The sequence below is a fragment of the Lissotriton vulgaris genome, chromosome 7 (assembly GCF_964263255.1).
Source record: "Lissotriton vulgaris chromosome 7, aLisVul1.2, whole genome shotgun sequence".
Classification (NCBI taxonomy): Eukaryota; Metazoa; Chordata; class Amphibia; order Caudata; family Salamandridae; genus Lissotriton; species Lissotriton vulgaris.
Genome location: NC_141695.1, coordinates 1,731,403,388 through 1,731,547,566, shown reverse-complemented (window position 1 = coordinate 1,731,547,566; position 144,179 = coordinate 1,731,403,388). Strand labels below are relative to the sequence as shown.

Here is a 144,179-nt window from a genome sequence, read left to right as displayed (position 1 = left end):
CATATTTGTACTGCTTTTGGGTCATACAGAACTGTCATATTTCTCTGAGCCAGCCATGACCAGACCCAGGCTGAGGGTTGACCTCAGCTGGGTGGATTGATAACCTTTCTTCCACAAACTAGGGCCTCCTCTCCACAAAGAGGAAGATGGGTGGGGCTACAGGCTCATCCATTAGCAGCTGTGACTGGGTGCCAGGCACCAGGTTGCACCAAGAAGGAAAGAGTTGGGTTTCAGAGGCCATGTGGACAGAGACACTGGACAACTCCATTTTGAACAAACCCAGAGGCTGGGCAAGAAAGCGGGTGCAGGGGCAGGGAAGTGATGTGTTGCTGTTTGATAGGACCCACAGAAACGTTCTGCCAGCCCCCTACTCAACTTTTGAAAAGTACTTGCACAGGAAGAGAAGCTCGCTCTGGGGTGTGCTCTGCTGAGGTGGAAGGTGCTGGAGCCTGGCAATGGGTAGTTGGAAGGAGAGACCCCCTGACTGTCACCCAGGCCCCTAACAGCACCAGAGGAAGCGCCCAGGACGGTGCGCAGAAGCAGGGGCCTCTGCGCAGGGAGAAGAGAGGCGCAGGAGGAGAGCCTGGTGAAAGGCTGGTGCAGGGAGCCAGTGCAGACCGCTCCCTGCAGAGTGCACCCTCTTGGAGACCCGGAGGGTGAAGGAGAGTGCTCCCTGTGGCTGGGGGGCACTGCCAGGAGCAAGAAGACTCACAAATGGGGAAGATCAGACCTACAGGGGCTGAGATATGGCCCCCAGAAGGTGAGCGACCTTTGACCTGTGGCCCCCTGACAGCGAAGTGCGTGAGGTTCCGCCGCCGGACCAGAAAAGGCCCATGGGCTGCCCCCACCCAAAGTAAAGCCGGAGAGCGCTGTCGCACTCCCCGTAAAATTATGCCAGACAGGGGGGCCAGGAGCCACATAAATAACAGCTCCCGTGAGACTTCAGTTGCAGAGAACCAGTCCGTGTTTTAGTTCCAGCCTTTTCTTTATTTTTATCCCAACTTATTTATTTTGTTGTTCAAAGAAGACTTGCTATTATAGGCTTCGGACTAGCCTTTAATTTGTGGCTTATTAGCCTTGGTTCCCAAACTATCTCGACCTATGAAAGTATAGGCTTCAGAAAGTATTTTAGGCAGCTTGAGTTCCTGATTGTAAGAGTCTGGCACTTTACACAATATACCTCATTTTGGTATATCGTACAAAGAGTCCAGGTATTCCCTTATGAGCAGGCGGGGCTTGCTCTAGCACTCTTACGCTTTTCTAGGGGGTAGTGTGGTCGAGCAGCCTTAGGCTAATCAGAGAGCAGTGTTAACCATCTGCAGATCCAGATGATAGTCAATAAATGATGCTCACAACTCAATAAGGAGACGCAACCAATTTATAAAAATAACACATAGCTTTATACATGTTTAGGCACCAGAATCAATACGATCGGGTAGGTAGGTTTTGCAAGAGTAATACTTTCAGATTTAAAAAGTCGACAAATAGTGCATTTTCCAGGTTTTGCTGTGGCATCCTATGGGAGGAAAACCAAGTACAGCCTTCAGGTACAGTACAGCAACTTACAAACCCAATTTCCTAGACTTAAGGCAAGTAAGGGGCAAGGGCAGCACCAGCAAGTCCCCTCCAGCAGCACTAGTGAAATACAGAGTTGGGTATCCAAAGCAAGTCAATAGGGATCGGTTAGCAGGAAAAGAAGCTGCAGGTTTGGACTGGGAGCCAGTAAGGTTGAACCACCAAAAGGCTCAAGTCTTGTGATGCTAGGGGACATGGGGACACCGGTGGCCCTCTTCTCCGCAGGCAGTCAGGTTTCTCCATCCAGGAGCACTCAGGGTTGAGGAAGCCTTCAAACAGAGGATGCAGACAGCATCAGAGCGTTCACAATGGGTGAAACCGAAGTGGACTCTCATACGGGCTTGGGGACCATGCGGACACCATTGGGCCACTGAAACTCAGACCAGGGAGGAGGTGGGAGGCTTGAGTGCAGCGGTGCTCGGCAGTGTTGGGTTATGGCGGTTCCAGATTACTCATGGATGTTCTTTGGGTACCTGCAGTCCACAGGAGTCCTGTTGAAGACAGGAAGTCCTCCCAGGCTTTGGAGGCATAACAGCTTACAGGACGAGACGACTAGCACAATTCGATGGGGAATTCTGTCTTGAAATGCTAATCTTCAGCCTAACCACTGCTCGAGCAGACTTTGTTGCTGTCCTCTGTGTGCATGTGTTAATAAATCAAACACTAGCAGAGTGGGTTTATTAATACAAGATGTTTGATATCAAACAACCCTATTTTCAGTGAAGCCATCATATAGCATGGGAACTCGTTTTCACCAGTGCCCAGCACATGCTTTTAAAATGGCTTTCCTGGTCACTTGTAGTGGCAGTAATACAATGGGCCAGCACAGGGGCATACCTGCTCATGCAGATATGTCCAAACGTAGTATAGTACACAATGCCTTGGGGCTGTAAGGACTGCTGTAGGGGTGACTTACTATACTGCATGCAGTGTCTGTTGGCATGGCAGACAGGGATGTGTACAATACTTCAAACAAATGATTGAATGCACACCATATTTTCTTGGATTAACCGTTTAGTAATGCTCAAAGGCAAAAGTATAGGCGCGCTGGCTGGTCATTGTGCTTTGTCCCAAAGGCACTTGGAAGAATTTCAAAACTGTCTGTTATGTTGTTGCGCTCCAGTAACAAGCTGCACAAAGGCTTGTTACTGGAGCGCAACAAACTATTTTGAAATGCAGGGATGTGTGCCATGTCGTGTTTTCACTTTTGTCTGCACCAAGACACGCAGCCTGCAATGGCAGTCTTGCATGAGTTTGGTGAGGGGCCCCTTAGAGTGCCACAATTCATGCTGTAGCCCTTAGGGACCCTGTTTAGTACCTCAGGCCCTAGGTAACATGTACCAGGGGTACTATCTACTAGGGACTTACAGAGGGTACTAAAGTCACATCAAATACCAGGCAAAAGTGGGGGTGACTGTCAGAATGGGGCACTTTCCTACACAGCCATAGCGGGAACTAAAGCGAGCCATTTGCATATCGCCAAAGAAGCTGCTTCTCAACAAAAAGTAATTGAAATACTTAAACGTTGTGACAAAGTTGCCAATGAGTATCACTCCCGACTCCAGGGAGGGGGACGCTACATGTGGAGTCTGAATCTGTTTAAGCACTTCAGTAAAAAAATAGCCAATGGAATACTATGCTTAATAGTGTAGATTCAAGCACATACAGTCCCCCACATATTACACTCCTCACCTGGGGGGGGAACCGTACCAAGAGGAAGACAGTTCGTATTCTAAATGTATCGAGAGTCCTGCGTGGGGGGAGGAACCAGCCTTAAACAGATTTTTTTGTGCTATCCAAACACAATCTCATCACATCTGGCTTGGAGCTTAGCCATAATGGCATTAATGGTAACTGGACTAACTGTAGGCATAGCTGACTACGCAAGCCCTGCTTGAGGAACCCTTGCTGGGGCAGTATTCAACATGCGCATTATGAACTGCATCAGCGGTCGATACAGCCTAAGCACATGGTTTAAGAGCGCAAGCATCTCTGGCTGTGTTAAATTATTTGCTTTCATAAATGGCATATTTCCTGCTATGGCCAACCAGGTCGCCACTTTGCTACTGAGGGCCCAGTCTTCCATTCCAGTGGGTGTGTGGGAGGGCACTTTGGAAACAATCATGATAGTCCTGGAATGTTAACAGGATTTCCAAATACTCATTAGGTCTATATGCCGGTGGAACACCAGCCTCAATAGCTGTGTAAAATGTCTGAATTTGCATTGACTGCAGGAAAAGTAGCCCAGGAATAAAATATTTCATATCTATACGCTTCATGTGCGAAGGCAACAACACCACCACCATTGGCCAACCCATATCCAATCAAATGAAGTTACTGCTGGTCTACAATTTACAGCAATATTCACAGGTTGCGCAGCCTTATTAATGAACAGAAATCAAAGAAAGAAAAAACGATAGACTATCCTTTTAAAAGACTATGCTTGATCAACCTTCAGAAAGATGTTTTCTATCTACACAGAGATGGATAAATCCTCATTCCCACAGACTTCTCTGTATAAAGGCAATTAAGGACTTTTGAGCATACTCTAGCAACTACTCGGGAGACCCATTAAAAAGGTAGCAACACTAAAATACTGGTGGCGAGATGCCACAGGACTCCTACGAATAGAATAGGACTGTGAATTGGATCAACAAAACTTCATAATAGAGGGACGGAGTAAATGTTGATCCGGCTTGCTCAAAGTACCGCATTTATACTCCTAAACCTCCAGAGTTATGGATGCTGTCAGTAACCTCAAACATGACCACCCTTATTCCCAAGTAATTTTTGGAAACAAATCTAACCCTTTCATGTTTCACTTTTGCATGACCATTGTTTCACGAAGAGACCATTCAGTTTCAAATGTTTATTGAAAAAAATCGAATCCTTGGAGTTACAAAAAAAACTGCGATTAGACAGACGAGACATTGTTATACGTAATATTAAAATGGTGATCGATACAAATAATTCAAGCATGTTGAGTATTCTCAAGTGACTGCTATCACTATTACCCCTACATTAGCGAAAGCATTGTTGGAGTACTCCTCTGACAGACCCAGGTGGAATTACCATAACCCATACGTTGGCATAATCTCAGCAAGCCGCCCTCTATGCATTAGCAAATGCACTTTCTCTCGGTGTGCAAGATCATACATCTCTGCCTGTGCAGCGGTCTACCTTCTTAAAATGTATGTCAGGCCTGCAAAGCTTCATCTCCTTTACATCTCAACACCCTTATCAATCCCAAAGCCTGCAACCCGGAAGATGCACCAACCCAGGCTCTCTGCGACATTGCCGGTTACATCTCACAAAAGATTGACAATAAGAAACTCCTCCACTGCAAATGCATGCCAAATCTTGATTATTTATCCTGCCCCAGCCCCGCCCAGCCCTCTCACCTTAAAAGAATTCCCTCTGCTCAATCTCCAAGAAACAGAACCTCTATTAAAAAATTCCAAATCAGCATCCCCAAAGACCTTATCCCAGCTAAAATCTCCAGAAGTCTCGCAGTGGAGCTGGCAGCACCTCTCTGCTCTATCTTAAATAGCTCATTCATAGAAGGCAAGCTCCCCACAGAATGGAAAGGCGTCCAAATCATGCCAATTAGGAAAAACACCCAATTGCCCCGACGTGATCTATTACTATAGACCCATTTCACTTCTCCCTCTCCACAGCAAACTGTTGGAAAAGCACATTAATACACACCTCTCCATATCCAGTGAATCTTCCAACTGCCTTGACCACTCACAGTCAGGATTCCATCCTAAGTACAGCACAGAATCAGCCCTGGTCAATGTCATAGACGACATCAGAATGCATGCGGCGCCGGCCGAGCAGTAATCCTCCTACTGCTCGACCTGTCCACAGCGTTCAACACCCCTCACCAGATTCTGCTGGAAAGATTACAAACCATAGGAATTCAGGAAACTGCCCTAAACTGGCTGATGGACTTTCTCAAGGGGAGAACACAGGCGGTAAACCTTGGTCCCTATAAATCCAGGGCCACCATGGTATCCAAGTGCGTACCGCAGGGCTCCAGCCTCAGCCCCTTATTATTCAACGTCTATCTCGCCCCTCTAGCAGCACTCCTAAGAAAAAAAGGGTTTACCTCCATTTCCTATGCGGACGACACACAACCTCACCTTCGACAAAAACACCCCTAACATCGAAAACACCTTTGCAGAGGGCATGAAAACTATATCATGGAGGAGAGCAACTTCCTGCAGTTAAACGCTGATAAAACAGAAATAATACTATTCAAAAATGCAACAACAGCTGGCTACCCAGCTGGTGGCCAGAGGAACTAGGTTCTGCACCCTCCCCAAAGACAGTGGTCAAGAACCTCTGAGTTCTAGTAGATAGTAAACTCAACCTCGATGAGCACATAATTGCAACCAAACTGTCTTGCTTCCATGCACTCAGCCTGCTCCGCAAAGTCTTCCCACTTCCTCCCATCTCCCACACGCAAAACCCTGGTACACGCCCTGGTACTCAGCCAATTAGATTTCAGCAATGCCCTGCTGATCTCTGCTAAGGAAACCTCCTGAGAAGTCTACAAGTGGTACAAAACACAGCAGCCCACCTAGTAACCAGTGCTCCCTACCGCACCCCTCAATCCCATTTCTCCACAAACTACACTGGTTACCCATACACAAAAGAATTCAACTCAAAATATGCTGTCTGGTGTTCAAAGGCCTTAATCAGATGGGACCAGTATACCTGGCTGATACCCTGGTCAGATACACCCCTTCACATTCCCTTCGCTCACAAGGGAAAGGTCTTCTCACCGTCCCAGGCATAAAACAAGCCAGACTAGGTGGCAAAGCGTTCTACCTAGCCCCTCAAATCTGGAACCAACTCCCCTTAGACATCCGACAATGCACTAACTATCGGACCTTCAGAAAAAAAAAAAACTCAAAACATCACTTTTCCTAGTAAATACCTCTTCACGTCCTTAGCGTGGAGATACCCCAGCCGGGGTGATTCATGCGCGCTATAAACGATATAAATAAATCTCTGCAGCATCTATGATAACTCCAGCGCGAAATGCCTCTCACCCGAATTCAAAACAGATGCCATTTAAATACTAGAACACCAGCCATATATCATTCTGCAAGAGACGCAGAGCAACAGCATCATAGTCTGGGCAAAGGTTCTATCCTACGAGCACAAAATAAAGCAAGAACATCATGTTCTAATGTGTGCCAGTAGCGAACAGCACAGACTTCAGAACAATGTTTACCTATAATAAATGTATCTCCGAAAGATGCCAAGTTAGAAACTGTAAGCCCTCTAACTCTTAGCACTACAGCAGCGACAGCCCACAGTGACCACAATGTGAGGCTTCAGCAACAGTCACACCCTACAGCCCGAACCACCCAGCCTGCTCTTCACCCTACAGTGACAGCCACCTGCGATGCTCACCCTGTTCCTCAAGGCCTCCTCCACTGCAAACATACCTTCATGCTGGAATTCGAGCAGAGTAATCTTTCAGCAGGATGAAGCTGGTCCCTGTATCCGGTCCCCGCTCCATTGTGGTCAGTCTGAACTTGTGACTTACCCCAGGTCTAGCACACCAGATGACCGCACATTGCACTTTGTTCATTTAAGTGCTATATCTACAGAAAACTATAAATTGCATACCCAAGATTCTACGGATTGGATTTTTGACATTCTGGTAAAATTTTGTTTATTGAAATTTACTCTATTTTTCCGAATTGGTTTGGGGTTATTCTCATGTGGTGTTTTCACTTTATTAATGTTTGTCTGCTGAATATTTTACACTACTTATGCACAGGTTAATTCAGGGACATCTGTGGTTTACCCCAACGAGGAATGTGGTTGTTGCTGCAGTGGGGCCACCCCCAGACCCCTTTTCCCATCTCCCTCACTGAAACCAATAACCCGATTTGAACCGTGGAGAAGAGTGACCTCCCAGCAGAAGCACAGCTGGTGGCCCTTTGCACCTTCTTGGGGACTGAAGGTGTTTCCGCTGGAGCAGCATGGCATATTAAAAGCCTTAATCTTCAACTATAGTTGGTCTGGAACAACCCTGGAATGGGCTACTTGCCCGAGGACACCTAGAAAGACAGTTGCTTTGAGTGTACACAGCTTCTTGCCAATTTCAAGGGGTGCAGAGGGTCAGGTGCCTCATTGCACTTGTGGAATGCTTGGATTTACCCAACGGGAAGCTTTCTGCCTTGTCTTTTTTGCCTGCCGCTCGCTACCTGTTGGGCTGGGCTGTGGTGAGACTGTCCCCCAGAGGACACTGCTCACCTGAGAGAGAGGGAGGAGCCCTCTGCAACTACAAGCTGCGGGACACCAGTTTCTCGCAGCGCGGTGTGCCCTTTGGCACGCACAGGGCTAGGGCGGGCCCATCCACGCCTGGTGGAGCCCGGAGGGGGCTGGGCTGGGTCCCCCCTTCTAACAGTCACCCAAACGTCTGGTCTAAATAGGAGCAAGAAAAAGACGCTTACTACTGAGGAGGAAACTGACATCATTAGATACTTTTTTGGCCAAGGCAACAATGGTGCTGGAAAAGGAGGTTGCCCTTACTGAAAAGAGGCTCTCATTGGTGGGTGGGGAGAGTGAAACTACCACATAAAATTGTAAGGAAAAGGTGCTATATGGGGGTGAGTTACCTGTACATTCTGTGGTCACGCTGCCGCTTTGAGCCCTTAAAGGCAGCCTCCACCATATGTAGATCACTGCTTTTAAAAGGTTTATCCAATACAAAAGATAAAAGAGGCCTGATTAAACCTGCTCCTAATTGTCCTGCCAAGAAAACTAGAAAGCCCATTCCGCCAATGGAGTCCACCTGTGATAGCGGCTTACAACAGGTTAAGACCATTTCCTCTTGAAACTGCCTTGAACTTCTAAATAACTTTAAACAGCTCCTGCAGCCCATCTATGCATGCTTAGAAACTATAGACCGCACACTAGAGGGCTTCTAATGCACAAGTTACTACTTGTGTAACGATATATCTGTAAGAGACATTAGTTAGTGATAGATTCCTTACCTTAGAATATCCCCAGGCGTCAGACTGGATCCGGAAATTTTTGCGTAGCAATACCCCTGCGCGCTGGTAGGCGTCGTCTGCGGCTCCGCGTCCGTCGTCGGCGTCGTGAGCGCCGGGATGACGTCATCGGAGTATATAGACGGCGCCCATGCGCGCTGACGTCAGTTCTGATAACACAGCTTTTCCGCGCCAGATACGCAGAGCCATGATAGAACTAACACTGGTGCCATGAAACTAGGGCCCTGAAAGGGGATGACCTTAACCCTAAATATCGGTTCGCAGAACGGGGAGGATGGGAGGGCGGTAAGGAATCTATCACTAACTAATGTCTCTTACAGATATATCGTTACACAAGTAGTAACTTGTGCATCTGAAAGAGACACGTTAGTGATAGATTCCTTACCTTAGAATAGATACCCCAGCAATACCAACCCCGGTGGTGGGTCTGCGAACCAATATCACACCAGAAAGTCCTGGAGGACGGAACGGCCAAAGAAGCCATCCCTCCGGACTTGACTGTCCAGGCAGTAGTGTCTCACGAACGTGTGCAGCGAGGCCCACGTGGCTGCCTGACAGATGTCCTGCAGGGGGACACCGCGGCCCAGGGCAGTTGTCGTTGCCGTGGCCCGAGTGGAGTGAGCCCGCAATCCAGCCGGGGGCTCCTTCCTCGCCATGGAGTAGCATGCTTGGATGCACAAGATGATCCACCTGGAGATGGTCCTCTTGTGTACAGCCTTTCCCTTCTTCGCGCCCACATAACCAACGAAGAGTTGGTCATCCACCCGGAATTGGCGAGTGCGGTCTAGGTAGTAGGAGAGCGCACGTTTTGGATCCAGACGGTGGAGCCTCTCCTCCTCTTTCGAGGGATGCGGAGGCGGAAAGAAGGTGGGCAAGGTGATGGACTGCCCGATGTGGAAGGCCGTGACAACCTTGGGCAGAAAGGAAGGCCGTGTACGCAACACCACCTTATCAGGATGAACAGACAGGAAAGGTGGAGAAGAAGAAAGAGCCTGGAGCTCACTCACCCTCCTGGCAGAGGTGATGGCAACCAGGAAGGCCGTCTTCAGAGTAAGGAGACGAAGAGGACAGTTATGAAGTGGCTCAAAGGGAGCACACATCAGAAAGGTGAGAACAAGATTCAAGTCCCACTGGGGCATCACGAAGGGAACAGGAGGAAACATGTGCGTGATGCCCTTCAGAAATCTACTCACTATAGGGGACTTGAACAAGGAAGGCTGATCTGGTAGCCTCAAGAAGGCTGAAAGAGCAGAAAGGTACCCTTTAAGAGTGCCCAGAGCAGAGCCCTGCTGGGCAAGGGAAAGAAGAAAGAGCAGCACTTCCGAAAGGGGTGCAGAGAGGGGATCCACAGCCTTTGCTGCGCACCATGCCACAAATCTATTCCACCGGCAGGCGTATACCGACTTCGTGGAGGGACGCCTGGCTGCCAGAATGATGTCACAGACTTCAGGAGGCAAGTCAAATGGCCTCAACTGCCGCCGCTCAATCTCCAAGCTTGTAGGTGGAGACTGGACAGGTTCGGGTGCAGGACCGTCCCCTGCTGCTGCGACAGAAGGTCCTCCCGAAGAGGCAGACGAATCGGGGGGTCGACTGACATGCTGAGTAGCTCGGGATACCAGTATCTTCGTGCCCAGTCCGGAGCCACAAGGACGACCTGGGCCCGGTCGCGCCTGATCTTCAGCACTCTGGGCAGAAGTGGTATAGGCGGAAAGGCGTACAACAGGCCGCAGCTCCACTCGCGACGAAAAGCGTCTCCGAGCGAGTGCCGCCTTGGAAACTCCAACGCGCAGAACTGCTGACATTGCGCGTTCTCTTCTGTGGCGAATAGATCTAACCAAGGCTCTCCCCACTGTCGAAAGAGACCTTGCGCCACGTCCGAGTTCAGACGCCATTCGTGATCCATCATGCACCGGCGGCTGAGTTCGTCCGCCCTGGCATTCAGAGAGCCTGCCAGGTGTTGAACCACCAGGGCCACGCCCTGATGTTCCAGCCACTGCCAGAGGCGCAGAGCCTCCTGGCAAAGGGTCCACGACCCCACACCGCCCTGTTTGTTGCAGTACCACATGGCGGTGGTGTTGTCGGTGAACACTTGCACCACGCTCCCCCTGACAGAGGGGAGGAATGCCTTCAGTGCAAGACGAATCGCCCGCAGCTCCAGAAGGTTGATGTGGAGCCGGGACTCCGCCGGAGACCAGAGGCCTCTGATCTCCGCCTCTCCCATGTGGCCTCCCCAGCCCTGGAGGGACGCGTCCGTCACAACTACGTGCTCCGGCTGGGGTAGAGAGAGGGGTCTGCCACTGACCCAGTCGCGGTCCGTGAGCCACCACTGCAGTTGCTTCGCAGTGCCCTCCGAGATCAGGACATGATCGGACAGGTTGCCCTGATGCTGGGCCCACTGAAACTTCAGGTCCCACTGCAGAGCCCGCATCCGCCACCTGGCGTGACGCACCAGAAGGATGCAGGAGGCCATCAGTCCCAGAAGCCGCAGCGTCAACCTGACCGAGACCCAGGATAACGGCCTGAAGACAGGAATCAGAGCCTGAATATCCCGAACCCGCTGCTCGGGTGGGTAAACCCGAAACTGCGCCGAGTCGAGAACCGCTCCGATGAAAAGGAGCTTCTGAGAGGGACACAGGTGTGACTTCGGCACATTGATGGAAAACCCCAGCAAGTGCAGGAGGTCGGCCGTAGTCTGGACATGGGTGACGACTGTCTGGGGCGAGCCCGCCTTCAACAACCAGTCGTCGAGGTAGGGGAAGACTGACACCCCTTGCCTGCGCAGATGGGCTGCGACCACCGCCATCACCTTCGTGAACACCCGTGGGGCGCTGGTAAGGCCGAAGGGGAGCACGGTAAACTGAAAGTGCTCCAGGCCTACCGTGAACCGCAGGTAACGCCGGTGGGCCGGCAGGACGGGGATGTGGAAATAGGCGTCCTGCAAGTCCAACGCTACCATCCAGTCTCCTGGGTCCAGGGCAGCCAGGACCTGAGCCAAAGTGAGCATCTTGAACTTCTCCGTCCGGAGGAAGCCGTTGACGTTCCGCAGATCCAAGATAGGGCGTAGGCCCCCTTTGCCCTTCTTGGGTACCAGAAAGTAGTGGGAATAACAGCCACGTCCTACTTCTGGCCCAGGAACGCGCTCGATGGCCCCCTTGGCCAAGAGGGCCGAAACCTCCTCTTGCAGAAGTTGCAAGTGATCCCCCGACACACGGTGGTATTGAGGTGGCATGGATGGAGGGGAAGACTCGAAGGGGAGGGAGAAACCCCTTCGGACAATTTGCAGCACCCACCTGTCCGAAGTGACTGTATGCCAGTGGGAGAGGTGATGGCGAACCCTGCCTCCCACAGGCGTCACATGGGCCTGAAAACTCTGACTAGGAAGGTTTTGAGGCGGGGGCTGCTGAGGGAGGTGTGGACTGGCCTCGCCGCTGGCCCCGACCACCGCCACGGCGGTTCCCACGGCCGCCACCGCGTTGCTGAACATTCTGCGGCGCGTGGCTGACGGTCCGTGGTGGGGCGCCCCTTCCGTGGCCACGAAAGGAGCGAAAGGCACCCGATTGCTGGCGTGGGGCCGTAAGGCCCAAGGACTTGGCCGTGGCCCTGGAGTCCTTAAAACGCTCCAGCGCATGGTCTGCCTTGTCGCCGAAGAGGCGACGGCCATCAAACGGCATGTCCAGGAGAGTGGCCTGGACATCGGCCGAGAAATTGGCGGACCTCAACCAGGCGTGGCGTCGAACCGCCACCGTCGTTGCCATCGCCCTGCCCAGTGAGTCCGTGGTATCCAGCCCACACCGGATAGAAAAGCGTGCCGCATCTCGGCCGTCCGCAAGGGTTTGGCTGAGTTTAGCCCTGACCTCCTCAGGGCATTGTGGCAGCACCTCCGCAACCGTGTCCCACAGAGTGTGGGTGTAGCGGCCCAAGAGACAGTTGGTGTTCACTGACCGGAGCCCTAGGCTCACAGACGAGAAGACCTTCTTCCCGAACTGCTCATATCTCTTGGATTCCCTGTCGGGCGGGGCCGACGGGAATGCGGTCTGGGAGTTGGAGGCCTGGATGACCAGGCTCTCGGGGGTGGGGTGGGTGGACAAAAAGCAAGGGTCGCCCGGTGCCGGGCGGTAGCGTCTGGCCACGTTCCTATCCACAGGGGGACCTGTGGCGGGCTTGGACCAAGTGCCCAGCAGAACGTCACACAAGGCCTCATTGAACGGCAGAAGGGGCTCCGCGGAGCCGGACTGCTGTTTGAGGACCTCAGTGAGGAGATTAGTCCTCACGGCCGCGACGGGGAGCTCAAGGTTTAGGGCCTTAGCTGCCTTCGTCAACACTACACTGTAAGCAGAACCCGCCTCCGAAGCCACAGTCGGGGGCGACGTAAATCCAGTGTCTGGCGAGGTGTCAATACCACTGGCCTCCCCAAGCTCATATGTCCAGTCCTGATGAGACTGGCAATCACGTGCCAGAGGGTCCTCGGACCCCTCCCATTGCTCCTCGTCACCCGGCTCCCGGAGACCAGGATTAACAGCCAGGGCCTCCTCGTGGAGATAGAACTCTCCGAAGGCCGACGGAATCGGCGCCCAGCGGCGCCCCTCCGACACCTGAGTCGGACCGTAGGAAGCATTGGGGTCGGCAACCACTTCGGCTGCCGGGGACGACACCTGAAGGGACGTCGCCGGCGAGGTCGAAGGGTCGACCGGCGAGGTCCCGGATCCGGAGCCGGATCCAGCGAGGTCGCGCGGCGCCGGGACCGAAGTCGCCAGCGGCGCCGGGGCCGAAGCGCCCGACCCGGAAGGACCTCCAGACGGAGCCGATCGGCCCGAAGGCGCCACGGGAACCGACTGAGGAGGGAGGGCCCTCATGGCCATGAGGTACCTCTCGACCTCCTCCTGCGACGCGCCGTGCCCAGGGACCCGAAGGTGTGGGGCAGGCGGCGACGCTTGCGACTCCCGCGGAGCCGCGTGGGCGGTGTCGCCCGAATCCCCGGTCGCATCGTGCGAGCGACGGGGCGGGTCGGAGGACCGATGGTGTCGCTCCGACCTCTCATGCCTCTTACCTGAGGACTTGGAACCAGACGATCGGTGTCCACTCCCGGAACGTCGATGACTCCGACCTCGCGACCTGTCCCTCGACCTCCCGTGGGACCGGGACCTGGAGCGGCGCGGGGCCGACTGCCTCAGCTCGAGACGCTTGCGGGACCGCTCCCGCCTAGCCTTCGACGTCAGGGCCCGGCAGTCGGAGCAGGTTCGATCGTCGTGGTCGAGGCCTAAGCACTTCAGGCACCGGCGATGGGGGTCCGTGACCGACATGAGTCGGCCGCACTTCGAGCAAGGCTTGAACCCGGGCATCCCTGGCACCGATAGTCGAGAATCGACTAACTAGAGGATCAAAAAAGTTTTCAGTCAAAAAGTGACTGGGGGTAGAGCTTCTTCCGGATCTGCGCTAGCTGGCGCGGAAAAAAGAAGAACTGACGTCAGCGCGCATGGGCGCCGTCTATATACTCCGATGACGTCATCCCGGCGCTCACGACGCCGACGACGGACGCGGAGCCGCAGACGACGCCTACCAGCGCGCAGGGGTATTGCTACGCAAAAATTTCCGGATCCAGTCTGACGCCTGGGGATATTCTAAGGTAAGGAATCTATCACTAACGTGTCTCTTTCAGATCTAATAAACAAGCTCAGCATATTGCGGAGTATCCCTGCTAGTTCCCACCCTTTGTCTCAAACCCTGGTTAATCCCCCTATAGCTTGTAAAACCTGCAATTCAGATTTTTTTTACATTGTGTCAGACTTGCTTTCTGCAAGATCAACTCACCCCAAAACTGCTGACCTCCCTAGTATAGTCAATCAGATGGTCCCCAGCTCAAATTCTACAGATACTGCCCCTAGACCATGCTCTTCGCAGGCGACTACCCAGGTCAACACTGGTACAGAACAAATCGCACATTCTCCTAAGGTAGAGGTCAATTTACATCCTCCCACTTCCCCATCCCATAGAGGACTAAACCGACAGCTTAGGATTCCCCTCCGCTCGCCCCAACCCCGCAGCATGCCGATTTGTCCTGATTCTAGTTAATGTTCCTTTACTCCGACCCACCCAAAGAGTCAACAACCCAGCTCTTGGCGGGGTGTCACAAAACTCTAACAGTGGCCATCTTATTGTAAATCTCCTGATCATGGCCAGAAGATCTCCTTAGATTGGGTCAGATGTAAAATCAATCAATAATGACTGCGTAGTTCTCAGCTTTAATAACCAATGGCTAGTTGGGGAGCTTACCGCCTGCCCCTTCATCTCTAACCAAGATTTATACTGTCCCTTTGGGCTTTTGCTATAGGCCTCCTGTAACATACTTGCATCACACATGATCAGGTTCATCCCTCTCTGAACAGGGGTATAAGTCAGGTTTGTGGGCTGTTAACACTATTCCCCTCCAATGGGTATTCCTCATTGGAAGATATGGAGACCTGTGATTGACTTACTAATCCCCAGAATTATTTGCGTTTTCAGACTGGTACGACTAACAAAAATCAAATAGGTCCTCCATTAGTTCCTCTAGCGGGGACAACTTCCCGCTTTAGTCACACAAGGTATTGTTACACCTTTACCCGCTTCAACTGTATCTTCTATACCCAGCTCTGAGACGGCTCCTCCAAAGGAACATTTGAGGGGTACAACGTTTCTTTCATGGAACATAGCGGGATATGAAAATAAAAGATACCAGCATTGGTTTAACGAGTATCTGATTTCAGACATGATCTGTTTTCAGGAAACTTGAGCAGGGTGGACCATCCATGTCAACGGATATCAATCAAGAGCCAAAGGGGGGGGGGGGTCTACTTACCCTCATAGCAAATACTTTCTCTCTAGGCAAGGTTACTTTCATAAATAATTTGCCTTCTTTTCATATTACTTTAGCCAAAGTCCATGAGAAAACAGATTATTGATTAACTTGTATAATAGTAATTTTATAAAACCTACACAGTTGGGGGAAATATGGGAAGCCTTGCTGCCAATCCACCCACTGCCAACTTGTATTATTCAGGCTGGTGATTTTAATGTGCACTGTTGCACCAAATCTGACCACCGTATCTGCGGGGTAACTGACTAATGACTTACCGCTAATCCATTTTAACCGCCACTATTATGGAAATGTCCTAAACAGTTTTCTACTAACCTGTGATCTAGTTATAATAAACCCATGTCAACCCTCCACAGGTCAACCACTCCCAACTTTCCATCGAACCAGAGCCACCTTGACAATTGATTTTATTATCATTCATGCAAACTCTAGGAGCACCCCCCCCCCCCCCCCCCCCCCCCCCCAGAATTTAGTGATCATGCTTTTCTCCTCTTTTCTTTTGTCTGGCCTCTGTTCGGGCAAGCCATCTTTTCGCCGCAAAGCCTATTCTTGCTAGATACGACGGTTTAACACTAAAGTGGGAGAAAATTGATCCTATCTCTTTTCTCCCAAAGGTTGTAAAGAGTGTTACCCGAGAGTCAATCTTTGAGTTTTAAACTGATAGCCCACAAGTTGAAATAGCATTTAGCAAAACTCTAACATCTATTAGATCAAACCTTTCATGCCCAGCAACATGCAAGACTCCAATACAGACTAGATGGTTTTTATGGAAAATTGCTTGAAGGCTTCTAAACAATGAACTGCTTTCAGAAAACACCCTCGAAATAGAGATTTGACAAGATAGTTACGTGCTGACTAAGTCGGCAAGGGAGCGGAGAAAGAAAACGCTGAGAGCGGAAGCTTGGGGAAATTTACGCGAGGCCTCCAGGTGTAAAGATAGTAAGGCTTTTTTAAGGTGGTAAATTACCCTTTTTTAGCAGGAGCAGGGAGGCCCCCTCTCTATCTCCATATAGATAAATCTATTTGGTTGACTCACTTCCAGAACATCTTTCATGAAGAGGGATAGAAATACAATATACCCTGAGGATTCTCCTCTGGCCCAATTGGGGATGGAATTTACCTTAGAGGAATTTGAGCTTGCACTTGCTCAATCGCCTGCCTTAATGGCAGCAAGCCCGGATGGGGTCCCTCTGGATATTTTTCTTGCACATAAACCTATTAACACTTTTGCTAAAGTGGCCGCCCCAGTATCATGGAAACTAGCATTGAGCATTCCTATTTATAAGGGACATATTCGATAAACCATGTGTCCCTAGGATGATCGATCCCCACAATCTATGACTTATTAATTTAAATAGGCGCTGGTAAAGCGGTATTTTAATACGAATTTAACCTGCTTCTATGACGCAGGCGATAAAGCTGGCAGGCGCTGGCCTGGCTGGACTGCAGGGATAGAGCCCAGCATGTTGTGGTTACAAAAGAAACAGATATGCAGACCCATTTAACTGAATCACAGGACATTGCAGATGCCTTTGGACATTAGACACGATACACGTCCCGTACCTCGCACACAGAGGGGGCCTCCTCTCTCCTGTGTGTCATTTCACTGCCATCACTCTCGGGAGGAATGTTCCGATCTCGACATGGATATAACAGTGGCCGAGGTTGAGAGGGCTATTCATGACCTACAGGGAGGGAAGGCATCAGACCCTAATAGTGCCCCATCGAATTGTTTAAAATAACCAATCAAAACAGCATCCTTCCTCACTGACATGTATTGTGAAAGCAAGGGGGTGGGTATCCTATCCGAAGATCAGAGATTGGCCAACATAGTCGTCATCCATAAAGCAGGTAAACCAGCTAATAAGTGCTCATCCTATAGGCCCATCTCGTTGCTCAACTGCGAAGCGAAAATACTCGCTAAAGTTCTTGCCACTCGTTTGTTGGGGGTTATATCCCTTCTGATACACACAGATCAATCTGGATTTATGCCCGCAAGGAACACCTTTCAATCTTCGAAAGCTCCATGGAGTCCTGTCTAGAGTGGACACAATTCGAGAACATGCTATGGTGGTGTCACTTGACACAGCCTCAGCATTTGATACGGTCGAGAGGCCCTACATGTTCGCTGCGCTCAGTAAATTCGGTTTTGGATCTGCATTTATTGACTGAGTGAGACTTCTGTATCGCCAGCCTCTTGAACAAGTGATTGTCAACAATCGGAAATCCCCCATTTTGGTTCTTGGCAGAGGCACGAGGCAGGGTTGCCCTTTGTCACCGCTTCTCTTTACCCTGGCCTGGGAGCCGTTAGCAGCGTGGATTCGGCAAGACCTCTCCATAAGAGGTCTTAAGTGGACATGGGGTTGGGAAGACCGCATCTCGTATGCAGACGACATTCTGCTTTACTTGGCTTCTTCTGGCTGCTTCCCTAAACATGATTCTAGATATCTTCTGTGTGTTCGGCAGGTTTGCAGGATATGCTATAAATTGGTCCAAATCAATGCTCTAATCCTATCTGGTAGCCAACCTTCGCTGCCCCGGGGCTGCTCGTTGACCGTAGCAGTGGATGGCTTCAAATATTTGGGGATCAGGGTCTCCAGGGATCTTGCCAGTCTCCACGAAAAAAATCTCCTCCCATCTTTTATGCGTCTTAAGGCGGATGTCTAGCATTGGAAGACACTTCCGTTGACTCTCTTCGGGCGGGGTGCTCTATTAAAGATTATGTTCCTTCCTAGACTCTTTTACATATTGCAGAACACCCCAATCCCAGTAATCGCCTCATACTTTAAGGACAGAATAGTTTGCGACCTTCTGTGGGAGGTAAACCACCACGTATTGCGACACAAACTCACGCTGGGGTGGTACGACAGGGGTATAGGGCTTCCCGATAGCAAGCGGTATTATTGGGCCTCAAAACTCACATCTATCAACCAATGTACGTACAGATTGCAGGATGACCCAGCCTTCCAAATGGACAGGTGGCTTTGAGGGAGCTATACACACACAAAGCTTGAGACCTGCCCTAATGGCCCCAACCGGCCATGCAGTGCAGATGGGGAAGATCACACAAGTCACGCCGCTTTGGTATTGCGACCAATTGGGAAGGTTGATCCGCTCGTAGGGATTTGAGAAGTGGGATCTCATAGGTATTTCCAGGGTGGGAGATCTATGGAAAGCAGGCGGGTTGGTTCCTTTTCATCAATTGCAACGGGAATACAACTTAGTCCGAACCGTATATTTTAGAAATATGCAAATTATTCACATCCTGCTGGCTGTCTCCCAGGGGTGAGGTTCCGCCGGAATCCTCTCCCACTTGAGGGCACGATGCTTGATGGGGATCTCCCCAATAAAACCCTCTCCCTCATTTACAAGACACTAATAATGTAGCTGATCCCCTGACCAGCCTACGGGACAAAATGGGACCACAACGTTGCCAGCCTTGACAATGAGTGGCAGATGGCGGTGGCCTCCCCTCGCGAGGTGGCCATCTCCTCTCGACTCCGCCTTGTCCAGCTGAAAATACTTCATAGAACATACGTGTCAGGTTCAATTTTAGCAAGCATGGGATACACCAGCGACGGCGGCTGTGTGCGGCACTGCGAACAGGAGACATGTGTCACGTTGGGGTTCATGATAGCCAAATGAAATATTGTACGAGTGCGGAGGGCTCAACAACCACCGAAAGTTATAGACTGGGCTAATGACATGGACTGAAGTATGGTGACTGAAATCTATTTAAGAAGCCAGAAGATGTCCAAATAAATGGGCAAAAATCTGGAACCATTGGAATATAGAGGGGTGATCTGTGCACCACCAAGGAGCATGAGCGAGCGGTTAGATGTTAATGTGCGATTTTGCCGTTACAGAAGCATAATGTGTACATGCCAGAATGCTAATCTAAATATGAGCCACTTTGTACTGTTGCCAACCAATGCCCAATTAATGTCATACGCCTTTTTGTTGAATAAAAAGATTTAATTAAAAAAATTTAACCTGCTGTTTTATTATTGATTTGTATATTTTATGCTGTGATATTTTCTATTTGTACTTTTATGCATTCTTCAATTGCGAAGTTGATTAATTGAATTGATTTACTAAAAAGCTTTTACCAGGACTATGATATGGCCCAAGAGCAGGCCAGTGAAGGGAAGAAAAGGCGTTCCTTACCTGTAATTTCAGTTCTCAGTATTGGTATCTTTTATAGATGCACAGGTTTGAATCATTACCCGAAGTAGGAGTACCACTATCATAGGCTAGAATGGCAACGAGCAGTCAGTTTAAAAGCACATGCCCAAAAAATTCAACTACAACCAATCAGGCAGCAGCACCCTTTAGAACACTCCCAAAAGAGTAATATTTCCAAGCACAAGTGGGGAAAAATTAAGCCAACGCTAGAGTGTGAGCATCGCAGGGGAGGAGGGTGGGTTGCATGGGAATCTAAGATACCACTACTGTAGAACTAAAGTTACAGGTAAGTAACTCATAGTCTTCTCCAGCATTGTATCAGTCATAGATTCACATGTTTTAATCAGAATATCAAGCATTTATTGTAGGTAAATATTTTAGTGATACATGTACCTTTGAGGGTGACGGGCAAGTCAAATTCATATCTGTATATCCATAACATTGTGTAAATATTCCATATATGATAAATCATGCAGTATACAATATCCGAAAGCCGGCAAGTTTATTTGCATAGTTAATTACAACCATTGCATACAGCTATAAATAAAACCTTTTACCATGTCTTACACATTTGTGATCAAAGAAAACAGGTCAATAAAATCAGCAGTTTAAAATTCACACAATTTGGATTCTAGTTTGTAGAAGTATTTATTCCTCAGTTCTTGCTTTACTCCTTTGGCACCATCCAAGTGGTTTACAGGGGCCAGACTATTTTATGTAGACCCCTTATTTCAGGTTGTGAAGTGGATTTGACTAATGCAGATGTGATCTCTTTAAAACAGGTAGTAAAGTGCAAGTAACTTGTGCAAAAATAGGTCCAAAAGATTGCCTGGCCTTGCTGCCAAACTGGCCCAATTCCTTTAAAGGCAGTCTTATGAATATTGCTTCCTGGCAAGCTAGGGAGATTGAACCGGGTGCCACTTAGCCCGGTGGTTACTGCTTACCTGGAGCGAACGTGAAGGGGAAAAAAAGTAAAAGAAATTGGCTTTAACAACTTATTTCTTTGAGCCATAGGCACTGGGCATAAACTAGGGATGTGTAATGTCTCCGGCTTATATCTGCAAAGATGGCAGCTTTGGCTTTGTGACTTTTTCCCAGGATGGAATGAAATCTTGTCTAAAATACCACATTGATATGACTTTAACTGCTGCTTTAAAGTAGGGTGGAAATGTGCCGACAGGTACTCCTGTGGTCTCATGTTTTCCCATGAATTGATCATTGTTAAGGCATGCAGGGCCAATGCAAAATAATGTTATCGAATAAATGGGACCGGTGTTGGTTGCTCAGCTAAAGGGCAGCTTTTCCAATGCTGGGGGCCCATACATCTTACAGTATCTTTAGGAAACAGCTGAAAGCCTTTTTGTTCTAAACAACCTTTACCTTTTCTCTCCTCCATCCCTCTGAGACATTGCTAGGCAAGCGCCGAGATGCCCCCGGGTGAGTTCATGTGCTATAAAAGAGCATTTAACATAACATCTTGAAAACCTATTTCCTCAATGGCCTGACTTTTATTCTCCGCTTGAGCTTTTTTGGGCTGTTGCTCTGTTCCTAAATTTCAATCCAACATAGGTTGTCAATTGTAGCCACTCTCAGAAGCACACAGTCTCAAACAGAACTTGACAAAAGTGTTCATTTCTTGTAGTCCGATTTATTTATTTTTTTTAAACCAAACAAGACTAACCTGGGAAGGTGATGCTATTTTTTGTATGGAAAACAGTTTTATAAACTTTAGTTTGGAGCTCGAGTGTTGCAGTTTCTAGCTCATGCATGAATTCTGTGGCATAAACCACCGCTGGCATTAGCTGTGCTGACATTACGTGGAGTAGATGACTAAATGACAGTTGAATTTTTCAATAATTTGAACCCAAAAATTAAGGCCTGTGCTTTAGCCTCCATGGCGGCTAAGGAATATTTAAAATTCATTTGGTGTTCCACGCGGATGCCTAGATATTTGTATGTGGTGGCAATCTCAACCATTTTATCCTCTATAAACCAGGTAAATGGTTAGCGTTGATCAGGCAGACCACTTTGGTTTAGAATGCTAACCGTTGGTGGTCCATGTAACATTTTAGGGCATTAATGCTGCGTTGCCGAAGGCCTATTGGCGTTTGACACAAGACAACGTCATCCACATACTGCAGGCATCCTAATTTCTCTGAAGCCAGGATTGGGTGTGGCTATTGTCTTGGGAAAGGGACCATGCCAGGTCTGCTAGATAAAAGTTAAATAGGCTTGAGGCAAGTCTGCAACCTGTTTGAGGCTGTTCATTAGTAGGATTTTATATGGGACTCTGCTACAGTCTACTATTTTGACTTGCACCCAGGTATCCGAGTACAGTGCTATAATTACCCTCAGCTAGTCTCTTGGGATGCCCCATTCTTCCAGTTTCACCCAGAGAGGACCATGAAGGACCCAGTCAAATGCAGGTCAACCAAACACGCTGTGATATGAAAGCATGCATCTTGCGGACCTAGTCGAAGTGAACCAGCCGTAAAGTGACCTTCCACATGAGAAATGTCATGTCTGCATTATGAATGGGTTCAAGTGGGGGTTTCATAGGTTTAGAGAACCACATTGAGATGCCATTCTGGGGGGAGAAGTTCGTACTGGGTGGAAGAGCGCTAAACTCATTCAATTGTTCGATTATTCTTTGGAACATAGAGAGAATGTGCAGTGTCTGCACCTTGAGATTGCGGCATGGTGAACCTTTTATAGACCTGCAAGAAAACCTGATCTAGTTACCAACAGGCGGGAAGGCAGAATCTGCTCAGGTGACGCTTTCAATAGATGCAGATTTGATCGATGACACCTAGATCAGAATCTCTATTTTATCTTCCACTCTTGCCATCTCTCAACAGTCCTGAAGGATATCCAAGTCTCTGAACTCGCAGAATTCAGGAGCCAAGCATGCAAGTGGAGTGGTGGGCATTGTGTTCCTTGTAAGCATCGACTGTTGTCGACAGGCGAATGGGTGGGAACTCATGACAGCAGGAAAAGCTCCCTAAACCAATGCTGCCTGGGCCACTTGGGAGTAATCAGGATGAGGCTACAGTGCTTAATTTTTATCTCGTTGAGAACCATCGATATGAAAGGGGGGAAAGCGTATGCATAGATCACAGACCATAACAAAAGGGAATCGCCCAATGACCCTGTGAGCCAGTACCGACTGGTGTAAAATCTGCATTTGTTTTTCTTGAATGTTGACAAGATCAAATGATGGTTTGCCCCACAGTGAGAATATTTTGTCCAGTTCCGATTAATCCGGTTGTCACTTGTGGCAACTATCCTTGGCTCTGCTGGGCAGGTCTGCTACGGTGTTTACTCTGGACACGTGCTCTGCCTTTTGTGTGTTGTAAGCCAACTCCAAAGCACTTGGGCTTCCTGCGAGTATTACCGACCGTGTACCCCCTTGCTTGTTGACATAGAACACACTGGTGGTATTGTCCATCTTCACACCAACTAGGCTCCTGCTATTCTTGGAAGATAACCTTTTAGGGTGTGAGATCGCTTTCAGCTCCAAGCTGTCGATATGCACGGTTTTCTGAAATGGAGATCACTTCCCTTGAATTTTCAGGTCCTGCAAGTGGCTGCCTCGGCCCTCTAGCGGCATCCCCTTCACACATGACGTGTGTTAGAAAAGCTAAGGGACTCAGCCTCTTGGAAGTGTTCTAGCAGTGGTGGCTCCTCTGCTAAGGCAGAGGAGTCACCCCACTGCCTTGCAGTAGTGTAAATAAAAGAAAATAACTCATTTTATTTTTTCTGTTGCGGCAGCTGGGCAGGGCTGCTCTGCTCACAAAGCAGGGTAAGGAGTGGTGAACATAAAGTGTGCATGAATGGGGGTGGGGGGGGCGTGACTAGCGCCTAAGCAACATGGCCGCAACCTAGAGAGGCTCCGTAACCCACTAGTAGAGCCAAGCCGATCCGTTCATTAATCCGCAACTTCCTTTGCCCCCACACCAAGGAGACGACCGGGAGCCTAATGGTGGTGTTTTGGCCGCGGGCTTCAGCTTGTAGCAGCGGCGCCGGACATCCTGCGGCCTGACAGTGACACGGAGGCCGGGACCTCGATTTTGGTGGCCTCCCAGCGGCAGCGCACTGCGGCCCGGACAAGAGGGGTGCTGTGGGGACGGGCGACAACGGACCCCCCCCCCCCCCCGGCGGGATCACGAAGACCGGAGTACCTGCACCACCCTGCAGCAGGGGGGGGGGGGGGTGAGTATTGAGACACCCCCTCAGCGGGCTATCACCTGGGTTCTGTGGGCAGATATTCTGCAGCCTACCGGAGACTAGGGAGCCAGGACCTCCATTTTCGCGACTGCCCGGCATCGGTGTACTGCGGCCCAGACCAGAAGGGTGCTGCGGAGGCAGGTGACAGAGGAGGCCCCCCCACCACGGGATCGCCGCGACAGCTGCCTGGACTGTCCTGCAGCTGGGGGGGGGTGAGTGCTGAGACCCCCTCAGTGAGAGAATACCAGGGTGCTGTGCACGCTTTCCGCGGAGGAGGGACTGTGACCACGGCCGCCATTTTCTGACTAGACGCGGTGGCGCGCGACCGCCCGGGGCATTTGCTGGGTCGGGGTCATGCTCTTGTACCCACTGACACCATTACTCCCAATGGCCATTGACACTGTTGCGGACCCGCTATTGCGCTGAACATTCCCGCGCCTTTCTGAACGGCCTGATTGACACGGCGAGGAGCTGGGAGGCAATATAACTGGCGACTTTATCCACACTTGCCGCTCGTAAGGCGGACCGCAGAGTGGTGCTGGCTGGGGACTGCTGGAGCACCCACTGAGGGACTGGGCAGCTGGAGGAGACTTAAATGGTTTGCCGATACCACGGCACGTTTGGGGCGACAGATCTGCTTTCTACGCCGAGTGGGAGTGCTGAAAGGCGCAGCCAGACGGGCCATGTGGAGTTTTCGGTGCCCTCAGGCGGGCGGCTGTGAGTGGAGCCTGGGGTCCAGCCGGCGCATCTACGCGGCTTGCCATCATGAGTAACAGAAATGGAAGGGGGTCTACCCAGCCCAGACTCGACAAGTTTGCATATACCAAGACACAGGCAGATGCACAAGACAAGGCAGCCTAGTCTTCCAATGACAACAGTGCAGGCGCAGCCCCGGAGGTGACCCTACTGGACTCATGACCACCCTGAACAGGGTAGACTCCCGTATTGAGACTCTAGCCTTAGATCTGGCCCGTATTTTTAATTTCAGGGATGTGATCCTGCAGGCTGCACGTAAAGCTCCTCAGATCCGCATAGACAATGCCTTGGTCACAATTTTTGCGGACTACGTCGCAGCAGTTCTGAAACAATGCAGAGGTTTCCTCGACGTCAAGAAGGCCCGACGGGACCGAGTCGTCAAGTACTCAATGTTGTTCCCCACCAAACTCCGGGTGGAATCCGACGGGAAGACGTGGTTTTTCACAACGCCCGAAGAGGTGCAGGACTGGCTGGACAGCTGGCTCAAAGTCCCAAGGAAGGGGCGCAGTGGGGAACGAGAGAAAGCGAGGCGATCAACACAGATATGGAGCAGGACTGCTCAGAGGGCCATGATGTGGCCTGATACAGGATCCTGACACAGGATAATGATGGGACATGTACTGCTGAAGAGTGGCTATGGGCTGCTCGCTGACGGCCGCCCACATATCCGGGTGCCCCTATTGGACCATTGGTAGAATTGTGGATTGTAATTGTTGCCTTGCCCGACTACTGATCAGGTAATCTCTGATGTACGTGAGTGGTGAGGCCCATTATAAGACTGCTGCTATAACCCTATTGCTGTTGATTTTTCCAGCCAGTCCGACAAAGTACAACAGAGGGGCATAGGAACTGTACAGTGGTTTGAGGGAAGGGGCTCTGGGAGGGAGGGGAGTTCTCTTACCCCCGTTCTTATGTTTGGGAGGGACACAAGCACTCTGCTTTGTTGGGGAGACGGGTAGTTGTGGATCCGTTGAGCAGGAAGGGGGTGGATTGTTGACAATTGTTTTGTGTTTGTGCCATACTCATTAGGGTGCACCAGATGGAACGTGGAATTGATAGTCAATCCAGCAGGAAGCTAAGGTGGAGGGAGGTAGGGATCACCGAATCACTTCACGCTGGTAAACACACTGTTACAGGTGGGAGTTTGACATTTGCGCACTCTCAACCAGAACTTGGGTGGGGACTGGGTGTTTTTCAGGATTGGTTTGTGGTTTCTTGCACAATTTAACAGGAAATATCTTAGGACACACAGGGCAGCGGCTAATACATGGCTGTATGGTCATGTTGAGCTAATATTGATCCAATCAGCATTTAACCTATATGTCTGTACACTATCACAGCGGCGATAGTTCCCAACCGACCCCACTGTCCCCCGGGACCCCATGGACTATGCTCACGTGGAATGTACAGGTTTGGGAGACAAGGTGAAGAGGGGTCTAGTACTGCAATATCTGAAACGATGCGCGCCAGCAGCGGCTCTCCTACAGGAGACACATTTACTGGGTTCAACATGTAAAGCGCTGGACAGTTGGGGTTACAGAATGGTGGCACACTGAGTTCTCTTTTGGATCTCGAGGAGTGAGTATTTTGGTTAAGAAACAGTTCCCATGGATAGTACAACAGACTCACATAGACGGTCAGGGCCGCTTTGCGGCTATTACATGCCAATGGGAGGTTAAGATGTTTAACCTGGTTTCTGTTTATGTCCTGCCCTCACTACATGCGATAACACATCCTGCACTGCACACCTTTCTGCTTAACCTTCCGGATGCAGAGATGGTGATTGGGGCGACTTTAATGCTGTGGTGGACGGTGATATAGATAGATGCCCTGCCAGGCCTAATGCAACGGTAGGGTTACTTATGACTGGCTTGTTGGATGCCCTAGGACTTGTGATGTGATTGGGTTCTTATAGAGCGCACTATCACTCCGAGGAGTATCTTGGCGCTTAAGCTTCCTGTGTCTAGTAGATGACAAGGTCTAGACCGTTCGAGAGATGGAAGGGATCATATAAGGGTTCGACATACTGTGTCTGGTAGTGAGTAAATCCAGGTCTTCAGTTGTTTCCTGAAGCTTCTTTCTGTGTTGGCAGCACGGAGAGATTAAGGGAGTTTGTTCCATGCTCTTGATCCAATCACCGATAAGGATTTACCACCTTTCGTCGTCAGCCTGAACTTTGGGGCGGTGAGCAGATTTAATGAGGATGATCTCAGTTCGCGTGCAGGATGATATTGTTTAAAATATTTTTGGAGGTAGGCTGGGCCTTGGTGGTGGAAAGCTTTGAAGGAAATTGTCAGGACTTTGAACAGAATGAGCTTTTGAATTGGGAGCCAATGTAATGTATCTAGCGCAGCAGAGGCTGAGGATGTTCTTGCCCAGCCTAGAACAAGTCTAGCTGCGGCATGCTGTACCATCTGCAGTCTGTGGAGGGCAGATTTATTGAGCCCTGCATACAGACTGTTGCAGTAGTCTAACCGGGATGTGATCAGAGCCACTGCAACAATCCTTCTGGCACTTAGAGGGAGCAGTTTGAAAAATTCTTAGGTCTCTGATAATATTAAAACAATTTCCAGCTACCTCTCTGGTGTGTTGGTTAAAAGACAGTATTGTCAAATTTGACCGCTAGATTTCTGGCAGCATTGATAGTATTTGGTGGAGCCTCTGCCTCCTTAGGCCACCAGGATTGAGGGGAGAAGCAGTTGACTTAGATGCGTGGACCTATAAGCACCCTACTTCAAAACAATATACCTTTCACTCCGGGGTTCACAACTGCCTCACTCGCATTGACTACTTCCTGGTCTCCCCCGCTGCCTTGGGAGGGGTGCAGGACGTCCTCATTCGGCCCTGGGCCATATCAGATCATTCACCGATATGGTCTTACACGTGTCACTGAGCGGTGAGGCGCCACATCTATCCCATTTACCAGAGTTATTTGCTTATAACAGATAGCGAAACCACAACCCTTTTTTTCTGCGAAAATGAGTCATCGGTGGACTCACCCAGCATTTTATGGGAAGCATATAAAACTGATACGGGGTCAGGCCATAATCTCCATCACAGGATATAAAAAAGGACAAAAGGGCGGAACTGGATGGTATGGAGGCAGAACTTGACGCAGTGACAGTTAGCCTTGCTGCGGACTCCACCCCCTCGAAGCTACAAGGAATGCGTACCAAACAACTCTAAGTGGTGGCATACCAGAAAGATGGTTTGGCCCAGATAACAGGCCACGCGCCATAGTGTGTACAAACTCTGGGACAAGGCAGGCACATTATTAGCGTGGCTAGATAAGGAAACAGCAGGTAGGACGATTGCACAGCTGCGCACGTCTGATGACACCTTGGTGACACTACCCAGTGACATCGTGACAACACTGGCTGATCACTTTGAGCAGATATATGCCTCACGCTTGACATTACCATTAGAGGACTCACTGGGGTACATTAAGGACCTAGCTATGCCGAAGCTCGCATCTGAAGATGCATTGCTATTGGAAGCAGACCATACTATTGACGAATTGCTGACGGCAATTGGCTCCCTGGCCTCTGGCAAGGCGGTGGGGCCGAACGGGATCCCCATCGAATTTTGCAAAGCAAACGCTGACATGACGACCCCCTATCTCCTGAGGCTGGAGAATTGCCTGGTGATCAACGGTTGGCCACGATTGTAACGATCCCCAAACCCGATAAGCCACCGGATGATTGTGGCCCCTATCGCCCAATATCCCTATTTAATGCAGAAGCCAAAATTTTGGCCAAACTGTTGGCTTTACTTTTGACCCCTCATTTATCTTCTCTAATACACCCAGACCAGTCTGGCTTCATGCCCCACCGTAATACGGCACTTAACCTGCGACGCCTGCAGGCAGTGCTGGCTCGCCAGTCCTTCATTCAGGAACCCGCAGTCATCCTTTCTTTAGACGCCAGAATGGAGTTTGATGTGCTGGAGTGGCCATACCTGTTTGCAGCCTTGAAACGCCTGGGCTTCGGCCCAAAGTTCTGTGCTTGGATAAGTCTACTCTATACTAACCCCATGGCACACATGATGGCCAATGGACACATCAAGAGACTTCCTGCTCTCCCGAGGCACTTTTATGGATGTCCCCCGTCACCCCTACTGTTCGCCTTGGCCTTGGAACCGTTGGCGGCCTGGATTAGGTGGGAGCCCTCCATCAGTGGACTTTGTTGGACTGATGCCTGGGAGGATCGCATATCCTTGTATGCGGAAGACATGTTGCTCTATCTAACGTCTCCCAGGAAATCCATTATGGAACTCCTGAAAATCTGCGAAAAATTCGGTAGAGTATCGGGCTACACTATTAACTGGTCAAAATCGGTACTGTACGTGCTGAAGGGGCCGCCACCGATCCTCCCGACGGATTGTCCACTACGGGCCACCACTGAAGCCTTTAAATACCTGGGTATCCGAGTGACGCCAGACTACAGAGTTTTATGTGACGAACTTGAAGCCCCCATTAGAGCGCTTCAGGCGTGACGCGATGCTATGGCGCAATTTACCTCTCGTTGCTTGGCAGAGCAGCATTGTATAAAATGATCACACCACCCCGCTTTCTATATATACTTGAAAACACGCCATTCATGTTCCCACAGTCCTATTTTTAAGCAATTGCAGCGGAACTCTCGGGTTTGCTATGGGGGTCGAAACCAGCCCGGATCGCCCAAAATAAGTTAATGCGTAGTTGGTACGATGGAGGGATAGCGCTTCCCAACGTACAATTATATAATTGAGCAGCACACCTTAAAATAATAAATTACTGGATTCATGCTTCACAGGATGACCCAGCGTATCGAGCGGACAGGCAGGCACTTGGGACGGATGGCCTGCTGTCGGCACTGTACCGTAAACATGCACCTCCTGACCTGTTTGGTCCGACGGCACACACGATACGCATATGTTATCAAGCACAGGCCTGATTAAAATGTTCCGACACTATCACTCAGATGACACCACTGTGGGACTCACTGCAACTGGGGCGACTCCGGAATACTAAGGGCTTTCGCCAGTGGGATAACAGGCATTTCTGTAGTGGGCGACTTGTGGCGGAGGGGCACAGCGGTGGACTTCACACATCTAAACACCCAATACGGCCTGGCACCGGCTGAAAAGTTCCAATATCTCCAGATCCGGCATACATTACAAGCGATAATATCGCTGGGCGCTAGTCTGCCAGAGGCCACTCCACTAGAGGACAGGCTGTTGACAGAACATATGACCGTGAAGGCAACATCCTTCACCTACCGTAAATTGATCAATAATTTACTAGACCCGACATCTGGGTTGTGACATAAATGGATCCAGCACGTGGGCGACTTTGACGACTCGAAATGGCAAGAGGCCTGGTCGTCCCCCAGGGAAACGGCCATACCTTCACAACTCAGACTAATCCAACTCAAAGTACTGCACAGTACATACTACACTAGGGTCACATTACATGCAATAGGGAGCGCCCAACATCGATACGGTCTTCGGCGTTGCGGGGAGGAAGGTTTTTCTTCTCCACACTTTATGGGACTGTCCACAGATTGCGGCATACTGGACCAAGGTTATGCGCACCATTTCCCAAATATCTCACTCCTTCCAGAACCTAGACGCTGTCTCCCCAACGTGTGGGAATCTAATGACCTTACTCATCAGCAGCAGGATTGGGTGATGTTGGGCTTGACCGTAGCCAAACGTAACATTGTTATGTTGTGGGGGTCAGAGATCGCCCAAACGCTCATGGTGTAGGGATATGGATGTGACCATGGTGGCTGAGAAGGCGGTCTTTATACACCATGGATGTCCTCAAATGGGAAAAGGTTTGGGGAGCATGGACTGCATTCCGGGGATATATCTGTGACCCACCAGATGTCACAAGTCATGCAACCCCGTAGTACGCTACTGGTTTTGGGGTCTATGAGGGGGGACTAACTGTGCTATGAGTGATTGTGTTATCAAATTGGAACTGTGTATTACTGCTGCTTGTCTTATGATCTCATTGTATTTCTTTCTGATTGCTCCATGCCAATGTTACAGCCATTCAGGAATCCTTTGTGTCCATTATTCTTGATTGGGATTACTTAGTGAATGTATTGATTGCCCTAATTTTCTTCAATAAAAATAAAGTTAAAAAACTAAGTGCATGAATGTTTGGCCGGCCAAATAGTCACATGCACTTTGTATGTGCTCCAGCCTGGCTGCATTATATCCTGGGTGCATGCCCAAGCTTCTAGTCCCAGCTGAGCGCCGAAACACGCTGCTGCATTGCAGTGTTGTGATTTGCTCAAGGGACACAGGGTGCTTCCTGTTCCAGCCAGAGATGGAGATGCAGAGATGAGAATTTTTTTTATTTTTTTACACCCCTCCGATCCCTGCCAGCCACCACGGAGCTCTAGAGGTTGCGTTCACCTGTTTAGTTATATTTCAAGTTTGTTTTTTTTTTTTTGTTTTTTAAAAACTATTAAAATGACTTCATTTCCATTAATGCATACAAATGCTTTACTAGGATACCATGGAACTCCCACTTCGACAAGCAATAATTTAAGCATGCAAATCTATGAAAGATCCAATACTGGAGACGCAGCTTTCGGCCCAATCTCTTCCTGTGATCTGTGACACAACTTTAATTTCAGCTTTCATCACCTACGTGTGCCTCATTACTCCATGTCATCTGCAACCTGTAGACAAGTCTCTATGGGTGCAATCTTTTAGAGTACGGGTCTTCACACCGGGGAAGGGGGGGGGGGGGGCTAGGGCTTCACAGTGGCCTCAAGTGACTGGGGGCAACGAGGCTTTGGCCAAAAGCAGAATTATGCTGGTATGTTTTGTTTTCAGTGTAAAAAATGAGTGGCAGTAAGCCGCTCTGTAATGGGCCATCACTAACATCTTGTCATATCCAGTCTGGGAGGTGTTAAAATGGAAGGAAGGGATTACATATTCTTCAAACCCCCACCCCATTTCTAATTATCACACTGTGGATATTTTTACGTTAGTACGGCATACCTGACCGGAATAGTAGGTTAGGCAATCATGCATTTCACTGCATTTTAAAAAAAGTAACAGAACATACCGGCATTGTTTGACCCCTCCACTGCGGCCGGAATTCTGCGCCTATGCGGCACATTCCGATCGCAGGCGTGGTCATGACGGCCCCCAGACGTCATCAGCACACGCCCACCGTGATGCATGACGGCCGGGGGCGGTCATCAGCATGGAAGGGGTTAAATAAGTTAACATGTTTATACATTGCTAGTTTAATAGAACAATTGTGAATAATTTTGACGGGCTCCCGAAGGTTGATTTGCCCAGCGGGCAGCATTAAAAAGTGTAAATATCATTGTTTCAGAGGCATAGCAGCCAGAGGTGGCTGCTAGATCATTGTTATAACAGGAAGGCATCTTAAAGGTCGTATGTCCTGTGTTAGGCCAACAGATGAGATGTTAAAGTATGCTAATGCCATTTATGAGGTTTCTCTCTGGGATGCAGCGGAAGTTTGTTTAATTGCTTTGTCAGTTTCAGTGCTGGAAGACAGGTGAATTGGTTGGTACAATGGTAGTTAATGACTGGTTTAAATCCTTCAATTTGCTTACACTAAAATAATTCAGTTGGTTAAACATAGCAGAATATTCAATTATGATTGTATATATTAATTTCAGATACCACCTTAAAAAAAATCCTCTTTGTAGGCGGTCAACAAAAGTTATACTGGAGCAGTACTTGCTACGAGCAGCAGCTTACAGGGCCTTGCCTACGAGTGGCAGGCTAAAAGACCACTCTTACCACCAACCGCCTACAGGGCCACCCCCTACGAGCAGCCACCCACAATGCTGCCCATCCATGGGTCCCAGCGAAGTAAAGCCAGGAAGCACCGTCACGCCTCCCTCCCCCATGAAATTGCCACCAGGAGCCCAGATCAAAATAGCAGGCAAATCCATCACGCCCCCCCCGTGAATAGGGCCAAGGATCCCAACCCTGGGCCCTTAAAGTAGTCTAGGAGCGCGACTGCGCTCCCCATGAAGGTGAGTGGGGTCCAGGACCTCATCGCTGGCACCGGATGAAGGAGCGCTGTCGCACTCCCCCGCAGCAGGGGCAAGGAGGGTGGAGTGCCATGGCACAACTCCCGAGACTCCGCCCAGCCGACTGCAGTGTCCATGTCTGTCCGCAGGAGCAGGAAGACCAGAATGAAGGGCAAGCTCCCACAGGCGCATGCAAGTATGCTGGCCAGGCGGGGAGCCGGCAAGAGCAGCCAGGGGTGGACTCCACAAGCTGTTCTCCAACGTACCTGTGTACAGAGTGCCTGGGCCACCGAAGGAGTGATGAATGCGGCCGGAGGACACCATCACAGGCACCGCTGCTCTACCCGGAGAAGCAGGGGACACGCTGGACAATTTTCACTTTCGGGGGAAGCGTCCCATATTGTCCCGCAGGGCATGGTCATGGTACGAAAGCCTGCTCGTTTCAGCATGTGGTGACCTCAGGAAGATAGTCACCATTTGAATACAAAGGTGCCAGAGGAGCTGCTGAACACATTTTCCAACAAAAGGCAGGCTTTCAACCTGGATGAACCCTCGAGGGGTCATTTCTTTACAGTCCCGAGACTTAATGTGGGGACTTGCCACTTCTGTGCTGTGGGAGTCTGTGCTACTCAAGGAGCACAATGGCTCTACATTCTTTAAAGTGCTTCAGAGCAGTTCCCCTGCTCACTGACGAGGGCATGGCACATCAAGAGGCATAATGAGTGAGGCTTGCATATCACCAGAAAATCCTGGGGAGCACATTCAGGTTTCTAAGTAAAACATTTGTGCCAGCTGTCCTCTCCATGCAATCAGTATCTACACCAGCATGGGTAACATTTGGCCAGTTCTTGTCCATGAATTATTTGAACGAGAGGCCCTTAATTTTAGGACTGCCAGTAGATCTTGCAGGCCATATCCTACAGGTCATATATATAATGATCCAGTAAGAGAACAGCATTACTTGCCATAAGCCTCAATCCTCATTGAATCCCTATCCGAAGGAGTCGTGGTGAATTATAGCATTTAATGCAATAGTCACATGCTCTGTAAACGTACACTATGCTGGTGTCTGTATCGAAGAGAATCCAGTCCATGACCATAGACCACGAAAGTAACCAGCTCAAATCACACTATTGTGCTTCCTTCTTTGATTCAGAGTGTCAAGATGGGGTCAAGCCCCACTTTGGCAAGATGGGGGTCAAGTTCCGCTTCACTTGGTTTGTGCTTGAACTCAGATGATTTTTTATTTACTTGAGTACTTTGAGCATTATATTGACCTCTTGCAAAAGTTGTCTTGCAAGCTGAAGGTTCAGCACCCATGACGTTTAGGACTTGCAGGAAGGCCATAACTTTGCGTTCAGCTAGTTATGCCTCCTGTTCTGGATTACCTTCAAGCGCACAATAGGACTTTTTCGCATGACTTAGAGCTGTGGCCAGAGCCCAGTAACAAAACTCCTTTATGAAGTATTTGACATCTGATTTATGCAGTTACAGCACATGTAAAACTCATGACAGGGGACACCGTTCCCTAGCACACAAACTAGTTTTAGAAGTTGCTGGACTACTGACGAAATTGGAAGAGTGCTCTGAAATCGCAGAGGAAAGGAATAGACTTCAGCGTGGGGACGGCATTTATATGTAGCTATGCTCCGTCGCTTCATTGGCAGTGTGGAGCTGCACGGTACCACCAAGCAGAGCACAATTGAAGAAATGTTTTCCTGATCCAGACTGAACTACATGTTCCTCCTCTTCAAGTACTTCATTGGCAAAGTATTTCATCAAATTAGGCGGAACAAATTGAAGCAAAAAGAGGGGGGTGGAGGGACAGGTGCAGAGACAATGAAGACCCAAAGGCATTAATGAACCATTTGGTCCACCACTAACTCCTTGGGTTGGTAGGCCTACATGGTAGGCCTACATGGGGGAGGTAAGGTAGGGCTAATGAATCCCAGATCTCAAATGTCCATTATGCACTGAGGGCAGGTAGGGGTGTTCAGACCAAGTGGCATGTGCTGTATGCCCCTCAGACTAAGTCTGGCTAAGTAAGCTCCAGGAATAGAATACCCATTCTGTTAAAATACTGCTTCAAGTAGCGTTGTTTGAACTTTAAAAAATATAATAAAAATAAATAATTCACAGTCACTGGCTTAAGAAAACAATTTAAGGAACATTAACCTAATTCTTACCAATTCATTATTCACACTTTATCATTCCCATCAGGACTATAGCAAATTGGTGCAGGATACTCCTATTTAGGTCACATTGATTACTTTCAAGACAATTGCATTGTATTCTACACAATAAACCCAAGTCTGTTGCATTGGGATTGTTTGCGCCCGGTGCACCTTTTACAAGGTGTGCCCGTCTCAAACAATCCCAATGCCCACCATTATGATTATGCGCTGCCCCCAGGGCAGCTGTGGACTCTTGTTCGCTGCTCCCTTCACAGTGCAGGGGGCACCCGCTTGCACTTTTACAGGGTAATAGAGATCCCCTTGCAGGCTGGTGGAGTCAGTGTCTGCACCCGCCAGCAAGGGGGTGTCTGGGGGAGGGGGGGTCCATGGGACCCCCATTATCCCCCGCAGAGGGCTGCTCTCTGGAGGTGCACTGACAATGCGCCTTTTAAATGGTGCACTGTCAGTGCGCCTCCTGAGGGCTGCTTTGACTGCGCCAGCGTCTAATATGGCGCAATGGAATTCCCACATTTGCATAGGGCACGCCCCCATGCAAATGAGGAAACACCCAATGCGCCTTTCAAATGCCAGTGCGCCTCCTGAGGGCTGCTTTGACTGCGCCAGCGTCTAATATGGCGCAATGGAATTCCCACATTTGCATAGGGCACACCCCCATGCAAATGAGGAAACACCCTCTGAAGCTGGCACCAGTGCTATCGGTATTATGGAAGGGAACGCACAAGCGGCTGCCATCACTTCTATAGTACAAAAGTGCCCCAGGGGCACAAATGCCCATTGCGCCTCCGGGACACTTAATGTAATACGGCCCCAGGAGTCTTGCGAGCCAGAAGTAATAATGGAGTTTAGTTGTGATTTTTTTTTCCAGAGGGCGGGTGGGGGAGAGAGGGGGAAAAAAGCTTCAGATTGCCCGACAACCACACTTGCATATAATGTAATGTTAATACACTATATGCCAAGCAGGGCGCATGAGAGGGTTGTATGGGGCAGCGGAAAGTGAGTGGAATCCAGATTCGTATGAGTATTAAGTGAGGGAAACAATATTTTGTAAAACAATAAAGACTTACAAAACTGTGCATGCAAAAATTCCAGGTGACATCAGACAGACACCTGTACCCAATGATTCATGAGAAAAGGCATGTATTTAGGGGGGTGCTACACCGCAAACACCCCCCTGAAGCTATGCCCCCAAGATAAAGTTTCTCAAGTCTTGTGAAACACTGGAATCAACAGTTCAGCCAACATAACCACGTCATATAATCACTTGGCTTTACGTGAAGGTGAATTTCAGACCAAGATACAAGAGAATTGACTACTTGGCTTCCCTGATAGGGTGATCTCAAACAGACCGAGGGTTGGTGGAAATTTAAAAAACATTGACCACCTCACATCTAGCAAGCACATTTAGATGAAGATAAATAGAATCAACTATTAGAGAAAGAAACAAGTCAGACAAGTCAAGCAGTGTGAACATTTTTTTTACTTCTTGCATAATTCAATTTACAATTGCGTTCAACTATTAGGAAAGGCTGCTCCTCTTCAAGGATATTAATCGCAGTACAACGGCCACGGTTCTTGGACAGGCAGCTGGGAGGCAGAAGCATGCAAACCAGAATAAACAGCTGGGGAGTGGTAAGAGCACAGTGAAGTCGTGGACGATTCTCCTGAACCTGTAATAAAAGAACACCAGTTAATTCTAGAAAAAAACAAGTCATTTACTATCTAGTGATTAGAAGACCGCTTCTTGGCAATAGATTCGTGCCTATTGCTGAGGCCAGAGCTACAGAAGAAAGGTTATATGGAATGCACATTTCCAGCCAAGAGCCTGCATGTTAGTTTAGCTATTGGGGGGTGTTCCGCCATATCCCCCTCTCCCGACCCCAAACAGAACCAGGAATAGGTAGATTAAAATCTGCAGGGGTATGCTGCTACTTCACTATATGTAAGGGCTCTACACTGGTCATTCAGCGTTTACATATTAAAAACGTTGCAAAAATTAATAAACTTCTTACAAGAATAAGACAATGGAAAACTTACAGTACAAAGCGTTGTAATTCACTCGATTGGACCGAACTTTTAAAAATATCGGACCTGTATGTCAAACTCATTGAACACATACATTTCAAATTTGGGGCTGCGGCTAGGCGGAAAGCACTGCAATTACTGGTGGGGTGAAATCCTTGCAACTGAACTTTCTGGGTAAATTAGGTTCATAAACGAACACATTAAATTGCACGTTTTGTAAATGGGGGATGCAATGTCCAACATCTAGTGCGGCTGATTTCGTGTTTTGCAATGAACTGTACCGTTTGTTACTGTAAGAAAACGTTTAAACCTTACTGGCCATCCAGTGAAGACTTGAAATATCTGCCCGTCTACAGATGCCTCTTAAAAGAACCTAGTTCTAATCTTGGATCCAGTTCCACCTTACAATTGCAAGCTTGCCTCCATGCACCCCAAGGCTGCATTGCATGAAAGTCGGCAGATGTTTCCTGAACTTCACATAGGTAAGACTTTCCACCGCTATCCAGGACCACAGACATGAAGTGGACGACACCCCAGCAGTTGCTGCAAACCCATGTTGCTTAGACCACAAGACTGACATTAGCAGACAAATCCCTGCAAGTGAGCTCTAAAGACAACTTCACTACACCCAAAAGACTGATGAACATTTGTAATTCAGCACCCTTCCCACCAGAGACCAAACCCACAGGAGACAGCAGGAGTGATTTAATGGTTGGAGGACAGTAACAAAAAACGGTTCCTGCAGCGCTGGGACACCGTGAAAGATTGCACTACAGGTACTAAAGGAACCTAGGTTCCCTAGTGCACACGGTAGGTACTACTGCGTACCACAAGTTGGTCGTGCAGCCAAACTGCATCAGTGAGTACCAACCATGAACCTTGACCTTTGCAAACGAGCGATCAAATGGCGGTGTTTCAGTAAAACCACTTTCAATATAAGAAGCAAAAAAAAGTCTAGCAACTAATCACATCAGCTACAGCGCAGGGACCATAGTCTCGTTATTTTATATTTCATAGCACTTTGCGACAAAGTACAACAAACTCAAAATATTAATTTAACGACTCCGATATGGACATTTTGAAACCGCTTAGAAAATGCATTCGGATCTGGTAAAACTAAACTGAAATAATCGCCTGCTGGGAAGCTCGAGATGCAGCACACGCTACTAAGAGTGAAAAAAACCACCAAGTCTGGCAGTGGTTAAGCAGAGACCGACGCGTCAGCAGCTCTGCTGCTGCAGAATGCCGCATTGTGGGCTTCGGGAAGGGGAGAGGAGGGGCCGCCATCAACCCACGCGACTCGAGGGCCTGCAGCAAGAGCGAGACCGGAAATGAAAGTGATGACAAGTCATCCTTTCGAAGAGCGCGGACAGATGCACAGGCGAGGGAAGCCTGCTCACCTGGCACAGCGGGCACCGGATGCAATGCTTCCGGACTACTGCCACGCGAGCAGGCACGAGAACACAAGCCGCATCAGCGCACCACCCAACTCCGAGTCAGCAGTCACCCACACACACACACCAGCGGCCATCGAAGTGCAAAAGACAGGGGTTGAGGGAAATATCGAGCAGGTGATCTTACAGGCACCAAACCATAGGTCGTCGTACCAGGACCAGACACCCCACCGAGCTGGCTGCAGGGGGTGGGGGCTGTTGATACCACACCAGGACCAGACACCTCACCCAGCTGCGCTGCAAGGGGTGGGGGCTGTTGGTACCAGGACCAGACACCTCACCCAGCTGCGCCGCAAGGGGTGGGGGCTGTTGATACCAGGACCAGACACCTCACCCAGCTGCGCTGCAAGGGGTGGGGGCTGTTGGTACCAGGACCAGACACCTCACCCAGCTGCGCCGCAAGGGGTGGGGGCTGTTGATACCAGGACCAGACACCTCACCCAGCTGCCCTGCAAGGGGTGGGGGCTGTTGATACCAGGACCAGACACCTCACCCAGCTGCGCCGCAAGGGGTGGGGGCTGTTGATACCAGGACCAGACACCTCACCCAGCTGCGCTGCAAGGGGTGGGGGCTGTTGGTACCAGGACCAGACACCTCACCCAGCTGCGCCGCAAGGGGTGGGGGCTGTTGATACCAGGACCAGACACCTCACCCAGCTGCGCCGCAAGGGGTGGGGGCTGTTGATACCAGGACCAGACACCTCACCCAGCTGCGCCGCAAGGGGTGGGGGCTGTTGGTACCAGGACCAGACACCTCACCCAGCTGCGCCGCAAGGGGTGGGGGCTGTTGATACCAGGACCAGACACCTCACCCAGCTGCGCTGCAAGGGGTGGGGGCTGTTGATACCAGGACCAGACACCTCACCCAGCTGCGCCGCAAGGGGTGGGGGCTGTTGATACCAGGACCAGACACCTCACCCAGCTGCCCTGCAAGGGGTGGGGGCTGTTGATACCAGGACCAGACACCTCAACGAGCTGGCTGCAGGGGGTGGGGGCTGTTCGTACCAGGACCAGACACCTCACCCAGCTGCGGTGCAAGGGGTGGGGGCTGTTGATACCAGGACCAGACACCTCACCATGCTGCACTGCAAGGGGTGGGGGCTGTTCGTACCAATGACAAGTTATGTCTATTATTGCTGAAACATGTTGACCCTTTAAACTTCTTCAGATGACTCAATAATTTGGTTGTCTTTATCTACTTTTTAACATTGGTATAGCGGGTTCCAACAGAATAAAGCTACTTTCAGCACCCTCTCATCCAATTTTATCTCACACACTTTTCTCCTATTTTTGTCACTATTTTTGCACTACGACATCAGTCCTCCCCCCTTTTTGTAACATCGTCCCAGTTGAGGAACAAGGCCACGTTAATCTATCTGATCCTGGGTTGGCTTTTACAATCATAGCCCCCCATGAGAAAGATAATAGATGACACCTCCAGTGGTCGTAGAAAAGGAACCCAAATGATGAAGGGCGGTTCCGTGTGGTGACTGATGGGCATCCTTATATGATCACCTGTTGGGTTCAGTGGTAGGGTGACCCATGTCTTTATACTTTATAATTTAATTAATTCAATTAATTTATGTATCACATGGTTTTGGAGTCCTCTGTAGTCGTTCATCTGACGTTCTTTGTTAGTTTAGACCCTCTGACACTGTTTTGTAGTACCAGGACCAGACACCTCACCCGGCTGCACTGCAAGGGGTGGGGCTGTTGGGCCCGCACACCTTATGCAGGTGCGCTGCAGGGGGTCACGGCTGTCGGTACCACACTAGGACCAGACACCTTACCCTGGTGCGCTACAGGGGGTCAGGGTTGTTGGTACCACACTAGGACCAAAGCGCTGCATGCGACCAGCTCCAGGACGATGTAGAATGCAGTGGACGGCACAGGCCCTAAAATGCGACCCGGACACAAGTTATTGTGTTAACCTCGTGGCTCTGAAAACGAGCCACGCCCAACTTGAGGGTTCCTTTTATTTATGTGCTGACGCAAGCTGTCAGGACAAACTATCTGGCACGACACCCCCAGTGGACACCGACTCCCCACTCCCTCTGGAATCCCACCTTATGTGCTCACCCAGTGACAACACTACATTCCTTCTTTAACTACGAATTGAAAACAAATACAAGCTACAATCATAATAGATCAGTAGCTTAGCACCAGCCTGCATTAACTTCAGGACGGCAGCGTCATATCCGAGCTGGTTGGTCCATTACAAGGTCAGCATAGTGCCGGGAGGGATGAGACCGCAGGTGATTCTACCACTTGTAGATGGGCTCCAGGGTGGCTTATTGCGATTCAGGGGTCTCTGCTCTTTCTGATGTGGTCCGGCCAAAGGTGGCACTATAGCCGACGGCGCTATGGTTTGCTGGGCCAGTGGTGACAGGGGACATGGGGGTCAGAAGGAACCTCGCTGGTTGGGGCCTTTGCCTCAAGCTAGGCCCAGTCAGTGGCGCGGGAGGGCCATCTGAAGTCAGAAATGTTACGGGTGACATGCAGTCCCTTCAAACAGTAGGCGGAACTTCCCCTCTGGTTGTCGATCCTTGACTAGGACTCTTCTCAGACATGGAATGCACGTGTCTTGAGGCATACTCCCTGTTGAGGGCCCTTTTGAATGGGTGATTCCAGGGGTTCAACTGCAAAGCCCACATAGGGTGATGTGGAATAGCATCTGTCAATGTCCACCCAAAAGACAGCTTGCTGCCGCAATCAACGGTGGTGCGAGCCACACCTAGATTAGGCATCCCACCTAGTGTGCTCACCCAGTGACGCGACACTACAGGTGGCAGGGCTATTGGTACCACACAAACTCGAGACTGCACATGCGCCTGTGCTGGGGGTGTCTGATCTAGACACCGCACGCAGATTAGCAACGCGGCTGTTGATACCACACAAGAACATGTGTGCCAGGCAGCATGACCCGCGGACGCACTAAGGATGCCATGGCTGCTGTGCCACCTCAGTGGCACTCTGTGGAAGTACTTTGGCGAATGCAAACAGCCACAAAAATTCCTAGAGCTCCAAACACGGTTAAATTTAGACCGTTGTCGGGGAATGGGGCTTGAAAAGCAACGGTCCCATTGTGTTCACAACAAAAAGAACCAGAGCGGGCATTCTGCGGGGTTCCAGCGCTCAAGCAGAACAGAGGGGCTTTCCAGCAACAGCAGCACAATGCCGGCCTCAGCACAAGCATCAATGCCGCCTTTGTGCACGCTAATCCCGGCGCGCAGCCTTCCTCGCGGCGGGAAGTGAGCCGGGCCGGGGCTGCACGGAGGGGCCTCGGTGGGCGCCTGTGCAGCCCCCGCCCGCAGCGTCCTCTCACTGAACCGGCTGCACACCAGGCCACCGGCAAAGCGGTCTACCGAGCTTACTTTGGAGTCTCATCCGGGGTGCGATGGCACACCTGGGCGCTGCCCTCGGTACCAGTCAGACCGGGAGGCCGCCATGGGCAGCTGCGGGCGCAGGCCTGCCCCCGCGCACGGATGCCATGCACCAAGCCCTGCCCCTTCCGGGAAAGGCCTAGATAAGACTATTGTTGAACACTCAAATGAAACCAGGTCTACAGAAAGGGTGACCAACTGGCATGGTTGCAACTTCAGGACAGTGAGTGCAAAAAAATCAGGACAGAGGGTCAGGATACAGGGCAAAAAAATCAGGGTAGAGGGTCAGAATTCATGACGAAAATTTGGGACAAAAAGGTATGTTTTGCAAACGCATCAGAGGAAGTCGAGCAATAGTGCATACGTAAATAGATAACCAACACAAGCTCAACTCAAAAGAAGTTTATTGTAGTTTGAGAGAACCTTTCACTCACTGCATCTGTTGTGTATGCGAGAGAAACACCTGCGTTTGCAAAGTAAAAATTAAAGTGAAGAAAAAGATGAAAACTGAAGGCTTCTCAGATCTTACAGGACGCCTCTCCCCCACTACAATATAACACCTGATCTGAAATGCTGTCACTGGGCAGCGAGGCCCATTATCATTCTGTATGTGATAATTAGGCCACCATACAGAATAACGGGCCTGGTCGCAGTTCGTGCAAGGTCGTGGAGATGGCGTGAGTTTCCCCCTGCAGAGTTACAGGCTGCTTGCAGGGGACAGCGCACGCCAATGTCTGAAATTACGGACAAAATGCATCGGTGGAAGAACCCTTACGGACAAGAGGCCCAAATTACGGGCAGACCGTGAAATGTACAGACGGTAGGACACCCCATCTACAGAAGCTGCCGCCGAGTCTCCAAGGAGGGCAGCGCTCCAGCGGCTCGTTACGTGGCAGGCCTTGCCAATGCTCCGGACACGCTGCAACTCCGCTCCCCTAATTAGTAACAGCAGCCCCTCTGCCCCAATAGCTGCCAGCCCCGCAGCTCTGCCAAGGCACCCGAATGTCAAGCTGCAGGCGGGGGGGGGGGGGGGGGGGGGGGGGGGGGGGGAGCGGCATCTGGACCGGACCCATGCCTGCCGGATCCCTCGAGGTGCCCAAGAGAGCCAACGCACGGCACGGCAAACATGGCCGCACTCTGGCAGTGACCAGTGCAATACCAGATGTTGAACCATTTTATGTTCGCGAAAGCAAGTGACAAAATGAAGCAAGGACCGTTCACCAGCCGCTGCACCAGACACCCCCTGGCCCCCAGCCTTTCTTCACTCACTGCTGAAGATTCAGACCACTGCCTGGAAAGGTATAGTCTTCGTACATGCACGCCATGCCCCCCCATCTCAAAAACAGACCAAATTCTCAACAAATTCATCTGGAAGGACAAGAAACCCAAAATAAGCCTCCCGAAAATGACAAAAAATAGGAACTAGGGGCCTGAACGTTGCTGACCCTAGAACATTCCAGTTAAGACGCAGTTGCCAGACAGGGAATGCATTGGGTACTACACAATCAACCATACACCCAGACCTGGCTACTGCTTAAAAAAGCCATCCTCGACAACAGTGATCCTCTCACCCTTCTAACAGCCAACAAAAAAGAACTAAAAGGGAACCAGATATTCAAGATAACAAAGCAGGCTCTACTAAAGGTAGACCAAAAACTAGAGACTAGCATCAAAAACTCCCTATGGGTTTCAATCTGGGCAAACCCCAAAATCAAATACAGAGGCAGATCCCTCGACATAGCTCCCTGGAAACAAACAGGCCTCTCGCATCCTGCTCAGTTAGTAGAGAAGGGCTCGCCACTAACTTTCATCAATATGAAAGAAAAGCACACCCCCTCCCTGACTTAGAACTATACAATTTTCTGGCAATCAAAGCGGCCATCACAAATGCGAACCTAGATAGGCTGACCCCTCAATATTCCAATACATGGAAAGCAAACAAGACAGGCCATCAGATATCACAACTATACAAACTCCTCCGCCCAACATCCACAAAACAAAGCAAAAAGCACAGAATACTGGGAAAAACAGACTGGCACAAAACTAACAGAACAAAAATTACAGTTCATATGGAGGGCCCCCACATGCAACATAATATCGCCAGTATTAGCCCTAACAAAATTCTGGTTGCTGCACCAGGCATATTGGACTCCAGCAAAACTAGGACTAAGGGAGAACAACCGATGCTGTAACTGTGATAAGAGAAATAAGCGACCTAGCCCACCTTATCTTCCACTGCAGCAAAGTCACCTAATTCTGGAAAAAGGTATTCGCCTATATTAATAAGGTCCTGGGCTGCACCCTAAAAGAAGAATTTAGCACGATAGCCACAGCACACCTCAACCCAGACGTGCACTCACAACAAGATGGATACCTTCTAGATTTCCTCCTGACAAGTGCAACAAAAACAGTAATAGCCAAGTGGAAAGACACCACTAAGGCCACCTTTAAAGGATGGCTGAACTGGGTGACGTTCACAAGAGGTGCTGACTCAACGGCACTAAGACATACACCCTGGAGAAAGGCCAAGAGAGATGTGGTTACCTTCAGATAGCTTCTTTGACTCCTACAAACCACCATAGACAGTATTAAAGAAACACAGAGAACGAATAGTTTACCTGTCAGTGTAGTTTTGCAGCTTGAAGATCTTTCTGGATTCACTATGCTGTGCATTATTTCGCGGTCTAGTGGTTGGGTCCGGAATCGTAGTCTTTTTTCTTTTTTCGTAGCCCAGGTGGGCGCCGACGTCCCACCTTTTGGTGTCCTTCCTGTGACGTCGGCATGCTTCCTGCGGAAGCTCCCACACTTGGGCGCCATCTTCGGATTCTTTTTTCTTTCCCGTTTGTGCTCTGTTTCCGAATTGAATGGCAATGTTTATATCTTTTCCTTTTACTACCGTTTCCCATGAAGTCTTTTTATTATTTTTTTGTTTTTGTTTTTGTTTACCACCTACTTTCTCCAGCCTAGTCTTTCTGGGTGGGTTCGCTAGTGAATCCAGAAAGATCTTCAAGCTGCAAAACTACACCGACAGGTAAGAAACTATTCGTTTTGCAGCATGAATCTTTCTGGATTCACTATGCTGTGCATAGAGTTCGTAGCAGTTTGTTATTGTGGCGGCTGGGTGGAAGATGAGCTTGGGTTCTTGAATATGTGCTGAATCACCTTCTGTCCCACTTGTGCTTCTTTGTTCATTTCTATGTCCACAGTAGTGTTTTGTAAACCTGTGCACAGAAGCCCATGTTGCCGCCAGGCATATGTCCTGAATGGGAGTGTTTGCCAAGAAGGCTATTGTAGCTCCCTTCCTTGTTGAATGGGCCCGTGGCCCCTCGGTTCTTGTCCAGCTTGTTTGTGGCAGAATTGTATAGCTTGCGTGATCCACCGTGCAATTGTCCCTTTAGTAACAGCTTTTCCCATGAAATTTTCAGCAAAAGATACAAAAAACTTTCGTTTTCCTGTGGCCTTTAGTTGTCTCTATGTAATGCATGACTGCACGTCTCGCGTCCAGAGTGTGCAGTGCCCTTTCTGCTTTTGTTGTTGGTTTCTGGAAGAAACTTGGTATTTGAATAGTCTGGTTGGACACCACCTTTAGCATTAAGTGTGGGTCCGTTCTCATCACCACCCTATCGTTCTGAATTTGTATGTAGGGTTCCTGCAGCGTTAACGCCTGCAGCTCGCTTACTCTGCGTAGCGAGGTGATTGCCACTAAGAATGCTGTTTTTAACGTTAGCATCTGTAGTGAGGCTTTATGCATCGGTTCAAAGGGTGCCTTCATGAGTTCTGTCAGCACTATATTGAGGTTCCATGCCGGTGCTGGTAACCTTTTAGGTGATGCGATCCTTTTTGCACCTTCCAAGAATCTTTTTACAATCCTAGAAGTAAAGAAGCTTTAGCCTGTTTCCCCTCTAGTGTAGGCGACAATGGTTGCTAGGTGTACCCTTAGTGATGAGCTCAGGTTGGTCTCTAGCAGGTGCGTGAGGTACTTAAGGACTGGAGAGTCTCTTGTCATCTTGTTGTGCAGACCCTCCTTTCTGCACCATAATTTGAACCTCTTCCATGTGGCCACGTAGCACTTTCGTGGGTTTGGTCTTCTTGCCTCTCGAAGTACCCTCAGGGTGCTCTCAGGAAGCTTTAGGTGTGCGAACTCTATGTCCTCAGGAGCCAGGCTGCTAGGCTGAGACTTTCTGGCTCTGGATGCAACACCTCTCCGTTTTGCATGTAGAGTAGGTCTTCCCTTCTCCAAAATTTGTATGGTGCACTCTGTCATTTCCATAATCTGTGAGTACCATGTTTGCCTGGCCCACTGGGGTGCGACCAGTATCAGGGTCATATTGCCCTGCACTTGCTGAGTACCTTGTGTATCAGGGGAATCGGCGGAAAAGCGTAGGCAAATGTCTGACCAGCTTATCCATAGGGCATTCCCCAGGGACCCTTCCCCTGGTTGTCTCGATGCGAAGTGTTGGCATTTTGCATTCTGGTGTTGCAAACCGGTCTATTGACTGAGTTCCCCACCTGTCGAACAGTCTTTGTTTCTTGTGCATTCAGCTGCCATTCGTGTGAGGCCGATGTCTGTCTGCTGAGTCAGTCCGCTTCCACGTTGTTTTTTCCTGGCAGATGTATCTCCAGTAGATCTATTTTCAGTGGTATTGCCCATTTCCATATTTCCTGTGCTAGCTCCGACAGCGGGGCTGATTGTGTTCCTCCCTGTTTGTTTATGTAGAACATCGCTGTTGTGTTGTCCGTCTGGATTAGCACAGTTTGATTGTAAAACTTCGTCTGGAAGGCTTTCAGAGCTAGGAGATTAGTCTTTAGTTCTAGGTAATTGATGTGCTTGACCGCATCCGCTTGTGTCCACAGGCCCCTCACTCGGAGTTTTCCCATGTGCACTCCCCATCCCTTTTGGGATGCGTCCGTGGTGATGGTCACTGTTGGTGTTGGTGGTATTAGAAGCTTCCCATTTGTTATGTTTCCTTTGTTCCACCATGATATCTCCTTGTGCACTGCATGCGTTACAACCACTAGATCCTCCCAACACCCTGTCGCTTGTGACCATTGGTCCTGCAGCCACTCCTGGAGTGGTCTCATGTGTAGTCCGACATTTGGTATTATGTGGATGCATGAGGCCATCATGCCCATCATCTTGCTCACCGTCCTCACTGTCCGAGCTTGCCCCTTCTGGTAGAGGCGCGCCTCCTTCAACAGTGCAGTCGTTCTCATCTCACTGGGGAACACCTTCCCCTGCACGGTGTGGATTTGTGCCCCCAGAAATATCTTGACATGTGGGTTTATCGAGGATTTCTTCCAGTGGATGGAGAAACCCAGGGCCATTAGTGTGTCTGTCACTCTTTGAGCGTGCTGTTTGCACGTGTTGTATGACTTTGCCTTTATGAGCCAATCGTCTAGGTAAGGGTATACGTGTATCCCCTCCCTCCTTAAGTGCGCTGCGACTGCTGCCAGACACTTTGTGAACACCCTCGGTGCTGATTTTAGTCCGAAGGCCAATGCCGTGAATTGATAGTGGTCTGAGTGGATTGCAAATCGTAGCAGATGTTTGTGCCGTCTGTTCATTGGGATGTGTAGGTAGGCATCCTTTAGGTCTATGGTGACCATGAAGTCCCCTGTTTGAATCTGTGGAAGTACTTCTTGCAGGGATGTCATTTTGAATTTGTGCCTTTATGAATTTGTTGAGGAACCTTAGGTCCAGGATGGGTCTCAGTTTCGTCTACCTTTGGTACTAGGAAGTACGTAGAGTACACCCCCTGGTTCCTGTCCATGGGAGGTACAGGCTCGATAGCCTCCTTTAGTAGCAGTTCCTCTGCCTCCCTGTGACGCTCTAGTTCCTTCTTTGCTAGTGCTCTTTTCTTTGGTCTTCTGCTTGGTGGTGTCTTTTCTAACTCTATGCAGTACCCGTACTGTATTGTGTTGATGATCCATTTGTCTGTTGTAATCTTTCTACACTCCTGGAGGAAAGTTTTAATCTTCCTTCCACGGGTGTTACATGCTCGTGGTGTTTCGGTGCGTGAGACTCCTGTTTTTTGTTTTTGTGCTCAACCCTTTGAGGTGTGCACTGTTAAAGTGGCAGAGTCACTTGAAGGTGGTTTGCTGTCCACCCCTCCTGGTGTTTCCAGGTGCACTTGCCCTCCCACGAAAGAACTGGCCCCTATGTTGGTATTGCCACTGCTGTTTTTGCTGGCCATGTTTTGTATGGGTGTCGCTTTGGTGGGAATGTTGGAAGGACTGATGCGACGTTCCCGGCTGGTTCCCCCCCTCTCCCGTGTGGTCTCCGTGACGGGGTCCCTCTCTTCGCTCCCCTGAATTGCAAGGCCCCCATGGATCTTGCGGTGTTTTGAGCTGTGAGAGCTTGTCGTCCACTGGCACTCCAAACAGTTTCATCGGTGAACGGAGTGTTCAGGATGTTGTATTGCACCTCCGGTTTAAAGCCTGATATTCTGAGCCAGGCTTGCCTTCTTTCTGTGATGCCCAGCATCATAAGCCTGCTGGCCGGGTCTTCCCTGTCTAGTGCTGTTTTTAGGCAAGAGTTTGCCAAGTTCTTCCCTTCCTCTACTAGGTGCGAGGCCCTTTGTTGGTGCTCCTTAGGGAGGTGTTACACCAACTGCCCCAGTTCCTCCATGATTTGGTAATGGTGTCTGTTGAGTAGTGCATTGGAATTAGCCATGCGCCAGTGCATAGTGGCATTCCTTTCGATTTTTCTTCCTGTTAGGTCCATCCTTCTGCTCTCTTTATTAGGGGGTGGACCCGAAGTAGTTGGCACATTGGCCCTTCTTGCTGTTGCAGTATTGAGTCAGCAGCGACCGTCCCCTGTATGTAGGCTGGGTCCTTTGAGGAGTGCTTGTATTTTTTCTCCGTCCTTGGCGTGACGGGTTTACAAGTAGCAGGCTCCTTGAATACCTCTCTTCCTTGCCCTTTGATGCTTTCAAGCATTGGCAGGTACTGGCTCCTAGTGTGCATCGAAAGTAGTGTTTCTACTAGGAAATCCCCTTTCGGCACCTCATCTTCGAGCTTGATTCTGAACGCTGTTGCTGCGTTCTTGATGCATTCATTGTAGAGCCCAATGCCGTCCTGTGGCGAGGGCCTCGCTGGATATGTGTCCACTCCCACTTCTGGACTTTCGGCGTCGACGTCCTGCCACTCTACCTCCTGTATACCAGAGTATGTCGATTCTTGGTACACCCTCTGTTAGTCATCTCTCTCCTCCTCGTAATAGGCGTTATCATCTTCCCAATATGTCAGATCGTCCAAGCTCTCAGACGCTTGTTCTACCTCGAATTCTTCCTAGACCAAATGTACTACTGGTGACTTGGGCATCGAAGGAATTGTGTAAGATTACATTTTTTCTTCAAAATCTTTTTCGCTGCAGGATGTTCTCCATCTCTGCTTAGAGTCTCCTCTTCTTTCACCTGTCTCATGTGACTCATGTTATCAATTGTATCTGGCTATTGATTCATGTACCTCACATATTTTTGACTATTTCTGACTTCTCACTATTGCTCACCTTCGACCCAGGTATTTTACAGTTTGCATAGGTACCTTATTCCAGCATATTTTTAGTATTGTACGTCTACCTTATTCTGCATTTGACTTTTGTTTGCAAGTGTATCTCGCTACCGACACATACTCACTTCTGTCACTTTCGATTCAGGTTTTTTACTGCCTGCATAGGTATTTTATTTTATTCCTGCATAATTTTCTGCACTCATTACACCTCACTACCTCGCTACCCTGTTTACGTTGACGACTACCTCACATACCCTGGCTGTTACTTGTGTCACTGTTACCTGTGTCACTATTACTCCCGGCAACCGGCGTCTACTGGGCACCCACACGCCCCTACCTATTCCGTCACCATATCATGGAGCTCATCGGCAAGCACACATATAGAATCAACTACCCACCCGCACTCACCAAAAACGCTGCAAAACGCTTTAAACACAATCTACTGAGGTCCCACCCTGAAACCCCCTTTGCAGACACCTACTTCTCACCGGTCAATGGTGCCGTAAACATTGATATCATCTTCCACACCACACGAAGAGCTCAATGGAGAAAAACGTTCCTCTCCCTACTCACCGTCTCCAATGCTAGGAAATCCGCTCATGGCCGAACACTCACCATCACACCTTCCCAACTCTTCCCGGGCAGAACCACCATCACTATTTATAACAACGGGATTGTCCTTATCCAATCCACGGACAGGAACCTGGAACTACTAGACAACCTGTTCCCCACTTTCATACAGCACCTCTCCAAACCACGGACCCCCACTCACAGCACACACAGCACTCTCAGTCCTATCACCCGTGATTTCACAGCCCCTAATCACAACCATTCTCTCCTAGCTCAGCCCCTAAACGACACGCACCTCTCCTCTACCCCCGTCACCACAGTCATTCCTCCACTTACTGTAGCCACACCACATTCCTCACTCACAGACTCAGACCTTTCCCCCTCGCACACCAGCCACACCCCCCCCCCACCAACATCTTGACCCCCACTCATATCACAACCATTCCACTCACCCCCGACACCACTTCCCATACCAACAACGCCGCTAATCTAGCGCAGCCCCAAAACGACACGCACCTCTCCTATACCACCGGCACCTTAGCCATGCTCCCATCCACTGCTGCTACCCCACACCCCTCAATCACTGACATTGATCTTGGCCCCACATACACCAGCCGTACCCCCTCCCCCCATATTCCATCCCACATTCCCATTCTTGTCACCCAGGACATCACAGCCCCCACCCACATCCCGCCTAATCAAGCTAAGCATCTGATCGACAAGCTCACAGTTAAACCCCACCCTTTGTCCCCCCCCATTCTCAGCCCTCACCCCCACTCATTAACCAACCACGCAGAACACGCTACCCCTAACTCTTCAACTACGACTCCTCAACAAAGAACCACATACAACCCCACCTCCCCCCCCATTCTCACCCCGCACTACCGTACATGCGCCCCCTCCACCACTAATAAACGCCCATCCTCCACCCTTCACTCTCCGCCTACCACCAATACCCTCAACCACACCTCCAACATCTCCCCGTTGTCACCCACGCCCGAACCTCCCATCCTCACCCCCACCACAACGACCGACCCTCCCATCCCCACCTCCAACACATCTCTCACACTGGACTGCACTACGACCTCCCTCCTCCAGCTCAAAGAAGACATGCACATCATCAAACAACATCTACTCTGCCTATCACAATCCAGTCACCCCTCACCCAACACCCTCCACCAGATCAAACAAGACATTCACATCATCAAACAACTACTCAGCACTCATCCCAGACAGCCCGCACGCGCCTCCACCATCACCTCCCCTCCCAGCTGGTCCTCCACCCGGGTGGCGAACTCTCGCACTCGACTCTCACCGCACTGGACCACAATCCCTGTTCACAACCGCGAAAACCGCCCCCATCGCTCCTGTAATCCTCTCTCGGACCTAGACACAATCGCCCTCCTCCGCTCCTACGACCCAGCTCCCCATAGCAATACACCCGACACTCTCACTGCCATTCCCACGATTCACTCCAATCCCCTTAGACCCCCCACACTGAACAACAGAATAGCTATCCATAGTAACCTGAGTAAAGTCCCTCTCGCTCTAGAACCCCCTTCCTCCCTCGACACACCCCGTCTCAAATGCACTCTCCTCAACTGCAGATCAGCCGCAAAACACTCCTTCGATATCGCCGATCTCATCCTAAAACTGGATCTTGACTTAATCATCATGACTGAAACATGGCTAACAGAATCTTCTACACCTATAATGGACATTCTGGTTCCCCCCAACTACCACATCACCAGACTTGACAGGACTGGCAATAAAAAAGGTGGCGGAATCGCATGTATACACAGGCGCAACCTCTCTGTCCTGAAAGTAACTTCCCCCTCCCTACCCTCCCCAACCTCCTGTGAATACATCTGCCTCAATATTATCAGTGAGGGCAAACCGATTTGCACTCTTCACGGCGTGTATCACCCACCCGGCGACAACCTTACCTTCTCCCAGCAAATCATGGATATGATCTCAACCAACTCCGGGCGACAACTCACACAAATATACCTTGGTGACTTCAACCTCCACTGGAACGATCACAATGATGCGGTGGTAAAAGGTCTGAAGAATTTCCTTAACGCCCTTGACCTCACTCAAATCTGCAATAGTCCAACTCACAAGAAAGGCTCTATCCTCGACCTTATCATCTCCAAAGAAGCCTCTATCCATCTCGAATCTATCCAACCCTGTGACTGGTCAGACCATCACATTATCACATTCTTCATCAATGTAAAAGTTAAATTTAACCCTGTTCAATCCGCCAGGCCCAAAATCTGGAAAAGAGACATGAAAAAACTAAACTCAAACCCTCTGCCCCCCAACAGCTGCAATTCACTACTTCCTCCCACTGGCGTTAAGGACGTCCAATCCTTGACTGATCACTATCTTAATACTATGTCCTCAATAATTAATGAAGTCGCACCCTTGCAGCTAAAAAAAGCCTCCGCAAAAATCTCCAATCCCTGGTACGACGGGAGTCTCAATGACGACAGACGCGCCATGCGAATGGCAGAGCGCACCTGGAGATCAGCTCCCTCTGCACTGAACCTAAAAACCCTGAAGAAAAAGAGAAATGCCTACTTCAGGAAAATAAAACGCTCAAAATCAGTCTTCTTCAGCCGTCAGCTTGACCTAGCCAAAAATCGTCCGAGAAAGCTGTTTGAGCTTATCCGAACGCAATCCAAAGAACACCCCCAACCTCTCAACACTATGGGTGAAGCTCCCTCCTGTGAAGACTTCGCCTCTTTCTTTATCCAAAAAACTGACAATATAAAGAATGACCTTCTCATGGATGCAAGCCGCTACCCCAAACCCCTCTACATAGCACCAACTAAACCAAAAAACAATGCCATCTGGTCAACCTTTGTCACCTACACGGAAGAAGAAATTGGCAAACTGCTCAGCACACTGAAACCTTCCAACCACCTCACGGACCCCCTTCCTGCTAACGCTGTCAAAGCCCTTACCCCGTCGCTCCTTCCACTCTGGACTAAAATCATTAACAGCTCACTTCAACAAGGGTCCATTCCTGACTCCCTCAAAGTGGGGCAAGTCACGCCCTTGCTAAAGAAACCTACAGCCGACCCCTCAGACCTCAACAACTACCGCCCCATCACCAACATTCCGACTCTTGCCAAACTGCTGGAAAAATGCGTACAAATACAATTGTCTAAACACATCACTCAGTTTGATCTTCTCAACTCTCATCAATCAGGCTTCAGAGCAAATCACAGTACTGAAACTGCTATGACTCACATAATCGATGACGCCCTCCAAATCCTAGATAACAACGATACCTGCCTCCTAATCCTCCTTGATCTCTCCTCCGCATTTGACACCGTCAAACATGAGAATCTACTCGACCTATTAAACACAAGAATGGGCCTATCTGGAACTGTGCTCAAATGGTTCACGTCCTTTCTGCATAACAGGTCGCAGAAATTCAAGAGCAACAACTTGATGTCCGCGCCAAGACCTGTATCGCTAGGCGTACCACAAGGGTCCTCCCTATCCCCAACTCTGTTCAACCTAGTTATGGAACCTCTCACCACCTTGCTACAAGAATCCAATGTGCACTTCCACATGTATGCTGATGACACCCAACTTTATCTCAAACTTCAATCACCCAATGACATCACACTCTTGAATTCAACGATCAGTAGCACCCAATCCTGGTTGGCCGCTAATCATCTCAAACTTAATGCCCTCAAAACAGAGTTCCTTTTGATCTCACCTCCCGCGAAGATCACTACCGCACAAATATGGCTTAAACACCTAACGGCACTCAATGTTCAACCCACCATCGTGGACTCAGCAAAATCCTTGGGCATAACACTCGACACCAATCTCAGCATGCAGGAGCACATCAACAAAGCAACTAAGGGAGCAAATTTCCAAATCAACACCCTTAGGAAACTTAAACCCTTCCTTCCAGCCAAAGATTTCCAAACTGCGGTACAATCACTTGTCATTCCTCGAATAGAATACGGCAGCACCGCCCTCTGCGGTCTCCCCCAAGCTACTACGGCACCCATAAGAGCCTCTTTAAACGCCGCAGCGAGACTTATCACTGGATCAAAAAAACACTCACACATCTCCCCTGACTTCAAATCCCTGAACTGGCTGCCTTTTGAAGCCAGGATACACCTGAAAATCGCTTGTCTGACACACAAGGCTGTCCACCTTAGCTCACCTAGATACCTCGCTCAGAAGCTGACGATTTCTGGAGGATCCAGAAACACTAGAGGCACAAACAATCTTTTGCTAAAGCCTAAAAGATTCCGCAAAGAAAAAACCTACAAACGCTTTCTCAGGAATGGCTCCCAGGATTTGGAACTCACTCCCCCCTGAAATCAGACTCATCCCATCTACCATTCTTTTCAAGAAAGAAGTAAAAGCGATCCTCATGGCTAAATGCACCTGAAACACTACTGGGGATCAACTTCAAAGACTCAGTGCTCATCTGTACTACTTGTTCGAACCCTTTGCTTTTCTGTATGACTTTGAAATTGACTACTTGATTGTTTATGATATCATTTCACTGTACTTTTAACACTATAGATGTTTCTGTGTATATTCTGCTATTCACCTATGTAAAGCGCTCTGATATCTGCGAAGATCTTGTTCGCGCTATATAAAACTTTCAAAATAAATAAATAAATAAAATCTCCGCCGCCTGTTCGGCGTCGATTGGTTGTGCCGGTCTCTTTGGCGCGCTAGATGGCGTCGAGATGGGTTTCAGCGTCGAGACTGGTTTCAGCGGCGAGGCTGTTTTCGGCGTAGAGGCTGGTCTTGCGTCTTTCGTCGTCGACTTCGAAGATGTTTTCATAGTCGAGCGCTCCTTTTATTGGAGGCTTTGACGACTTTGGTTGGTCGCTGTCCCTCGGCGCCAGAGTCCTGAGAGGATCTGCTGGGCCTGAATGTCGCTGCGGACGCCTAAGTTCTCGGCGTCGGCGCTTTCTGGGTCTTGCCCTTGTTTTTTCGAGTCTTGGGTAAACGGTCGAGTCTTTCGGGCCTTTTTGGGGCGTAGAGTCTCCTACCTTTTCAGTAGTCTTATTATCGGTCTCTGCGACGTGTAGCAGATGTCTTCTCCAATGTTTTTCCTCCAAAAACTTGAGTATTGCTTCTTTTCTCCTAATCTCTGGAGCCCTCGACAGCGATCCAGACCAAACGGCGGATAAAAGAATCTGAAAATGGCGCCCAAGGGTGGGAGCTTCCGCAGGAAGCATGCTGACGTCACAGGAAGGACACCAAAAGGTGGGACGCCCACCTGGGCTATGGAAAAAAACAAAAAAAACCCTACGATTCCGGACCCAACCACTAGACCGCGGAATAATGCACAGCATAGTGAATCCAGAAAGATTCACGTTGCAAAACCCGTAGTGCGGACGGTCGATCCACAGCAACAAGCTAAACGCTTACATGTTATATGTTTATGTTAAGTGAAGCACCTGCCTGACAAATATACAGTTGTAACATGTGCATGCCAAAGTAAAAAGCGGAATGTCCCAAAGGCTATATGTATGTGTATATGAACATTCTACTAAACCCTCTTTATGTAACACGCAATTGCCAAATGACCGCGAATTATCCTAAAAAATGGGCTGACAATCGACCCACAAGAACTGGCAGAACGCTCAGGTTATGTCAGGCAGAGGTCGGAAAAGACAGGCACCAAACGCTTTTTATGTAATTCATAGATACCAAAGTTAATAGCGAAATGTCATAAATGTTAAATGTATATCTGTTTTTGGAAACATAATAAATAAAAATTATATTAAAAAAATTAAACATTTGGTGACACCCCCTGGCCCCCACTTAAACAGCCGCCAGGCTTTCTTCACCCAATGCTGAAGATTCAGACCACTGCCTGAAAAGGTATAGTCTTCGTACATGCACGCCATGCCTACCATCTCAGTCGGAGACTGCCCCCTTTGGATACCATTCATATTCACAGACGTCTCAGCGCCTTTTTTTGTGCATATTTTATGTAGCGCAAACTTGACCAGATTATTTGAGCGCTTTACAGGACCACCGTATTTAAATATCACATTCAGGCACGGGGAGATTAAGTGCTAGAAACAATCCTAAAGAATGTACCTTGGATGCTGCTTGAAGGTCAAATATTAGTTTAGAAAGTAAACAGGTCAAAATATGTCACGAATAACAGTGAGCAGAACTCAGGGAGACTCCCTAACATACGACATGCATAAAGAAATCTGATGCATTGAGACTATATGGGTTGAGTCCTTCATGGTCTCTGCTCTAATTGGTTGAAGTTTGGATGCATTAAAACAATGAATTGGGTAGCAATGCCTATTTTTCTCACGGTGATCCCTAATGCTTATGTATTGGCACTGCTTTAATCACTGCTACCCTGGAACTCCCGCCATTCAGATTTAAGCATGTGAACCTATGAAAGATACAATACCAGAGAAAGCGCTCTGCATACTCTAGATGTCAACTAATGTGGACGTTCTATCCAGACAGAACCAGGCGTTTCAGAAGATTACAGTAGCATTCACTAGCAGATGGAAATCAACAGAAAGTAAAAGCAAGCTATAAACATATGTGATGAAATGGGGTGTATTTAGGCTGTGGGGTTTTAGGTTTAAACCTATAACTGATAAAACCCCACTGAAAGAAAAATAGCTCTCACCGGTGAAATCATAAACACTGAAAAAAACACCTGGACAACCACAAACTAAATGGCCATTCAAAGAGGAAAAAGAGTGAAAGTAATTTTATTCTTCCTGAAGGGGTCAATACAATGTAACTGTTATACAAGCTAGCAGAAAGAAAGACTGGCTAACATTATTCTGCTCGAGTTTTGTTCTTTAGGGATGCCACTAAAATATTGTTTTTCCTTTTACTTTTTCAGTTTTGTGGCCTTTGGTCTAAAGATGCAGGGTTTAGTTTTATGTTTTAGGTCTAGTTTAATTATTTTATAAACTATAGAGAATCAGTATCAAACTCACATTTGATATTTTGGCTGCATTTGATTCTTTCACTGATAGGGAAAATGGCTGGTTTTATAAACATCTTTCCTAATATGTGTCATCACATTTATCCACAGAATGGGTAAAAACCCTAAATACATCAGACCATAGTTTCTAGTGGGTCAGTATTGATAGTAGGTGAATTGCCAACACCTCAGGCTTTAAACATTCAATGCAAGGAATAGTGACCAGTATATATATATCACCAATCCTTTGGGATAGTGGTGAAAACATGACACCAGACTTTTGGCAAACATGCAGTGTCACTTGTAATGCTCTGCAAGAAAGGTTCTTTCCAAGTTCAACAAAGGTTGGAGTGATATTGTTTGTATTTGCAGTGATTCAGCTACGTATATAAAAAAAAAGTTGTGTGATGACCTGTCAAAATTGATACCCGGGCTGAAGTGATTCCCTGTAATAGATCCTTGCCACTTGTTAGATGGTATGCTGTAAGCATCTTTACAATCTTAAGAGTTAATGAGGGAGGGATGCTATTGACTTTAGTCCATTCTGGTGCACTGTTTTCTTATGCACAGTAACTAAAACGCAAATATTTATAATTTTGTGCTTTATGTGGCATCAAAGAAAGTCATCCCAACTGTGTCCCTTAGCGGATGGTTCTCAGCCCAATGGTCTATAAATGCTGAGAGGGCCTTTTCACAGAAGTTTGCATGGGAAGGAAAGAGCGAGCGCACAGGACCCAAAGACTCACTGAAGTATTGTATGATGTACTACAATAAGATTAATTTGCAAAAATCTATTTGGACCTCATATACACTATTAGTACACTGTCTATATACCATGTTCTTTCAGTGCAGAAAGCAATCAATAATAAAAGTAAAACGTTCCATAAACACCGGAAAAACACTTTTCTGTTTTTAGTGGCGCAAAAACGTGTAACCACTGATAACTGTTTAAGATATTGAAAACACTGGAAAAACCTCACCAGAATTTACCAAAAATAGAAACTGAAAACCAGAAAGCCTAGGTGTATTGTATGGTGTGGTTGTGACCTCACTGTAATATACTTACCAACTTCTTTAGGACCCTTCGGTTTCTTTGGTCAAACCTATAACCCAAGGTGGCTGAGTGGCTAAGCAGCAAAGCTTATACGAAGGGACAAGTGTAAAGCAGTTAAACTGCACCAAAACAATTGAAGAAATCAACCAGATTTTGTCTATATATTTTAAATACCAAAATAAAAAAGACCCAAAGGTTCGAGAGATGGAATATGCTACTTACCAGTATGGATCTGTTCTTGGCATGTAGGGCTGCTGACATTCATATCTGCATAGATTGCCGCCTAGTGTGGGGTCCGGCTGACATTCATATCTGTGCATAGATCGCCACCTAGTGTTGGGTCCGGATGATTGCACATTGTTGTCCTGGAAGAGCGTTCGAAGTATCACGAGATAGGTGGCTCCTCCCCTGGATTACAGTGCGCATGGGCCTGGGCATCCTCTCCATCCTCAGATTGTTTTTCGCCATTGTGGCAGAGATGGTATAATACAGTAAGTGATGACCAGGCCTCAGAATGATTTTGAGTGCTACAGCTGCGACAGGCACCGGGGAGGAGGGCGGGCGATATGAATGTCTGCAGCCCTACATGCCAAGAACAGATGCATACTGGCAAGTAGCATATTCCGTTCGAGGCATGTGGGCTGCTGAATTCATATCTGTGCACAGAATAAATAGCAGTTACCTCCTTAGCGGTGGTCGCCCGTGCCAGCTGCAGCAGTCTGAAAAAGGGTTTTGAGAACAGCCTGTCCTACAGCAGCTTGCTGTTTGGAGTGTACATCTACGCAGTAGTGTTTGGTAAATGTATGTATGGTGGTCCATGTGGCTGCTCTACATATATCCTCTAGGGGAATGTAACCTAGGAAAGCCATGGATGCCCCTAACTTGCGTGTGGAATGTGCTCTTAGGGGAACTGTTAATGTGCGTTTAGCTTTTTGATAACAGATTTGTATGCACTGAACAATCCATCTGGCTATACCGGATTTTGAAATGGGGTTGCCTTTGTGTTGTGGAGAGAAGGAAACAAACAGTTTGGTTTTTCTGAAATCTTTCGTCCTGTCGATGTAATACAGGAGGGCTCTTAACATCTAAGGTGTGCAGTGCTCGCTCTGCCACAGAATCTGGATTGGGGAAGAAAACTGGCAGTTCAATGTTTTGATTAATGTGGAACTGCGACACCACTTTAGGCATGAATTTAGGGTTGGTGCATAGTACTACCCTATTAGCATGTATCTGTATGAAAGGCTCTTGAATAGTTAGGGCTTGAAGCTCACCAACTCTTCGTAGCGATATGATGGCTACCAAAAAAGCCACTTTCCATGTAAAACTGTATTTCGCAAGAGTGAAGGGGTTCAAAGGGTGGTCCCATTAGTCTGGTGAGAACCACATTTAGATTCCAGACAGGTGAAGGAGGGATCACTCTTGAGTCCTTCCAGAAAGGATTTAATGGCGGGCACACGGGAAAGGTACTGCCTGTTTTGAAGATACGCAGCAATAGCAGCCAGGTGTATCCTGATGTAACTATATGCCAGATAGCATCTGTAGAGATGCAACAAATAGCATATGATGTTGTGTGGACGCATCCAGCGGATTGATGTCATTATTGGAACAGTAAATGACAAACAGTTTCCATTTGGCCGCATAACATGCCCTAGTTGTAGGTCGCCTTGCCTCCTTGATGTTCATACAGTCAGGGGGTATGTTGAGGTAACCAAACTATGACCTCAGGAGCCATATCGCAAGGCTTAACTGTTGTGGATCTGGGTGCTGAATGTCTCCATGGCTCTGAGTGAGGAGACTGGGCGTGAGGCGGAGCCTTTCGTGGGGCACCACTGAGAGTTCTAGGAACGTGGTGTACCAGGCCTGCCGTGCCCATGTTGGAGCAACCAGGATGAGCGTCATGGAGTGTGGTCTCAGTTTGCGTGCCACTAGCGGTATGAGTGGTGCCGGAGGAAAAGCGTACGCAAATATGCCTGACCAGTTCATCCATATCGCAATGCCCTGAGACTTCGGGTGTGGGAACCTGGCGGCGAAGGTTTGGCATTTTGCGTTTTCCTGCGTGGCGAACAGGTCGATCTCTGGATGACCCCACTGCTGGAAATATGGTTGGAGCACTGAGGGGTGTATCTCCCACTCGTGCATCTGATGGCTGTGCCTGCTGAGCAGGTCCGCCATCTGGTTGTCTTTGCCTGGGAGATGTTCCGCCATGAGGAACATGTTTCTTTGAATGGCCCACTTCCACATGCTCTGAGCTAGATGAGACAATTGTGGAGAGTGTGTCCCTCCCTGCTTCTGGATGGAATACATGGCAGTCATGTTGTCCGTCCGGATCAGCACGACTTTGTTGCACAAGTGTAATTTGAATTCCTTCATCGCCATGAAGATTGCCATCAGCTCCAGCAGGTTGATGTGCATCTTTTGCTGCTGTGTCGTCCATAGTCCCTGCACTGTATAATTGAGGACATGCGCTCCCCAGCCCTGGAGAGAGCGTCCGTCGTCAGCACTACCTGTGGTACAGGCTCTTGGAATGGTCGTCCCCTGCAAAGGTTTTGTGTGTTCCACCAATGCAGAGTTGTAAGCACGACCGGTCACCAACACTAGGTCTTTTAGATGTCCACGAGCCTGGTTCCACTGTTGCGCTAAGCACTCCTGGAGGGGACGCATGTGCAGCCTTGCGTGCGGGACTATGAAGATGCAGGAGGCCATCATACCCATCAGTTGCATGAACACTTGCGCTGAGAGCAGGTGTTGGGGTTTGAATTTCTGGATTAGCAATTGCATGCTGTTGACTCTGGCTGAGTTTGGCTGCGCTGTTGCTGTGATAGTGTTTATTGTTGCCCCTAGGTACTGTTGTACGTGTGCGGGCTGAAGGTGTGATTTTGGGTAATTCAGTGAAAATCCTAGACTGTAGGAGGTGAATTGTGCTGGACATGTGGCTGGCACATTGCTAGGCTGACTTTGCTTGAACGAGCCAGTGGTCCAGGTGAACAAGTTACTTACCTTCGGTAACGATATATCTGTAAGAAACATTAGTTAGTGTTAGATTCCTTACCTTAGAATATCCCCAGGCGTCAGTCTGGATCCGGAAACTTTTGCGTAGCAGTACCCCTGCGCGTCGGTAGGCGTCGTCTGCAGGCGTCCCCTGCGGCTCCGCGTCCGTCGTCGGCGTCGTGCGCCGTGATGACGTCGCTGGAGTACATAGACGCCGCCTCCGCGCGCTGACGTCAGTTCTTTGCACACAGCTTTTCCGCGCCAGGAGACGCAGAGCCATGAGAGAACCAACACTGGTGCCATGTACAAACTAGGGCCCTGAAAGGGATGACCTTAACCCTAGGTATCAGTTCGCAGAACGGGGAGGATGGGTGGGTTCGGTAAGGAATCTAACACTAACTAATGTTTCTTACAGATATATCGTTACCGAAGGTAAGTAACTTGTTCATCTGAAAGAAACACGTTAGTGTTAGATTCCTTACCTTAGAATACATACCCCAGCAATACCAACCCCGGTGGTGGGTCTGCGAACCAATACAAAACTACACCAGAAAGTCCTGGAGGACAGAACGGCCAAAGAAGCCATCCCTCCGGACTTGACTGTCCAGGCAGTAGTGCCTCGCAAAGGTGTGCAGCGAGGCCCACGTAGCCGCCTGGCAAATGTCCTGCAAGGGGACTCCCCGGCCCAGGGCAGTAGTAGCCGCCGTGGCCCGAGTGGAATGGGCCCTCAGCCCAACAGGAGGCTCCTTCCGAGCCAAAGAGTAGCACGCTTTGATGCAGAGGACGACCCATCGAGAGATCGTTCGTTTACAAACCGCCCGTCCCTTCTTCGCACCCACGTAGCCAACAAACAGTTGGTCATCCACCCGGAACTGGCGTGTGCGATCCATGTAAAATGAAAGCGCACGTTTTGGGTCCAGACGATGGAGCCGCTCTTCATCCTTTGAAGGATGCGGAGGCGGGAAGAAGGAAGGGAGGGTGATGGACTGCCCGATGTGAAAGGCCGAAACAACCTTGGGCAGGAAAGAAGGTCTAGTCCTCAGAACCACCTTGTCAGGATGAATGGACAGGAAAGGAGGTTGGACAGAAAGAGCCTGGAGCTCACTCACCCTCCTGGCAGAGGTGATGGCAACCAGGAAAGCCGTCTTTAAAGTCAGGAGACGGAGAGGGCAAGAATGAAGGGGCTCAAAGGGAGCACACATCAGGAAAGTTAGAACCAGGTTCAAATCCTACTGAGGCATCACAAACGGAACAGGTGGAAACATGTGAGTGATGCCTTTCAAGAATCGAGTTACAATCGGGGATTTGAACAAAGAAGGCTGATCAGGAAGCCTCAAAAAGGCTGAAAGGGCAGAAAGGTAGCCCTTGATAGTGCCCAGAGCAGAGCCCTGCTGGGCAAGAGAAAGAAGAAACAGAAGAACCTCCGAAAGAGGGGCAGAAAGAGGATCCACAGCCTTTGCTGTGCACCATGCCACAAATCTGTTCCACCGACAGGCGTATACCGACTTAGTGGAGGGACGCCTGGCTGCCAGAATAACATCACAGACTTCAGGAGGCAAGTCAAATGGCCTCAACTGCCGCCGCTCAATCTCCAAGCATGGAGGTGGAGACTGGACAGGTTCGGGTGGAGGACCGTCCCCTGCTGCTGCGACAGAAGGTCCTCCTGAAGGGGCAGGCGGATCGGGGGACCGACTGACATGCTGAGTAGCTCGGGATACCAGTACCTTCGAGCCCAGTCCGGAGCCACAAGGATAACTTGGGCCCGGTCGCGCCTGATCTTCAGCACTCTGGGCAGAAGTGGTATAGGCGGAAAGGCGTATAACAGACCGCAACTCCACTCGCGCCGAAAGGCGTCGCCGTGCGAGTGCCGTCTTGGAAACTCCAACGCGCAGAACTGATGACATTGCGCGTTCTCTTCTGTGGCGAATAGATCTAACCAAGGCTCTCCCCATTGCAGAAAGATGCCTTGCGCCACGTCCGAGTTCAGACGCCATTCGTGATCCATCGAGCACCGACGGCTGAGTTCGTCCGCCCTGGCGTTCAGAGAACCTGCCAGGTGTTGAACCGTCAGAGTCACGCCCTGACGTTCCAGCCATTGCCAGAGGCGCAGAGCCTCCTGGCAAAGGGTCCACGACCCCACTCCGCCCTGTTTGTTGCAGTACCACATGGCGGTGGTGTTGTCGGTGAACACCTGCACCACACTCCCGTTGACAAAGGGGAGGAATGCCTTCAGTGCCAGACGAATCGCCCGCAGCTCCAACAGATTGATATGGAGCCGGGACTCCGCCGGAGACCAGATGCCTCTGATCTCCGCCTCTCCCAAGTGGCCACCCCAGCCCTGGAGGGACGCGTCCGTCACGACAACGTGCTCCGGTTGGGGAAGGGAGAGGGACTTGCCCCTGACCCAATCGCGGTCCGTAAGCCACCACTGCAGTTGTCTCGCAGTGCCCTCCGAGATCAAGACGTGGTCGGACAAGTTGCCCTGATGCTGGGCCCACTGAAACTTCAGGTCCCACTGCAGAGCCCGCATCCGCCACCTGGCGTGATGCACCAGAAGGATGCAGGAAGCCATCAGTCCCAGCAGCCGCAGCGTCAACCTGACCGAGACTCGGGATAGCGGCTGAAAGATGGGAATCAAAGCCTGAATATCCCGAACCCGCCGTTCCGGAGGATAAACCCGAAACTTCGCCGAGTCCAGAACCGCTCCGATGAAAAGGAGCTTTTGAGAGGGACACAGGTGTGATTTCGGCACGTTGATGGAGAACCCCAGGTCGTGCAAGAGGTCTGCCGTCATCTGAAGGTGGTGGACGACTGTCTGGGGCGAGCCCGCCTTCAACAACCAGTCGTCTAGGTAGGGGAAGACTGAAACCCCCAACCTGCGCAGATGGGCTGCGACCACCGCCATCACCTTTGTGAACACCCGTGGGGCGCTGGTAAGGCCGAAGGGGAGCACGATAAACTGAAAGTGCTCCTGGCCTACCGTGAACCGCAGGTAACGCCGGTGGGCCGGCAGGACGGGGATGTGAAAATAGGCGTCCTGCAAGTCCAACGGGACCATCCAGTCTTGCGGGTCTAGAGCAGCCAAGACCTGAGCTAACGTCAACATCTTGAACTTCTCCTTCCGGAGGAAGCCGTTGACGTTCCTTAGATCCAAGATAGGACGTAGGCCCCCCTTGTCCTTCTTGGGCACCAGAAAGTAGTGGGAATAACAACCACGCCCTACTTCTGGCCCAGGAACGCGCTCGATGGCCCCCTTGGCCAAGAGGGCCGTAACTTCCTCCTGCAGAAGTGTCAAGTGGTCCCCCGACACACGGTGGTTCTGCGGTGGCATGGCTGGAGGAGAGGTCTCGAAGGGGAGGGAGTAGCCCCTTCGGACAATTTGCAGCACCCACCTGTCCGAAGTGATCGTGCGCCAGTGAGCGTGGTGATGGCGAACCCTGCCACCCACTGGCGTCACATGGGGCCGAAAGCACGGACTAGGAGGATTTTGGGGTAGATGCTGCGGGGGAAGGTGTGGTCTGACCCCGCCGTTGTCCCCGACCGCCACCACGGCGGTTTCCACGGCCGCCACCGCGTTGGAAGGATTGTTGCGGCGCGTGGCTGGCAGCACGTGTGGGGGCGCCCCTTCCTTGGCCACGAAAGGGACGAAACGAACCCGGTTGCTGACGCTGGGTCGAGAGACCCAAGGACTTGGCCGTGACCCTGGAGTCCTTGAAGCGTTCCAGCGCGTGGTCCGCTTTGTCACCGAACAGGTGACAGCCATCAAACGGCATGTCCATCAGAGTATTTTGGACATCAGCCGAAAAATTGGCGGATCTCAGCCAGGCGTGACGACGAATCGCCACCGTCGTAGACATAGCCCTGCCCAGCGAGTCGGTCGTATCAAGACCACACCGAATTGAATATTTCGCTGCATCTCGGCCCTCAGCTACAGCTTGACCGAGCTTTGCCCGCACCTCCATGGGGCATTCTGGCAGCAGCTCCGCGACCGTATCCCACACAGAGTGGGTGTAGCGGCCCAAGAGGCAGGCGGTGTTGCAAGACCGCAGGCCCAAACTAATGGACGAGAAGACCTTTTTGCCAAACTGGTCATACCTCTTGGATTCCCGGTCGGGCGGGGCCGACGGGAATGCGGACTGGGAGGTCGAGGCCTGGATCACCAGACTCTCAGGAGTGGGGTGGGTAGACAGGTACTTGGGGTCGTCCGGACAAGGACGGTGGCGCCTGGCCACGTTCCGATCAACAGGCGCACCTGAAGCGGGCCTGGACCACGTGCCCAACAGAACGTCAGACAAGGCTTCATTAAACGGCAGCAGAGGCTCCAAAGGGCATGACTGCGGTTTGAAGACCTCGGTGAGGATGTTAGGCCTCACGGCCGCGACGGGGAGCTCAAGGTTTAAGGCCTTGGCAGCCCTCATCAGCACCACAGAATAGGCAGCTCCCTCCACCGATGCCACGGTTGGAGGAGAGATCAAGCAAGGGTTAGGGGAGTCGTCCAAACCACTGGCATCCCCCAAGTCACCTGTCCAGTCCGGGTCATACTGGCACTCGCGAGCCAGAGGGTCCTCGGACCCCTCCCAACCTTCACCGTACTCCTCATCCTCTCCGTATTCGGAGTCAATGATGAAGACCGGCTCCTCGGGGTTCATGGGCCCCATCGGCGCCGGGACCGGCGTCGATCGACGCCCGTCCGGCGCCGCGTCCGGCGTCGGAGAAGGTAAGGGGACGGCGCCGCCCGGAGCCGGCGTCGGAACCCCACCGCCGGCCGGAACCGGCAGCGGAGAACCGGCGCCGCGCGGGGGCGGCGTCGGGGGTAACCCCGATGGCAACGGCACCGGGGAGGCCGGAAGACCAGCCGGCGCCGATCCCGAAGGCCCCTGCGGCGCCGGGGTCGGAGCCGTCGGCGGCGCCGGGGCCGGAGCACCCGACGGCGCCGAGGCAGGGACACCCGAACCGCCAGGGCCCCCAGACGGTAGCACTGGGCCCGAAGGCGCCGTAGGCCCCGTCGGAGAAGCGAGCGCCCTCATGGCCATGAGGAACGCTTCGATCTCCTCAGGCGTCGCACCATGCCCAGGGACCGGAGGGTATGAGGCAGGCCGCGCCGGCGACTCTCGCGGAGCCGCGGGGTTGGGGTCACCCGAGCCCCCGGCCGCATCGCGCGAGCGTCGGGGGGAGTCGGGGGTACGATGACGACGCCCCGACTTCTTGTGCTTCTTACCTGACGAGGATGACGAGTGGCGTCGGCTTCCGGAGCGCCCGGCGCGGCTCCGCGACCGCTCCCGCGAACGCTCTCTCGACCTCCGGCCGGACCGGGACCGCTCCCGGTCCCGACGTGGGGCCGACACCCGGAGCTCCAGTAGCTTGCGGGACCGCTCCCGTCTAGCCTTGTTGGTAAGGGCCCGGCAGTCGACGCAGGAGTCCACGTCGTGGTCGGGGCCCAGACACCGGAGGCAGAGGCGGTGATGGTCTGTGACCGACATCGTGCGCTCACAGCCATCGCAATTCTTAAATCCTGGCATCCTATCAGGCACAATAGAGAAAAAAGACAATCGAAAAACTTGGTCAAAAGACCGGAGTACTGCTCTTCAGATCTGCGTCCACTGGCGCGGAAAAAAGAAGAACTGACGTCAGCGCGCGGAGGCGGCGTCTATGTACTCCAGCGACGTCATCACGGCGCACGACGCCGACGACGGACGCGGAGCCGCAGGGGACGCCTGCAGACGACGCCTACCGACGCGCAGGGGTACTGCTACGCAAAAGTTTCCGGATCCAGACTGACGCCTGGGGATATTCTAAGGTAAGGAATGAATATGCTACTTACTAGTATGCATCTGTTCTTGGCATGTAGGGCTGCTAACATTCATATCTTTGCATTAGATCGCCACCTAGTGTTGGGTCCGGATGATCGCACATTGTTGTCCTGGAAGAGTCTTCGAAGTATCCTGAGATGGGTGGCTCCTCCCCTGGACTACAGTGCGCATGGGCATCGGCTCCATCCCCAGATTGTTTTTAGCCATTGTGGCAGAGGATGGAGTGGCAAGTGTAAAGGATGTCCATGCTAATGATTAAATACAATAGTATATCTGCAGCTGCGACAGGCACCGGGGAGGAGGGTGGGCGATATGAATGTTAGCAGCCCTACATGCCAAGAACAGATGCATACTAGTAAGTAGCATATTCAGTTCGAGGCATGTGGGCTGCTAAATTCATATCTTTGCATAGAATACATAGCAGTCCCTCCATCAGCGGCGGTTGCCCGTGCCAGCTGCAGAAACCTGAAAAAGTGTCTTGAGAACAGCCTGCCCTACAGCCGCTTGCTGTTTGGAATGTACATCAACACAGTAGTGTTTTGTAAAGGTATGTGGTGTAACCCACGTGGCTGCTCTGCAAATATCCTCTAGAGGAATGTTTCCCAGGAAAGCCATGGATGCCCCCAACTTGCGTGTGGAATGTGCCTTTGGGGGTATTGTTAAAGTGCGCTTGGCTTTATGATAACAGATTTGGATGCACTTAACAATCCATCTGGCTATTCCTGCTTTGGAAATTGGGTTGCCTTTGTGTTGTGGTGAGAAGGCAACAAAGAGTTGTTTTGTCTTCCTAAAGTGTTGTGTCCTGTCTATGTAGTACATCAATGCCCTCCGTACGTCCAAGGTATGGAGCATCCTTTCCGCCACTGTTTGTGGGTTCTGGAAGAATGCAGGCAAATCGATAGTTTGGTTGAGATGAAAATGTGACACCACCTTTGGAAGGAATTTGGGGTTAGTACGTAGTACCACCCTATTTGGATGAATCTGGATGAAAGGCTCTTGTATCGTGAGTGCTTGCAACTCACTTACGCGTCTTAGTGACGTAATGGCAATTAGGAAAGCAACTTTCCACGTTAGGAATTGCAGTTCGCACGAGTGCATTGGCTCAAACGGTGGTCCCATCAGCCTGGTGAGGACCACATTGAGGTTCCACACGGGAGCTGGCGGTGTTCTTGGGGGAATGACTCGTTTCAGTCCTTCAAGAAACGCTTTAATGGCAGGCACCCTGAAGACTGAGAGATGCTGCCTATTTTGAAGGTAAGCTGCGATGGCGGATAGATGTATCCGAATAGAAGTGTACGCTAGTTTGCACTTGTAAAGGTGTAACAGATAGCAAATGATGTTAGGGATAGATGCATCTAGCGGGTTTATGTCATTGTCTGCACAGTAAATGACAAAACGCTTCCATTTTGCGGCATAGCATGCTCTGGTTGACGGCTTCCTTGCCTCCTTGATGATGTTCATGCATTCAGGAGGTAGGTTCAGGTATCCAAACTCTAAGACTTCAGGAGCCAGATCGCTAGGTTGAGCTGTTGCGGATCTGGATGCTGAATTTCTCCATGGTTCTGCGTCAGAAGTCTGGGCGTGAGGCGCAGTCTTTGATGCGGGACCACTGAGAGCTCGAGGAACGTGGTGTACCATGCCTGGCGCGCCCACGTTGGAGCAACTAGGATGAGTGTCATGGAGTGTTGCCGTAGTTTCCTCGCCACCAGTGGTATCAGGGGTGTCGGGGGAAAAGCGTAAGCAAATTTGCCTGACCAGTTCATCCATATCGCATTGCCCTGCGATTGGGGGTGTGGGAACCTGGCGGCGAAGCTTTGGCATTTTGCGTTCTCCCTTGTGGCGAACAGGTCTATGTCTGGACGCCCCCACCTTTGGAAGTAGGGCTGGAGTACCGATGGATGTATCTCCCACTCGTGCATTTGATGACTGTATCTGCTGAGCAGATCCGCCATCTGATTGTCCTTCCCCGGGAGGTGTTCTGCCATGAGGAAGATGTTCCTCTGAATGGCCCACTTCCACATGCTCTGAGCCAGGTGAGACAGCTGTGGTGAGTGGGTGCCTCCCTGTTTTTGGATGTAGTACATCGCGGTCATGTTGTCCGTCCGGACTAACACCACCTTGTTGCACAGATGTACAATGAAGGACTTGAGCGCCATGAAGATCGCCATCAGTTCTAGATAGTTGATGTGCATCTTCTGTTGCTGCGTCGTCCATAGTCCCTGCACTGTGTAAGTTAGCAGGTGTGCTCCCCATCCCTGGAGAGATGCGTCCGTTGTCAGGATAACTTGTGGCACTGGCTCCTGGAACAGTCGGCCCTTGCAAAGGTTGTGTGGAGTCCACCAATGCAGAGAGTTGTATGCCCGACTGGTAACCAACACTAGGTCTGTTAATTGTCCCTGAGCCTGTGTCCACTGATTTGCTAAGCACTCCTGGAGCGGGCGCATATGCAACCGTGCGTGAGGGACTATGAAGATGCAGGAGGCCATCATGCCTATCAACTGCATGAACACTCTTGCTGGAAGTGAGTGTCCCGGTCTGAACTTCTGGATTAAAGACTGTATGCCGTCTATCCTGACCTGGTTTGGTTGTGCCGAGGCCGTCAGGGTATTGATTGTCGCACCCAGAAACTGCCGGACGTGTGCCGGCTGAAGGTGTGACTTCGGGTAATTCAACGAGAAACCCAGGTCGTGAAGGAGGTGAATGGTAGTCGACATGTCCGCGGCGCACTGCTGTTCCGATCTGGCTTGAACGAGCCAGTCGTCGAGGTAGGGGTAGACATGGATGTTCTGCCTCCTGAGGTGCGCTGCTACAGTCGCCAGACACTTGGTAAAGACCCTTGGGGCAGTCGTGACTCCGAAGGGTAGGACTTTGAACTGATAATGCGTGCCCTGGATAGTGAACCTGAGGTACTTCCTGTGGGACGGATGTAACGGAATGTGGAAATAAGCATCCTTGAGATCTAAGGTTGCTAAGAAGTCTCCTTTGTTTAACATAGGAAGAATCTGTTGCAGTGTAAGCATGTGGAAATGCTCTGACAGTATGTACAGATTGAGGGGACGGAGATCCAGAATTGGCCGTAGAGATCCATCCTTCTTTGGAATGAGGAAGTACAGGGAATAAACCCCTGTGCCTTCTTCCCCCACTGGCACGAGCTCGATTGCCCCTTTTTGCAGCATTACCAACACTTCTTGCTGCAATAAGTGCAAGTGCTCTGCTGACATAGGTCTTTGCCTTGGTGGAATGTTGGGTGGAGTGGACTTTAACTCTAGACAATAACCGTACTGGATAAGCTGTCGCACCCACCTGTCTGTGGTGATGTTGGTCCAGACGGGCAGGAACTGCTGTATTCTCCCCCCGACAGGTGTTAAATGGTCGGGGGGCAGTGACAGAGAGTCACTGGTTGCTTGGGGCAGAGGAGCGTGAATTGTTGCCTCCTTTGCCACGTCCTTTGTTGCTGTTTCCCCTGTAGCCCCTCTTGTTGTTTTTGGGGTACGAGGACTGTGCTCCACCTCTAGGGAACTGCGACTGTTGACCCATCTGTCCTCTGGTGACTCCACGGGCACCTGAGCGACGAAAATTATTGCCCCGAAACTGCTGAGATTGTAGGGCCCCCATCGATTTAGCAGTTTCAGTGTCCTTTTTAATCTTTTCCAGGGTGGTGTCAACATCTGGACCAAACAGTCTATCCGGATTGACTGGTTGATTAAGTATGGTTGTTTGAATGTCAGGTTTGAACCCCGATATGCGGAGCCAAGCCTGTCTTCTGAGCATGACACTGGTGTTAACGGCCCTAGCGGCTGTGTCCGCGACATCAAGTGCGCACTTTATGGCCGCGTTGGAGATCAGTTGTCCCTCTTGTATAAGCATTTTGGTGCCCTCTTGAAACTGCGGAGGCAGGTGTTCTACAATCTGCTCTAGTGTGTCGTAATGTGAACGATCATAACGTGCCAGTAGTGCCTGTGTATTTGCAATACGCCAGAAATTGGCAGCCTGTGCAGCCACTCTTTTGCCCCCTGCCTCTAGCACTTTGGACTCCTTATCCGGGGGAGGAGCTTCACCCGTTGTTTGGGAGTTGGCCCTCTTGCGTGCGTTTGCTACCACCAAGGAGTCAAGCGGCAACTGTCCTCGAATGTATGCAGGGTCTGCAGGCGCTGGTCTGTACTTTTTTTCAATACGTGGGTTGACCACCCTCGCCCTGGTAGGCTCTTTAAAGATGTCCGCAGCGTGCTTGAGGACCCCTTTGAGCATAGGCAGTGTCTTTACATTTCTTTCCGAAACTGAAAATGTGTCGAATAGAAAGTCTTCCTCAACTGGGTCAGCATGCATGTCCACATCATGATTAGCAGCTGCCCTTTCAATTAGTGCATGAAAACCTGCAGAATCCTCCGTAGGGGATGCACGTGTACTGAAGGACTGTGGCTCTTGCCCCACATCGTGGTTGCCTTGGTCCCCAATGCCATAATAAGAATCTGGCTGTGCATCAGGTTCATTTACTGGGAACGTGTATTGTTCCTCTTCACCATAGTCCCCATTGTCAGAGTGGTCTGGAGACGGTGTTGGGCTCCTTCCCTGAGGAGGTAGAATAGGTTCCATGAGGACCGGGGCGTCCTGTGGAAACTTCTTCTTCTTTAGAGGAATGACGTAGGATTCCACCGGCTGCGAAGTGATCTTTCTCTTGTAAAGGGTCAACTTCCCCGTGTCCGCATCTATAAAACACTCCGAATCCTCTTCGGGGTCGATCACTTGACCTGAAGATGTCCCCGCCGTAGAAGAATCCGACTTCTTTGGCGTCGATTTAGAGGAAAAAGCCTTTGGCACCACCTTTGGAGGTAGAAGGAAGAGGAGCTTGCTTGCCGGCTTGTCCGGGACATCTGCCGCCTTCTGCGTCGATGGCGTTGGCGTCGACGAGGAAAGAAGCTTGTCCTTAATTCTTTGTAGCGAAGCCGCCACGAGAGATGCGTCGGTGACCGATGACTTTGGCACCGACGGGGTGGCCTTGCCCTCGGATGCGACGTTCCGGAGGTCTTTTAGAGGGATGGACGGCGCCGACCCCGAGTCCTTGGAGCGATGCGCAGATGTCCCCTTTGGAGCCGGTGCTGTGTCGGTTGCTTTAGCAGGCTTCGCCGGCGCCGGCGCGCTTGTCTTGTGCGTGCCACTTTTCTTAGAGGATTTCTCCTCTGGCGCCGATTTCGACCCTGTGGAATCGCCGTGTTTCTTCGACTTCTGCGGACCGGAGGTCGACGGAGTCGATGAGGCCGTCGTCTTACTTGTTTTCGCCGTTGCGACCGCCATCTTAGGGACGTTCGAGTCCTTCACTTTCGGTTTCGGGTCGGCCATTTTAGGTGTAGTCGAGACCGTTGCTTTCAGTTTCGGTTTCGAAACCCTAGGCGCAGCAAGTATGTCCGTGGCCGGGCCGACAGGCGGGGCCGTGGCTTGCGCTACAGGGTCTTGGGTAAGGCCGACAGGCGATCCCGCGACCCCCTCGTGATGTTCTTCAACTTCGGGGCATAGCTCGTCCTCTGAGCTATCTTCCTCGGCCCCATAAACCATGGCGTCGTCCCCTACCTCGTCGACGTATTCAAGGCCCTGACCCACGACTCCGTCGTCGTCATATTCCGGATCGGCCTCGACCTCCGTCTCAGGCGGGGAGATTTGAAGATGATGGCTCTGGTCCTCTTCTTCTTGGTCGCCGAAGATGTTATCTGGATCCGGGGCCGCTTGCTTGGCCACAAGGCGCACCGCGCGCCGAATCGTGAGAGTCTTCTTCGACCTGAACTTCGCACAGGCCCGGCAACTTCCTTCGTCATGGTCTGGCGAAAGGCACTTATTACATACCGGGTGTACGTCTATATGTGGGTATTTGGACCCACAGAGCGGACAGAGTTTAAACGGACTCCGCTCCATGTTGGGAACTTAGTGTCGAGTCGCGATGAGAAGGCCTCGACGTCCGAAGAGTTGTAAGAAACTCCGGTGATTCCGGCTCCGGGAGACGGAAGAAACTCGAGACCGTACGCAAACAATACCGACGTGAAGAACCCAAAGCCTTTTGGCCGTGAAAAATGATGTTTATTCGGTTCCGACGGAGAGACGTCGAGACCGCATCCGAACCCAATGGCGGAAAAAAACAATCTGGGGATGGAGCCGATGCCCATGCGCACTGTAGTCCAGGGGAGGAGCCACCCATCTCAGGATACTTCGAAGACTCTTCCAGGACAACAATGTGCGATCATCCGGACCCAACACTAGGTGGCGATCTAATGCAAAGATATGAATTTAGCAGCCCACATGCCTCGAACTCTAACACTAACGTGTTTCTTTCAGATAAGGATAGACATGGATGTGTTGTCTCCGAAGGTGTGCAGCCACTGTCGCCAGGCACTTTGTGAACACTCTGGGGGCTGTAGTGACCCCGAAAGGCAGGACCTTGAACTGGTAATGCTGGTTGTCGACTGAACCTGAGATACTTCCTGTGACCTGGGTGAATGGGAATGTGAAAATAGGCATCCTTCAGGTCTAGTGTTGCCAGGAAGTCCCCTTGCCTGAGCAATGGTAGAACTTGCTGTAAAGTTAACATATGGAAGTGTTCTGATAGTATGTACTGGTTTAGGGGTCTGAGGTCTAGAATGGGCCACAGGGAACCGTCCTTTTTTGGGATTAAGAAGTACAGTGAGTACACCCCTGTACCTTGCTGTTCTAAAGGCACGAGTTCTATAGCTCCTTTTTGCAGCATGCCGAGTACTTCTTGCTGCAAAAAGTGCGTGTGCTCTGCGGACATAGGACGGTGCCTTGGGGGTATGTTGGGAGGAGTGGTTAGTTCTAGACAATAGCCGTATTGGATAAGTTGTCTCACCCACATGTCTGTGGTAATTCCTTCCGAGACCGGCAGGAACTGCTGGAGTCTTCCCCCGACCAGTGTTATATGGTCGGGGGCAGTGACAAGGCGTCACTGTTTATTGGTGGCGGAGGCTTTGGCATTGTTATTTCCACGTCCTCTGCCTTTGGTGCTGTTCCCACAATATCCAAACCTGTTATTCTTGTTGTAGATGGTCTGCGTGCTGCCATTGTTTCGAGCTTGCTGTAATGCCTGTCCTCTAGAAGCTCCCCTGTTACCGGAGCGATGAAAGGAACTGCCCCTGAACTGCTGTGACTGAAGAGCCCCCATGGATTTTGCTGTCAGTGTCTTTTTTTAATTTTCTCAAGGGTAGTGTCTACATCAGGCCCAAAGAGAAAGTCAGGGTTAACTGGCTGATTGAGCAAAGTTGTTTGGATTTCTGGTTTGAAACCAGAGATGCGGAGCCAGGCATGACGTCTTAGCATTACACTAGTGTTGATGGCTCTAGCTGCCGTGTCTGCTGCATCAAGTGCACACTTGATGGATGCATTTGAAATCAACTTTCCTTCCTGTATCAGCATTTTTGCTCCTTCTTTGTAAGCATCAGGCAGGTGTTGCATCAGCTGTTCTAGTGTATCGTAGTGAGCCCTATCATATCTTGCTAATAGGGCCTGTGTATTTGAGATCCTCCAAATATAAGCCGCTTGAGCTGCCACCCGTTTACCAGAAGCTTCTAAGATTTTGGATTCTTTGTCCGGAGGAGCATCACCACTTGTCTGAGAGTTTGCTCTTTTGCGAGCATTAGCCACTACCAGGAAGTCCAATGGGAGTTGGCCCTTGATGTACATAGGGTCCACAGGCGCAGGCCTATACTTTCTTTCAATCCTTGGGTTTATGACCCTTGCCCTTGTGGGTTCCTTGAAAATGTCAGTAGCATGTTTGAGGACACCCTTTAGCAAAGGCAGTGTTTTTGCCGATCTTTCAGAGGTGGAGAAAGTATTGAAAAGAAAGTCCTCCTCCACTGGCTCTGCGTGCATGTCAACATCATGGTTGAAGGCCGCTCTTTTAATTAAGGCGTTAAAAGCCGCGGTGTCTTCAGTAGGCGAGGTTTTGACACTATAGGACTGTGTCGGGCGCAGTGTGGGCATCATCAGGGTCAGTCCAGTGCTGAGATCCCCCTTGATCAGCGTCAGCATGATAAATAAATCCCATATGACTATAATCATCTCCCACATCCTCGTCGCTGCGTGTGGGAGAATCGGCACCATGTTGTGTATAGGACTGAAAAGGTTCAAAGAGGAGGTTGCAGAGTCCTTTTTCTTCTTGAGGGGGATTTTGTATGACTCCAAAGGATGTTCTGGTGCGATTTTCCTTTTGTGAATGGCGAGTCTGCCAGAATCCATGTCGATGTAGAACTTAGACTGATTGTCATACAAGGGTGCCTGGAACATTACCTCCTCCGGAATGGGCTGAGATTTAGAAGGTCCAGATACCTTTTTGGAGGTCTCGGCGCTCCTCTGTGGCTCGAGCGGTTTGGGCCAAGCGGTCGAGGGCAGTTCGTATTTAATTGGTGGTGGAAGCACTGGAGACGAACCGACCGTCTTAGGGATCGACGTGGTCTTCGATCCAATTGGCTTGGATTTATCACCAGCATGCTTGCGGCCTTGCGTCGACTTGAGCTGACGGTGCGCAGCAGGTACGGCCTTGGTCTTGGACGCGACATGCTCCTTCGGGTCGGGTTTGGTTTTCGACTAGAGGGCCTTACTGAACAGTGTCTTGAGGCTACGAGCGTCGGTTTTACAGTCTTTTTAGCCTGGAGTCCTTTGGCCGTGTCGACATGTTTGGACGTCGATGGCGTCAGGGTGACGTGCTTGACCGTCGAGACTGGCTTCGGTGCCCTGCTCTTGGGGTCGGCGCCGCCTTGTGGCCCGAAGGGTCGATGACATTGGTAGACTTGACTGGAGCAGAGGAGCTAGAGGGCGTCGATCCGAGGACTGCCTTTAACAGTTTCGGTTTTGTTCGGTTTTTGTGGATCGACCGATGGCTCTGTAGACGTATTCTTAGCCGGGCCTTGACGCGGGGCTATAGAATATAACTTAAGATCTCGGCTAAGGCCTTCCGGCGATGCCTAGACCCCGAGCTTCAGAGAGCACAGTGTCAATATTAGGCCCCACGATTGTGGGTGGCCCTTGCTCATCGCTCGAGTCGTCATAGACTGCTCCGATGGCCTCCGCGTCGTCTCCTACCAAGACGACGTCTTTATGGACGTAGTCTTAGTCGTCCTTACCGAAAGTAGAATCTCGCTCAGACTCTGGGTCCGACTGCTGGTCAGGATCCTCTTAGTCGACGCCTTCATCGTCATCGGCCTCGAAGATGTTCTCCGGGTCAAGCGCCGCTTTGTGCCGACTGTCGTGCGGTATGCCAAAGTCGAAGCGTCTTCGACCGGAACTTATACAGGCCATACAGCTGGCCTCGTCATGGTCCGGGGATAAACATTTATTGCACACTGGGTGCACATCAATGTGAGGGTACTTCAGAAGGGGTATCTCTTGAACGGGCTCCGTTCCATTGTCGTCGAAGTCGGGGCCTGGTGTCGAAAAGGCAAACGGCCTTCGACATCCTGTTCGAAGAACTGGATGAAGTATAGGCACCGAATAAGACAATACAGACGCCCCGAAGGCCTTTGGGCATTGCGCAAAGAGTTTTATGTTGATTCCGAACTTGAGTCAAGAAAGTACATCCGAACCCAATGGCGGAAAAAAACAATCTGAGGATGGAGAGGATGCCCATGCGCACTGTAGTCTAGGGGAGGAGCCACCTATCTCGGGATACTTTTAAGACTCTTCTAGGACAACAATGTGCAATCATCCGGACCCAAAACTAGGCGGCGATCTATGCCCAGATATGAATTCAGCAGCCCACATGCCTCGAACACAGAATTTACAAGGTTATAGTAAAGCAAACATTTCCCTTAATCGCTAACAAGCATTGGCATATTCAACACTTTGGGACCAGCAAGGTCCTCAGAAACAGTTACCGCAGCAGGTGAAGCAGTCTTAAGTAAGCTCCAGTCACTTATCATTTACAGAGTTTCCCTTTGGAATTTGTTCTGAAGGATGCTCAAGGATACTGCAGCTCCAGTGTGGTCGACAGGGGTCTTGCTACAACTGCTACTCTGGTCACAGGGTGCTTCAAGTCCTCTATCTGCTGGCAAGTGAGACTTTGGCACGTTGATTGTGAACCCCAGCAAATGCAGGTCTGCTGTAGTCTGGAGGCGGGAGACAGCCTGGGGCGAGCCCACCATTAACAGCCAGTCGTTGAAATAGAGGAAGACTGAAACACCGGATCTGTGCAGACGGAGGAGAAATAATATCAAGGTTTGGGGAGGTATCCAGACCACTGGCATCACGCAACTCCTCTCGCCAGTCCAACTCTTCAAGTTGGTCAGCTAGAGGATCAATAGACCCCTCCCAGACCTCCTCACCCTCCTATGGCTGCTAGTCAGGGCAAGAGGGAAGGCTAGGAATGAACAGCAATACGAAAGTACCCTCCGGTACCAACGTTGGTAGACGTTAGTCCGGCACAAGGTCCAAGTCGGTTTTGATGCTTGGGTCAATGCTGGTTGGGAGCACAACCGGCGTTGGGGGCGTGGTCACTTAATCTGCTCCTGGGAAGGTACTGCAAGGTCAACCGGCGCCAATCCGGGGTCAGGCCTGGGTCCTTGGGGGTCCTCTGGCACCGGAGCAGGAGCTGCTGGCATTGAAGGCCCAGTGCCACCAGCAGAGACCCGAAGGCACGCCTGCTGAGTCGGGCTGCCCAAAGATGCTGTGCAGCGCTTTGTAAAATACACAAAACTTGGCAGGGGATGAGCCGGCTAAGGGAGGGAAACAGGGAGCCATCCCAGCGGGCTCCGAAGACTGAGCCAAGAGAGACGACGCTCTGGGTCCAGTGTCGAGTCGGCTGGGGAGAAGGAAAGAGACTATGATTCTTGGCCTTCTTGTGCTCTGACTTACCTGAGGAATGCAAAGACTTCAAGGACGAGTGGTTGTGACTCCGCGACCTTTCTCTCGACCGGGACCTCCAATGGCGTGGGCGGACTGCAGGGCCGCCAAAAGCTTTCAGGACTACTTCCACAAAGACTTGATTCATGGCCCGACAGTCTGAGCACTACTTCAGGTCGTGCTCCAGACAGGCACACAAGGTGTGAATCTGTGACTGACATCAGCTTGTGACAGTCACAAGGTACGAAGCCGATCCAACAATGGGACATCCCTCATGCACCAGGAGTCAAAGACTCAAAAGAGATGTCCACAGAAAGTTGAAAAAGTTTAGTCAAAAAATGACAAGGCGGCATGCTCTCTACGGATCTGCGCTGGAGAACAAAAAGAACTGACGCCAGCATGCACGGGCAGCATCTATATAGACATTGCAACGTCTTCCTGGCGACCACGACGCAGACAGTCTAGACTCCACCTATCGACACGCAGGGGGTACTGCTACGAAAAAATCTCTCCTGATCCAGTCTGATGCCTGAGGGTAATTCGAAGGCAAGGAATCTAACTGCAGTCTTTCGGATAAGATAGTGAGATCAAATGCCTATGGATTACATTTGCCTGGACTGGATTCTCAGCTTGATGCACGAAAATATTTTAACATAGGAGTTTGCAAAAGATTAAATGCTGGAGAGGTGGGGCTGCTGGCTGTCGCAGGCACCATCAATACCCATTTTTGTTCACTTGCTTTTTCCAATTCTTCTAAAAAGGAAACATTGTGTATTAGATCCCACAATCGAAATCATCAAGTAGGCTGGATGCTTTCAAAGCATAGCACTGTGGGACAGGAGAAGTGGAATACCCTCTAATAGTCCATTTACACGAAGAGGCAAATAACCAACAAATTCGACAGTAATTACAACTTAATGTCAGCGTTACGACCCAGTAAAGTACGATGCGAGAGGTCCAATGTTCTTTCACCGTTACAGAATTTCACCCTCATTCTGGTCAAAATCTTAAAGTAGAGCAATGTAACGTGGCATCCCAATTAGATTTGGAACGCCTTATTAGATCGCGCCCGTGATGGCCGTACACGGCCTCAGCCAAGGAGCAATGACGTTTTAGTTGAAGGTTGATAAAGGGTACAAACAGGTGCATTCACAAAGCACCACTTATTAATCCCTTGATGGGAGGTGTTAATTAGATTCCGCTTTGCTCTACAATTGGCTTGAATGAATATTCGTTCAGTGTACGACTACTTTAAGATTTTGACCAGAACAAGGGAGCAATACTGTACCGGCAAATGATAACTGCTGGGGGGGGAATATCCAGATGTCTTATGCCCTGAAGAAGCCTGTACTGTGGGCGAACCAACTTGGCTGCGTCGAGCTGGATTGATTTATACAGAATGAATAAAAGAAATACAACATTTTTGCCAAGAACATGGGACCTCTTGCATCGTACTTTTCTGTGTCAACGCTGACATTAAGTTGTAATTACTGTAGAAATTCTTGGTTATTTGCCTCCATTTGTGTAATTAAACAGTTTAATGAAAAGCCATTGATGGTGCCTGGCTTTGAGAGGCAGGCAGAAATCAAGGATCCTAACAAGTGAACTGTTTATTGTATATAACACGTAGAGGTGAAGCAGAAAGCTCCCTTGTCGCCGTTGTCTACCCTCTAATAGGAAGTGAAATGGTATAGAGAACATGTCTGTAGGAGCTGAACCACATTTGTAAAAGCTACCCTTTCGCACAACCCTAGGTGTCGTTCTAAGGCTTCCTCAACTGTGAAGGAACTGCCGTTGCAGCATTATAACACTTTAGAAAGTCTTGAGGCATGCATGGTTAAGTATGCAATGCTCCTGAACTACAGAGGTCACCACAATAATCTGATAACCCAATAATTATTCAAAACATTTTCAGACCTATCACATAATAAAATGCTACCCTTCAACACCAAGCGCAACATTTTTTTTTACCTAATGGAAAAAATGTATTCTCGAAGTAAAAACCAAATTGCACAGTAAAAACAAGATTATGCTTACCCTGGATAATCAAGTGGTGTTGCATACTTCCAATAGTTAGGTTGACACTTTCCTCTGAGTAACTCCACAGCATACTCCTTTCCTCTGGATCCTCCCACGTTAATTGGGAGGTCATTACTCTGTTAGCAGCAGAAGGCACACAAGAGAACTTTGTTCAGTGAACAGAGTAAAACCATGCAGATAGGGTTGAACCATTATTAGCGCCTTCCCTCTCCCACTTTTAATGAAGGCAGTAGTCCAAGCACCACCCAATTCAACCCCCCCCCTCCCCCACAGCAAGATGGCCAGAAAGATGAACAAAGATGAACAAAGAAAGAAGCACCAGTACAGTTGAAAAACGCTTTACAAGCAGACAGCTTTTCAGCAAGACCAAGCATCCACCTCTTCTGCAACATCAATGCTCCCCCTTACAGTTTTGGCACCTACTCCTTAAGTGGACATTGACACATGCTTTGGACCGTGTCAACGATCAAATTAATGATGCATCTAAACCCATTTCCAGTATTCCTGCAGCTATTTTGGCAAACTGGTTACCACTTGCAGGAGTGGCACACCCTTTCATCAAGTGGAGTGCAAACAACAAGTCTGCTAGATTGGTTGTAGACACCAACTAACCCAGGGTGCATGAGGCCAAGAACACTTCCTCCCCCCACTTTACAAGTATTTCCATTCACTCATCCTCCTCCACCCTCTCCAGGGCCTGCTTCTATCCTAGCTTAAAATTCCTGCTCTGCTGAACATACAGTTAATAATCAAAAGTAAACAGTTCTTACCAGACCCGTAGATTACAGGCAACCAAGAAACCAGTACCTCCATTGCGATAGGTGCAATCAACTCAGTAACCAGTACCAAGACACCCTCAAAAAACATGTTATTTAGGGGATCAGAATACAGCCCAGGAAAAGTGAAGACAGGAGCTGGCACTGCAGCGCTGCAGGCACTTACAAAAAAATGCCACTAAATGTACTCCTGCTCTTGAACCACCAGACCCTCCACCCATCTTTGTGAGAAAAAAAAATATATATATATATATACACACCAATGGCACTATATGAGCATCAGGCCAAATTGCATGTTTGATGGAGAGAATTAGGTTTTGCATTTCAAAACTCCTCCGGGGCATTTTCATGTACCTCTCATAGCAAACAATCTGATGGACAATCTGCTGCCTTGAAAATTCATGGATTAGGAGTATCCAACCAGATAAAAAGGACAATAAAATGTCAGGCGGGGAAGAAGTAATGTGGCAAAGCTCATGTACTGTGACTTTCCTCCGTAGAATTCAAATAATGAGTTGTTGCTAATTCTGCGAGTAACACTGGGGATTTACGAACAGTTCATGATTAGCACACTGAAGGTATATGGCAAATGTAGATGTCAAGGACAACTTGCTCTCAAACTCAAGTGCTTCTAAATAGAAGTGTGTACACCACCTTTGTGCTCACCACCCAACCCCAACTATCACCCCACCAAGTTCAAAGGCTGTGAACAGTGCCATAACCAAAACAGTGGAAAACAATGCAAATTGACAATCTAAAGTCAATGGCCCACGAAGGCCAATTCATACCTGTCTTCTACACAGCACTCTGGACCAAGACCTGTAAAAGCTTATCAGGCAGGGCAAAGAAACTGAGGGCTGATGGGGAGGAAAGTCACAAATTAACAGGAAAGTGGATTTTCTAGACACTTCGCAAATTGTATACTTTTGGTCCTCAGTCTCACCTGAAATCAGAAGTCCAGAAGGCTCCAAATGAAAAGTCCGTGCAAAATACAAGGAAAGCAGGAAACTTAATCCCTCAACCCTCGATTTCCCCCCAAAACATTTGAAAAAGGAACAATCACTTCCGCATAACAGGAAAAGCACAGAGAAGGTCAAGCAAAGAGGCAAGAAGGGATATTGAGCAAAAAATGGATGTAATAGGATGGGGAAAAATAAAACCGATTTACCTTGGGGACACGGTTTGTGGGCCGGTCCTCCTCCTGATGACTGCAAGGTTTGTTTTTTTGAGGTTTGTGTTTTTACATTATACCACATGGATATAGGGGTTTTGGGTTGGGGGCACAGAACTCTTAACCCCACTCTCATCAGGGGAAGGTTTGGACGCCTGCAATGTTGGCAAGAAGAGCAGTGGGCAGGGTTAGAACAAAGACACAAAACATATCCATTCAAAGCACTTAATGTTTTTGGCCTGTGGAAGCAATTATAGCGGGTTAAAGGCAACAGTTCAAAATAAGCAATCAAAGTAATTAAACTCAGACAGATAATGAACATTCTTTTCAAACTAGTTAAAAAAAATAAGTCACCCGACGCAGATTTATGAACACATGCCGTTTCGTCTGCTCTTTTGGCGAAATCCTACATTTAAAAGAGCTTATCACGTGGTTCACGGTCCTGAAAAGCATTTGAAAGACTTTAATCAAGCATGGGTGAAAAATAAGACAAGTCATACAATACATCGATATCAATCAGGTGGACATAAGAAGCCAGGGTTAGCTGCAGACCAGATTCAAGCAATGTTAGGGAGACAGGTTGATCTGCAGCTTTGTTGTGAGAACAGCATTGGAATCCTTTAATACCAGAATTGGTGGAACGAAGCACTGTCAGACCGTACCAAACCTTGGTTCTATTTAATACTAAAAATGTCCCTTGTTGGTGGCCCCTTTACGTTTCAAAGATCCATGGGTAGGGTGGAAGAGGGAGACTATACTACAAGACAAGAGCGGGAAGTCAAAAGTTGTTTCTGTAACAAGAGTCCAGTTAAGGGGTACCCACAAAGTCTGTTCTGCAGACATGGCAAGATACTGAATCAGAACCAAGAAGGGCCAAAGAGGGTTGGGAGTGCTTACTCAAGAGGAAAAAACAAAATAAAGACAGCAAATAAGACAAGTTATCAATTACAAAAATACCGCGTGATTGGCTAGTGTTCCGCTGCCCCATATCCTCACCCATGGCACCACGCATACAAGTACAGAAAACCTGAAAATAAAAAGCATTAAAAGTGAAAAGCAGTTTCAGACTCGCTTCCCCTCTTCCCACCTCCCACGGTCAAGCAAAAACGTACCCCTGCATGAAGGTGATACACCAACTGTCCCAGAACAGCAGCATTGCTCAGACACCACCAGAAATCCTGCTCTACTAACTGCTCTACACCAATGCTGCCCACCCAAGATCACCTCTGCCAACCGACAGTGTGAAGGCCACATCTACACACCCAAAAGAACTCAAAGCTACCCACCTGAAACTAGGAAAAGCATAAGTGCTCAACTAAGTATGGAAACACTTCAGCCAAGTCTCCATATGCTGCTTCCCCTCCAGCCCAAGTTTATTACTCAATACCACAGCTGAACCTCCAACAGATGTAACACCATTGCTCTCAATCTAACTGGGAATCACATCTGGTGCCCACTGAAGATTGACCATCCACACTACACTACTTCCCACTTAACCCCAGAGACTACTGCACACTTATGCCAGTCTCGGGTAAGTCACTGCCGGCCCACCAAAGACTGGAGTTACATCTGACTTAGGTTCACTCAACTGAATGAAGCCCATCCCACCGAGAAGGAATACTGCACCATGACTGCAGCACAGTGACAGAATACCATGTCACCACATGCAAGCAAAACTGGGGTTAAACACTACGGATGTCCAAGTGATCATACTCCACTACTCACAAAAGTCGGAACTACATACCAGCTCCTGAGAATGGCCTAACAGGGCTGTCCTCCACATGAAGAAAATAAGTTTTAAAAAAGTGTACTTACAAACATGCCCCCCACCCCAAACACTTCTGCAGGACCAACAACCACCCCCTACCCACCAAGAGTTCACGCACTGTCCGTACAAATAAATGCCTTTAACGTCACTCAAACAGTTACCACAAGAAATCTATCACCCAACAAGTGATTTCAAGCCTCACCCACACCACTTGAATGCTACGACATGACTCAGACAACACTTTCAACAGAACCACAGCAGTGCCTTCCCAAGCTACTCACCCATTCCGCCCAAGTATTGCAGAGGTCTGGAAAGTGGAAGTCTCACACCATTCCTGTCTTCTAGAGCGCTTTGCACCTTCATTGACCAAGCCAAGTGGACAGTGCACTGGCCACATACCAGTCCTGGTCTGAACGCTCACACTGCATTCCATTAGGAGCGATTCCTCCAATTTAGCAGTCTTGGCTTCCCCCTCTACCACTTGCAGGGATCCAAGCCGGCTGCCGCAGAGTCCCAAGACCTTTTCATGACTACTCTCAATAAAGGCGCATCTGCAAATCTAGCAGGAGGGCCCTTCTGCAATATATCTCCAGACTGCCAAGAAGGACGAGCTCACCCACTTTAGGCAAATCTGCTCAGTTTACAAACTACTGCACTACGAACCATTATCCTGCTAGTTACTGGTTAGGACTAAAACAGCCTATTATTCATGGACCAGCATTGAACCCAAGAGGGAGCAAAGCCAAGCTACCCACCGCCCAACCATACTATTCAGCGGGCAACCCACATTTACGCTGCTCACTGGCAACAATCAAACCTTCTGTTTATCTTCAATTTCATTTAATTGTACCGGGAAAAAAATTCAATGGTTTCTTCCTTTATTACATTCCGTTTTTAAATTAAAAAAATCAGGAAACTGTACAGCAGGATTTATGTTCGGACCTTTGCCGGTTTCTACAACTGTTCCATATGCCGCTTGAAGTCTGTCTCTCCTGTAGTGTCCATTGGGATTTCTTTCAATAAAAAAGGTCCAGTGAAGGATGTACACAGCACAGGGTGTGGTATGACAGAAGCGATGGTTCAGTCCATGGAGAAGAGCCGCACTTGATGCTCCTCTGCTTTGAGTCCAAAGTCTGGAGCACCCGAGTCACCTGTGGGCGGAGGTAGAGCAGCACCCCCAACCCTCTTTCACAGAATCCCCCCTCCTCCATCCCCCACGTTGGGCATGGTCTCACCCACATTTCTCGATCCATGATGGCGTCTCAAAGAACTTTGTTATTTCATCACTGGGGTAGGGGAAATGGGCAAGCATTTGGGAGATGAAGGGGATAGAGTTGGAGGTCTAGCAGAAGTAGGCGCAAGAGAATGGCATAATCAGCACCGACTAAAAGAATTGGTAAGCTTTTTGCTCCGCACCCCTGGAAACAAACAGCATTACCTTCAGAGTAAAAGCTGCTTTAGAAATGGCTCAAACCAACGTGAAGGAAAGACAGCATCAGGCTGCCAGGGTTACAGCCATGCACATGAGCAAGGGATGAGATACTGCACTGAACTCCACCCAATGTAACAGCTCTTGCCGCAGCTTTGATAGTTGAAGCTGTGATCAGGGCAGGAAATGAAGGCCATCAGCTAAAGATTTAGTCAATAGGCACAAAAAGGGCTCTCAGAGTGACCAAGATCCCCAATATTTTTAAAACTCTAAACCAAGAGAAACTGCATTTTCTCAAGTGAACCGAAAGCTTCTATATTTAATCTTACCCAGTTGTTTTGGACAAGCCACCACTGGCGTTTCAATACACCACACCCCCTTCACTACTTCCACCAGCCCAGTAAAAAAAAAAAAAAAAAAAAAAAACAGGTTTACAGCTTGGTAAAACGGTAGTGTGTTCGCAGACAGGGGGCACCTTCAAAGTTGCAAGCATTGGAGTTGGATCTGGGCTAGCAAGTATTAAAAACAAGGCATTTATTTATATAAAGAAAGCAAGACAGTTTAAAAAAAATTAGACTAAACACTAACATTAAGAAGCAATGCACAGCCAAAGTAAGAATTTCTGCCTGCTTCACATTTTAAACACTATTTTACAACCAAGCACACAACGCAGTTTAGCAGGCCTGCAAAATGTAGGGGCTGAGAAGTCATTACAGAAACCTGTCAATTCTGGTGGTGAAGTTCCTTCAGCCAATCTCCCATTCTTGACTCTATCGTCAGCTGTTTGAAAGTCACCGAATCGTCTGCAAGGACGGACCACATCTCCAAATGACTGAAAGCACTTGCTGGAGGGCTGAAACCCTTAGGACTTTCAGCCTACTACTGCTCCTCTGCAAAGTGCTACTACCCAAAAACGAGAATTTGCCTCCAAGCAGTGTGGCCATAATCTTAAGGTGGTGGCAACAGCGAGTACTTTGGTTGAACTAATGCCATGGAGTGCTTTTGGCAAATACCAGAAATAGCAGGTTCCTTCAGCTAAAGTAACTGCTCTCCCAGTTTACCCGGCCTTTAAATGGCGATAAATAGGTGTTGCATAATCCCAGTGTACCTATCCACCCACAATTACTCCACATGGCATGGCACAAGAGTCAACAAGTGTCTTTTTTTAACTGGGTTGTGAAGGCTCTGCACAGGCCAGCAGACTAAGAACAAAAACCAGGCAGACTCCTCCAGATAGGACAGATGCAGCAGCTCGAGCCTGTTTCGCAGAAGCAGGGCAAGAAGTTTTTTGGCAATGTCCAATCTTAATTATTAAAAATAAACCATATTACACACATGTACATATATATATATATTTATAGTGAGCTCCGCCCCGTGGCGCTGCAGCAACAGCCAACAGGCCTAAGAGTGCGGTAAATAAATACTGAAAAAAGGAAACTTGGAGCTTCGGACGCATTTCTTGGAGGCCAATGACTAAGCAGGCGTGCTAGGAGGAAAGGAGGTGCCTTTTCCAACCCGGGTAAATACAATGCACTAGCCTGACAAACTGCGTTGCGGCTTGGTCAAAGGGAGCGGGCGGCTGCACCCAGCCCTAGGTTCACTCCACCAGGAGCTTGATTTCAGTGGCCAGCAACTGATTCATGTTGAACAGCCCCCCGGAGAGCTTGGAGGGGGGTTCTCGTTCTACTGTCTCCGGGTCACTGTCAACAGAGCTGGAGCTAGCACTCATATTATCGACAGCGTCAGGAGCAGCGCCCACTGAGTGGCAGAGTTCAGGCTCGCTGGTCTCACTGGTGCTGGACACCACCGAGAGGAGGGACATCCGCCGCGTCAGCCTGCCAGGCAGCAGGGAGATGGCGTAGTCTGCTACTACGCCTGCCACGTCAAGATTACAGGCCTTGTCAAAGGCAATGAAACCTACATTTGCATTGGCCTCGCAGACGCAGAAGGAGCCGTCCTCCTTCATGAGCAGATCCACGCCGCAGACATCCATGCCCAAGATGTTGGAGACCTGGATCGCCAGGTGCTTGCCCTGCTCGCTCAATGAGCACATCATCCCAACGCCACCTGGAGAAAGGGAAAGAGAAAGGTGTTGCCAACAATGCCACCGATCTGAAGGGAGGAAAGCAATGCCCTCAGTGCACGTAAACTCAGAATACGAAGCAGTGCCTTCTGATAAGGACTAAAAAACCAACAATTTAATCACAAAACATAAGAGCGGGCACAGGCATGCTTGAGCTTCCCATGAGCTCACATGGGATGAACAGACGTACCTAGTGAGCAGTTGCTCTGCATGCGGCCGTCCGTCGAGCAGCGAAGCATGGTCCCAATGACGCGACCGCCAATCACAATCACTCGCACATCTCGCCCATGAGACTCCTTCACATATTTCTGGAACAGGTATGGGGCTTCATGTCGAATTAGGTGCGACAGATCGGCTAAGTGGTGCTTGTCCCGGGCAAGAAACACTGCTTTACCTGCAAGGGGAGGGGGGAGAGAAGGAGATTGGCACCTGGCATTAAGAAATGCGCTTCACTTGTAATAAGATTATTACCTAGGAGGGTCAACCTAAAAGTACTGGGACCTGGGTATTCAATGTTACAGTGAGTAAGTGGTTCCAGCATACACAATTTAAGCAACAAAAATATTTAAATTACATATACAAGTCAAAAAACATTTGGGAAGAGATTAAATCACCTCTTCGTCAGAGCACATATGAGACAATTTTCAAAATATATACATGTTTTGGTAATTATCCCAGTCACTTGTAATAAGGTCCTTTTGGACAATGAAAACAGTGATGTACATGAACCAAGGTCAAAACTCGAGTCAGAGTTCAGAACCAACTATAGAACAGTCATGTAAGCCAATTAAGCCAACCACCATCTAACATAGCAAGTCGGTGGCTGTATTTCTGGTCACAAACAGTACACTAACATCTAACATGTTCACTCTTGTAGAATGCAGGAGGATAAATTAACTTTGAATGCCTCCATGTAGTTAGATTAAACTAATGTTCATGCCCTCATCTAGTCATACAGAAATCATTTTGTTGGAAAAAGACGAACTAACTTTCACAGTAGAGCACAACACATCTGCTTAAATTGTATGTAGTCCTTTTAATAAAATTTAAGAAAAGAAAATGGGACAGGAAAGTGTAAGGAAATGCCTTTTTGTATGGTCACATTCAGGTTCCGATTGATGCTCCTAGTTTAACTGAGTGCACTCAGGCCTGCTAAACAGATATCAGTGCCAGTGACCCAACCTCATAATATGCACGTTACATTGGCTATACCATGTTGGCATAGGCTAGCTTACCTGTAAGCCTTTAGTTCATGGTTCCCAAGGCCTGCAAGTTTTGAATTCACCCAGGGTCTGCAGCACTGGGTATGCCACACAAGGTATGACCAAGGGAAAAAAAACAAGTCTCCCAATCTACCATTGCAGACTGGAATAGCCATTTCAAACTACTAGCCTAACTGCCATTTAAATCAATGGCAAAGTCAAATGTTCCCCAAAAACGTGCAAGCCACCCCCAAGACAGGCCAACCGAGCCCTAACGCAGGGTGCAGCATATTTTATGGGCAGAGCACTGTGTTTTACGTGTTCTGAGAGCAAGAAAGCCCACAGAACCGCTGTTCTTCCAGTGGGAAGACTTGACCACCCCAAGTGCAGGGTTACACGCTGACCCTTTAGCAATGCCTATACCTGAACAGTGCAACCAAAGTTGATACTCCAAGTTATAAAGTGACTCATTAAATTAAACCAGACTATGCTCTAAAGTCGAAATTAAAGTAGCAAGTTGGTGAGTAATTTTTACAAAGTGGTCTTTGTTACCTTCAATCTTCTGTGCACTTACTGTTGCACACAAAGCTCGAACCAGACCACTTGCTGCACTCCTGGGGAGACGTGCTAATGACTCCCAGAAAAAGAGACCCAGGGGGCCTGCACTGGATGTGTTACAACCCGCTGCCAAAACCTACAGACTGACCCAAAAGGAGAGTTTTAAAGCAGACGCCACTTATGAAGAACAAATGGGGACACTTGGGAGGGGCTTGCACTTTAGGCAGGCTAGCTAGCACAAGGAAAAGAGCAGAAGCTGGTTATCAAAACTATGTTTCTGGTGAGTAAAGCTCCCTTGGTAGCCACACCTCCAAATTGGGCTAGGGAGCTCTGAATGCAGAGAGTGGTTCCGCCATCTTGTCAGAGGTCTAAATGGGGAGTCCAGGGATAGTCATCAGGAGGGCAGAAACTTCGTAGCCCATTTGAAACCAACCGTGCAGTACCCTAAGGGCATTTTCTGAACCAGCCTTGGCACCCAAATCGCTGATCTGGTCTGGATAGAATTGCTCTGCTTCACCAAGGAACAGGCAAAGAGGCTGCACCAGCATGGACTGCACCTGCTAAACCTGGTGGCTAGCAAAGGAGGGGGCTGTGCCTGCTGAGTCCTAGTTGAAGTCGTGTCCAGAGGCCAGCCAAGAGACTCCAAGAAAATAAGTTACTTACCTGGAACCATTGTTCTCCAGTATTGGAATCTTTCATAGATTCACACGCTTGAGTGATTCCACTGTCAAGATTGGCGTCCCAGGTATATCAACACAGCAATGCAAAGTTAGCATAAACTAGAAAAACAGGCCTACGCCCCTTTCAGTTTTGTAAAATTCATCTTTTTGTAAGAGACTAAATTTAGGCTTTAGCCAAACAGAACACCCTATCCACTATAAAACTCCTGAGAGTACATCAGACCTTCAGATTTTCACAGCATTAGTGCAATAAGCATATTAGTAAAGGTTTTATGGGCGAGCTTCTCAAAGGGGGAGGGCGTTCCGCATGTGAATCTATAAAATAAATTCCAATAGTGGAGCACCATAGTTACAGGTAATTTATTTTACTCTAGTATTGGAACTTTCATCGATTCACATGCTTGAATCAGTAGCTAGCAGTTAGCACACTTTTGTTGATATGGTCCTTGAATAACAAATACAAGGCGAAACGTAGAAGAGGAAGGCAAGTTTGTAATTATTTTCTTAAACTGTATTAGGGGAAAGTACCTAACTCATACTTAATGTAGCATATCTATCTCAATATACTCAATGGTGATAAAAAAACTTTCTGATCTGCCAGGTGCTACCAAGTGAGTTAGTCTGCCCTGGCATTCAAAGATCATGCTAGGTCAGTGGTTCCCAAACTTTTTTGTCCCTTGGCTCCCGTGTCCAAATTGGCAGTTAGCCGTGGGTCCCAAACATTTTTTTACCCGCGCACCGGAGTGCCGCAGCGCACACTTTGGGAACCACTGGTCTACATGAAGAATCAAGCCTAGACGGGATGAAGGATTCAGAGAGAAGCCATCACCATAAAACTTTATTTGCAATCACGAAGATCTTATAAAGTACATGTCAATGCATACAACACCATCATAGAGTAGTATAAAGCACTCCCACTAAAAGTAACCAGGCTAGAGAAAGGCTCAAGGAGCTCTGTGGCGTTACAAGAAGTGTACGTGGGGTGGGCTCTGATCATGGGCGTCCGCAGAAATGTTTCCAGGGGGCACATTTTTAACTTCATCACCACCCCCCTTGCACCCTTCTACTCCCTCTGCCTTGCACCCTTCTACTCCCTCTGCCTTGCACCCTTCTACTCCCTCCGCCTTGCACCCTTCTACTCCCTCCGCCTTGCACCCTTCTACTCCCTCCGCCTTGCACCCTTCTACTCCCTCCGCCTTGCACCCTTCTACTCCCTCCGCCTTGCACCCTTCTACTCCCTCCGCCTTGCACCCTTCTACTCCCTCCGCCTTGCACCCTTCTACTCCCTCCGCCTTGCACCCTTCTACTCCCTCCGCCTTGCACCCTTCTACTCCCTCCGCCTTGCACCCTTCTACTCCCTCCGCCTTGCACCCTTCTCTACCTTGCATCCTTCTCCCCTCTGCCTTGCACCCTTCTCCCCCACACAGGGCGCACTGGCGATCCAGGGGGGGCAAGTAATCCCCCTTGCCCCATTCTACGGACGCCCATGGCTCTGATGAACCCAAGATGGCTCACCAGATCCCATCTACCCAGTGTTTTAAGTGGGCTGGGTCCCTATCAAGCTCTCCATTTTTGCCTTCAGCCTCGAGATGAAAAAAACAATCTTAACTCTGTAGCAGTCACTTCACTGCCTTTGAGGTAACACCAAAGAGACTCGTTATAGTTCTTTCAGTCTCAACATAAGGTTTCTAAAGAAAAATAATAGTTTTTAAGTAAATCGTCGTGGAAGAATAAACGATACGCCCATCTCTGAAAGTTGTCTTCAAGGAAAAATGTCACTTGCCGATTCCCGTTTCACCACGAATTAAGGACATGTCTCTCAGTAAATGTATTTCTGTCAGAGACCCTGCCCTGCTCAACTCCCATCCTAATAATTTACACTGCCCCTGGGGGTGCTTTCTCCCTCCGGAGTCTAAACATACAGTCATAGGCTCATGGTGGTATGAAATAGCATTGAGGGCCCCGAACAGTGGTGAAGGACACGTTTAACCATCAGACATTCATTTCACGGGTCACCAGGAGAGGATGTGGCTAAACTACTAGAGCGGCCGAATTTAAAGCTGGGGAACTGGGTTTGAGTCTCGGCAGGGATGCGCAACACCGTGTGATTCTGGGCAAATCACTTAATCTCCCCGTGCCTAAAAATGAATGTGTCCGTCTGTAACGCAACTGGTGCTATTGTCAAGTGCTCTGATGCCTTTGGATGGAGTTCGCGCTATATAAAACTGCAAAAAAATACTTGGTAGGGTGCCTTGTGCCGCTTTTGGAGAGCATTAAATCAGATGACGTAGTAAAATTACAAAGAGCACGGTGCAAGAGGCTTTTCACCATTAATTTATAAACAGCCTCTGAAGACGTTTAATCAGTAGGCGCTTTATACAGCGCTATATATGAAGCGGTTTGTGTTCCGCGGTGCGCATTGTGCCTACATAAAACAGTGGAGCTGACAGTGCAGGGCATAGGCCTCGTCCTGGGCCGAGCTCTAGAGGACATAAAAAGAAGCACTTCAAGAATCTGTTTGAGGTCACCTACCAAGAGTCAAAGTTCAGCTGCACCTGCGTTAGTTCAGAATCACCTCGTGTAAGGAAGGCTAGGGGACCCCTAAGCCTTAGGAGTTACCACTCATCTGGGCCCATTAGCAGTAATTACAGCCCCCCACCCCCAGACATTGCCAGCACGATGGACCTCCCTTCCTACATATTTACGACCCCCCCCCCCCCATCAGCGCCTCCTTTCAGGACAGAGCTAGGCGCTCTTCTAACAAACAGGCTCATGTCCTCCACAGCGCCTGGGTGTCCACAATTCTATATTTTTTTACCTTTTATATTTTAAATCAGAATCCAAACTGAGGTTCACGTTCTCATGACCTGCATTGTATGCAAAACTACGTATCTGTACAATTTAATGTATTGTTTATCATTTATTGTTTAAATGTTATTTAGATTTTACTTGATTTTCTCTGTCCCAGGAAACGAGTCAGCACAATGCTTAAACATATCTTTAAGTCTTGTCTCACAGCATAACAAACATTGATACTGATAATCATGCCGTCTTATGTCTTGCTCACGTACCGCCATTGTTTTGATCTCTATGTCTACCTTAATCTGTAAAATTTGTGAAGTGCTCTGATGCCTTCGGGTTAAGTTCGCGCTATATAAAACTCCACAAATTAGTGCTCTATATTCTCTTCGAAGACTTTCTCTCACACTCCCTATTTTTGTCCTAATCTCGGTTTTTCTGTGTCGTTGCCGCTCTCCCTCTGTCACACTTACCTATCTCTTGGTGCCTTTGTCTTTACTTTCCATCTCTCTCTCCTTATGTGCGCTCACTCTCACAGTTACACGTTAAGTGTGCGTCTTACTCCTGTCCAAGCCGAGCCCGCCGAATGACGGACGACTGAGGGCTGTTGGTAGCAATTTCCCACAGTGTGCCCGCGGCGCCCCTGGCACCTCATTACGGCGCACCGGGGAGCCGCGGCGCACAGTTTGGGAACCACAGTGCTAGGTGGTTGATGGCCAGCAGAATACCACAATGCTCCAGACAAAGTGCATCTTGGCACAGGACCCAGGAGTACACCCAGTCTGCTTGAGGGAGGGGGTGTATCATATGGAATTATTTTTGGTTTACCTTGCTGGTGGAAGCCTGAACCACCAGGCTTCCTGGTATGCAGTCAGGGTTCTCTGGTGATGGCCTGTTGCATCTGATGGCTAGGAACAAGGCTTGGACAGAGTGCCCACAAATGTGTCAGTAGTGCTTCATTGAATGGTAGTAAAGGCTCCGAGGAAGCCTACCCAGGTAGCGTACTTCTGTTAACATGTCTGAACTACCATAGATGACAGCTGCAATTCTAGCACCTCTACTGCACCCTTTATCACAAGCGCTAAGGAAGCACTCTTCCATCAATAGTCCAGGGGAGAATTCAATCCAGTGTCCAGGCAAGTGTCCAAAATCACTGGCCACCTCTAAATCGATGTAGAGATTTCAAGGTTGAGGAGAAATAATCCTCATCTTCACGGTCATATCGAAAAGCTGGATAACCGGGTCACAACCAAAGAGTTGCTAGGACGCAGGGGAGTGTACTGAACTGGGACCAGGTGCATCAACAACTTCAGGACGAGAAACTGGGCCGGCATCTATTAAGGGACCGATGTGGGTATTGGCGCCACACTGAAGTCTGCTAAAACAGGAATCCAAGAGTGGTTCAGAAGCTGCATACACCGAGAGCAGACCCAAAGAAGTTAACCCAAATGGAGGCCTTACAGCATGCTTGGGGCCTGAAAGCGCACTAGAGTGGAGTTGGAAGAGTGCCAAAGATTCACAATATGGCCTCTTTAAAGGCCTAAGTCCGTTACAACATTGCCTATATAAATTAGGTGCATTAAAATCAGATGCTTAGTCTGCTCCTTGGGGGACCGGAAGAGAAATGGAGGCATCCAACATCCTTGCCATTTCTCTGGCTGTGAGTGGGACTGAGAACAAATCCTTGTTGGCCTCCACTTAGACTTCCAAAAGACTATGGCAGCAGCAATGATCTGTTGTGGGAAAGGGTCTGCAGGCTTATCATGCTGCTTTGCTTCACATTCCAGGACTGCCTTCAAATTCATAACGACACATGCCTCAGAGTCACGCCAAGAAACCAAACGCCGGAGGCCTGTTACAGATACTGGCTTGTGAGATCCCTACATGGTTTAAAGTCTGTAGTTTTAAGCAGGACAGTTTCCATGCACGAATCTGTGGTTAGAAGTACCAATCACAGCGACAGTTTGAGCAAGCAGGAATAGCAGTAGTGAGCACCCTCTATACAGTCACTGCTACACATTACATATGCTACTCCCAGAAAGAAAAACCTGTGGCCTAGAAACTGCTTTTAACCGAATGACCATTCAGCTATTCATACCTCTGTGCCCTCGTGTGTTCTTTACAACCAGTGGAAACTCCAACACCTCAGCCTCGTCAATCATCTTGGCAAAGTTCTCATGGCCACCTATACAAGAGAAAACAGTTATTTTGCATACACATTGCAATGTACAGTTAAACCAACAGTTCAAATGATAAGTACGAAAAAAAGAAAGAACTCCCTTACAATCAGATTATCCCATCATAAATATATTTGATTACTAATAAATCCCCCTCGTCACATCAATATGGGAGTAACATTTTTAAGCCATTACAATATAGTCACGCTGTGTACAGTGGCTCGTTTAGCTATAGGCATTCTGGTAAACACTCAGTACTTTGCCACAACATCTCAATGCCCCACCCCCCCCCCCCACACACACTCTCTCTCCCTTCACCCTTCCAAGTCACCCTAAAAACTTGGAGTCAAAGCCTACCATTATTGCTTTCCATACATGAAATTAGCACTATGAAGCACAGTGTCGTTTAGGAATGGATTGTCTCCTAAACCGCTGCCTCTTCATTGTTGCTTGTTCCCTAGGTAAAACATCTCTCGCCGTGAAACTGGTTTAGGGTTCAAAGTTGGGCAAGAAACCGTATGAATACCCCTAGGTAAGGATCTATTAACGGGTCCCATATTGTTTCAAAGCCTATGTAACTAAATGCCAAAACACACAAATCGCACCAATGCTAGTATGTTCCAACATATGTAATAAAAGAATTCCAATATGCAGCTAGCATGCCTTTTCTGCTCCAAGCCGTTTGACAATATTAGCCAAGGTGATAATTTGGTTCGGGTGCACATGATCTTTAAACAAAAAGGCTGGAGTGGATGGTATTAGCTATCCCAATATTGTTTACATTGCAGCAAGGATTTCATTCCCATATGGTTTGGCCTGAGGACAATCCAACAAACAGTTTAAAATCCACAAGTAACTCTCAGCCTCCCCAATACAGTGCAGGTTTGTGGTCTAAACGTGTCAGACTTCGAGGGGTATCGATAACATTCGTAATACTTTATAGTGTGCTTCTGTGTCTGCTGTGGCTGTTGAGTCTTGCCGCAGGGCTTTCCACTGGCAGCTTCCCAACACATTACTACAATGAGCCTTCTATGGACAGCAGGATTCTGGCAATGCATTTACTGCCATGTTATCTAGGAAGTTATGCAACACCTGGTGTTTCAGATTTTACTTTTTTTTTTTTAAATAGGAAGAGTTCTTTTATGGTAGCACTTGGCATTTTGATGAACAACCCAATGTATGATTTGAATGTAGCAGATTCAGTTTCAGCTTGGAGGACACCCCACCCAAGGTTCAAAGAACACCATGCCCTTGGAGGTCTTAGAGTGAGGCACTGCAGTTTCCATTCAACAAGATTTCTAGTGCTAAAGTCCTGTGATGGATGAAGGAAAGGTTCAGTTGTAACTTTGCCACACATCGTTACTGTTATTTCTGTGGGTTTACTATTGTAGGCATTCAGGGGTCTGACTGGTGTCCACATCAAAGCATAGACATCCCACTACAGCTCCGTGTGGCCAATGTTCCTGTTTCTTACATTCACTGAGCTGTGAAGCTTGTAATACAAAGTTTGGGGGGCAAGGCCCCTTGCTGTTCTAGGGGGTTCTTGCTTACCTAAAGAATAATCTCATCTCCTTGCCCTGACAGTTTACAAAGGACAGAGAACCTCGGCCAAAATAGTATTGAAAGAATATTTAGTAATACATTTCTTTCTATAGCTGAGCCAATCTAGCCGGGCTACACTGATGGGTGACCTATTGCAGTAGTTATGTACTATGTGTAAGTACTGAGAAAACTACCTTTGTGGAGCGCTTCAGGGTTCAGAGAACCAGGAATGGATATCAGCTTTGCACAGTTTACATTGAATCCAACTCCCATCACAGCGTGTTATGTCGGGGTGAGTAAAATGTTGTCTACAAGTAATGTGATTTTGTGCTACTGGAAATCCTATAACGGAGTGAATGTACAGTTGTCCCGCTCACCACTGGTCAGAACCAAGGCAGATCTTCTTGGATGCAAAAAGGATGGTTATTGCTAGATTTGAATTTTTTATTTTTAATCTTCTAAGTCGACAGCACGGAAAAAGGGGTGACAAATGGGGGTTTGGATGGCTTACATCCTGCCCGCTTGAGCCGCTAAGAACTTGAGTCAAAGATTTTTAGGAAACAAGGACAATAACAAACATACCATGGAGGCATAGAACAAAAGGGACAGTCAACTGACATTTTGGGCTATTACACAAACAATAAGGAAAATGCTACTTACTCAGTATGCATCTGTTCTTGGCATGTAAGCTGTAGATTCAGATGCTTTAGCATAGATCGCCATCTGGTGTAGGGCCCGGATGTTTGCACTTTATTTTGTTTGAAGAAGTCTTTGCAGTCACAAGGCAGGCGGCGACTCCTCCTTAAGGTGATAGTGCGCATCGGCATCAACTCCATCCCCAGATTGTTTTGGCATAAGGGGGCTGGAGTTAGTAGAGTAGAATGATGTCCATGTATATTCTATCTAAGTAAGATAGTACTGCAACAGAATAAAGGTATCGGGGTGGGTGCATATAAATCTACAGCTCTACATGCCAAGAACAGATGCATACTGGGTAAGTAGCATTTTCCGTTCGAGGCATATGAGCTGTAGATCATATGCTTTAGCATAGACTGTACAGCAGTTACTCCCAAGCAGTGGCTAACATGCATCTGCTGCAGTGGTCTGAAATAGTGTTCTTAAAACAGACTGGCCCACACTAGCTTGTTGTTTTCTAACATACACAATAGTGTTTTGTGGATGCGTGTGGTGTAGACCATGTTGCAGCTTTACAGAGGTCATCTAAGGGTATATTCCCGAAGAATGCCATAGAAGCCCCTAGTTTGCATGTTGAGTGCTTTAGGGGGAATAGTTAAGGTGCGTTTAGCTTAATGGAGCATACTTTAATGCGCTTTATCCATCATGCAATACCAGATTTAGATATGGGATTGCCTTTATGCGGGGATGAAAAAGCAACAGAGTTTTAGTTTTCCTAAAGGATTTAGTTCTTGCAAAGTATTGCTCTTTTAACATCCGACGTTTGAAGGGCACGCTCTGCCACAGTCTGGTTGAGATGAAAACCAGAGACCCTTGAGTAAAAATGTTGGGTTAGTCCTAAGAACCACTTTATTTTGGTGAAAATTGTTCTTGCATGTTAGTGCCTGAAGCCAACCAACTAAGATGTGATGGCTAGAAGGAAGGCTACCTCCCAAGTCAGAAATTGTAATTCACATTCATGCAGAGGTTCAAATTGTGGGCCCATGAGTCTTAACCCCTTGCATGCTGATGACAGAACGGTTCAGTCATCAGCGTCGGTTGAGCTGTGCTGATGACGGAACCGTTCCGTCATGACTCCGCCCGCGCAAGGCGGAGTCAGCACAGGCGGGGAATACGCCCCGCACGCAAGGGGTTAAGGACTATATTAAGATTCCACACAGGGGAAGGTAGAAGTCTAGGAGGAATGATTCTTTTGAGTCCTCCCATAAAAGCTTTGATAGCAGGTACATGAAACAAAGACAAGTGAAGTCTGTTTTGCAGCAAGATGTGATCGTATAGATGTGTACGCCAAGTTAGTACGCGGTAGGTGTAAAAGATAGCAAATTATATTCCGAATTGAAGCATATGATGGGTTGATTTGATTGTTATTACAATAAATGTCAAATTGTTTCCACTTTGCTGCGTGGCATATTCTTGTGGTAGGTCGTCTAGCTTATTTAATGATGTGCAGGCAGTCTGGCGGGAGATTATGGTAGCCAAATTGATTTCAGGTGCCAGATCACAAGGCTCAGTTAACAGGGATCTGGAAGCCTTATCTCTCCATGGTCCTGAGTGAGAAGTTTGGAGGAGAGGTGTAGCTTTTGATGAGGAACTACTGATAGTTCCAAAAGGGTCGTAAACTAGGGTTGTCGAGCTCATGTGGGAGCAACTAGGATCATTGTGAGGGAATTTTGGTGGAAAAGCGTAAGCAAATTTCCCTGACCAATTCATCAATAGCTCATTGCCTTTGGTCAATGGGTGTGGATACCTGGGCGTGAAGTTTGGGCATTTTGCGTGGAGGTGTGTGGCAAACAGATATATTTCTAGGTAGCCCCACATTTGGAAGAATGGGAGGAGAATTTGGATGTAGTTCCCATTTGTGGATCTGTTGTCTGACTACTGATTGGTTACTCATGTGAGGTGTTCTGCCAGGAGATACATCTTTTGAGGTATGGCACATCTCCATATATTTTGAGCAAGGTGTGAAGGCAGTAGAGAATGTCTCTCCCTCTTTTTGTATGTAGTACATTGCTGTCATGTCTGTACGAACTAGGACAGCTTTGCCTACTAGATTAAGTTAAAAAGCTTTCAATGCTAGAAAGATTGCCAGCACTTCCAGATGGTTTGTGGAGTTTGTCGTATGGTCCGCCCTGAATGGTATGTTTTTGAAGAGGAGCTCCCCAACCAGTGAGCGATGAGTCTGCTGTTAACACTGTCGGTGGAACCGGGTCAAGGAACGGCCGCCCTTTGGAAAGGTTTTGTGTATTCCACCACTGCAGAGAACGATGGGTGCGGCAGTCTACAAACACCAGATCGTTTAAGTGACCTGGAGCCTTGTTCCACTGACGTGCTAAGCATTCCTGAATGGGACGCATTTGGAGTCTTGCGTAGGGGACAATTTGGATACAAGAAGCCATCATCACAATCAATTACATGAACACTCGAGCTGGTAATGAGTGTTGGGGTTGAAATTGTGATATCAGGGTTTGCATGTTGCGTATCCTGACTGGGTTGGGGTACGCTAGAGCTGTCTATTGTGGCACCTAGGTACGCTTGCGTGTTGGAGGGTTGGAGATGAGACTTGGTGAGGTTGACCGTGAATCCCAAGTCGTGAAGCAGCTGGACTGTTTTGTGAGTGTGGTGTGTGCAGCTGTGTTGTGACTTGGCTTTTATTAGCCAGTCGTCCAAATGAATGTGCTACTTACCAGTATGCATCTGTTCTTGGCATGTAGGGCTGCTGACATTCATATCTGTGCATAGATCGCCGCCTAGTGTTGGGTCCGGATGATTGCACATTGTTGTCCTGGAAGAGTCTTCGCAGTATCACGAGATAGGTGGCTCCTCCCCTGGACTACAGTGCGCATGGGCATCCTCTCCATCCTCAGATTGTTTTACGCTATTGTTGCAGAGATGGAGTGTAATACAGTGAGTGATGTCCATGCTACATAGTAATTCTGAATGCTAATGCTGCTACAGGCGCCGGGGAGGAGGGTGGGCGATATGAATGTCAGCAGCCCTACATGCCAAGAACAGATGCATACTGGTAAGTAGCATATTCGGTTCAAGGCATGTGGGCTGCTGAATTCATATCTGTGCATAGATTATATAGCAGTCCCTCCTATTAGCGGCAGCTGCCCGTGCCAGCTGCAGCAGTCAGTCTGAAAAAAAGTTGAGAGAACAGCCTGTCCTACAGCTGCCTGCTGTATAGAATACACATCTACGCAGAAGTGTTTTGTATATGTATGTGTAGTGGACCATGTGGCTGCTTTACATCTCTTCTAAAGGAATATTCCCCAGGAAAGTCATGGATGCTCCTAACTTACGTGTGGAGTGTGCTCTTGGAGGGATGGTTAGTGTGCGTTTAGCCTTTGCGTAGCAAATCTGTATACACTTAACGATCCATCTGGCTATTCCTGCTTTGGAAATGGGATTGCCTTTGTGCTATGGAGAAAAGGCAACAAACAGTTGTTTTCCTGAAATCCTTTGTTCGGTCTATATAGTACATAAGAGCTCTTTTGACGTCTAATGTGTGTAGAGATCTCTCTGCGACATTTTCTGGATTAGGATAGAAAACAGGCAGTTTTATGGTATAGTTCATGTGGAACTGCGAAATCACCTAAGGCATGAACGTAGGGTTGGTGCGTAGTACAACTCTATTTGCGTATGAATGGCTCCTGAATGGTTAGTGCCTGGAGTTCACTAACTCTTCTTAGTGAGGTAATGGCTACTAGGAAAGCAACTTTCCAGGTAAAAAATTGAATCTCACAACAATGGTCCCATCAGTCTGGTGAGGACCACATTCAGGTTCCATACAGGTGAAGGTGGTTGTCTGGGAGGGATCACTCTTGAGTCCCTCTAGAAAAGCTTTAATGGCAGGCACTCTGAATAGTGAGAGGTGCTGCCTGTTTTGAAGATAAGCAGCTATTGCGGATAAATGTATACGAATGGACCTGTACGCCAGATTACATCTGTATTACAGATAATGTTTTGAATAGATGCATCCAGTGGGTCAATGTCATTGTTACAATATATGACAAACCTCTTCCATTTAGCCGCATAACATGCTCTGGTTGTGGGTCTCCTTGCCTCCTTGATGATGTTCATGCATTCTGGTGGCAAGTTGAGGTAGCCAAATTCTAAGACTTCAGGAGCCAGATCGCAAGGTTCAACTGTTGCGGATCTGGGTGCTGAATTTCGCCATGGCTCTGAGTTAAAAGTCTGGGTGTTAACCGCAGTCTTTGATGCGGCACCACAGAATGTTCTACTAGCGTGGTGTACCATGGCTGGCGTGCCCACGTTGGAGCAACCAGGATGAGTGTCATCGAGTGTTGCTTCAGCTTGCGTGCCACCAGCGGTATTAGAGGCGCTGGGGGAAAAGCGTACGCAAACCTGCCTGACCAGTTCATCCATAGCGCATTGCCCTGTGACTGCAGATGTGGGAACCTGGCGGCGAAGCTTTGGCATTTTGCGTTTTCCCTTGTGGCGAATAGGTCCATCTGTGGATGACCCCACTGCTGGAAGTACGGTTGGAGTACTGATGGATGTATCTACCACCTCGTGCATCTGGTGGCTGTGTCTGCTGAGCAGATCCGCCATCTGGTTGTTTTTGCCCGGGAGGTGTTCCGCCATGAGGAAGAGGTTCCTCTGAATAGCCCACTTCCACATGCTCTGAGCCAGATGAGACAACTGTGGAGAGTGTATTCCTCCCTGCTTCTGTATGTAGTACATGGCAGTCATGTTGTCCGTCCGGATCAACACGACCTTGTTGCACAAGTGTACTTTGAAAGCCTTCATTGCCATGAAGATTGCCATCAATTCCAGAAGGTTTATGTGCATCTTTTGCTGTGCTGTCCATAGTCCCTGCACTGTGTAGTGGAGTACATGAGCTCCCCATCCCTGGAGAGACGCGTCCGTCAGTATAATCTGTGGCACAGGCTCTTGGAACGGTCGGTCCTTGCAAAGGTTTTGTGGGTTCCACCAATGCAGAGAGTTGAATGCCCGACCGCTCATCAACACTAGGTCTTTCAATAGTCCTTGAGCCCGATTCCACTGACATGCCAAGCACTCCTGAAGCGGACGCATATGTATTCTCGCATGCGGGACTATGATATGAAGATGCATGAGGCCATCATGCCTATCAACTGCATGAACACTTTTGCTGGAAGCGAGTGTTGAGGTCTGAATTTTTGTATCAGCAATTGCATGCGGTTTATCCTCGCTGAATTTGGCTGAGCTTTGGATGTCAGAGTGTTTGTCGCGCCCAGGTACTGTCGCACGTGGGCGGGTTGAAGATGTGACTTTAGATAATGCAGCGAGAATCCCAGATTGTGAAGAAGATGAATGGTGTGGGACATGTGGCTGGCACACTGCTGGGCCGTCTTTGCTTGAATAAGCCAGTCGTCCAGATAAGGGTAGACATGTAGGTGCTGTCTCCTTAGGTGTACTGCTACTGTCACCAGGCAGTATGTGAAATCCCTGGGTGCCATTGTTACTCCGAAAGGGAGGACTTTGAACTGATAATGTTGATTTTGAATAGTGAACCTGAGATACTATCTGTGTGATGGGTGTATGGGTACATGGAAATACGCATCCTTCAGATCCAGTGTTGCGAGGAAGTCTCCCTGACTGAGTAACGGCAGAACCTGCTGTAAGGTGAGCATATGAAAATGCTCTGACAGAATGTAACTGTTTTAGAGGCCTGAGGTTTAGTATAGGTCTGAGAAACCAGTCCTTTTTGGGTATTAAAAAGTACAGAGAGTACACCCCTGAGCCTTGGTCTTCTACAGGCACGAGCTCTATGGCTCCTTTTTGCAGCATGCTGACGACCTCCTGCTGCAATAAGTGTAAGTGCTCTGCGGACATAGGACGGTGTCTTGGTGGTATGTTGGGTGGAGTGTACGTTAATTTCAGACAATACCCGTACTGAACAATGTCTCTCACCCACCTGTCTGTGGTGATGGATCTCCCCCCCCCCCCCCCCCCCCTCCCGACAGGTGTTATGTGGTCAGGGCAGTGACAGGGCGTCACTGTTTGTTATTGGCTGAGGATCTGGAATGGTTTCCTCTGCCCTTGATGTTGTTTCGACGATATCCACCCCTGTTTTTATTGTAGGTGGATTGTGTACCTCCTTTATTATACTGTCTGCTGTGTGGATTGGCCTCTTGAAGGTCCTCTAGTACTGGAGCGACGAAAGGAGCCACCCCGAAACTGCTGTGACTGCAGAGCCCCCATAGACTTTGCAGTCTCGGTGTCTTAATTTTTTCACGGGTGGTGTCAACCTCCGGTCCAAATAAGTAGTCCAGGTTAACTGGCTGATTGAGGATAGAAGTTTGTATTTCTGATTTGAATCCAGAGAATCTTAACCAAGCATGTCTCCTTAACATAACGCTAGTGGTAATGGCCCTGGCTGCAGAGTCAGCTGCGTCTAGAGCGCACTTGATGGAAGCATTGGTTATAAGCTTTCCCTCTTGGATTAGTAGTTCTGCACCCTCCTTGTACTGATCTGGTAGGTGTTGCAACAGTGTCTTAAGGGTATCATAATGGGACCTGTCATATCTGGCTAAGAGTGTCTGAGTGTTGGCAATGCGCCAGATGTTAGCTGCCTGCGCTGCCACCCTCTTTCCTGAAGTCTCCAGTACTTTTGACTCGTTGTCAGGAGGAGGAGCATCACCTGTAGTCTGGGCATTTATGCGGGGCTGTAGAACGAGTCTGTAGATCTCAGGTAAGGTCTTGTGGCGATCCCTCGACCCGAGCCTTATTGAGTGCGTCATAGTCGGCCCCCGTATAGCCGGTTAGGCCTAGCTCCTCGCCTGAGCTATCTTCTACAGCCCCAAGGGCCTCTGTGTTGTCTCCTACCTCTTCGACGACGTTTGTCATCTTCTAGCACCTCTTAGTCTTCGGCGTCCTACTCTGAGTCATGGCCCGAAACCAGATCGGGTGTTCTTCCTGATCCCCCAGATCAACGACCTCTTCGTCTTTGGTCCCGAAGAAGTTTTCTGGAATAGGCGCTGATCTCTGCGACTCCAATCGAGCCGCGCGTCGAATCCGAAGAGTTTTCTTCGATCTGAACCGGGCACAGGCCATACAGTTGGCTTCGTTGTGATCCGGGGACAGGCACTTGTTGCACACCGGGTGGACATCGATGTGCGGGTATTTTGCATTACAAAGTGGACACTTTTTGAATGGGCTTCTTTCCATAGTAGATCGTAGATAGAGTCGAATGTGGAAGAAAAAAACACAAACGTCTGACTCCGATGCCCTCTCGAAGCAAAGTTATCGGTACCGAACGAAACAATACAGACGCTGTCGAAAGCCTTTTGGCTTCGTAGAAAGTTTTCCTAACTTGAGCTAAGATAATAACATCTGAACCCAATGGCGGAAAAAAACTGAGGATGGAGAGAATGCCCATGCGCACTGTAGTCCAGGGGAGGAACCACCTATCTCGTGATACTTCGAAGACTCTTCCAGGACAACAATGTGCAATCATCCGGATCCAACACTAGGCAGCGATCTATGCACAGATATGAATTCAGCAGCCCACATGCCTCGAACTAAGGGAATACGTCAATGTTTTGTCTTCTTAAATGAGCTGTTTCCACGACCTCTGCCCTTGGCGCTGTTTCCACGATAGCCACCTCTTTGTTTGGTGTATGTGGTTTGCGCGCCACATTTATTGTACTGTGTTTGCTGGGACAGCTGGCCTCTGGAAACACCTCTATTGCTTGAGCTACAAAAAGAACCACCCCTGAACTGCTGCAACTGAAGAGCCCCATAGACTGCAGTTTCAGTGTCCTTTTTGATTTTTTCCAAGGTGGTGTCCACCTCTGGGCCAAATAAACAATCAGGGTTTACCGGCTGATTTAGTATGGTGGTCTGTATCTCTGGCTTGAACCCGGAGATTCTGAACCAGGCATGTTGCCTTAACATGACACTTTGTTAATGGCTCTGGCCGCGGTGTCTGCTGCGTCCAGTGCACATTTGATAGAAGCATTTGATATGAGCTTCCCCTCCTGTATGAGCCTCTCTGCTGCCTCCTTACATTCATCTGGCAAGTGTTGTAACAGGGTCTCCAGTGTATCGTAATGGGGCCTGTCATATCTGGCTAAGAGTGCTTGAGTGTTTGAAATGCGCCAGATATTGGCCGCTTGAGCTGCCACCCTTTTCCCCGATGCTTCTAGCACTTTAGATTCTTTATCAGGGGTAGGAGCATCAACCGTTGTTTGTGAGTTAGCCCTCTTCCGGGCATTGGAAAAACCAGAGAGTCCAACGGCAACTGTCCCTTAATGTAGGTAGGGTCCCCAGGCGCCGGTTTGTACTTTTTTTCAATTCTGCGGTTTATTACCCTGGCCCTTGTTGGCTCCTTAAATATCTCTCCAGCATGTTTCAAGACACCCTTCAGCATTTACAGAGTCTTGACAGTCCTCTCGGGGGTGGAAAAAGGTGTCAAACAGAAAATCCACTCCAATAGGGTCAGCATGGAGCTGGACATCATGATTTTTGGATGCCCTTTCAATAAGTGCATTAAACGCCGCTGAGTCTTCAGAAGGCGATGTTTTCACAGCATACACTTGACTGTCCGGGGCAGTGTGTGGATCCCCTGGGTCAGAAGCATCCACCCAGGGTTCATTATGATCCTCTGGATCAGTGTCCACAGGATAGCTGTATTCCTCATTGTCACCTTCCCCTGTCTCCACATCAGAGTAAGTGGGCGAGACATCTTGGCCACGTGGAGAACGGGTGTATTAGTAGAATCCTTCTTTTACAATGGGATTCTATATTGCTCCATAGGCTGTTCCAGGGCGATCTTTCGTTTGTAAATAGAAAGTCTGCCGGTCTCTGCATCGATGAATTGCTCCTGTTGCTCTTCAAGCGAGGGTTGTCGATGCTTTGTGGCCGGTACCGCAGTGGTGGGCTTCAGCCCCGTGGACACCTTCTTGGGCGCTTCGTCGGCCATCTTAGAGGCGAAGGCCTTCGGTACCACTTTCGGCAGCAGCGTGAACTTGATGGGCACCGACGTCTTTTGAAGTTTACTGGCAGGCTTTGGTGGTGGAGTGTCCTTTGGTCTGACAGCCGAAGCCTTTTCCTTAATTCAGTTCAGCGATTCAGACACCTGCTTCGAGAAGGAGTCGGACGGCTGCGTCGACTCAACTGGTTCCTTCGAGCCGTCGCCAGGCGTGGACTCGAGGTTCGTACCGCTCTTAACCTTGTCTGGTCGACACGTAGGACCGAGAACCTTCTGAGCTCCGAGTCCTTTGTCGGTGTCGACGGTGCCGATATTTTCGGGTCGACGTCTGACCAGTGCTTTCGGTGTTCCAGTCTTTGGCTCGACGCCCTTTAGCGACCGCACCGGGTCGATATCACCCTTATGCTTGGTCGGTGCCGAAAGTTCAGTGGACTTTGAGCCGACCAAAGCAATACGCACTTTCGGTTTAGATTTTGCCTCTAGTGCTTTTGGTTGCGTAGACACCGAAGCTTTCTCTTTCGGTTTGGCAACCGGTGGCTCCTTAGAAGTGTCCGAAGCCGGGCCCGAAGGCGGGGCTGTAGAACCCAGTGGAAGATCTTGGGTATGGTCATGTGGTGATCCCTCGACCTGAGCCTTATGAAGTGCCTTGGCCCCAGTATCAGTTTGTGGGCCTAGCTCCTCACTTGAGCTATCTTCCATGGCTCTAGAGGCCCCATAGTCGTCTCCTACCTCGTCGATGTCTTCAGTATCGACCATCTCAATATCAGCGTCGTATCTGGAGTCTATCTCCGATGCGGGATCAGACCGGTTTTCTCGAACCTCCCGCTCTGCCCCCTCATCGTCCTCGGCATTGAAGATGTTCACCGGGTCAGGTGCCGTCTGCTGGGCTTCCTTGCAAGCTGCGCGTCGAAGTCGAATGGTCTTCTTGGAGCGGAAACTAGAGCAAGCCATACAGCTGGCTTCATCGTGATACGGCGACAGGCACTTGTTGCACACCCGGTGGACGTTGATGTGAGGATATTTCGAGTTGCACACAGGACATCTTTTGAACGGGCTCCGTTCCATGATGGTTCGTCGATAAGACCTCTGGCGTCGACCGGGCCTTCAGTGCAGAAAAGCAATGCGGCTCCTCTGGATGTCCAGCTCGGGAACTTGAGCAGGAACAGAACTGGGCGCCGATCGCAAGACAATACCAACGATAAACTAAAGACCTTTTGGCCAAAAAGAAAGTTTATCGATTCCGAACTTGAGTGAACCAATATGCACCCGAACCCAATGGCGGAAAAAAACAATCTGGGGATGGAGTCGATGCCCATGCGCATTGTAGTCCAGGGGAGGAGCCACATCTCGTGATACTTTGAAGACTCTTCCAGGACAACAATGTGCGATCATCCGGACCCAACACTAGCCGGCGATCTATGCACAGATATGATTTCAGCAGCCCACATGCCTCGAACCTTTCTCTTTAGAAATGGATGTTGGCGTTGAAGATCTTCGGTGCCAAAGATTTGGAATCTGACCGCTTTTTAGACTGTTTATGGTCTGAAGCTTTCGAGTGAACTGTTTAGACCACGAACTTTCCAGTGCAGAGGGTGTCTGCTCCAAGCCTTTAGGTGTTGAATGTTTCAGCTCTGAGGCTTTATGCTTGGATGATAGCGGATATGAAGCTTTTGGTTTCGAGGACTGCAGCTCCGATGCCTTCGGTGTTGAAGGGGTCTTCTGTGGCGATGGTGAGGGAACTGACATGTTTCTCCTTATGTTTTGATGCCGAATGTGTTTGTTCAGCACCAGAAGAGGGCTGGCTGCAGCCGGAAGACTTGTGCGTTTTCATAGCCAGGCTGGAGGACGGGGCATCTGAAACTTTTTCATCGGTGTCGACCCGAGCCTGAAGGAGAGTGAGATACCGGAGCCTTAGGTTTTGGATGAGTGGGACATGGGGATCTGTACTCAGTACGTTGACCTGGAGTGATGTGCAGGTCTTCCATGTCAGTCTGCTCCAGACACGGAGACCAGTTCTTTGGCTGGTCGGTGGGATTCTAGATCTTCGCCGAAGATAACCTGTATAGAGCCGCTGTTGCGTTGCATCTTGTGGCGTTGAGCCAGACTATCACAGATGGTCTTGCCCGATCGGAATGATACACTCTTCGCAGGATTTTTCTTCGTGTTCTGGGGATCAGACAATACTGTCAAGGGTAGAGGATTGCGCATTGAAGAGGTTCGAAAACTATACCGAGTGCAGCAATACACACCTGAACCTGATGGTGAGAAAAAATAAACACTCTGGGGATGGAAAAGGCAAAAGCACACTATCACCTAAAGGAGCCACCTACCTCATGACTGCAAAGACTTCTGCAAACAAAAAGTGCAAACATCCGGACCCAACACCAGATGGTGATCTATGCTAAAGCATATGATCTCCAGCTCATATGCCTAAAACACATTTCTGCCATTAAACTGCAGCATCAGCCTTTAGGTTATTCTACTTCCCTAGTGCATCTGTGTCGTCATTCAGACATCCCTTGACTCCACCCAATTCTGAGAGTACGATAGGACATTTTTCAGCTTACCATAAGAGAATGTATCTGGGAGAGGCACGCCGTGCCCTGCCAGCTCCTGGAAAGTCCAAAACTTATTGATACAGTTAAGGATGGCTTGAGGCCTGTTCATCAACCGACAGCCCATCTTCTCCAAATGTCGAAGGACAGTGATGTCACTATCATTCTGCACCCACGGTGTCGGAACACGGACCACCACCACCTGTGGGTAGGCAGTAACCAGCTCCCCATTGATACGAAGACCTGAGAAAGAAATAATAGCGTGTAAAGATCATTGCTTCAGGTAGGTTAAGACCACATAACCAAATACACCCAGTGAATGAAAGCAGTGACAAAAATAGACCTACAAGTACCAAAATGAAAAAGAGGTTCAAGATTGTTCTGCCGTTAGAGGCTTTGATGATTTCGGAGCAGAAAAAGCACTTGCAATTACTGCTCTTCGGTTGCACATAATGTGTTTCTTTGAACGTGTAAGCATCATGTACAGAATCCAGAACAGGTCATTTAGAATTATACTGCCGATTCTGCCAGATGAGCAACCGGAAAAGAGGCCTACACAACTCTGTACAAAGCCTACATGTTGAGGGCCCCTACCATTGTAACATGACAGTTGCATCCAATGCTATTAATGGCCTCCGCTAAGAAGTCCAAACTCAACCCAGTGATGATGCTGCTGTTCAGTCAACCTGGACTGAATGAAGTCTAATTCAAAGCATACCTCTGCTCAGCTGTCTGCGTGATCTCGCATACGAGTTCTCACTTGAAAGACAGCTCTCAGTCGAAGAGTAATCAGATATAAGCCCCTCTATAGGACGTCAGTGGGTTATTTTAGAGCTGGTAAAATAACCAGTTTCTGGTGATTTAATAGTGAAGTTTCTGAGGACAGAAATAAAGGGTATGCAGTCAAGACAGATTGGGACCACAGAACCTGTGATGCCCAGCAGCATGACGTGGGCATAATGCAGGAAGCAAACAAGGTTTACGGTAGGGCCATGAATCAGTAGTGTCCAGTCTACCATTAAAGTACTTTAAGATACCGTAGTAACAGGATCCTAAACCAGACGGGTCCCAAATCGATGGAAGTCAGAAGCCTCCTTTCAATAGAGTTCCGATCGTCTGGATAGACTATGCAAAAGCACCATTTAAGGTGTTATTATTATTATTATATTTCTTATATAGCGCCAGAATCGACCCCCGAAGGGGTATCTCCGCGCTTGCCTTGGGAACCAGTCCTGGTTTTTCCCTGTGAGATTGCCCCTACAGGGCATCCCCAAGGTGAAAGCCAGGCATCCCGCCGCGGGGGGGGGCCGTAGTGGAGATTAAGCAAGCTTAATGCCCAGAGTTGCAGAGTGTGAACCCATGATTAGGTCAGGCACCGAAGCGAGAATTATCGAGTCCGTGGACATTTGAGCTCGACACCCTGCCGCGTCGGGAATTGAACCCTGGTCCCGGGTCTGACCTCTGCTTCAGGGTCTGCCTGCTCTAACCAGTGAGCCACACTTCTCCTGTTACGGCTGAGCAAACCTTTAGGGTGCCATACTTCGGGTTATCACAAGAATGTTCCTTAAAATCCTTGGGGACGGTTATGACACTTCTGAAATAATCTGAGGATCTCACAATTCTAATAGGTGCTTCTAAAATCACGTTCTCATTCGATTTCCAGGAGGAGGTTTAATTCTAAGACATGCATGCAATGGGTGCTATTGATAATCCACCTATCTGATTATCCATCTTGCTAAAAATAAATTCAAGCTTTACCTGTGGTAGTTGTGCAGTTTACATTTTTCCTAAGTTCAAGGAGCATCAAAAGTAAACTGACCACCTTAAGAGAAAGCTGGACTGATGGTCAGATAGCCCACCAGGAGCCGTTTAGTAAACACCACCATCTTAAGCTAGGTGACGTGAATTTAATAAGAACCCGATAGGAGTAGCTTTTTAGCCACACTAGGTCCATTTTGGAGATTTTTTAGAAGGGGAAGTATGTATAGAGGGTATTCTTGGTCCAGCTTAATAGAGCAAGAATATTGTATATACATCTACGGTATTTAAATGTGAAAATTCAGCATTCTTATGAAAAGTAAAATATTACTTCATGCACTGCAATAACACTACATGGGAAAAATACAAATACTCCTCTGCAGAGCCAAATGCACCTGTGTAGCGCAAAGAACTGCTAATAGGTACTGCAAAAAGGTATGATGTCCCGTCATAGCTAAAAACAGACATTACCTCATTCCCAGAGGGATACAAGACCACGTATAGCGAGTACCATGTGTGATGGTTACCAGGTGAGAGATAGATAGATAGATATATATATATATATATATATACACACATACATACCACACCTGCATTAGCGTCCCCATGCGATGAAAAATCTGTGTGCATGCTCTGTTCACTTACATCTTTTATTGTAGTGCATTTTTTATTTTTTTTATTTTGAAAGTTTTCTATAAAGCGAACAAGATCTTTGCAGATATCAGAGCGCTTTACATAGAGAGAGTACATGATCCTAGTCAAACAGCTAAGTCAGTAAAGTTAACAGCACAAATAGATGCAAACCAAAAATACCGATATTACAGATAAACAAAGGTCGAACAGGGAGTAAGGTCTGTGCATATTCTTTAAGAGTCCGAAGTAGTAGTTCAAGTGTATTTTAGTACACTTGAACTATTTGGTGGGTTGGGTTGAGTTGGGTGAGAGTTGTATGGGGTTTGTGGAGAGAAGTTCTTTGATGCATCTTAGGTGGGACATGGTGCTTGCAGGCAGCGCTAATGTACGAGCCTTGCTGTCCGCTGAGGTAGGCCCAGAGGTCTCGGTAAGGAGCGCAGTGAGTCCGCTACAACCAGTCGCTTAAAGCTGAGCTCTAAAATCACTCCTTTGAATCCAAAAGCACCAACCCGACCCTTATGGACGGTAATCAGAGTATCCTTATGTAAGGTAAAGACCGCACATTAAAGCTAGGAGTCCCTGCAGCCCCGTGCCTATGGACGAAGGCCATATCGAGCCGTCACTGCTTTTAGCACCACGTCTGCCAGTAAACCCTCCGTTTAGGAAAGGATGGCTCTAACCCTAGAGGCCTTCATCTCTGGCCGGTACGTACGAGGGCAGCGGTCCGCACGAAGCAGGGCTGCGGCAGGCTGGCACACGCGAGCTGCACAAGGAAGCTCGCCACTGCAGCTGATCTGCATGCTTCACAGCACGTGGGTTTCGGCGCCGCGCAGGCTGGCAGGGGTCGTTCTCGGTCACCACAAGTTTCCTGCTGCGCGAGTTTTCCTTTCGGAGAGGTCTCGTTTGGCCGCCCTCTCATGGCCGATGGTGGGGGCAGAGGCCTAGATCCAGGTGGGCAGAGCACCGCCATCCATTTCGAGAAGCGCCTCGGCAGAGCCTCCATCTTGCGCAATGCCCGGGGCGGCGCGCTTTCGCTGCCAGATGCTGGTCACAGGACGCGCAGCCAGAGGACGCCGCCCCGGCCCCAGCGGTGCCATCCAAGGCTCCAACTCTGGCGGCCCAGACCTGGCATCTGCGCCCAGGCCCGCGCCCGACCATATCCGACGCGCTTTCGAGCTCGGTTCATGGCGAGTCCTCCCTTAGATGGCAATGCCCATAGGCACAGACTCCGTGGTAAAATGGAGCACGGGCATCAACCACACTACGAACAGATGCGAGAACGTGTTGTACTTCGTCACTGTACGTCATGGATGTACCTTATTTACTAAGCAGCACACCATGACAGGGCCTAGAGATGCACCGCTCACTGATGTGCCAGTCAGCCACGCTGCCTTACTGGTGCACTGGGACTGGAATACACTCATTCCTGCGGCACGCAGATCCCATAACGGACCGCAGGAGGCCCCTGCGTCCCTTGAGAATTCACAGTCGCATCTTTGCGCTACCTGGCATGGCAACATATGGGCTTAGTATATCTTGGCACTAATACCTAGTGCGTATACGCCATACATAATTAGAGCCTCTCCAGTCCCCATACAGAATTCAAAGCGATCCAGAAGTACCACCTAAATACCAGCTCCACTGGACAAATGCGCCAACAAGGTTATACGAGGCGCTGGAGATGAAAGCAGCTTCGGAGCACCACTGACTGAAGGGATTCATCAGCGGGTGTATGATGCAGACTCCCCAGGAGAGGGCCGGCCACCCCTATTCAGCCACAGAACTAATCTCGTTAAGGACAAGGCACAAAAACCCTGCAAGCTCGAATGTGTCCACAACTCCAGCTTAAAGACCCACTTGCAATGAAAGGCTGCACGGAGCGCGGGTGTGCCATGAATGCCAACAAGAGGACATATACTGCAAAGGACCAATGGGCTGAATGAAGCAACTGGCTAGATTCACAAAAAAACATTTTTTGACCACGCAGAGAATGCCAAATAAAATGAAACAAAAAAGAGTGATTAAATGTTCATCAGTAGCATAACCAATCCACCACATATCTAAAGCAGGGGTTGCTACCTCGAGTCAGAAGGATTAACCCAAGAGCCTTCTCTGTAGACAAAAGGTCATGAACTAGTTATGGAAATATTAAGTCAAAACTGAGGGCTTGCAAATATAAAAGGATAACTAGTCAAACGGCGTAAAAGCAAAATAGAAAATTAAATGGAGAAAAGATGGCCACGGAGGAAGGAATGATATAAAAGATGGGCAATGGGCGAATGGAGTGGAGGACAAATGAAAAGGCAAAATAATTGATAGGTGAAAGGATGCATGGATGGCAGGTGAAATGATTAATGTGTGGACAGGTCAAAGGAGACAACTGCAGAAGTGGAAGGATTGATACGTAAGTAGGTGAAAGGATGTAAAGAACATTGGAAATTGAAAGTATGATTGAACAGATGGGCAATAAATAGATGCTGGGAGTGTAAGTAGATAGGCTGAGGGATGAATGAATAGGTGCTGTTTAGAAAGCAGCGGGGGCGTGTGAATAGGGGTGGTGGGTGGGATGAAAAAAAATCATCTAACCTTTGCTGCTTTCTCGTCTCACACCTCTCCATCTTCTCTACTGGAAGCACCACCCAAGCTTTCAGATTGCTGGCCAATCAACGCTGCAGGAGCAGCATCGCGATTGGTCTGAGCGGCATGTTTGGTCGCTCAGGCAGTGCCTGGGGAGGCTGGGCATATTCTCCATGGGGTTGTGCAACACAGCCCAATGGAGAACATGCCAAGTGCACATGACTGTTTGGCCTGCCCTTGAGGGCCAGTCATAGGGTCATGCGCACGTAGGGCGGGGGTGAAAACCGCTCCTGCTCGCTCTATGAGCCAACCCGACTGCAGACAAAGAAAGAAAGAAAAATATAACCTTTGTTATTTTACAATGCTCAACAACCAGTGGGGCAACGCTCTTCCACCTTAGCAAAGGAACCAGCACTGATAGAAAGGCACAAGGATTGACGGGCAGACAAGTGTATTGATGGTTAAACGGAGGAAGGAAGACATTGCAGTTAGCCAGATGAGTGAACGGCTGAAACAAAGGATACATGTGGCTGGATGGATGCGAGCGTGTATGTAAGGATTAGGTTTCTCTTGTTCGGTGTTAAGGGCATGGTGGAGGCTAGTTTTTCAGAATACTCCGTTTTTCAATACAGTACTGCCGAAGAGTCTTTTAATGAGAATGGGGACGACAAAATAGTCTTTCTGGCAATAAGTATCAGAGTATGCTGAAACTCCAGTGGTTTACAACTAGGGTTCCCGGTTTTATGTTTTTTTTTTTTACATTTCAGTCTGTATTAATCAATATTTAAATATTCCTATCTTATTGGCATTTATCCATATTTATTTTGGGTTTTGCGCATATATGGAGTCATAAAATGGTATATTTCCATATTTATTTGATAAACATGAACTCATACTTTGTTGCTTGTTGCATTTCAGCAAATTAGGCAGCCAAACATAGCAAAACACTACACTTTCAGATAAATATGAGCATCATAATCTAAATATGTTACCATACACCTGCTTTTAAGGAAATCTTTAACTATTTTCAACTTCCCACCCAGCTCAGCTCGTCATGAGGCACAGTGGAGCTGTGCTTATGACGAGCTGACCTTTTCATGAATGGGGGTTGAGGGAATGCAGCACAGGAGGGGAAAACCATTAGCAGCCAAGGTGTGAATACTGTGGACATCAGAAGAATGACCGTCCATGGGGCAGAGCAGGGGAACTGAAGACACACAAAACGCAGTGAGCTACAGAAGCACAGTGTGCCTGGGGGGCTCTGGGACTAGGGGAACAGGACCATCACTGGCCTAAAGGAGATTAGGACAGAAGAAAATGAAGTGTTAAGTGGGAAGAAGAGACGTAAATAAATGCAGCCAAAGACAATTATGTAAATGTAAATCCGTAATTGTAAAGCGTGACCTACTCAACCTTACGGGTCTCATGGCACTGGGGCCGTCGTGGAAATTAGGTGAGCTATTGCCCAGTCACATGGTACCGAGCTAAGGCTGGAGCTCGAACCGTGAACCCTGTGCTCCGAAGTCAGCTGCCCTGGCCGCTGCACCACACCTCTCCACTAAGAAATTACAGAGGTGAGAGCAATGGGAGGGTGAGGGGTAAGCTACTGATGCTGCAAAGAGAGGGAGCTGGAGCTTAATGGTTGCAAAAATCAGTGAACTGGGTAAGGAGAGCTATGAAGGTGCAAAGGTTGTGCAAGTAGATCATGGAGAATAGATCTGAGAACAGGGAATAAGAGCGAGCAGGGTATAGAAGAGGGGTAGAGAAATGGAAGGGCATCCAAAGAACAGGAGTGGGGGGCAAAGAGGAAGACAGAGGCAGAGTGGACAGTTTGATGCCAACACGCGAGGGCTAGATGAGGGGGGTCAAAAGCCATGCTGCCGAAGCGCACGGTGGGCAGGAAGATACGCCACTTGCAGCAGTCAGCCGTGTGTCAAGTAGGACACTTATGTAGCAGGATAGCGATAGCACAAGTTTAAGAAAACCCTAGCCTTGTAAGTTGTCGCAGTTTAGATATTTTATGGAGCATAACTAGCATGAAACTACAATTCACTTAAAAGCTCTAAAAAAATGGTAGACATGCAAGCTGCAGTGCGGTGTAAAAGTGGTTTTGTCTTAATGAAGTTTCAGCAGCGCACTACAAAATACTTTACCTACTAGCCAGAGGGCGACTCTCCGCCATCGCAGGTTATAAAATTACGCCTGGGGATGCTAAATCTCACGAGCATGTGTTTTTTAGAGCCTAGTAGGAGAAAAATTCCGCCATGCAGTGACTTACAGAATTTGGCCAGAACTCTGCATTTGAGAGTAACACTGAGTGAAGAAGATTACGACAATTCTGCAAGCGGGACGAAACATTTCGTTCACCCCTTTCAAAATCAAAGCACGATCGAGGAATCTACAATCTCTGGCCAATAAAGTACGCACAGGAGTTAATTTCTGAATAATTTCAGTTCTTATGGATGGGTAGCAATAGCACTAAATTTCTATTTGACTTCAGAGCACAGATTAGGATTTGCAAACCAGCATGTGAACAAAGCACATCACTTTTGCGACAATGTCCTCTGGACAGAGGACAACATGAACCTGTTTAGCTGTAATGACAGCATACCTGTAGAAAACAAAAATGCAACTCATCACCATAACCGTTTTACACCAATCGCCAAATGGCGGACCTGCATTCTTGGTCCGCTGTGCAGCAGGACCTGGACATCAATCTAACCCATCATGAACTCTCTAAACTAGTCCACTCTAGAAGAAAAAAGTGGGAGACCATCTTTCATTAGCTAACACTTGTGAAAGGGCATCAGGCAAAGAATGATACGAGTCACCAGTAAATCTGCAACGGAATGGCTGGGTAGACATTTCTTAAAACAAACATTCTATGTACAATTAAGAGAATCCCAAGATACCATACTAGTTTCACATCACTCTATACATCCACCTGGGTATGTTAAACTTCCACAATTACAAACCTAGTCCATACAAACATTTCTGGATAATACAGCGGTATAGTGCTACAAGACATGATAATGGTTAAAAGGCAGCTGTATCTTGCTCATGCTAAGCAGGTGAACAAGCTAATCAGTCTTGAGTACACCCGTGTCTGAGACACTTCGATTACTCAAATTACGCAGATCGCAACCAGGAAGGTTCCTCCAGTGCCCAGCCTACTTACTCACCCAAGTTTCCTTGTTCAATGGTCAGCAGAACTTCATCCATCAGCAGGGACCGAAACTCAAGCTCATCTTCGCAGCAGCGGGCTTTTAATGCCCGCTGGATCTCCAGCTGGGGGTAGTCATCCTTGATGCGCCGGTCGGTCAAGAACCAAATCCGGGGTGTCGAGCTGCACATCCTGGCCAGAGACAATGAGCACTACCTTCCTGGTGGTGTCCGCTGGAAAACAGTGAGAATACATAAACACCAAATTGTCTGCTCGGGGAAAGCATGCACTGCCACGTAAAGAGACACATTAGGTTACCATTACTTGAGGGAGTCTTCATTTTGAACTAAGAGGCAAGGCCTAACTACAGAAGGATGGTGGACGGACAACTGTATGGAACATCTATGGCTGATGTGGTACAACTGTGCTTTGAAGACTAAAGCACAACACTGAAATGCAATTTAGCAAACTGCCCAAGTGGATCAAAGATTGTTGCAGGCAAGCAACAGAAACACGGATTCCATTATTACGGGAAACCAGCGTAACTGAATAATGAACCAATAAGAAGAACCACGGTGCACATAACAGTCCTCGCCTGCAATGTAACAGTTGAGCGGTCTCCCTTTAAGTGGAAGTGACCATCAAATGTACGCAATCTACACAGCAGGCTAATAGCCAACAAAAAGTAACTGAGAAACCAGATTGGCTTTCCATGTTTGGGTTCTCCATATTTAATGTAAACAATTTTAAAGGAAAATTAAGAAAAAAATGCAGAAAATTCATTAAATTTGGGTGGATGTTTAGGGTTTTTAGGGGTCCAATAATGGTTGGAGTTCTGGAGTAGGAAGGGGTTTTTACGTTTGCTGATGGGTGTACTTTAGGTCTATGGAAGGATTTTCAAGGTTCAGCGATTGGTAGAATTTAGGAATAGGTATTGTTTAGGAGCAGTGATTGATTTTAGGTGTCAAGAATGGGTGGAGCTTAGAGGATGAAAGGTTATTTGGGATCAAAGATGGGCGAGTTTAGGGACAATTGGTTATTAGGGGTCTGGGACGGATCTGTTATGGGGCAGTGAAGGGTTTAAGTATGTGATGGGTAATGAAGAGTTTTTAGGAGACAGGAATAGGTTGTTTGGGGTGGGGAGGTTTTTTTTAGGGTTCAGAGATGGGTTTTGGGATGGAGGGGGTTTCAAAGATTTAGGCATAAAGTGTTTTACGGGTTCAGAAATGGGTCGAGTTCAAGGATAGCAAGGGGTTTCAGGGTAGATAGATGGGTAGCATTTAGGGGTAGAACAGAATTTTAGGGTTAAGGGGGTCGGGAATGGTGTGGTTTTAAGTGTGAGAAACTTATAGACATTAGGGATGGCTGGAATTTAGGGGTTGAAATCTTTAGGTTGGTGGATGGGTCCAATTTAGGAGGTCTGGGATGAGAGTAGTTTAGACAGGGTGCGAGTCTTTCAGTGGGCCATGGATGGATGTGTTTAGAGGTCTTGAGGGGAAGAGAGGTGGTCAGGGAAGAATAGTGTTTAGTGGCAGGGCGGGATTGAGATTTAAGAGCATCTAAAGAAATTGGTACTGTAAAAGAGGAATCTGTTCCCTTAATTAAAAAAAACAGAAATAAAGCCGACAAAAATGTTTCCTAAAGTAAGACCTACAACACTGCTTTTACGAGGAGGAAAACAATTATTTTTAAGGGAAAAAAACATTTTAGGATTTGGTTTCTATGAAATAGTAAAACCTATTCATCCTGCAATTCTCATTTAACAGTTTAAGTGAAATTGTTGCTCCGTAATAGCATAACATGAAATAATTCTCTGAAATAATACTATCAGCAGGTAGATGGTCATCAGAAACCTAACTGCCAGTCAAAAGACAAGTCAGACTTAATGTGGCAGTGAAAAACCAACAGCTTCTTTTCAATCGGGCAGTAATAACGTGCCAAGCAGCATTCACTGTGCCAGTCAATTAAGATGACAGCAAATGACAATCTCCCCACATCCTGTCAGTTGAACAGCCTCCAAAAACTAGTCACAATCTGCGAAACAAGGCATCTCTATGTAGCAAAGCCACAAGTTATATATTCCAAGTACTTGCAGCAGAGGGGTGTTGGTGTAATGGGCGCTATCCTGTCAGTAACTTCTCCAAAATGGAAACCCACTGGCGGATAAATCCAAAGTTTAAAGACCAACCACCTTGCAGAAGTAAGGAACAGACTGAAATGAAAATCTCCTGCAAAGCTCACTTCGAGACTCGGATGCTAGGACAATTCTTCCAATCTAATCTTACAATTCACAAGTCACATTGGGATTTGCCACACTTCTAATCTCCCCCACCATCCAATCATAGAAAGGAAAAAGAAAAAAAGACTTGCAAGCCCTGGAACACACACGATGAGAATAAGTATCAGCAGCAGTCACCTAGAACACAGGAAATGAATTGAGCGCTTGCAGTTCCCCTCATGATTCAGAAAACTAAAGCAGGCTACAAGTCACATCGATTGTTCAACAAGCTACAACCTATTCATCCGAGCTTTATTTAGCACACCAATCGTGCACAACACACCATTCGAGTCTAGAAAACATCACCGAGCACAGCATTAGAATTCTACTCATGGTACTGCTCATGGTTCACAACTCAACCACTCCCAAGACTATGCACAATAACCAAATTGGGTAGCTTTTTACACGACCTAACAAAAAGTGATTTATGTCCCAGTATGTGTAGGAAAGTGTCCCTTTGTACATGGTTACTCCATTCGTGGCTGACCTCTCCTGGACCCAAAGAAGTCACCTGCAGCTTCAATACGAAGGGTCCCCTTGACCACTACTGGCTCAGGTAAAAAAAAAAAATCTGACCCCCAAAAGACATTCCTGCATTCTCAGCCTCTGACCTTGGTGAGCCTATTGACGGTGGCCCAGCTTTCCACAATATCCCAACTTACCTGTCCAGCCAGTGGTCACCTTCACTGAGCTGCAGCCTCTGTGCGACAGATTCTCCCCATTTGCTTGCACTGAGCACTCTATGCCGATGTACACCCGGCCACTAACGGTGTAGCTTTGTGCTGCAATTCTGTCCCCCACCTCCCATGTGCTTGCCTTAATTAACTCCAGGGGCCTGGGCCCTGAAACTGCGGGTACCCAAATGCAATCTGCACCTGGTATGATGCCCCTAGTCTCCACTGACTAATATTGGGTCAGTGACCCTTGCACAAGGCTGCCCCGTGCCACTGGTGGTGCAGTGCCTACCTTACACTGAACCTTGCCCAGTGTTATGTACAGTCAGCTTGCAACAGTATGTGGCAGGAAAAAGCTACAAAGGTATAACATGTCATTCCATAAGACCTAAGGCAATTAAATAACAAAAGCAGTATTACTTCTTGGTGCAAATGGCAACAAGTAAATGACAGCTGGCATAAGATGCACTGCCTGCAGGGACTTCACTAACACGGGCGAGATAAGGAACATGAAAGATTACACCATGTCGAGTTTCATCAGGAAAAGCACAGCCGTAGTGAGTGACCATGTGGCGGTGGTCTCATCTAAGTGTACATGGTGGCGTTTGCTTGTACGGGTTCGCTGCTTGGAAGGAAGACAAAGCCCCATTCACATCACAGAAACAGCACTCCAGCTAAGCTTTTGCGACAGCACGTGGGACAGCCACGTGAACGGAAAACAAGTCCTGGGACAGGTTGAAAACTTCATGATCAGGACTGCGTTAACTTAGACCTCGAGACAGTTCCAAATTATAAAACTCGAGGTATATATATTAAGGTAAGAAGGTTGTGCAGTGAGTGACTGCAGGTTCTAAGCCCACGGCTGTGGATAACCATTATAGAATGATCCGCTCGCCATGCCTTGTGTGGGTGGAGGGTGCTCCACCAATGTGGGGCACAGATTTCTGCGCCCCATGCACATAGAACCGCGCTGGAGGCGCACACGCAGCAAACCTGCAAATGCAAACCCTGCTCTTGCGAGAGACCGCGATTTTCCCCGCCGTGTTGACTCCTGTAGGGCGGGGTGATGATAAAGAGAGTTTCAACGACCAGGCTGGCAGCCTTACACTAGCTCACCAATTCCTGGCCACGTTCCGCAGGTCCTTTACGCTGCATAAACACACGGCTGAACAGGGGCACGCCGGACTAACGCTAACCACCCCTCAGGGGCGGCTCTAGGCTCATGGTGGCCACTGGGCAGGGAGCGTAGGTAGGGGGCCCCGGAAGAGGGGGTCCGGAGCCCGGAGGCCAGTGAAGAGGGGGGTCAGGGTGTTTGGAAGTGGAACAGAGCCAGAGGTCACGAAATCCCTGCTAGGGGCCGCCACACAAATATGTATCTATTTTCAGAGGATTATTATATTAAGGATATTTATTGGCGTGGTGGCCCTGTGCAGGTGCACAGCTTGCACATGCCTAAGGCCGCCCCTGCACCCCTACATAAACGTACACACAACGGCCACGGCGCCAAGGCACCACGCCAACGTATGAGGAAGACACCGATGCCCGAGAGGGACTGGTGCTAACCGGCCTGCACCGCAAACAAAGGCAGCCATTACTTGGATCTGGAAAAAGTTGAGAAGCGAACTGGCGGAGGTGGCACCGTCACCGATACACCCTGCAGGACAAAAGGAGGAGCTGCACCGAGGCCCTGGTGGGCACAACAACCCACAAGAGAGGTGGTTTCAAGAGTCAGGTGGCTCCCTCGCCAATACACCCTGCAGGACAAGAGGAGGAGCTGCACCGAGGCCCTGCGGGGCACAAACCACAGGAGAGGTGGTCTCTAAGAGTCAGGTGGCCCTCGCCAATACACCCTGAAGGACAAGGGGAGGAGCTGCACCGGGGCCCTGCGGGGCACAAACCACAGGAGAGGTGGTCTCAAAGAGTCAGGTGGCCCTCGCCAATACACCCTGAAGGACAAGAGGAGCTGCGCCTTGGCCCTGTGGGGCACAAACAGGAGAGGTGGTCTCAAGAGTCAGGTGGCTCCCTCGCCAATACACCCTGAAGGACAAGAGTAGGAGCTGCACCGGGGCCCTGAGGATCACAACAAGCCACAGGAGAGGTGGTCTCAAGACTCAGGTGGCTCCCTCGCCAACCCTGCAGGACAAGAGGAGGAGCTGCACAGAGGCCCTGAGGGGCACACCAAGCCACAGGAGAGGTGGTCCCAAGACTCAGGTGGGCTCCCTCGCCAATACACACTGCATGACAAGAGGAGGAGCTGCGCCCAGGCCCTGCGGGGCACAAACCACAGGAGAGGTGGTCCCAAGACTCAGGTGGCTCCCTCGCCAATATACCCTGAAGGACAAGAGGAGGAGCTGCGCCGGGGGCCCTGAGGGGCACAACAACCCACAGGAGAGGTGGTCCCAAGACTCAGGTGTCTCTCTCGCCAATACACCCTGCAGGACAAGAGGAGGAGCTGCACCGAGGCCCTGAGGGGCACAAACCACAGGAGAGGTGGTCCAAAGACTCAGGTGGCCCTCGCCAATACACCCTGAAGGACAAGAGGAGGAGCTGCACCGGGGCCCTGCGGGGCACAAACCACAGGAGAGGTGGTCTCAAAGAGTCAGGTGGCCCTCGCCAATACACCCTGAAGGACAAGAGGAGCTGCGCCTTGGCCCTGTGGGGCACAAACAGGAGAGGTGGTCTCAAGAGTCAGGTGGCTCCCTCGCCAATACACCCTGAAGGACAAGAGTAGGAGCTGCACCGGGGCCCTGAGGATCACAACAAGCCACAGGAGAGGTGGTCTCAAGACTCAGGTGGCTCCCTCGCCAACCCTGCAGGACAAGAGGAGGAGCTGCACAGAGGCCCTGAGGGGCACACCAAGCCACAGGAGAGGTGGTCCCAAGACTCAGGTGGGCTCCCTCGCCAATACACACTGCATGACAAGAGGAGGAGCTGCGCCGAGGCCCTGCGGGGCACAAACCACAGGAGAGGTGGTCCCAAGACTCAGGTGGCTCCCTCGCCAATATACCCTGAAGGACAAGAGGAGGAGCTGCGCCGGGGGCCCTGAGGGGCACAACAACCCACAGGAGAGGTGGTCCCAAGACTCAGGTGTCTCTCTCGCCAATACACCCTGCAGGACAAGAGGAGGAGCTGCACCGAGGCCCTGAGGGGCACAAACCACAGGAGAGGTGGTCCAAAGACTCAGGTGGCCCTCGCCAATACACCCTGCAGGACAAGAGGAGGAGCTGCGGCGAGGCCCTGCGGGGCACAACAACCCACAGGAGAGGTGGTCCCAAGACTCAGGTGTCTCTCTCGCCAATACACCCTGCAGGACAAGAGGAGGAGCTGCGCCGAGGCCCTGCGGGGCACAAACCACAGGAGAGGTGGTCTCAAGAGTCAGGTGGCTCCCTCGCCAATACACACTGCATGACAAGAGGAGGAGCTGCACGGGGCACTGAGGGGCACAACAAGCCACAAGAGAGGTGGTCCCAAGAGTCAGGTGGCTCCCTCGCCAATATACCCTGAAGGACAAGAGGAGGAGCTGCACCGAGGCCCTGAGTGGCACAACAACCCAGGTGGCCCTCGCCAATACACATAGCAGGACAACCAAAATACAATCTATTGCGGAGGCACCCCCGGGATCCTATAGGACAAAGAAGCCATTGATAACAGACCAGAGGATGAATCACAAGATCACGATGAGAAACTGAAAAAACAAGCTGCTAACACATGCGAGGAGACTCCGCAAACCATCTACTAAGATCGCGGCCTAAGGGTCTCGCTGACACCATGAGAAGTTAACTGAATATAGGGCCAGGGACAAGTTGTTTGTTGCAGGAGAAAGAGGTCATTGCTGAAACTACTGACCAGGAGCCCATCATAAGTGAAATCGGAGATGACACGATACAGTCTGCAGGGACTGGGACTAGCCACAGTTTACACACTACAGAAGGTGGCGCCGCTCCTACGAGTGGTTCTGGAGAGGCAGATACACTGCAGGCCATTGTAGAGGGGAGTCCACGTTGCAACCCTAGGAAAAATGCAAGCCCTTGCACAGCCAGCGTTTAAGCCCCCGTGGTTGATCCATCACAACTGCAAGGTCACGGCAGAAAATTGATTTTAGCCAAATACTGCAGCAAAGTCGTGTGCAGATATGAACCCCACTCTGCAGCTCTGCGTCCACCCCATGAACAGGAGCACGCAAGAGGATGGACCGCGGTCCTAAGGAAAGCAAAACGCATGCTGTAGAAAGAAAAAAAAAAGGTACGCCGCCACCCAAAAAAATCTGCCACTGGTAGAATGAATAAGAAAAAAAGTTGTAGCCAAACTAACAAATGTCGCCACTCAGCTTGCGAGTCCTGTTGGTTAAAAATTCAGACTCCGATGTCGAAACCTGGGGACGAATTGGCGCTAGCCCAGTCAATCACCTCGTTTCACACTGTCTAAGCTAGTTTTAGACGATAATTGTTTGACTTTCTAACTTGAGAGTAGTAGATGTGAGTGACAGGGGCCAGACAGTGAACTATAAGAAGATATATACATTAGGTGGGCTCCCGTGTGGAGTATTATAGACCACCGTCTGGAGCAAACCAACAGTGTAATTAACAGGCAACGGAAAAATGGTACAACTTTATAGCGTTTCGCACAAGTGCTCTGACAGGGCGCTCCGGGCAGCACTGCCCCCGACACCGATGGAGGGAAGGGGGATACATATATGCCCTCACCACCCCAGCCGGGTATGCCCACCCTCAAAGGAAGAGGGTCGACGACAGGCGCGAGTTCATGAGCCTTTGAAGGGATTGCCTCAGTCTAGCAGCTGGGGTCTGGCGATCGTGAGTGCAACGAGGCATAAAGTGTCAACTTGTTCACTTTGTATGGGGCCGTACGGGGAAGGGACAGCTTTGGGAATCAGGTTTATGATTCCTGCTTAGTGCCCCCTCCCCCATCGCTGCCAGGTTTATTCGCCGCGTCACCCCGGTGACAGGAAGGCCCCAGAGCGTACACGTGTGCGGTCCGCATCCCTGCGCAGCTCGGCCTCCATCCCCCCCGCCGCCCGCCATCGCCCCCAAGGCCGGGACCCAGCAGCAGCTGCGATGCACAGGGCGCCCGCTGGCGGCGGCCACCATTTTGTTGAGCCGCCTTTGTGCCATCTGTTCTGTTGCTGTTCCTTCGATGGGCAAACGAAGCCTGCGCGTTTGCATCTGGGCGCGTCCGGGATTCAGACACGAGCATCCCATCCCAGGCCACCCGACGCATTATGCATCGCACCACTGCCAGATACATGTATGCCAAAGTGGGTCACTGATGGGTGCGCCTGCTTAGAAACACTAGGCACGGCGGGTCTTGCGCGCGGATCCGAGGGTCGCGGTGCCACGCCCACCTGCGCGCAGCTGGCCGCGAGGAGCGGGGTCTGGCGCCCCCACGCCCGGTCCCTCCCCGGGTGAGCCAGCCGGAGCACGGTGCCCGAGCCCGATCGGCCCCGCAGCTCACAGCAGATGCTGCTCACCCGGGTCAGACGCGCAGGCCTCAGTGCCACGAAGCAGCGCGCGCACTTCGAAGCACCCGCGGAGGGCGAAGCACCCCCCCCCCCCCCCAAACAGACGCGGCTTACAGACCTACGGAGACGCAAGTGCCCCAGAGCGCGGGGCCCCACAAAGCGCCCACTAGACCGGCGCGCTACAAGAGGCGCTATAACATGGTCGCGTTGAGTCTGAAGCTGGCTGCCCGCCTGTCACGCGCTACATTAACAATTCGGGCCCAGTATGCGGAGCATGCCCCCCCCCCACCCCACACGTCGGATAAATGTCTTATTTCCAGTATGTCACTAAAGGATTCAATTACATTCAACATGAGCTTCATGACAATCCAACACAGATCAGCACCATCAGGAAAGCACAATAGACCCCAATTAAATACATTAGCATATACACACGTAAGATAAGCATTGAGTGGGGCCGCCCGCCGTCACAATGGGTACTTACAAGACAGGACACACGGGCAGCCCCAGGGATGCACCTTGCACGCACACGACCACTGAATCCGCCGCTCAGACCCACACAGGCAACATTCCCAACCCAGGGCTCCCCGACAAACGAACATAAATCTCACCACCGGGCTCTCCTGCGGCAGGCTGCGCCTCACGGGTCGATGCTCGCCCCGAAGGGTCCCCGGTCAGCAGACAGCGGCCCTCGGTGTCCTCCTGCAGCTGGATTCCGCCGGACAGGACGAAAGGCTGCAGAGTCCCTTTGTAGCTCCTCACACCAGCTGCCCACGTGCTTCCTCCTTGTGCAGACTCGAGCGCGGGAGGGGGCGTGGCGGGCGGGAGCGCGCGCGATCCGGCCCCGTTAACTCAAGTCGGCGTGCGACTGAGGTCCCCCCTCGAAGCCAGCCAATGGCAGAGCGAGAGCAGACGGTCCCCTACCCTCGCTCAATCGGTGAGGCCAGAGTCTGGCTTTTGGGGCGGAACCAACCCACCCGAGGGGGCGGGCGTAAATAAATAAACACCGAGGAATAAAACCAGTCTAAAATATCTGCGTCAGACAAAACGAAAATATGTTTATTAATTAACTTGTATTTCAGTGACGCACTTGTGCCAATAAAGAGGATTCTGCAGTAAGAAACTGTCTCCCGCGACAAAAAATAACGTTAAAAACGAAGGCCCTTTAAAAAAAAAACGATAAAAAAAAATGAACACACAGGGATGCCCTAAAAAATAAACGCTCACAGTTTGGCAACTGTATTTTCGGTCCCGGGATAAAAGAGAATATATAGGTGTTCAGTAAATACGCTTGCTCCCTCTCTCCGTGCGTGAAGAGAAAGCGCGAACACAAACCGCGTGAGGAGACCGCACCTCGGAACGAGACAGCCGTCCTTCCCTCCCGAGACCCTCGTCCGACTAAGCGCGGGGCGGGCACAGTCGTGGCAGAAATGGGAAACAAGGCACCCAATCAGGAGCCCGAGGAGTACCGCGCGTTAGAATGGAACGGGGCCAATAGAAGAGATGCGCGCAAAAGTAAAATGGAGGGTTTTGTTGTAGTTGTGCGTGTCAAGCCTCGCTTCGGGAGTGAGCCAAAAGCGTGTGCATCGCTTGAACATAATAAAAAGACCCCAAGCGAACAGCCAATGAACCGTCGATTTCAGGCGACACACCTTCCTCAGTCTCGTTTTTACTATGATTTAAAATGGACGTGTATTTTCTTCTGGCATCTTCAAGTGCGGTACAGCCTGTCTGGACAGCGCATGCGCGATTTGGTTTTCGCTGCGGCACATGCTGGGGTTTCCCTCGCTTTCTCCGCGAAAGGCGCGCGACGTTCTTGTTCTTTCATCCCCACGAGAACATTGAGAAAGTATTGAGAAGAGGCTGTGGCCTGCGCAGGGCCATGTATTTTGCTTCAACACGGGTGGTTTACCGACAGAAAAATAACGTTTTACTATGTCTTGTTCTCCGTATGTGGCGAGTGGAAGGTTGAAAAATGTACAAGACGTTTGTGACATCATCTTTATGCTGTGTACGTCAGAGCGCGAGGCAGATCGTTGTCCATACGTCAGAGCGCGAGGGAGATCGTTGGCCGCTAGCTTGCAGGTGCTCGCGCGCGTTGTCGGGTGGAAACCGTCGCCGGAAGGCACTGCAGCCTTCTTCCTCCTCAATTTTAGGGGCGCGCGCGAAGTGCGCCTCTTCTTTCAGGAGGACGTGGTTTTCTTCTGGCGCCAAGGGTTGCAAGCGTTGATTCTTGGGAGGGGAATGAGGCCTTGTCAGTCGCTTCCCTCCACTGCCATTCAAGTTGGGCAAAGGAAGGGGCGGAAGGCTGCAGCCCCCCCACCCCCTGTTCACAAATACTCAGTCGTGCAAGAAAGAATCGCTACCCCCACTAAAAGCCACAAGAATGACATTTGTCTAATCGTGGCAAAGAGGGTGTTTCTCAAAGGGACGTGGCTCAAACGTAAGCTAAAAATGTGTGCTTAGCTTAGTGTACCGCCTGACTGACATATGTTTTGCTGTTTCTGTCATTGCATCCAGATATATATGATACAACAAGTAACATCATATCTACAAGTTCGGACTTTTGGCTTTGTCAATGGTTTTTAGTTGCATTAGATAAATAAGCAACAACTATGGCTTGTTGTAAATAATATTTAAAACACTTCCACTTAAAGCCCTGGTGACACCACAACAATGTTGCTGCTCCTGAGTTTTAAACAGAGAAGGTCAACTCAGAGAGAAAATGACTCTCTTTAAAGGATTTCCATTCCCCCTACAACCAGTGGCTTAACACAGGCTCCTGCGGTGCAGGAGCACCTGAGCTGCAGGGGGCCCCTCAGCACAGTACTCTGGCCTGACAGCTCCAGATTAAATCCAGAGCGGGGGGCCTCCATGTACCCTGCAGGGGGGTCCCCTCAAGTTTCGCTACGCCACTGCCTACAACGCTCACCTGGCATGACGTGCCGCAACTTCTCAACTTGTGAGAATTGAACAGTCCCAGGTAGAGTGACCATGTTGTAGGCCCTTCTCTGTCAGCCACACCATGTGTGTGAATAATGGGCCATGAAAAAGAGTGCCTGCAGTAGTCTGAACAGTAACCTGTGCTGACCCACAAAAGTGTGGGACTGAACGAGCCAGAGTGAAAATGTGTTAGTGGGGTACATGTTCAGCCCAAGATCTGATGAGAGCAGGGTATGGAACCAGAGCTAAGGCAGTTGAGAGCTTCTTGTGCATTCATCAGTGTGTGTACAATATGGAATCCCCAGCCCCCAAATAGGACAAAATTGTAGTCAACACATAAAAATAAATTGTACAACAAATTTCCAGGTCAGTATAACAAACCCACATAATGCAAAGAAACGTCGGAATGAATTCAACATTATTTCTTTTCACTGTAGCATAGGCAACGCGTTTTGTCCACACTGGACTTCTTCAGGGCTGATTCTCAATCCATATATATATATATATGTCAAAGTCAAAGCTTTTCGATTTTTGTGTTAAAAAAATCATAAAGGCACATATAATACCAATCAATTAAAATATTAAAAACTTAAAAAAAATTACAATCACAATTAATTTCATAGTTACAGAGAATGATACATATGCTGCAACAAGTCGGCTTTTCGCTCCCATATCAAGCTGCCTAAAAATTAGATTTAGTGCAGTGGTGGAAGAGAACCATCCAAGAATACAAAACACTAATCATGGTACACCCAGATCACATAGTTTTCCTTGAAACAATGAGTTTCCTAAGATAAGAGGAAACTGATTTTATCACAAATTCCGATTCTAATTGTTTCAGCCTAGAGAGAGCTGCTCTACATCCCCTTATGCCCCATTTCCTTAAGATTGGCATCAAAAACCTTCTCCTGGGGGTAATATAACATTTACAGAATATGAAACAATGGATGTTAGATTGCAGGGATAATTCATCACATGGGCATCTCCCTAGATGTGTTGACCAATCGTTATAGGTCGGAAATGTCATCATGCGAAAGAAGGTATCCACCCGGAACCTAGTCAGCAGCATTCTTGAACAAGCATTGGAAAAGCAATAGGTCTTGCATTAGGAAAGTTTGAGCTATTGGTATTGTAGATGACACTTTTTTTATTTATGTGTTGGTTTTGAAAGTAGCAAAATTAATAGCTTTGTCACTTACAATGTCAATAGTTTTAACTTTTGCAAATGTGACACCTATAGCATTTGTAATGCAATGTCTGTTGTATTTACGTGACTTAGATGTATTGATATTACAAATAACAATGGCTTTTAATTTTGTAAATAATGAATACTTAAATAAAAGTTATTGGAATTTATAATGGCAATAGCTTAAACGTTTGTAAATAACTTTTGTGAAGATTATGTTCAGTGGATGTGGTGATGGTGGATGCGGTGGTGGTGGTGGTGGATGGGGTGGTGGTTGTGGTGGATGTGGTGGTGGATGTAGTGGTGGTGGGTGTGGTGGATGTGGTGGTGGTGGATGCGGTGGTGGTGGAAGTGGTGGATGTGGCGGTGGTGGATGCGGCGGTGGTGGAAGTGGTGGTAGATGTGGATGTGGTGGTGGTGGTGGATGTGGCGGTGGTGGATGTGATGGTGGTGGATGTGGCGGTGGATGTCATGGTGGATGTGGAGGTGATGGTGGATGTGGTGGTGGTGGTGGATGTGGTGGTGATGGTGGATGTGGTGGTGGTGGATGCGGTGGTGGTGGTAGTGGTGGATGGGGTGGTGGTTGTAGTGGATGTGGTGGTGGATGTAGTGGTGGTGGTGGATGCGGTGGTGGTGGATGTGGTGGTGGTGGATGTCATTGAGGATGTGGAGGTGATGATGGACTTTGATACTCACTCTGCTGACTTCCTCCCTGCTTTTTCCCCCTGAGGTTCAGGTTCTAGCGCCGGGACACCCCCTCGGGGGTAGCTGCGCGCTCTACAAACTACATAAATAAAAATAAATAAATAAAATGGTGGATGTGGTGGTGGTGGTGGATGTGGTGGTGGATGCGGTGGTGGTGGATGTGGTGATGGTGGTTGCGGTGGTGGTGGTGGATGGGGTGGTGGATGTAGTGGTGGTGGATGTAGTGGTGGTGGGTGTGGTGGTGGTGGTGGATGCGGTGGTGGTGGTGGATGCGGTGGTGGTGGATAGAGAGAACACGGAGGAAGCAACTCTAGTGTGGTGACAAAGCGCCAACTTTCCTGCCCCGCCGGTAGGGGCGCCAGACTGCCACCACAATCAGCCAAATGACAGGGAACAAGGGCAGACGTCACTTCGCCTAGGGCAGCGGAACCCATGCGGTCAGAGCACGTGCACGGCAAGCGCAGTTAATGCCACCTCTCAGCCTTTAATGGAGGGTGTAATTCATGTCCAATTGTGGCTGCCAGTTACAAGTGAAACAGTCGCCCCAAGCATGAAGTCACTCTGGCTGCCGCCGGGCTCAAATAAAATGCAGTGACTCAGGTCTCTGCGCTGCCCCCTAGCCCCCTTGAATTACCCCTGAGGGCAGCAAGACTGCTGCGTGCGGAATGCTGCCCGAGGGGCTGTTTGCTGTGTCTCTGAAGCAGGTGCCGGCGGCCAGTGAAACCAATGAGAGTCAAATTACACGGCTCTTCCGCACACAACTCACTGTTCGTCACGGACCACGCCGAGCATTCCAAATAGCCGTACTATGTTTTATTTTTATGAATTAATCAGTTTCATAAATCGCTAGTTTCGACTTTGGGTATTAAGTGCAAATGTCAAAATAATGCATAGACATTACATGTCACACATTACAGAACAAAACGTGGTTTACACTGCAGTCTTCTCAATGCTTTTTACTAGGATTACCCTGGGATGTTCCTACTCGGGACCTAACATGCCCCCCTCTCCCCCCACTGTTGGAAGGTTCTTATGTCAAAGACGAAAGGTCTGTACTCGAAATGAACGCGCTGGCCCATATGGAGGGGCTTAAAAGTTGCCTCGTTGTGCATCCCACTGTCACTACAGAGCATGCCTTGAATAGCGCTTAAAGGACTATAAGGTTGTGTCAAAACGCGCAGGGAAAACAGGCAAAGGAGGAGGCAGGCTAGGGGAAAGCAAAAAAATGAATAAGTTATTAGGGAGAAGGGGCAATCTGATGTAATATCACACGGTGTGCTAGTATAGCGTGCAAAAGTACCAAATCCGCATTGGGGCGCTAAGTGACAACAAGACGTGGAGGAAATGAAGAAATGAGCAAGATAACTTGTTACCACATCTTACTGCGTGCAGGTATCACGGTATACCTTTAGTGACTTCACACAAAATTATGGGGCCCCTGCAGAATGTGATGAGCGCCCCCCCTTACAGATCTCACTAGGGATATGACAAAAACATACCATGGGATGGGTGGGTGGTAAGGGAAGCACAACCATCAAGCGGTTCTTCTCAGAAAAAATAGAATTAAACCAAATATTTCAAGTGCTTCCAATGTCTGAAGGTAGCCCTGGAGCTGTCATTGTTTGCATAGTTCACCCCTGCTACAAATAAAGACCCTTCGGCAGAGCATCCTGTGAAAGTAACAGCAGAGGAGATTCAGACTCCCACCGGTCTACACATTTCCACTCCTAACATAGCGCCTAGAGGGCTGCTTGCTCTCTTTCTTTGGATCGGCTAAATCCATCTCATACTCATTCGGAGTGCAGGGCATTTTGTTCCCTAAAAGTATTTAAAATGTGCTGAATTCTGGGGTCTGACTTCGGCTCTCCGATCGAAGGGGGTGCCAGATCCTGTCACACAATCGCCCTAAAAAAGACACACTTCGTAACGGAATACAAGCACAGCAACAAGGCATGGATAACAGTCTTACCTATTCCAGGTGCGACGTAGATGAAGTACAGGAAGGACGAGGAGAGCTAGAAGAGGAAGAAGACGGCCACCACGGAGCGGTTCGGCAACCGGAAAAATTTGCTCATGGCCACGCGTAGTCAACAATTTAAAAAAAATGTTAAAATTAAAATAAAACACAAGTTCAGGACACAGCAGGCGCCTCTGCACGAAGTCACTATAAAATTAAAAAGTGATCAACGAGTTCAAGGACTGTTAAAATCAAAAATAACAATTAAAAGAAACGCTGCTGCAGAAAGTGAGAAATTGAATCCAGAAATCGAAGCGGTCCAGCGGTTAAAATTCTGTTCACAAAATGGTAATGTGACGTTCCAAACTAGGCTCAGCCTTTTATCAGCAGGGGCAGCTTCTTAGCAGAGGGTGGATTAGGTGAATGAAACAAAGTGCTGCTGCTGCAGTCGGTGCCTGGGCTCTCGGAGGGGCTTCCCGGGGACGGAGGGTCACAGCAGGGAGGTGGAGTCCGTGAATGGGAGAAGGCGCCCGGGGAGGAAGCGGAAAGGTGACCGGTGCCGCGGGAGACTGCTGCTGCGCCTCCTCCTCCGCCGCTGTGTGCAAGATGGGTTTGAAGTGACGGGAAGATGGTCGGAGTATTTAGAAGGGAGCAAAAGAAGTATGAGGGACAGAGCGAAACAAGGAGAAACACGAGAGACGGCCTGCGGCCGTCAAAGTGAAAGTACGGCCGGCGGAGGGCATTGCTGGGGGGAGGGGGGAGGAGAAATGCGACACGGCGGGCAGCGGAGGGGGCGGAGCGGGGAGAGCGGCATGAGGGTGTGAAGCAGCAGGGGCCTGAGACGCGGCCACCTTTGATGTGGTAATGCGAGGCAAGCGGCTGGTGGCATTGTGCACGCACTTTCACATGCACTGCAAGAAATCGCCTGATCTCGGTAAGCTCTGTTTAAGCCCCTATATATCGAGCTCCCGCTCAATGCGCATGCGCATTGAGATAGGTCGCTCGACCTAAAAAGGACTAGGATCTAGCAGTAAATAGGGTTGTATCCCTACATGAGAAATCAGTTCCTGGTTCGCTATGGCAGTTTGCTTCCCTTTTTCAATGTGCCACCTTTTTTTATCCAAATATTCCAGAATAGATCTTTTAAGAGTACGTCTTGGGATTTTTTCTAAACAGGTTGGGTTGTCAAATAATTCTTTGTGCCCCATCTCCAATGATATATCTTTAATATAGTTGAGCCATTTGATCTTTCCGGCTCAATCTAGCGATAGGCAATCGCGTACCACTTCTCTATTTAATGATGTTTCTGGCGTCACCCAGATTTTGTGCCATAGGAGAAGTGGAGAAGATTTGATTATATCTTCAATGAACGGTAACCCCATTTCGGCATGGCTAAAATAAATAGGCATCGAGTTGGGTACAGCCAGTAGGTAGCGAATGAAATTATTTTCGTTACGTTGTATCTGCTCCGTTTTAATCATTCCCCAGAGACCAGCCCCGTAGGTACCAGTGGGAACGCACTTGGCTTTATAAATCTGAATCAGTTCCTGCACTGGTCTCCCACCTAATTTTCTTGAGAAATTGATCAAGGCACAATTTGCCCTGCTAAGGGCCAATTTTCTTGTCCTCACTGCCTCTTTCCAACTCCCTCTACTGTCGAAGTTGACTCCTAAGTATGAGAAACTGCTGGTATTTTCAATCTTATTTGTTCCCAGGTAAATAGCTTTACTGGTTCTTTTCAGGGTACTACATGTCATGCTGTACGTTTTTGAGACGTTTATTATTAAGACACGGGCTCCCATATAATCAGAGAATTCAGCTACAGCCCTCTGTAGGCCGATGACAGTGCGTGACATAATGGCAGCGTCATCGGCGTACAAAAGAATGGGGATGGGCTTCCCTCCCACGGCAGGGTAGTCAAACTGGAACTCCTTGAAGTGTTGTTCCCCAGTGTTAATATAAAGCGTGAAGTGGAAAGGCGCTAAGATGCACCCTTGCCTCACACCTCTTTTGATGTTGAATTTGTCTGAGCATACACCCCCCATCCCATAGCGTACTCTGGCCCCAGAATCCCTATACAGTTCCCTGACGAATGTTAAAATCTTTTGGTCTATGCCCATGTCATTTAACGTGTCCCACAGCATGGAATGTTCCACACAATCGAACGCAGAGCTTAGGTCTACGAATGTGATAAATAAGCTGTCTTTCTTAGCCTCTGTATATTTAGCAGTTAACAGTGCTAGATTTAAGCCTTGTTCGATTGTTGCCTATCCGGTGCGGAAGCCATATTGTAAATGAGGGATAATATCCTTTACCTCTTCCCATTCCTGCAGCCTATTGAGAATTATCCTTCCTGCCACCTTCATTAGGGCGTCAAGAAGGGAAATTGGGCGGTAACACGCTGGGTTGTTCCTATCCCCCTTTTTGAAAATAGGTATTACCACTGCTTCTGACCAGGTTGTTATGAAGCCAGAGCAGTTTGCACGGTTTAGGACATTTGTAAGCAACGGGGACCATAGAGATATTTCAGATTCATACAGGTCGATAGGGACACCATCCGGTCCCGGTGCTTTCCCCGCCATGCTATCCTCAATTGCCTTTATGAGCTCCCCGTGTTCGAATACAACCCCCAGGGGGAAGGTTTCTGCTCCATCTGTCTCAACCAGTAACCCCGCCAGGTCGACAATATTATGGGTTGCCACGGGTATGCATGTGTTATTTTATAGGTTTGAAAAGTGCTTGACCCAAATGTCACCAGGAATAGCCATATCAATGGAATCCAATTCTTTATCTTTTAAAAACGGAGCATTCACTCCTTTCCAAAAAGCTGTATTGTCGTTTTTTGACATGCCTCATGAAGGTTCTGCCATAACTCCGCTTTTAACTCTTTTTTTCTTCTAGCTATGGCTGCCCGATAAGCTCTCCGGTTAAGTCTTACCGACTCCATAGATCTAAGATATTCCGGTAAGGCAGATTTCAATTTCTGGTGTGCCCTACTACAGTTTTTATCAAACCATCCCTTAGTTTTGTTTTTCTGGGTTTTATATTGTCTAGTCAGCTGTTGTTTTATTTCGTTTGTAATCTTTCCAAAAGCATCTAGTACTTGGCGGTTTCCTTCAGTTAAAGAAAGACAAATTAGTAGTTGATCATACATTTTACTAACTAATTTATGAATAAAAAAATTAGGATCCACTTTTGCCCATTTAATAGTATAACCATTTGTAGTTGCTAGACTAATTTGAGTATGGTATGTAACTTTATTAGTTACTTGAAGTCCCTCTGTTTCTAAGCAAAACGAGATTAGTTAATGAATGCTCAGGGCGGCATCGAGTGTCTCCCATGATGCAACTAGTGATCCGTATCTAGATGATAGGAGAGTAAAGTCAATTGTAGAGTTAGTCCCTCTGCCGTTAAAGGTCGGTTTAAACCGCTCCTCAGGTGAACAACTTTCATAATGAAACGCAAATCGAATTCATATATCAATGCGTTGAGCAAGTCCCCTAAATTAGAGTGGACAAAATGAGCCAGTGGATCCTCCCTTTTCCCCATCTAGGGGCCTATACCCGTGGCGTGGGAAATGCAGAGAGAGAAATCAAAATCTCCCACCCATAGGATTGGCAAATCCCCGTCCCTTGATTTTTCAAACTCCCTCAATAGATTTCTTAGGCTTTTTATAGTTTCCTCCCACTTAGAGGGGTGAGCATTATTATAAAAATTTACAATGGCCATACTACTCAGGCCTGGCCAGCTAACTAACAGGATCTGATAGCATTCTGCTGTGATAAATTAAAAAACGGTTAACTCTGAGGTTGTTGCAACATAAGTGCATAAACCCCCTTTGTTTCTTCCGTGCTGAGTAACAGTGGCCGGAGTATGGCTCCGATTGAACTCGCTGCAGTTTAACGGGACTAAGACAGAGGTCCTGTACTGTTCCAACGACCGAGTCCCCCGGGATCTCCCAGACGACTTCTGGCCTTTGTCATTTTCAGAGATGGTGTCAGCTGCACAATCGGCGCGCAACTTGGATGTCATTTTTGGTCCCAACTTGCAGCTTGATCTGCACGTAAATAAGACCACCTCAACGTGCATGATGCTGATCCGCATGCTGCGCAAAGTTTTGCCCCTCCTCCCTGAGCAAGCCAGACCCGAAGTAGTGCGGAGTACCATTTTAAGTCGACTCGACTATTGTAACGCACTACTTCTGGAGGCCCCGATTACACTACTGGGCAAGCTCCAAAGGGTGCAAAACATGGCTGCCAAACTCGCCCTCTCCCGCCCTTACCACAGCTCATCCACGGCAGCGCTACAGGAACTCCACTGGCTGCCGGTCCATCTACGCGTTCGCTACAAAGCAGCTTGCATTGTGTTCAGGGCCATTCATGGCCTGGGCCCGGTCCCCTTGCGGAAAATGTTCGCCTGATACCTTCCACCCCGAGCCTTACGCTCTTCTACATCCAGGCTACTTGTAGTACCGCGTTTTCAGAGAGTGAGGATGGGCGGCCGATCGTTCAGAGTAGCGGCGGCCAAACTTTGGAACTCCCTGCCGATTTCTCTAAGGAGTCTTGAGGATCTCTCAGCTTTTAGGAAGGTGTTAAAAACCCACCTTTTCCCCAGGATAGGCTAAGTCGCTGAAATTGTTGGCTCATCGTTCAAAGCGCCAGGATGCCCTTGGGGTGACAGGTCTGCGCTCTACAAATATACTACAAATACAAATACAAAATTAAAAGTTTGATATCCCATTAAATTGAACTCTTTAACCGTCCAGGTTTCTTGAAAGCACAGGATTTTGTGTTGATTTACCATATCTTGCCATTCAGGGTTGACCACTTTATCTTTTAGCCCCGCTATATTCCAAGACAAAATCCGGTGGCCTAAATAAATATTAGTATTATTAATGTCACTCTCTCCCTTTTCCATCAAGAGGTCGGCTGGAGATTCTCCCTCGGTTATTACTGGATTAGTATTTTGTGTAAGTAGGCCATGATCTTTCCCCATCTCTTTTGTCCCATCTGGGAGTCAGTCAACTCCTTCCAGTCCCATAAGAGGGGCATATCTATTAAAGGTTGTCACGTTAAAAGTAGGACCTTGCAAACACCGGTTGTTCTGGTAAGATGGGCTACAGTATTTTCCTATCAAGGCTCGTGGGTAGAAATAACCTAAATCCCTGGAAGATATTCCACCCCGTAGCCATCTGGGAACCAGTCTCTGATGTGGTTAGTCGCCCTACGGTCCCTGAAATTAATTATAATGGTATCCCTCTGAATGTCCTTTGGTCTTCTTCCTACCCACCCCAATCTTCTGACATGCAATATCTCTCCATCGATATTGGATGGAAGAGGCCTGTTTTTGCTAAGCCAATGAATTACCTTATTTTTAAGGTCCTGGTGACCTTCATATTTCCCCTGTGGCAGCTCTGGTACGCCTGTGAGTACTATGACGTAAGGCTCCGCTTCTGGAGGGAGATCGATATGCTGACCTTGTCCTAGTGAGTTTTGAACCATATGGGGTCTATTTGCAGAGTTTCCCTGCTTATGGCCAGGATTACTTACTAACCCTCTTTCACCAACTAGCACACTTTTCTCAGGGTCCGGGGCTGGGCTCGGGATTGGGATAGTTGGAGTGTTATTCATATCAGTGGGCCAGAGTTTTTCAAAGAATTTGGTTTTACCGGCTCTGGCACTGAGGGGACAGGGGACTGGTTATCTCTATTTACTAATGATTTAAGTAAATCTGAATCTGCTGAGCTTGCTTCTTGAAGGGAGCCTAATTGCTCCGCCAACCTTTTTACCCTCTCAACAAGAGGTAGTACCAAGGATTTGAACAGTTTCTCTAGGTTACTCATCAGATCTTGTAAACAGTGTGGATGTGTACACGGGTTTCCTTGTTCAACTTTACTTTCTACAGGACCTTTGGAATTTGGGGGATTCATTACTAATTTAGATGATTTTTGTCGTCTACCCTTTTGTCTATTCCCCCTACCCTTGCCTTAAGTTGAGGTGTTAGTTGGTACCATCTTTTTTGTGGGTGAACTATTTATTGTTACAATTATCTGTTCATCTGACGAAATCTCAGTTTGTGAACCACAACTGATATCTACCGGATTTGATGACCTACTTCCTGCTGGTGATTCTGGCAGGTCCTGGAGCTGTAGGGGAATACCAATATCGTAAGAATGGTGGGGTGGGGTGCTTGCTGTCTGAATATGACACAAGGAAGAAAGTTTGTTCTGCAGTTCAGAAGATAGGCGCCGCTCAGTGTATGCGATTTCGCGCTCTAGTACTGAGGCCGCCCTTGTAATTAACTGGTCTAATGTTCCTCTCACAGACCCACCCACCAGAGATTTTCTACCCCAACTAGGTAGCGTGGTCATAATGTATGATGTGACTTCAACTACGTATCTCGAGATAGCATACACGCAGAATAACAATTGTGAATGATGTAAAATGTAAGATGTAGTATCTTACAAATGAGTCCAGGATGTTCAGAGGTTTCAGGAAGGCAAACCAAGAGAGATGGCCCAGCCCAGCCTCGGCCAGCCCCGGACGGCCACAGACGGCCTGCCCTTTGCCCGGGCTTAGCCCGGCGCCGCCCTTTGCCCGGCGCTGCCTGCGCGCGTCCTGCGACGCGGAGGGAGCCGTGATGTTTTAGCGCCTCCAGGCGCGGAAGTCGGCGTGGGTGGGCGGGGAAGAACCACGGGGAATTGTGGGGCTTGTAGTCCCCCCGCTCTGCGGCCGCTTGATGGAACTGGCAGCGGCGGGGGGAACAACAGTCCACGTCCCAGCGCGCTCGCCGCGCGATACAGCTAATGAAGGGCTTTGTCTTAGGCTGGAGAGAAGCACCAGGGATTCAGAAATTCGGTGGCTACACCTTGGATTGACAACCAGCTCCACCGAGGGAGCCGTGACGTTTTAGCGCCTTTAGGCGCGGAAGTCGGCGTGGGTGGGCAGGGAAGAACCACCGGGAATTGTGGGGCTTGTCGTCCCCCCGCTCTGCGGCCGCTTGATGGAACTGGCGGTGGCGGGGGAACAACAGTCCAGGTCCCAGCGCGCTCACTGCGCAATACAGCTAATGAAGGGCTTTGTCTTAGGCTGGAGAGAAGCACCAGGGATTCAGAAATTCGGTAAGCTACACCTTGGATTGACGACCCGCTCCACCGAGGGAGCCGCGATGTTTTAGCGCCTCCAGGTGCGGAAGTCGGCATGGGTGGGCGGGGAAGAACCACCAGGAATTGTGGGGCTTGTAGTCCCCCCGCTATGCGGCCGCTTGATGGAACTGGCGGAGGCGGGGGGAACAACAGTCCAGGTCCCAGCGCGCTCAAGCACGATACAGCTAATGAAGGGCTTATTACCATGCTCATTCCTCGGAAGCGCAGCGGACGAGCGCAGCGGGCACACCATCGGCACGCCGAAGACACGCCAAAGACTAGCCCGTCTGTGCCCGTCCGTGCCAGGACGGGGCACGGGGCAGAGGCTCATGCTCCACCTGCACAAATAAGGCTGGTAAGATCTTCGTCGGAAATGAAAGCGCTACGCCCTACCTCTAACTTTAGGTGCACTACACTTAATCTACATAAAACTGGAGTACGCTCCTGTGCTAACTGCAAACTGACCACTACAATATGTCAACCCCACCCTGACACCCCCAGAAGACACAGAAAACGCAAACTACTGCATAAAAACGAGCCTCTAAAATACGTGTTCTTCAGTACCAACTGTCGCTCACTACCAAAACACAAACACGACATTTTGAACCTTTTATTAGATAACAATCCTAGCTTCCTCTTTTTAACTGAGACATGGCTACACGACAGCGCCGGACCGGACGTTGCTACCGCCCTCCCTGACAACTATGCCATCGCCAGGATAGACAGGAACAAACAGCTAGGTGGCGGAATAGCAATTATTTTTCATAGAGATCTTAAATGCACGCTTGAACCAGTAGCTATCCCAGATTGTGAAGCGGGCCTTTTCAAAATTTCCTTGAACCCAAATTTCCCGATGTCAGGCCTTTTGTTATATCGCCCCCCCGGAAATTCCTCCCAATGGGCATCAAATCTAGCTAATCTTATCACCCCATATCTTTTCACCTTAAGTAACTTTTCCCTGCTGGGCGACTTTAATCTGCACCTAGAGGACCCCTCCATCACCTCCTGTTTAAACCTACTTGATGACTTGAAGGCCCTAAACCTGTCTCTGATCAACTCTGACCCTACTCACATAGCCGGCCATTTGCTGGACCCTATAATCTCCAACATCAAAGAGCTAAAATGTCTCGCCACCACGCCCATATGCTGGTCTGACCACCATCTAATAAAATTCAGCATTATTCTCCCACCCACCCCCAATTTGCAATACGACTTCCCTGACACATCCAGAAAAAATTGGAAATTAGTGGACCTAGAAATGCTCAACTCGGCACTACAAGACAACCCTCCGAGTAACAGCCTAAATATGGACAGCCTAGCGGCTGCTGCACAAAAGTGGCTTAGCGATGCCGCCAACCAATGCTTGCCCTCTTCTCGCATTAAAGGGAGCAGACACCGCCACCCGGCTCCATGGTTCAATGATATCTTAAAAACTGAAAAATCTAACTGTAAAGCGCTTGAGCGCAAATGGCGAAAACACTACGCCCCTGACGCTAAAAAAAGCTATCATGAAGCTAGGAATCTTTACCACACGGAATGCGCAAAAGCACGAGCTGCATTCGTCTCAAAAACTATCATGGAAGCCACTAATATGCCTAAAACCCTATTCAATAAAGTCAAAGAACTGGCTGGCGCTCACACTATAGCTGCAGCACCCCCATTAAATACTCAACAATGCCAGGCTTTAGCATGTTTCTTCACGGAAAAAATTGAAAAAATCATCCTAGACATTAATGCTAACAATAAAGAACCACCCCCTTCCTCTAACTCAGAATTATCTCCCTCCTGTGCCAATGTACTGGAATCCTGGCCTGCCTTCTCAGTAGACAAACTGAAAGTGATTCTTAAGACCATCAAATCCGGCTCCCCCAGGGACCCTATTCCAATCAAAATCATCAAGCAACTTGACGACAGCTCCTTGGAGATTATTGCAAACCTTCTGAACTCCTCTCTTAACCTTGCCACTGTCCCAGCCATATGGAAACATGCCATGGTCACGCCTCTTCTAAAAAAACCTACAGCAAACCCGGAAATCCTTGCCAACTACAGATCTATATCCCTACTCCCTGCCTTCTCCAAATGTCTGGAGAGGCACGTGCATTCAGTTCTATCCAATTTTGCAGAAGAAAATTCACTGCTGCACCCCTCACAGTCGGGTTTCAGGGCTGGTTTCTCCACAGAAACCGCCCTGCTTGGAGTCACTGAACACATTCGAAAGCTCCTAGACCAAGGTCAGACGGTCGCGCTTGTGCTACTAGATCTAAGCGCGGCCTTCAACACCATCTCCCACGAAACTCTCATCAAAGAACTGCATAAAAATGGTGTACGCGGAAAGGCCCTTGAATGGATCCGGTCTTTCTTGGTGGAACGAACCTTTCAAATTACTTCCTCACGAGCCTCTTCGGATACCCTGTCGGCACCCAATGGAGTGCCGCAGGGATCTATTCTCAGTCCTCTATTCTTTAATTTATATCTTAGACCCCTGGCCGACCTTGTTGAACAATCTGGTCTCACCCTTATGACCTACGCCGACGACTCCCAAATCATTTTTTCCCTACCCGAATCCTGTCCAAATTCCCCTTCTCTACTTAAAGTATGACTCCAAAACATCCTTAATTGGATGACGAGAAACCAATTAAAACTCAATGGTGACAAGACAGAGATCTTGGTCCTGGGAAAACATCGAGATTTGTGGAATCCCTTACACTGGCCTGATCAGATGGGCGCTTTTCCTACCCCGGTGACCCATGTTCGGAATCTGGGATTTATTCTGGACAATTCCCTTTCCATGAATCAACAGGCCAGTAAAGTTACTGGTCTATGCCTCACCATAGTCAAATGGTTGAGGAAAATCCTTTGGATGCTGCCTCTTTCCACGCAAAAGACCATAGTTAATGCCCTTATAACATCGCGGCTTGACTACGGCAACATTCTGTATCTGGGAGCTAACAAATCAGTAGTCGGCCGACTACAATTGGTCCAGAATGCAGCAGTCCGTCTACTGTGCAAAATTCCTAAAAACTCCGGAGTCTCGAGTCACCGCCGGGAACTCCATTGGCTCAGGGTCGAAAACAGAATCCGCTTTAAAGCCCTGAACTATATGTTCAGAATTAAAGCGGGCACGGCACCTAAATACCTTCTAGCTCTAGCCCACCCCTACACTCCCAAGCGCAACTTGCGGTCGCAATCGGCGGCCAATTTCTGTGTGCCGAGATTCAAATTGGCAAGAGTAGGTGGCAGATCTTTCGCCCATCTGGGACCATCCCTCTGGAATACACTCCCTCCCTTCATCCGAAAGGAGGAAAATTATGCCAGGTTTAGAAGGCATGTTAAGACCTGGCTATTTGAACAATAATCTCAATAGCCAAAACCCTCCTTCTGTCTTTCTAACTAGCTGAGTCTAGGCGCCGGGAAACCCTTTTTGGGTAGCTGTTGCGCCCTACAAATTGAAAAAATAAATAAATAAATAAATTTGTCTTAGGCTGGAGAGAAGCACCAGGGATTCAGAAATTCGGTAAGCTACACCTTGGATGGACAACCCGCTCCATCGAGGGAGCCGCGATGTTTTAGCACCTTTAGGCGCGGAAGTCGGCATGGGTGGGCGGGGAAGAACCACCGGGAATTGTGGGGGTTGTAGTCCCCCCGCTCTGCGGCCGCATGATGGAACTGGTGGCGGCGGGGGGGAACAACAGTCCAGGTCCCAGCGCGCTCACCGCGCGATACAGCTAATAAAGGTCTTTGTTTTAGGCTGGAGAGAAGCACCAGGGATTCAGAAATTCAGTAAGCTACACCTTGGATTGACGACCCGCTCCACCGAGGGAGCCGCGATGTTTTAGCGCCTCCAGGCGCGGAAGTCGGCGTGGGTGGGCGGGGAAGAACCACCAGGAATTGTGGGGCTTGTAGCCCCCCCGCTCTGCGGCCGCTTGATGGAACTGGCGGCGGCGGGGGGGAACAACAGTCCAGATCCCAGCGCGCTTACCGCACGATACAGCTAATGAAGGGCTTTGTCTTAGGCTGGAGAGAAGCACCAGGGATTCAGAAATTCGGTAAGCTACACCTTGGATATATATATGTAGTACAGCATTGTTATTCTCACTTTAAATACAGAACATTTAATGACAAGCAATTCTTTCATTTGAGCATCATCAAATCCAGAGCTTATAATGGCTTCTTCCTGAGTAGGATCTGACCTTTAACGGCCCATGAGTATATGTTTCTTACATACAGCATTTCTTGCAGAATTGTAGTGTTCTACGTAGGCCCTTCGTATTGTTTACATCATATTCCAGTTATCACTGCCAGGGCATATGCACTGTTTTGCACCATAATTATTTTTGTATCTGTCATTATTTGTAGTGGATCATGCCCAGCATTCCTTCTCCATGGTACCCAGCTGCAATATAGTTAATTACAGCTGGGATCCCTTGGAGGTTGGACATACGGGATGTGGGCTCCTGTACCTGTACATGTAAACTTACTTTCATCTGTATATGGTGTCTTCTGTATGATTTCCACCACTACATATTTGGCGACAAGCGGAAAATTCATCAGGAGCCTAATATCACCTGCATTCAGCAGTTTTACTCCTTCTCCGCTGGCCCATCCCTGCTTTGACTCGAGGTTTGATACCTCTTTTAGTGTGTGTTGGAACGCTGCTCAAACGCGTATTGCCTGTTTTCGACTAAGATTCTGGGAGTTTTAATGCACTGATTTCTCTGTCTGCAACTGCTTGCAACGGAGTTGCCACTGACATGCTGTCCATTCACGACATGCACAGTATTATTCATGCGCTGTCACTCATTTGGCATGACGTGTCATCACGTTGTGCCAGCCATATTGGATTGGGTTTGTATGCATGCATTTATATGGTTTTGCTGCATTTTAGCCTAATTTTAATTGCATTTAAACATATTCCATAGCGGTTTGAATTAAACACCCTGGTATGTGCACACACATTGACTTTACACCTGCTACTTCTGAATTATAAATTTAAGATTGTGGCCCAGGGCCCCCACAATAATTAAGATGTTCCTGTCTTCTGCCACGAGTGCGGAGGCCCTTTATGAATCAGGCCCCTAGACAAGAACTACACTCTAGCCATTACTCATAAGCCAGCCAGGGTAAGCACCTGAGCAAAGAGCTGGTTAGCAGTCCGGCAAGCCCGACCACCTTGACAGCTGGTATCAGAGTCATATCTCACAGGTTTTGAATAGAAGTGCAAACCTCATGAACGTTGCGACCTTTCTGAGCACTGCAACTCACTGTTCGGGTAAAAGATGTCAACCATTGAGGTTGGGTGACCTCCTCCCATTCAACTTTCTCTTTTGGCACCCCCACTACCTAGCAGGAGGCTGAAACCTCAGTTTCTATGCCTGGGGGTCCTGTCTAACCCCCTTGTGCTCTTCCATGCTACTTGACCCCAACGGACAGTGGCTGCCCTACACTCTGTTTCACTATGGTGGATCTCTTTAAATTCCACCCTGGCCACCTTCTGAGAGCTCTTGGTTTGTCCCCGTTCGCCCCGTCAATCAGATCCCATAGTTTCCTTTGGTCATATCACAGCCTTGCCCTCTAGCCCTTCCGAGTGGTCCTTGGATATGCAGCAGTCTCAAAACCCTTCGTATCCTCTATGATATGCAGCAGTCTCCAAACACTTCGTATCCTGGATGCGCCTTTGAATCTCTTTGCACCTGGATGATGCCACTACAGGATTCTCCAACCCTGGAGGTTTGTTGGTTTACTAGCAGAGGCTTATCTTCAGAGCCTCTGTCTTTTTTCACTGTTGTCAGCCTGACCATCACTCATCTGTTCTACTCTAGCTGTCCAGGAT

The 144,179-nt window shown here is 49.0% G+C and overlaps 1 protein-coding gene and 1 long non-coding RNA gene across 2 annotated transcripts; both read right to left on the bottom strand.

Annotated features, from left to right (window-relative positions):
- Nucleotides 1-36,305: 36,305 nt before the first annotated feature.
- LOC147706486 (uncharacterized) lies at nt 36,306-83,373 on the bottom strand. The gene is made up of 3 exons (XR_015297642.1): nt 81,423-83,373; nt 79,476-79,594; nt 36,306-36,513 (listed from the first exon to the last, which is right to left on the bottom strand). It is a non-coding gene; the product is annotated as an uncharacterized LOC147706486 (long non-coding RNA).
- Nucleotides 83,374-84,054: 681 nt separating this feature from the next.
- Nucleotides 84,055-125,814, bottom strand: RIMKLB (ribosomal modification protein rimK like family member B). Its single transcript, XM_086932982.1, has 6 exons — nt 125,026-125,814; nt 116,006-116,219; nt 107,868-108,098; nt 94,043-94,129; nt 86,896-87,099; nt 84,055-86,689 (listed from the first exon to the last, which is right to left on the bottom strand). The coding sequence occupies exons 2-6, from the start codon at nt 116,175-116,177 to the stop codon at nt 86,220-86,222; spliced, it is 1,164 nt and encodes a 387-aa protein (XP_086789108.1). The 5' UTR covers nt 116,178-116,219; nt 125,026-125,814; the 3' UTR covers nt 84,055-86,219.
- Between the last annotated feature and the right edge of the window lie 18,365 nt (nt 125,815-144,179).

Bases quoted from the DNA above. Each gene is read 5' to 3' on its own strand.
- RIMKLB (XM_086932982.1), bottom strand. From the start codon at position 116,177: ATGTGCAGCTCGACACCCCGGATTTGGTTCTTGACCGACCGGCGCATC. The intron at 108,099-116,005 runs GTGAGTAAGTAG...TTTCTTTCTCAG, and splicing joins CATTGAACAAGGAAACTTGG to GTCTTCGTATCAATGGGGAG. The intron at 86,690-86,895 runs GTACGTCTGTTC...CCCTTTCTCCAG, and splicing joins GCAGAGCAACTGCTCACTAG to GTGGCGTTGGGATGATGTGC.